We start from the raw sequence: 144,179 nt of genomic DNA on the forward strand, positions 1-144,179 counted from the left end.
GGAAGGAGTGGAGTGGGGGTGGAGCCGGGGGTAGCGGGGTGTGTGTGTCAGTGATGCGGCCCTCGGGCCAATGTACTAGTCCTCATGTGGTCCTCGTGGTGATTTGAGTTTGAGATCCCTGGTATAGATAATACCTAGTCCTGCCTTGAGTGCAGGGGACTGGACTAGATGACCTCTCAAGGTCCCTTCCAGTCCTATGATTCTATGACTAGGGCTTCTAGGCACTACGGTAATACATATAATAATAAATAAATAAATACAGAAACAAACTAGTCTTTACTTTCACAGTGCCACTCCAGCACTCCCTTTGTACCTTTCTTCCCTCATTCTTGTCTTTGAGCTGCCTTCCATAAGTCGTACACATTTATATGCTATGGTAGCGCTCAAAGGCCCCAATGTCTACCGGCGGCCCCATTGTGTTAGGTGCTGTACGTACATAGAAAAGACACAATCCCAGCCTTGACGAGCTTTGCTGACCTTTATGCTTAGAACTCCCTCCAAGTGACATGGAGTGACCAAACTCTTTGCTAATATCCTTCGTTAGTCATAAAAAAACACTTAGCTGTTCTATAGCTTTTAAAATACACCTCTTCCTTCCAGCATGCAGAAATACTCTTAGAAGTAAAATAACAGCACTGTAAAAACTAGGTCAGTTCACATTCATAGTGCTGGCTCTGTTCCTTTACAATAGCTTTACTCATGCTTAGTAGTCACTTACTGTACATGTAGTTCAATTGAAACCAATAAGGCTGGGGAAAGATGCTATTCAAGTTGAATAAATGTATTAATCTAGTCATCAGAACATTAGAATGGCCATAGTGGGTCAGACCAAAGGTTCATCTAGCCCAGTATCCTGTCTTCTGACAGTGGCTGGGGCTAGGTATTTCAGAGGGAATGAACAGAAGAGGCCATTTTTCAGTGAAGCTTCAGAGGAAGGTGCAAAACCAACCCATTACAAAGGACTGTGTTAAGAACATAGGAATGGCCATACTGAGTCAGATCAATATAAAACTCAGGACTCCTCACACACAGACCACACTATCTAATGAACTCTGCAGCCCCCATGCCACCCCATTCCCCTTCAAATGTAAACCCTGTTACAGGGATACACCATGAAGCACTCTGTCAGTGCTTAACAATAATAATTGTAACTTTAGCGCCCTCGTGGGCAAGATGGCATCTGCTCTGCAGACAGCTCTGGCCAAGAGAAGGCGTGCGCAGGAATGCAGCAGGGAAAATTCCTTCCACCCCAAGGGCACCTGTTCCAAACCCCCCAGAGTGAACACACCCACCCACAGGAAAAGTACATGGATATAACATAGGGAGATATTTATTTACAGAAGAATGAGAGGAGAAAAACGACAAGGGGCAATATAGGGGGAGCGGTAAAACAGGGTTGCATCCAAACCAAGGCCCCACAACAGCACAGTTTGAAAGGGCAGACACTGAGCAATATGTCTACACACAGAGTTCAGGAGTCCTGAGCAAAGTTCCAGTCCAGTGCGGAGTCTTGGGTGCTCCTGGTCGTTTTCGGCGCCAGTAAACTTTCCCCAACAAACCCCTCCGGTGCCCTCTTCTGCCGCTCTTTGCAAAGCCACACAGAGCGACCACCTCCCCCCTTAACTAGCTACAGCCTCCCTCCTTATTCCCAGTGCAGAGTCACAAGCCCCAGTACTCACAGCTCTGGACAGCAGTGATACTGGGTCCGGTCTGTCCTTCTCAGGCAATTTCTTCCTGGCACAGTGCTTCTTCTGGCTACTGTCCTGGGTTGTCCCCGATCGGCCACCCTGTATTTCCCAGGCTTTAGGTAGGTTCTCTGCTGCTTCACTTTGTGAGGGCCTGTGGGCTGCAGCCCTTCTCCCTCTCTCTCTGGCTCCAGAGCCACACCCTGGAGTTTTCTTCCTTTCTCTTACTGCTCCCCTTCCCCCCATAGGAAAAAGATTTAAAGGGGCCATGCTCTCTAAACCCCAAAGGGGTTACATAATGAATAACAATAACAATGAAAACAAAATATAGCAATAAAATAATAAAAGATGGAGTAGGGTGAACAGTTCCCAACAAACAATTTATTTGGCTAATCACTGTTTTCCAGCTTGCAAGTTGTTCCTAGACAGACTGAGATTTTTAACAAATATCTGTGGCTTCACATTCAAGCAGCCGTGACGATTGGTCACCTTAGGCATGTGGTATCTTTTATAGTCCCTGATTAGATGGCCTAATGTTTATAAACTACATTTGCTTTCACTACAATTTATTTTTGTGATTAAATAAATTTGACATTCATTTTCCGTAAAAGAAGTTCACGGCAAGCTTCCATGGCCAACGGTATTGTGTAACCCATGCTGGCAGTGTGTGGGTCTTTGTCCCTCTCTGGTGTCTGCACCCATACAGGTTGTTGACTTTGCTACTGCCTACAAATTCTGTAACTTGCTCTTTCAGCTCAGGAAGTAGCTGTGGGTGGTTTTAGATGCAGATGGTCCAGAGTTCAGTCCCACACTTTGACCGACAAACATTTGTTCAAACAGGCCATCTCTCCCACAAACATCTGGGGGAATAAAAGAGTTGGAGGGTTTCACTGACTGTGGAAGTGTCTAATACATACATGGAATTCTTTTTCTGTTCATTATCCCAGCTCTTATAATAAGTACAGAATTGAGTAAAATATCATACCTTGGTTTTAAAACCTTAGCCAGGCTTATAAACCAAATCACTAAAGCACAGAGGTACAAGTACTGCACTATTGTACCAGCTACTTACTTATCCCTAGGTGTTCTTCACCGCACTGCTCCTGAACATAAGCTAGGATTGTATTAGGAACATTAGTGCCACTGGAGCTAGACTCAGAATCTCCACTGATTCATATATGCACAAATTGCTAATTACTTTCAGCCTAAAGCCAAGACCAGAGGTTTTTTAAATCTTTCATAATGCACTTAACTATAACATAACCACTTAGATCCAGTCATGTGTTTATGTAAATTTATCCACTCTCTAGTCAACATTTTTTTTCCAGGCTTGAGAAAGGCTGCGTCCCAAGTCAGCCCAAAATATTAAACCTAACCTTATGCAACGTTTTTATGGGTTTGAACATCTGATAAAAAGTAAGTCATTTCAGTTCTTAAAATATTCATTAGCATGCTTCTTCAATTAAAATAATATTTTGGGGTGGATTTTTTTCTCTCTTACCGTGTTAGCTTTGAGAAAACAGGTCACCTCTGCAGATAGATTGCAGCAAATCTGATTTACGGTCAGACCTTACCAAAAAGGAATCCCTATGAAATATTCACTTTGATTCAGCTGCTATGGGAAAATATAAAAATAGAGAAAGATCAGGACATGCTACACGAAAATAATTCATTCCACTGTATATGAAGAACAGGAGAATCTGGAAGCATCAATGATTCATCCTCTGCTAATACAAATTCAAAGTAGAGGAAATGCTGGGTTTTGTAAAACAACAGCCTGACAAGAATTAAGCTGCCAACAATTGTTTGAGATAATTATTTCCTGAAAAATGGGAAGATGATTGTTGTGTTATTACCTGATGTAGCTTATCATGCTTTCTATAACCTTCCTCAAAGGAGTTTCTATCCAGATTGCACTATCTACAAACATATTAACACTAGGAACAGCTAGTGCACTGTTTTTGTTTGGGGTTTTTTTCACTCTGTGTCACTCCTTTTTCTAAGCATATCATTTTCACATTCTACTAATACAGTTTTCTTTGTCAACATATCGGGTCAGGAGCTCCTCAAATTGTTGAGGGCAATGGAATTATGCCAATTTACACTAGTTGAGAATCCAGTCCATAGATGTTAGAGCCAAGCAAATAATTCACGATGAATAATTTATTACATTAATTTCACTTTCTTTTTCTGTTTATGAGTGTCTCTAATTAATTTTTTTATTTAAAATGATTTGCAACATTTTCTTCAGTGAACAAATTCTTGGACTGCAGATCATTCAATCTGTTAATAGTACAGTTAAACACTCAGTTGATCTGTTGTGTTGATCTGAATATTCCAAGGGCTCTCAAACTTTTCAATAGTACGGAACACCTCCCTCCAGCATCTTGATCATATGACATACTTTGTAGTGAGGCATAGGGAGGGATAGCTCAGTGGTTTGAGTATTGGCCTGCTAAACCTGAGTTCAATCCTTGAGGGGGCCATTTAGGGATCTAGGGCAAAAACTGGGGATTGGTCCTGCTTTGAGCGGGGCGGTTGGACTATTTTAGGTTGGCTATTAGGAAAAACTTTTTCACTAGGAGGGTGGTGAAACGCTGGAATGTGTTACGTAGGGAGGTGGTGGAATCTCCTTCCTTAGAAATTTTTAAGGTCAGGCTTGACAAAGCCCTGGCTGGGATGATTTAGTTGGGGATTGGTCCTGCTTTGAGCAGGGGGTTGGACTAGATGACCTCCTGAGGTCCCTTCCAACCCTGATAGTCTATGATTCTATGACCTCCTGAGGTCCCTTCCAACCCTGATATTCTATGACTTTTAGGGGGAGAGATAGCTCAGTGGTTTGCGCATTGGCCTGCTAAACCCAGGGTTGTGAGTTCAATCCTTGAGGGGGCCATTTGGCGATATGGGGCAAAAATCTGTTGGATGATTTAACTGGGGATTGGTCCTGCTTTGTGCAGGGGGTTGAACTAGATGGATGATCTCCTGAGGTTCCTCCCAACCCTGATATTCTATGATTCTAACAAGAGCAATTACTTGCATCAGAAACTAGTGAGTGTATCCTTAGCAGTCTTTGAATGTGCTTTTAACATCTAAAAACAAGGAGGAGGATCCAACACCATGTAATCATTCAGCAACAAGTGACCTATGGACCACAATTTGAAAACCACTGCAATATACAATTGCAATCGAATTGAACTATGCATGGCAATCTAATAACGGCAGCATGTGTCAGTAATCAGGGCTGCAGCAGAGCCAGTTTCTGGGTAACCTAATGAGCTCAGCTGGCCTGGAGTAGGCTGCCTGATTGGTTTCACCACCTGATTGGTTGGAACAGTTAGCAGACCAGCTCTTTAGCCCAGCAGTGGTTCAGTGGCTGTTCAAAGCCTTTGCCTACAGCTGTGATAGCTCCAGCTTGTTTCTTACCTTGATCCCAGCCTTACTCCTGCTTTGCTTCACTAATCTGGTTTTGACCCTCGGCTCTGATTCCTGACCTCTGACTCCAGCAGTGACCTTTGGCTCTAGCATCTGGCCTCTGACTCTGGCTGTGACCATTGGCCCTGGCACTTGACCTCTGACTCTGACCCTGGGCTCCAATTTCTGGCTACCAACTCCTGTTCTATCCACTAGTCCTAACTCCTGCTCCAACCATTAGGCATGACTCCCCATGTCCTGGTCATGTGACAGCATGGTCCCGTAGATAGGACACTGGGGAGACATGCATTCTATCCCAGAGCTCTCCACTCACCTGTTGAGTGATTATTGGCAACTCACTCTCTTCCCCATACCTCAGTTTCTCTATCTGTAAAACTCTAAAATGCTTTGAGATATACAGATTAAAAGCACAATGTAAGAGTTACGAATTAGTAGAGGCCAAACTGGCCATGATGCCATTTTAATTAAGGTTGCCTAACACTTTCCATTATAAGTCCTAGTTTTCAGTTGCTCAATAATTTTGTCAAATTTTAATTGTTTGGGCTGAAATTTTCTCTGCTGGGTCTTTGCCTACAGTTTAATTTTTAAGTTTAAACAAAAATGCTTCTAACAAGGTTAAGAGAGAATAAGTAGTTTTGCAAGTGTTAGTTTTATTCCTTATCATTTCTTTGAGGAGCTTTTCCATGTGCAGTTCAGAGACAGCATAGGGACAGCCTTATGTTTAGAGATGGTGCCTGTTTTTGTCTCAGTGAAAATACACCCAGATTTTGACCTAATTATAAGTCTCTGAAAAGCATAATTTTGCACCTGCTTAGTAGTGACTTGCTGATAAAATATCTGCATATTCCAACTCTACTGAGCATGTTTTCAGGCCCTGGGGACCTTCCTACATGCCAACTGCGTGGAGTATGTGTCCCACAGACTTTCCTATGTATGAGGGAGGGAGAGAGAGTGCTCTGGAAGGGACACAGTCAAAAGAGCATCAGCACAAGACCCCTTGGCCTAGGAAAAGTTGTGCTGATCTGAGCCATCCATGACTTCTGACCTTAGTTACATCAGTCAGCAGAAGAGCTAATTCTGTACACTTCGTGACCCCTGTTACTGAGCAAAGCCCCATTTTGTAACCTTAGGGAGCAGGTACATATCATTTCTCCCAGATACATTAGCCAAGAGTTTACACGGGGTCACTTCAGGGAAAGTGGTGACTAGCATACACACATTTTATGCACTTAGCGACAGCTCCTCTTGGAATGAAGGTGCCAAATCTATGTGCTCGGGTGTGCTGTAGGTGTCCACTAGACCACATTCCCTTCAAAAGCCAAGCCTACAATTCCCAACACTCCTCTGCTCTCTGTTGCACCAGTTCTATAAGCTGCCAGCAAAGTGTCTGTGTCACATACTTCTTTAGTGTCTGGATAAAAGATTACAGGCCACTACTACTGCAGCACCTTCTCCTTTAGTGAGTGGCCAAGGTCTGTGCTGTGACTCTCAAGGTCCTGCTTTCACCCCACTGATAACCCATGCACAGAGATGTCACAGGGTCTGGTTTATGCCCAGGCCTGAAATCAGACCCTTGGGAGTGACTCCTATAGTTCGCTGGACCCAAGGGTCCACACAGTTCCACAGAGGTGGGCCCATGGCCGCCGCAACTCCAGAACTGGTCCTTCTGGCATCAGCCATCCCCGTCTGCCTCCATGGCTCCCTGCAGCGAATAGAACCAATCCAAACTCCTACAGGAGACTTGTACTGTACCCCTTCAGGGCTCAATGCTCTCAGGAAGTTATTTACAGTGACACCAGGCCGCCTTTTCAAAACAAGGTAACCATCTATTAATCACCTGGGCTACAGACTCTGAAAGTCCTTACGATAGCATAGAGAAGCAAAGGCTGAGGCAGAGTTCAGGGTGGCTAAAACCAGGGCTTCTTCCAGCCGAGCTTAGTGTTGCCATTCATGCATTCCTGGAACCCCGGATATCCCTGTACTTCTGGGAACAGTGTGGGTCTGCACCCGGCGATGTGACCCCACCCCCACCAGCTGCATGATGGGTGCAAGGTTACGCCTCACAGGGATGTCATTTTTAAGAGCGCCCTGCCCCACCCCTGCCAGCGTGACCTCGGACACACAGCACATGGGAGGTCACGCTGTGTGGGGGCGGGGCGCTGCATTCTTAAAAATGGTGCTCCCACGTGTGGTGTGACCTTGCAGTGCATGCAAGGTCACGCTGCATGGGAGGGAGAGTGTTTTTAAGAGCACATTGCTCCGCTCCCACACAGCGTGACATTGCATGTGAGGACATACCAGCAGGGTCAGAACAGCATGCTCTTCAAACTGCCCCCCCTGCCCCGCCCCGTCCGATACCTGACAAAACCATGTCTGGTTTTGTCTGAGTACTGGATGAGGGACAAACCCTAGAAAAGTAGAACTTGTCTGGTTTAATGCTGGATGAGTGGCCTGCCTCTCTCTCTCTGCCTCTCTTTCTTTTATCCTAGTTCCAAGTCAGCCACTGTATGTCTGAGAACTCAGCGTTTAACACAACCACTAGGCACCTCTTGTCTTTGTCCTCCCAGACCCAGTCCAGACAGTCCTAGTGGCTCTGTCTCAAATCCCTAGCCTGATCTCCCATGTCCTAGGAAGAAAATAAATTCTTTCCCCCATCTGGGCAGTGATACCAAGGCGATAGTTACAGTCATACGGCCAGATAAAAACACTGCAGAAAATTCCCACATTCGTCACAGAGGTCAATGTAATTCAACATGACAGAAATGCTGGGGTTTAGTCTTTTTTTTAAAGACTTTTGAAATGACGTATAAAAATGACATGAAATGAACATTAAGTTGCCAAAGCCAGAATTAAGGTTGGCTTTGGAACTTTAATTCAGCCTCCTCATGTGTATGCATTGTGACAGAGTTCTATTGGATTCTTGACACGTTCAGTGCACAGATGGGCAATGAATGAGGCAAAGGGTTCTAAGAAGTGAGAGCATGTTTCTTGTACTAAAGGCACTGGACTAGGACCCAGGAGAGCTAAATTCTCTTCCTGGCTCTGCCATAGATTTCCTAGGTCCTGTTGGGCATCCTATCATAATGCATATGCTTGAAAGAGTCCAAATGAAGTTGCATGGACAGCCTTCATTCTGACAGGTTTCAGAGCGGCAGCCGTGTTAGTCTGTATTCGCAAAAAGAAAAGGAGTACTTGTGGCACCTTAGAGACTAACCAATTCATTCTGCTATTTCCTATCTGTGTTGCCAACCCCAAACACTCTGTCAGGACCCCAGAAATTCCTGAGATTAATTTAAAAATCATGAGATTTTAAATAACAAATGTGGGGGTCTTTTTATTTGCCTTCTGGTTTTTGAGCCTTAAGGCCTCACATTTTCAAGCTTTTCTCCCTAGCCATGAGAACTAGAAACTGAGATTCTCACATAATTGCAGAAATCCAGGAGCTGGGGCTGTAAGAAAAACACCAAATAATGTGACACACACAGTAAAATCAGGAGAGTTGAAAACAATGCGTCCAGTGCTTGACTTTGCAACCTTACTATTTTAATGTGGGCGGGGGGGTTGTATGTAGTTAATATACAATTTGTGCTGCACTGATCAGTCCTATGCCATGTGGTATTGCCTCTGTTCCTTGATGAGATCACTTTTTTAACTAACTAATGCAGCACAAATTTCAAATGACATTGTAATGTATAATGTTTGAAATTCACACTGTGTTTCAGAGTTAGGCCAGTCATCAGAGCAGGAAACCAGAAGCAAGGCTACATGATGTGTCTCACTAACCGACTCAGGTCCAGCTGCAAATTTTACTATTGTCCGTGCATTCAACATTTCTTTTTGGTGAATATTGAAAATTCAAGCTAAAAATCCATTGCATGTGAGTTCTTCTATGGCCTCCATTGCCAGAGTGTCTGAGTACCTTTCAGAATTTAGTATATTTACCCTGACAACACCCCTGTGAGGTAGGGAAGCCCTATTATTCCCATTTTACAGATAAGGAACTGAAACACAGAAAGACTAAGGCCCAGATTCGCAGAGGTATTTGGATGCCTAACTACCATTGATTTCAATAGGAGTTAGGTGCCTAAATAACTTAGACGATCTGGGGCAGACAGGCTAAGTGACCTGCCCAAGTTTACACAGGAAGTCTGTGGCAAAACAGGGAAATGAACCTAGGTGTTCCAAGTCCCACATGAGCTCACTAATCCCTGGACCATGCTTCCTCTTTGCTTATTGCCTCATTTGGCTTCTGATCTTAACTGGGTATAATTATTAAATAATTATTATTATGCATTAATGCTACTGTCAAATTGAAATTTGCTTCTGAATGCAACATGTATTTGCAGAATTCTTTTTTCCACTCTGCATTCACTTCAGACAGGTATACAGAAGCCATATCCTCAGCTGGCAGAAATCAGAATAGGTCCATTTATTTCAATGGTACTACACTGAATTACACCCACTGAAAACCTGGCCCACTGGTGTGGAGTTAAATATTCTGGTTCTGTATGTGAATTTCCTCAGGATTTGTGCAGCTTTCCGCTTTTCGATAAGAAACAGCGCCACTCCTCAGAAAACAACCTTCTGGATCATTCAAAGGTACGTCTTTATAGAAACTATTCAGAAGATGCCGCCTTCCTCAAACAAAGAGAGAAACACATTGCAAAGAGAGTAAATAAAAAAACCAATCTGGTGCTAGATTTTAAGAGCAACTGTTTGCATCAGTGCTGTCTCATGAAAAATCCTGCATTGATACACAACTACCACAGTGTGGTTCTGCGTTATGAAATAAGAATCCATCCTCTGCCCTTTGGTAGTCCATGAGTATGAGGTGTGTGCTCGGTATAATATGGAATGCAATGTATAATTCAATACCATGTTGCTTAATGAGTGGCTTTTATTTTGGAAAGTGGGCTCAGCGGATAATAATTATTGTATGCATGGCATGCCAATCTGATCAATAGACTGCTGAAGCATGTGAGGCCTGCTCTGCCTAGCCCCGCCATTTGCAGCCTAATTAGCAGCTGCTCAGAGATGGGAAACAGGTGCAGATCCGGGCCCAGGCCAGGGAAGTCTGCCTGTAATTAACAAGGAAAAAAGGGTCAGATATTGGGAGGAATATCAAATCTAGGTCCACTGGGGCCACCATGCTGGCCTCAAAGGCATAGTCACCTGAGATCTTAGGCATGCTAATGTAAATTATGCAAGCTTTCAAACAACATGGCTGCATAATCAGTTGGCAGGGAGGAAACGACTGGCTGTTTTGTGTGGTTTAGACTGACTGTTGGGCGGGGGACGGGGGGGGGGAAGGAAGGGGAATTCAATTTTCTCACTGTGTGCTTTTTGTTTTGCAAGTACCAATATTTTGCAGTTGTGAGAACAGCGTGCAGAGTGCCTGACTTCTCCAGAAAAAGGAAAAATTACAATCTAGATGTTTTCCCCAGAGCAGATTTCATCTCATCATTGTTCTTGGTGGGAAGTCTGTTATATTAAATAGTTATTTCAGAGGTAACAACAAACCAACAATAATTAGCAGATAAAAATACCTACCAAATGAGGAGAGGTTATAAGGATTGTATTTGTTTAGAGCTTTCAGCTTGCAAAACACTTTGTAAGTACTCAATTAATATAAATGTCACCATGTCATCCTATTTCTCTTGGAAACCAGAAAATGTATGTGAATATTGTTGTTATTCTTGTTCTTCTTATTGTTGTTGTTGTTGTTATTATTATTATTATTATTATTATTATTTATTATTGTGATGGCTGTTAGAGGCATCTGTTAAGGTTCTAGGTCTTATTGTGCTAAGCACAGTGTGTGCAAAATAAGAAAAATATAGTCCTTGCCCCCAGCATGCTGCCAGTACTGTAATGCAGGGGTGGCCAACCTGAGCCTGAGAAGGAGCCAGAATTTACCAATGTACATTGCCAAAGAGCCACAGTAATACGTCAGCAGCCCCCCGTCAGCCTCCCCGCCACCCCCAGCACCCCCTGCTCGCTGGCAGCCCTGCCGATCAGCACTTCCCCCTCCCTCCCCGTGCCTCCTGCCCACCATGATCAGCTGTTTTGCAGTGTACAGGAGGCTCTGGGATGGAGGGGGAGGAGCAAGGGTGCAGCAGGCTCAGGGGAGGGAGTGGGAAGGGGCGGGGGCCTTGGGGTAAGGGGTGGAGTGGGGGCAGGGTCTGGGATGGAGCAGTGGAAAGTTGGCGCCTGTAGCTCCAGCCCCGGAGTCGGTGGTTATACAAGGAGCCGCATCTTAACTTCTGAGGAGCCGCATGCAGCTCCGGAGCCATACGTTGGCCACCCCTGCTGTAATGTATTAATGACCAAGTAGAACCTAATGGATGTCCGTATGCCGCACACTAGAGCCATTTAGCTCTTCACTGGGCATAGAAATCAGATCTCCGTCTTAGAAGCACTATCCTTTCCACTTCAGCTAGAAGAGGGTCTCTCTTTGTTGGCATCTGTATCTGCTATGACACACAGCTAAGCAGTTCTGGTTCCACATCGTTGAGGGCAGTGGTATGTATAGACGTCCGTCAACTTATTAATTGCGCTGTTGCAAAATATGCACCCTTAAATACATAAGCGTGCGCGCGCATGCACACAAAACGAGGAGATGTGGGGAAAGAAAATAATAAAAGAAAACCCACAGAGCATGGCAGTCTCTTCTCTTGTAACACTTTGATATGCTAGGTGCAATTTCCTGGATATTAAACACTTCAGATTAAAAGGTTTATATATTTTAAAGAAGAAGAAGAAGCAGCATTTCCTGGGCATTCATCTGGTAGAATATTCTGAGGAGAATTATATTTATATTCTTAAAAGGAGGACACAATATAATAAGATACATACCACTGAACATTCACCAGCCCAAATAATCTACAGAGCCTCAAACGTCCTGCTTTATTTCTCATGAGACATATACAGAAACGTACCGTTCACTTTTGTCTTCCGATGCGGGCAGACTGCAAGGAGACCTGTTGAGATGCACAGGCATCGCTACCTGCTAGCGTGCTTTGGTCTTTGCAGCCACACCACACATTCTTATGTAACTCCACACATATACCAAAAAGAAAAGGAGGACTTGTGGCACCTTAGAGACTAACCAATTTATTTGAGCATAAGCTTTCGTGAGCTACAGCTCACTTCATCGGATGCATTCAGTGGAAAATACAGTGAGGAGATTTATATACATAGAGAACATGAAACAATGGGTGTTATCCTAACCCTAACCCTAACCCTCACCCTCACCCTCATGAAAGCTTATGCTCAAATAAATTGGTTAGTCTCTAAGTCCTCCTTTTCTTTTTGCGAATACAGACTAACACGGCTGCTACTCTGAAACCACACATATACCAGTGTCACTGAGAGTAGAACTTGATTCACCATTAGAGCTGGTCGGGAATTTTTCAACAAACCGTTTTTTCTTTGGAAAATGCCACTTCCTCCAAGCCAAAACTTCTCTGTGGGAAAGGATTGGTTTTGATGAATTGCCTGTTTCAAACAAATTTTGACGAAAGCTTGTCAAAAAACATCCTGTTTTGGTATTTTCAAAGAAGAAAAAAGTCTGTGTTTTGATTCAAAATGATATTTCTGGTAGAAATCTTAGTTAATTTATAGTACATAGTGTAATTTTTTTTTTAAAAAAAGTCAAAACTGAGATGAAATCTTTTTAAATTAAATATTTTTTGTTTATTTTTTTTCACAGAATTATTTGAGATTTCAACTTGTCAGCCAAGATGGGATGGGAACTTTTTTCAAAATCTTGAAAACTCTCACAGTATGGAAAACCCCAGGTCTACCTGATATATGTTAATTAACAAGAAAAAACAAAAGGGAAAATTATAGTTCTTTATCATTTGTACTGCAGTCCCATCTAGAGGTCCCACCCATGATCAGGCCCTGTCTTGAAGAGGAAGAATTGTCCAGTCAGTTGAAAACTATCCTTGGATTTGGGAAGCTGCAGTTCAATCCCCTGCTTTTCCACACACTCGCTGTGTGAACCTAGCAAAGTACTTTAGGTACATAAGTCTAAACTTTAGATCCTCAGAACTCTTGCTCAACTGCCATCTAACCCTGTAGTCACCTAAATTTTCTAGGCATGTGAGTTTTCACCAGTAAGTTCCCTAAACACTCACATTTCTACCCATGGGTACGTGCAAAGCTGCCTCAGTCTTAACACCACGAAGCCTCTCGGTACATAAGCCCAGATGGGATCCTCAGACTACGATTCCCCTGCCTATTTTGCCCGTGGGGCCCAATCCCATAGACCTTCTCAGAGCCACACCTACCCTGCACAAAGGGCACTTGAGATGGTGGTGGACCCCCTCGCCCCCATACTAAGCAGGTCATTCGTCGGGTTTTATGCTGGTCAGTCCTGTTTTTGTATGGTTTGTCCCCTGTCCAATACTGAGACAAAACTAACTAGGTTTTTCCAGTATCATGCACAGAGGATGCTATTTTGCAGCTCCCCTCCCCTAGCAGCGTGAACTCCTATGCACAATGTGTGTGAGCTCATGCCATGGGGGCAGGACGTTTTGCAAAATGGCATCCTCCGTGTGGCGTGACCACCGTGCATGCGCGTCACACCACTGGGGCAGGGACAACTGAGGGGACATCCTGTGTTCTGGAGCTACATCAGTAGCCACCGCACCCTGTACACAATAGTTCAGATCTTAGGGCACTCAAGTAGGATGTGGCCAAACCAGGTTCACATCCCTATTATGCCTGATTCAGAAGAGGGACGTAAATCTAGGTCTCCCACCTCCCTGTTGAGTAGGCTAACCACTGGGCTATAGGGTGTTCTGGGATGAACTCTCTTGTTGAAGCTGTTCCACATTGTATAAAATATTGGGCCAGAGAGAACATGCAAATAGCTTGTAGGTTGACAGGGCACTCATCAAGGAGGTCGGGTACAAGTCTCTGCTCCAATGAATATTTACATTTTTGACCAGCTCTATATACAGTCTAAACAAGGAAGACAGACAAACGGTAGGAGAAAGGAACATTTTAGTATCCCCATTTTACAGACGTCACACAGGAAGTCTGGGGCAGAGCTGGGGAATGGAGACCAGAACTCCCAAAACCCAATTCAGAGACTTAACCACAAGGTCATCCTCCCTCTCCAAACAGGAAATTACTGCAATGCAGGCTTAAAAGCAGCAGCTAAACATAAGAATTAGACTGTGTGCGAATCAGTCCTATTCAGATATTATTTACAGAGGAAGCCTTTCAAGATCTTTAGAGTGGTTAAAATTCAATGAAACAAGGAGGAGGGTTGGCAGTTATTACAAGGAGAAAATACCTCTACAGCACTTCCTTTGAAGTTTAATTAGAAGGAAGGATTAACTCAAAGAAGAATTCCAGGGCTAGATTTTCAGAATTACATCATTTCTCTGTGCTGTTCTCAGGATTGCATGTACAATCTGGGAAAACTCCAACAGCTGGCTAGATTCTTTAGCAGTCATTTATCCATGTAATCACTGCAGTTGTGAGTGCAGTAATTGCATATGCAATTATGATCATAAACTGTTAAAAAAAATCGGGTCTATATTTTTCAGCCCCTGAAGTGCTTTGTCATGACAAAATATTCTAAAAGAAGATCTTGTAGAGTTGCATGAACTAAAATTCTTAAGGAGTCTTTTCCATCTCTAAAACCTATGTTTTAATACGTGCTTCCTAGTTGTGTTCACCCTACTGAGCTGCACTAGAGTGTGCATCTTCAACTACATTACAGGGTGCATTGTGATGGGGCTGGAACCACTGTTCAAGGGAGTTTAGTTGTAGTCACTATCTCAGCTTCCACACCTTTGGGCTGTGCAAGCTCTCACTGATCATCAGCTCAGAACTAATGTAGAGAGAGAGACATGTTACCAAGCTCTTCTACCATTCTCCTCTGTCCAATGGCCCTCTGCCATCCATCAAGAATATCAGTTTCTGGAGAACACTGTAGCATCAGTATTGTTTGTGAACCCGAAGAACAACGCATGCAGTTCAAGAACTCAAAGAGCAGTCAGTTTGCTACCTTCTTCTTTATTCTTTCCTTTATTTTCCTGGATGTGTCCAGGAGGCTCATAGTGGTGAAAGAACTCTGTCCAGCAGGATCATCATCATCCCTCTCAACCTGCCAAGGCCCAGCCAAAGGGTGCGATGTCTGACAAAGATCCCAAATGAGCAACACAAGACAGGAAAATCATTCTGGACACTTACGCTGAGGTTGGATTCATTCCTTTTGTGTCAATAACTTTAGTTTTCTGAGTCTTTTGATGTGAATAATGTTTAACTATTAAAGTGATGGGACATCAAAGCTGCAGATAATTTTGGAACTGAAATGAATGATGTCACATGAAATGAGGGGTATCTGACAGGTATAGCCTGCATTCTCTAGACAAGGGGTTTTAATTTCACCTTTTTCAAAATTGCAACATAGCGTCGATTCCAGAAAGTACCTATTTATCTTTAACATGCAAAGTAAAGGAAATAGTCATATACATTTTGTGTGTATTTAGTGCCAAGCACTAAATTTATATATAAATATTTTCATAGTCATATACATTTTGTGTGTATTTAGTGCCAAGCACTAAATTTATATATAAATATTTTCAACTCTAGTGTGACTTACAATGATTAGTTAATTAATCTTTACAACACCCCAGGGATATAGATATTATCTTCAGTTTAGAGGTGGGAAAATTGACGGAGTCAGATTAAGTAATTTGCCCAAAACTCAAGAGAAAGCTAGCATGAGAGCAGAGATTAAAACTCAGGAGCTACTGTCATCCAACCCCTTCCTTGGTCCACACTTCTTTTTTCAGTTATCAGAGATGGCACCAAAAGCCTGGATCCAAACATCCCCAGACATTAGGGAAGTTTGCATTGAAACTTTGCAACTGGCCTCTAACTCTATAAGAACTCACAACAAAACCCTGCATAAGAACAACCTCACATTATCTGGATTCAAACTTTATAGCTTGCATCCACAAAGTAAATAAAACATATCCATCTGGTTATTGCATTTCACCCATTTCAATGGTTGTGTATGTGCATACTTTATGAAACATTACAGGTATTTTTGAAAGTAAAGAATGATCTCTAATTGTAAAACACTGTCATTATTCATATTATTAATTCTGAAGGTGCCTTACAATTCTCTATTCCCACAGAAAACACAGGGCTTACAGAAATAGCTTATCCTCCTAATTGACCTTGAAAATCCCTTTTGGGCTAAATTTTCCAAGAGATGAGCAATGATCATAGCTGAGAATCTTGCGTTGATGTTAGTGGGGCTACCTGCTACTTTGAAAATTTAGATCTGCAAGTCCAATATCTCCCCCCCCTCCACCCGCCAGCCATTATCACTAGCTCTGTTCAGTCATTGGTGCAAACACCAGACAAGTAGGTAATCCAGCACTGAGCCAGCAAATTATTGCTAGGCCATTTACACCATCTGCTACCTAAGTGTTCACTGATGGAAGGGCTGTGGGACACCTGGTGACAATGTCAAAACACCCAGTAAAGGGGAAGCAGTGAATGGCAATGAGCCGTGAAAACAAAGAAGCCGAGAGCCCAAGAAACTGAGATTAGCAGAAAGAAAGGAGCAGGCAAAGCTAGCATTCTTCTTCCTTATCTTTTTTAGTTCTTTTCATGTGCTTCCCTGACCTTCCACACACACCTGAAAGTGAAAAAGAAGCAGAGCCTGTGGTAGATTTGCAGCATGAGCAGCACCTCTAAAGCATGTGACATGCTATCTACTGTGAACAGAGCTGGGTGGGAAAAGATTTTCCCCTCCTGTGAGAGTTTTCAGGATTTTTAAATATTTTCCCATTCTGAATTGGGACAAAAAGTCTAAATCTCAGGAATTCTCCCAAATTAATAATCCAATATTTTTGGATTGGGTGAATTGAATCTTTTCATTTTGATAGCTTCAGTACATTTCATTTTGATTTTGACCTTTTAATTTATTTATGAGCTATACATTAACTAAAATTTCAAAACACAAAATTGTTTTGACTGGAAAATGAAACCTTTTCATTTTGAAAAGGTCAACATGGGATGTTTCAACATTTTTGAGAGAAAAAAAAGTCAATCTTTTTTTGGAATCTGGAGATTCGTCGAAACAGAACTTTCCTGTGAATAGGTTCAGCTTTGATGCCTCGACATTAAAAAAAAAAAAATTGCTGGAAAACTCCCAACCAGCTCCAACTGTGAATCTCCTGTGAATCCCTCATCTGCATAGGTTGGAATAAAAATTCAAAGTAGCCACGCTTAAAATCTTTCCAGTTTTGCCTTGGATATCCAGATAACGTTACCTCCATATATGCATTATGTCTTATCCTACACTGAGGCTACGTCAACGCTTGGAGGTAGGGGTGTGATTCCCAGCTCAGGTAGACATACTCACCTGAGCTCACTGAGGTAGCATGCTAAAATAGTAGAGTACCCTGGCTCCTCGAGTACGAACCTGTAGGTACGTACTTGGGCCAGCTAGCCCATGTTGACACTTCCAGTGCTACTACAGCTATGTTACTGTTTTGAGCAGGCTCGCTCAGATGAGAGCCAGCAGGAGGACGTCTATTCGTACCACCCCCCTAGTTCGCAGTGTAGACATACCCTTTTTACAACAAACACCCAAAGTAAGGCAGTACTGTTCCAAAGGCACATCTGAAGATTTTTTAAAGGTGACGGCAGTAGCAGAGCAGTTGAATATATGACCTCCTGGTGCCATTAAAGTGATCTCCATCCAAGAAGCCATTTCTGAAATAGCCAGCTGCAGATGATTTTAATTTTTTCAGTGGAAAAGGCTGTAGTGCAGCTGTATTAAGCCTGATGCTTCAACGAACTTCATAGCCCTTTATAAAACTCACCTCTGTCATGACGTCCACAAAACAATCTGCAATTACTCGGCTGCTGGTACACTGTGACTGCTTCTCATTATGTTACTGAGTACCATCTCCTTGAACAGCTCCTGCCTCTGCTTTGGTCAGTACCAAAATCCTGGACCTGACCATTCCTTAAACTCTGAGCTGGATCCACCAAACTTGGTCACTCACACACACCTATTTATAACGGCAACTCTTGCCTTAATCCCTTTGTATTAATTATTCCTTTTGAGTTATTCCTTTTACCCCAGCAAGCTTCAGATCTCTCACACAAGGTTCTGCTCTCATTCATGGTTGACACTGGTGAATTTAACTGTTATTTTTCAGCACACATAGAGCAGATTTGGTCTAAAGTCTGTCTGGAGCGCTCTCTTCCACACACAATGTGTTGATCTCAGAAGCAGCTTGGAATTGTAACAGAAATCTTTAAGTTGATATGATTAGGTTCTAAGGTTTGTTGCTGGAGGCAATGTTATGCAGTAGCTTAAAATCTTACACATTTCAGATGGTTAGCATTCTTTGGTGGCATTTAATTCCCTCTTTTGTTTTTATTTGTATTTGGGGAGTTTTGAATTCCATAGCTTGCTTCCCAGGGTGACTTTTTTTCCCCTGTGATCATTTTGAACACAAACAACAAATTTAGATTTATTACTTATTAAAAGTTTGGGTTGTCTTTGTTGGTTTTCAGACATGCACTGTACACTCACTTATAATAATAATGCTTAACATATATGTGTCCAAAGGGCTGTACAAACATTAACTAACATGAATACTCACTGAAAGCTAGGTAAGGATCCTAAGATATACTGAGCGAGGCGTGTGCCAGGACATTGAACTGTGTTATGGAAGACAAGGGTACTCAGAACTGACCTTTACCTGTCCCCAAAAAAGCAAACACAATTTTAGGTTGCATTAACAGAAGCATAGCATGCAAGTCACTAGAGGTGATAGTACCACTCTGTTTGGCGCTGGTTAGGCCTCAGCTGGAGTACTATGTCCAGTTTTGGTCACCAATATATAGAGAGGACGTAGAGAAACTAGAAATGATCTAGAGGTGAGTGACAAAACGATCAAAGGGATGGAATGCAAGCCATATGATCAAAGATTGAAAGAACTGGGTATGTTTAGTTTGGAAAAGAGGAGATTAAGGCAGGGACATGATAGCAGTCTTCAAATACTTGAAAGGCTGCCATAAAAAGATGGAGAAAACTTGTTCTTTCTTGCCACAGAGGGCAGGACAAGAGGCAATGGGTTCAAACTAGAGTATTGCAGATTTAGATTATATCTCAGGAAAAGCTTCCTAACTGTTAGAACAGTAGGACAATGGAACAGACGGTCTAGGGTGGTCATGGAAGTTCCATCACGGGACGTTTTCAAAATAAGGCTGTATAGCCATCTGTCTTGGATGGTTTAGACACAAGCAAATCTTGCATCTTGACAGGGGGATAGACTAGATGACCGTTGGAGTCCCTTCTAACACTATGGTTCTATGATTCAGATAGTTGCAGAATTCAAGGCTGCTTCTTATACCAAGTGAGTTAGTAGATCCCTCTCCTTCTGAATGGTATCTCATAGGCCTTTTAAAATGTTTCTCCCTTTATGGTCTTTTAAGTGTGCTGTGGATATTTATGCTTCTCAGACTGGTCCCAGAGGGTCTTGATGAGCAACTATCCCTCTTGCCTCCAGATTTTTCCACAACGCTCCATCTTCTCCAAGATTTCCATGAAGCCATTGGGGGAGAGATCTTCATGAGACATAGTGGACTCAAATGTTGGTACCACACAGATGGCATTGTGCTCTGCATCTTCTACACATGTACTGTAAGTGTGACATCTGTTAATTTGGCCAACACATCAGGAATTGAACTAGGGACCTCAAGAGCTAAAAGCATGAATTGCAATAGCGTGAACTACAGCTCTCTAGCTGTGTGTGTGTGGAGGCGGGGGTGGGGGGACTGGCTCATATTTTTCATGTATTGGGTGCAGAGAAGGCTCTGTAACACCCATTGACTAGCGGGTTATACAAGCAGCCTCTTTCAGAGATCCCAGTGTCTAGCAAGGTCAGCAACCTGAATCTGAGCAGCTGGCTGAAGCTAAATTAATACAAGATGGAGGTAATGCCAGAGGGAAAGGGGAAATGCCTCAAAGAACTTACCACCACCATCAGAGGTGAGGCATGGCGGGGGCCATGTGGGGTCATGTGACCCCTGCAGATTTACTGCTTGGCTCGTATTAAGGGCTTATTCCTTCACCCGCTTACTTCTTATTCCTTCACCCGCTTACTTACTTACCTGGTCCTTCTCACATGAAGAGAGAGCAACAATACCCAAAGTCCAAAGGTGCAAACAATTCGATGTTTATTGAGGTGAACTTTCAGCAAGCATGATTCCAGTTTCCTTCCTTAGTGTCTCCCTTCCCAACTCTGACACCACAGAGCCTTGCCTGTGTCCCTGTTCCCATTCCCCCCCTTAGCAAAACATGATTCCAATTCCCCACCCCCATTCCCTGTTCCCATTCCCCCCCCTTACTTCTTGATTGACTGCAGACTATATAGTAAAGCTTGAGCTCTGCTTAGCTATACCTTAACCAATCATTTTACTGAAATTTAACTAACCAGTCCTAACATATTGTAACATGATTATTTAACCAATTCTATCCCACCACCTTAATTAGTTTACACCTGGCAAAATTAATTATACAGCAGACAGGAACAATCACAGAACCAGACAGAGATTATACAGACAAACAATAGCAAAGTGGGAACTATAATGACAAAACAATACAGAAGTGAGGATTTCACATCCCAGCTATTGATAAGTGAGTTCTTGCCAGACGGGATGCTATCAAACTAAGTTTCCTTTCACATTTTCTAGGCACTTCCCTTTCTCTGGAGGCGATAGGCAGTATCAGGACAGGATTGTATTCCTAACAGCCCAATAGCACCTGATTTCAATGTGACTAGTTTGGAATGTGAGGATGTGACCGGTCGCTTCCCAGCTTATGGCTGCCTCTGCTGCTTAGCCAAAGGCCTTAGCCTAAGAACAGGGCCTCAAACTGTCACAGTAAGAGAAGGCCCTTACACTGGCAGACAGTGATTTTGATTCTTTCTTTTATACCTCTAGAACTAGCTAAGTGATAAGAATACACCTACATTCTTAGAGTATAGTCCTTTACAGACAGGCCTGAATATCTATATCCTAACAGCTTGTACTAAGCATACTCACACAGTTTGAGCATGCTCAGTAACACTGCTGAAGCCAGCTGCCCTCACTCTGCCCCCCACTATCGGCAGGCATGGGTCATCTCACCACCATAAAATAACCCATCTGCTCTTTGGCCATCAAAGTGGTATGCTGCCTGTCCGGTCTGTTTGAAGGGCAGCATGCCCACAGACTTTGGAGGAGGGAATAGTGATAGTGACAGATTAACTCCCCTCTCATCAACTATTTTGGGGCCCATGGTCCTTGGATTTCCACCGCTTTCATCTTCTAAGCACTGGGCAGCAGAGGGGATTATACGGTCCTTAATGTTTCTGTATGTCTTTCATACCCCTGGATGAAAGGTAGTAATGATATACACAGTGTCCCCATCAAACTGGCTGTTCCAGCCTGCATGCTAGGAATTTATGAGCTGCAGATCCCTCCTAGAAAATGTAACTGAATGTGATCAGTTTTCTTCTGCCCTCTGAGATCCAGGGATGGCCACTGAGAGCTGCAGTTCTTCTGATGGAGCATATCAGTAGGACAAGGCATGTTTTATCCACTGTAGTTGTGCTGTCAAACCTGTGGCCACGATCTCATTAACTCCGGCTGATGCAAACACAGCTGCTTTGTGTATTTTCCTTCCAGTCCCAGGTTTTTTTTTTAATACATCGTGGTCAAGGTGGCAGCATATTTGAACATGATTAGTGGCACTCCTGAGTTACAGCATTCAGTTGTGGATTTTGACACCCCAAAATCTGGAAGTACTCAGACATCTGGTCTTCACTATCTCCTGAGGCTGAGCTTCACTCAGTACCGAAGTGGGGACATCCATCAGTCCCGGTCCTGTGCCAGTCCATCCCTGGCATACATTAGAGCAGCCTAGGGGAACTATAATTTATGCCATTGCTGTAAAGTTCCTAAGGAACCTTACACCAGTGGAGTATTGGCACAGCGGAGCACCATTTAATGGTGCCTTGTCATGCATCCTCCCTCCCTGGCACACTCCTATAATAGGTTGGGGGCATGGTAGTGAGAGCAGGAGGTACCTCTGCTGGATGTATGCCAGTGGAGTTACCCTCAACAAAGGAAATTTATGTCTGGCCATTTGTGGCCAGAAATCAGCCCCTTCTCACCACTCAGATGATGCAAAGGGGATAGATCATAAGCCAGAATCTGTCCTTCAGAGTTTTAGTTAGGCCCATTCTAGACATAAAGGGCTAGATCTTCTTCTGGTATCAATTGGCCTAGCTCAACGGGAGACAACAAAGCTATGGTGATTTACACTAGATGAGGACCTGCTCCAATATTTGGATCCAGTTTAGGTTCACATATTGAACTCAATCTCCTCCAAAAGTTCAGGGGTTCTTAGGTGTGAAGGGCATTTTGTTTCAAGCTCATCTCTGAACATTAGTCAAGACTTTTTAAAGTAGGCAAACATGGTTGTGGGGAGGGCTTGCAGAACTTAGAAAATAAGTCAAATTTAAAAGTCTACAGGTTGTGTTCTGCCAATTAGCTGTGTTTTTCTGGCTTCTCAATTTCCTAAGGCTTAAAATGTATCTTGAGCTTCTGGTTTCTTTGTTATATAGAGGGTTAATTTTTTATTCTCCCAAATCCTTTTGTTAAAAAGAAACCCTAGCAAAGAAAATACAAGTTTTAGTTGATCACAGCTGGGGAGGACTGTGGACAGAATCAAATAACAAAGTTTGTCATGTTCCTTCAGGGAGAGATGATGTGTCCAACTGCCCCAACTTTGACTCCTTGTGGGGGAAAAGTCTATTTGGAAAATAGTGACAGAGCAGGGCTTATATATTGATTTACTGTCCAAGTTGATAATCTTCAATGTTCCGTAGTCCAGAAAACTTGACAGTCCTGATTTCATAAAGCAAGACAATTTTGCAATTTCCTCTGATAATGAAGGGCTAGTAAGCTTTCTACATCTTTCAGATAAGACATAAAATTGATGTTCTGACCACATCTAGCTGTTAAAGATCCAATAGCACTTTTAAATCTATCTATATATCATCACAGTAGCATCAGAGTTCATTCTGTTATCTCAATGTCCTTACTGAATTACAACTTGGGTAACTTTACTCTGCCTACATAACTTCCTCTTGTGATTGCTCCCAGAAAAAAATATTCTTCTCTTTCTGTCCTGAAGTGTTGTGTAGCATGGCCTTAGTTAAATAGTTGTTGTGTCCCACCTCGGAGGTCCAACATTATTTCTATATATATTAAAGTTAACTCAGCACTTTAATAGGAAGTTAGTGAAGCACTGCCTAGAGTAAGGAAAGTGTATAGAGTACTGAATAGCCTTTTGAATACTCATGGCCTTACAACACATGGGTTTTAAATATCCCAGTACTAATCTGAGTACTGGCACACCTGACATTTGGTTATAATGTCTGAGAGACAGAGATAATTTATCTGAACATGCAATTCATAAAATAATAACTGTGTATAAGTGTGTGACAAATATTTACTGACTACAGAGCATCTGGGCAATTTTGTCATATAGGCATCCTATCATGTAATCTGGAATATTGTCTTATTTTCATAATAGCAAAGTTTGCCTTAGGGTTTACCGTTAATTAATCATGTCCAAATATTAACTGACATCCATTCTTGGGTGTGAGCAAAATTCCCCCCCAGGGCACTTCCTCGGTGGAAAATTTTGCATTTCCATTTTGAAAGCCAAGTGGATGAAATACTTTTATAAAGGTGGCAATTGTGCACAAGGAAGAGAAATTTCATACTGTTTAGGGGAAGAGAGGAAGAGACTGAGTGGCTCCAGGGAATCAGATGAGTAGGAAGTCACCAACTTTGACAGAATTTCATAAAAGAAGGGAGGAGAGTAGATACACTTCAGCAGACTCTGCTCTCAGTTGTAGTGGTGTAAATCCAGAGTAACTTTGCTGAGGCCAGCAACCTGGCTTCTGATTTTACATCAGCTTTACGCTGTTGTCATTCCATTGACTTTAATGAAGTAATTCCAATTTTACACTGGTGTAAATGAGGGAAGAATTTAATGTACTGAGAAATCCCCTTGTATTAGCTTAGCAATGTCTGACTGTAGGATTAATGGTTGTGTGGAACAGGATTAGCCCATAAGGGATCTTAACACCAGAAATGAGCGGGTTGGGAATCTTTAAAGGGGCATTAAAATGAAGGGGGGACGGAGGCTGAGTGGCACAATGAATTCAGTCTGTTTGTCTTTCATCAAAATATGAACTGAACTTTCTTAAAATTGCAATTGTACTTTACATCAATGGCCAAAAACAACACAGTACCATTGGTTTTTGGGCTACACCTGCAGAATGCTGTAGTATTTGTATAAAGGAAAGAAGGGATGAAAGGTGGTGGACAGTTATGGTGTTCCCACAAAGCCTGATTGAACTACATCTACTCACAGGTAATGAAACAGGCAAAATAGGCCATTAGGCCCCTCGAATATCCTGAAGGTATTTAACTGCCATCAGAATAAAATGAGAGATGCATGGCTATTTCAAGTAAGTTATCACCAACTAGAGATTTCACATTTTCACAGATCAGCCAAGAGTTCTTCAGATCATGCAAGCATGGGGCTAACGGAAATCAAAAGTTTTTCTTTAAAAAGCATGAACAAAGCATTAAAAACTTATTGAGATCTATGTAGCTACATCTACCCATAATATATTGAGCTGGAAACACAATGGTATCTGAGTGTAGGTCATGTGCTTTAGTATATTTCCTGTAGAAGTTCCTCTCTGTTGCATGGTTTATGGTATTAGATGAATGTCCTTTAAAAAGAACATAGCTGACCCATTTAATCACTAGCTACGTGCCCATATGATGTCATATATTGGAATAGTGGAAGCACAAAGCATTCCCTTAAGCCGCTGTGTGTAGGCCTTGTGCATCGTAGGGAACTTTGTAGGGAGACAGCCTCCATCCAAGAGGGTGGGAATGGGTGAAGCAGAGCTGCTTCAGAGTTGAGCCATCACAGAGAGGGAAGGACTTGGTTACTGGACTATACCAATAGCAGATTATGTCTGCCCTGGAGCAAGGGGACAACAACACAGGGAATTGTGACTCTAACAGTTCCCTCTCATGTCTGCTCCTGGGTTAGGGCAGCACTGTGGCAGGGATAGAATCCAGTTCTCTAGGACACTATTCAACTTCTTTAACCATGAAACTGTCCGTTTTCTTCTACCAGTCTGCTGGAACTTTACACATTTATTTACAACACAGATTCCAGCTTCAGCAACAATTAAGGCTGGGGTCCTACAGCCTCCTTCACTACATAACTGATTCATCTCCAGAGCATGGTCCAGTCTGTGCACTGAATGAGGCAGAGGTCTTGTAGAAATAATAGTATGTGATCATGTAACTAGAGATGACTAGAATGCATACACACAAGGTGGTGGGTGGGGGCAAATTAAGGTTGAGTGGGCAACCTTAATTCTGGCATTTCCTAACTTTTTAGTGCTTGACTTTGCAGTGTGTGTGTGTGTGTGTATATATATATATGTGTGTGTGTGTAATTCCCTAGGTTATTTAGAAAACAAGCTGAAAAAGCAGAATTTCCATCATGTGAAATCATGCTGACCCCTATTTTGTTCATTAACAGCGTTGGAATCTTTAGATCCACAACACAACCTCTCCCTGTTGAGCTACTGGGATAACTGATAGCGCTAGCACATTGTCATCCTCTATGTGGGGCAGCCAGTAGAGTGGAATGAGGCTCACATCTTGCCTGTGGGTTTCACAGACATTTGCTGACAGCAGAGGAATATTGCAACTCCGGAATCGTGGTGTCAGGAATCAGGGCCTGCAGCAGAGTCAGTCTCCTAGCAACCTAATGAGCACAGTTGGCCTGTAGTAGGCTGCCTGATTAGCTACTGCCTGACTGGTGGGAAGAGTCAGCAGATTAACTCTTAAGCCCAGCAGCAGCAGCAGCAGGTCAGTAGTTGCTCAAAGCATTTTCCCATAGCTGCAATAGTGACTGCTTGTTCCCAGCCCTGCTCCTGGCTTGTTCCAACTTTGTTCTAGCCCTGCTCCTCGCTTGGCCCCTGCCTCACTCCAAGTAACCTGGTCCTGACCCTCGGCTCCGATTTCTGACTTCATCTGTGACTCTTGGCTCCGACACTGGCCCTGACCCTGGGTGCCAATTCTGCACTAATGACGTCTGCTCTAACCACTAGGTTTGTCTTCTGCTCTGAGCACTGGGCAAGACTGCCCACATCCCAGTCACTCGAGTTCCATTCCAGGCTCTGGAGGGGACTGTGCACTAGTGGGCGCAGGCCTTTCCACCCCATTGCCTCAAAGCCTGGCCGTTTCTGCCTGTGTCTGCAGCAGCCTTCCCTTGTGGCAGTCCAGTCTCTCCCCTCCGCAAGCTCTGTGTCCCAGTCTAACCCCTCATGCAGAGATTTTAGCTGCCAAACTCTAACATGTTTCTACTGAGCATGTGTGAAGTGAGATATTTCACTGACTTAGAACTTGGCCGAATGTGGGAAGTTTTCCACAGGAATATCAAAAGGAGAGAGAGGGGGCTCCACCCCAGAGCAGTAGCAGCCTGGGGGCTGACAGCAGGTGTCCTCGCTGAAGGGGGAATACAGGCATGGTGGCTCTGAAATGTGACCACCTCCCTCCTGCGCTGGAAGGGGCAGGGAAAACAATGATGACGGGGACGGGGAGGTACCTCGGGGTGAGGCCCTGGGCCAGTTCAAGGACATTGAGGGATGGCGGAGCCCCTGTAAAGGCTCAGCTCTGCATGGGAGGAGGCAGGAGGGGGAAGCTGGCCAGCAGGCCCAGGCACCGCTGGGAACAGAGAACAACCCTGGATGCAGCAGGCAGAGGAAGCCCCAGCAGGAGGGTGATTGATTCCGGTAAAAGGGAGACAAGGCCCAGACTTCTCCCCCGACCCCAGGCAGCTGCTGCAGAGGGGGCTCCCTGGTCTGTGCTTAACTGGTTACAAGAGACGCTGCTCAGTGCTCCAAGGCAAGATGGGCATCATGTCCCTCCCCGGCCAGGCCACGCCTGTATCGCCCCCGCAGCAAGGCGGGTCAGGCTGCGAGCGCCCTGGCTGGGGTGAGTCCAGCAGCTTTGATCGCTCCCTGCCTGGCGTGACAACCTTCCCCTCAACAGAGGGAGCAGGGCGGGAACCAGCCCGCAGGGGCGTGGTGCCTATGTACACACTGCATGCCCCAGCCCTACAGCCGATTTGAGTCAGCCCCCGCAGGGAGGATGCCATTTTGTAGAACAAAATGGCCCCCTCCGCCCAGTGTGACCTTGCACACGCTGTTTGCACTAGGTCACGCCTTGCACGCACGTGTGGAATGGCACATCTTCCTGCACATGGCACGGCATGCCCCTGCCAGCTTTTAGCTCAGTCTCAGAAACTGGTCAAAACCAGAGGAGAGGAGGTGATCTCAGGGAGTTAACAGTGAGGTGGGAAGATCCCAGGACACTGTCACTTAAGGGCCTGGGATCAGGAATCCTGTACTGTAGGATGGGCAGGGCTCCGCTCTCTCCTGGCCAATCAGGAGAAGCTTTCAGAACTAGGGTAGTACGTATGAAGAGAACAAGGGATGCATGGACAGAGAACGGAAGCCTGAGCCAGAAGGCTAGGCTTCTGCTGAGCAGAATATAGTTGCTATGGATGATACTAGTATTGTAGATGGGTACGAACTACAGGGTTACTGTGATGGACCTTGCATTTGGGACACTGAGGACTCTTTTGAATTACTTTGGGCTACTGACCTAGTTCCAGGGGACAGCTGGTGATAGCCTGAAAGATACTATATGGTGCTCCCCGGGGTCCATGAAGAGAAAGCGAGCCGAGGGAGGGCCATGAGGAAATATCTGTAGTCACAGGGATGGGGGGAGGAGGAGCCTGGTGAATGGCAACCCCACTACAATGGTCCTATGATGAGATGTGCCAAGCCACCTTAACTGTCGGTGGCACAACCAGCTCTGTATAAGATATAAGCCTTTAAAGGAATTTTGATGTCCTAAGAAAAGAACATCCCTTTCCTTTCAAAAATGTTCAGCAATCAAATAGTTAAACATAGACGTTGTGATAAATTATTCCTAGTAAGAATTTTAAATGTATAATTTAATTGCCCATGTCAACAGCAATAGGTGATTTATAGAAACCCAGCAGACATGATACGATAGTTTTTCAAGGAATATAATTCAGCTACAAACATTAGGGCAAAAAATCATACTAGTCAGCATCACCTACAGTATTTATTTAAGATGTTTGTGTTTCAGAGGTGCACCCTGTTAGAAATCTAGTTGTGCAATATTAGACAACTTCCTAGAAAAGACCCCCTCCCAGGATTCTGCTTGACATTTGTCATGCTGCTTGCTTCCTGTCATTCTGTATCCATCTCTAATCTACATATCTTGTCTGCAGTGTTGTTATAGCCACGTTGGTCCCAGGATATTAGAGAGACAAGGTGGGTGAGCTAATATTTTGTATTGGAGCAGCTTATGTTGGTGAGGTAGGTGAGAACCTGGCTGAAAGACGGTATTAGTGGCTTCCAGCCTCTACCTAGACCAGGGATCGGCAATCTTTGGCATGCGGCCCATCAAGGAAAGCCGCTGGCAGGCCAGGACGGTTTGTTTACCTGCAGCGTCCGCAGGTTCGGCCGATCGCAGATCCCACTGGCTGCGGTTTGCCATGCCAGGCCAATGGGGGCTGCAGGAAGCGGTGGCCAGCACATCCCTCGGCTTGCGCCACTTCCTACAGCCCTCATTGGCCTGGAATGGGAAACTGCGGCCAGTGGGAGTTGCGATCAGCCGAACCTGCTTTTGCTGCAGGTAAACACACCTTCCCGGCCCACCAGCAGCTTTCCCTGATGGGCCGCATGCCAAAGGTTGCCAATCCTTGACCGTGACCATGTAACAGCTGTGTCATAGGAACTGTCCAAATGCATCATTAGAGACCATCCTTTCCTCAGACAGATTACAATCTAAATAGCAGAGCTGGTCACAAATTTTCTGATGAAACATTTTTTTCTGCTGCAAAATGCGGATTTGTCAAAAGTGAAATGTTTTGTGGAATCCTCTTGATTTTGACAAAATTTTGTTTAGAAAAAAATTGTAACAGAGTGTGATGGGCCAGATAGGCCAGTCACTGTCGAGAAGAGGGTTAATGGGAGCCCATGGACACAAAAGGCCCCAGCCTGCTACAATTACAGCAGATATTAGGCATGGAGCGGCGAGTTAAAAGGGAGGGAAACTTACCAGTTCAGGGGCTGATGAGGAAGAAGAGCATGCTGTTTCTCTGAATATGAGAGAAGCCTCTTTGTTTCCACAGACTGAGGTAGCCTTACTGGTCAAACGAGCTGCCTAGTGGCAGGGATGACCCAATCCCAGCAGACTGACAAAACACTGACTGAACCAAGTCCTGAATGTAATGGCAGCGTCCTGTCCAGGGTTCACTGGATGACTCTGGATTTGAGTAGTGGTTTTTCCTGACTTCTTTTCCACCATACCGCCCCAGAAGGGGTAGGACTGAAGTGTGCCTTGGCCAGAGGGCTAAAGCACTGCTACCCTGGACCTTGCAAGAGGCAGCAAACCTACCTGCAGAGACCCACGGCTGGGTGAGTTGTGCCTAGATGGGCCACACAGATGCATGCTGCAGGAGCAAAGCCAATCGCACAGTGCATTCTGATAAGGTTGAAATGTTCCATTATGACCTTTCAGAATGGAAATTTTTAATTTCTGTTTTGAAATGAGTTTTCATTTCAATTTTTATGTTATATATATTTCCTTTGGTGGGAAATTTCAATTTTTTGTTTTGTTTTGATTGTTTTCATTCCATTTCTGAATGGAGAATAATTTAAACTTAAGAATTTCTGGCAAAACGGAAACCCTGGTCCCCACTTCCTCTAGCTCTACTAATGAAACAAGACAGACTAAGGGCAAGAGAGGAGAAGGAGTTTGCCCAAGGCCAGTGGTAGAATCAGGGTCTACCAATTCCCAGTTTAGTGCCCAGTACAACAGACCTTGCTGCTTCTTCTTCTAAGGGTGCGTCACTCTGTTTTTTTAACCTACGTGAGAAGCTTTGCTCTCCACGCCCATTTTACAGACAGCTTGTTTGAGACACACAGGGATAGTGACTTGCTCAAGTTCATGCTGCCAGAACGAGGAACAGAACACAGAAGTCCCAATTCCCAGCAGTTCACACTGCTGCTGCTCCACATTGGTCAGTCATGACTATTAAAGACCCTTTCAGTTTTCCCAGTGGTTTACTTCACAGTGAGGTTCCCCCCCAAAATGGAATGTTTTCCTTTGTACCATCTCAACCATCCCTTCTTTATGAATTCTCCTCTTCTTGTCATTATAGATTTGTTCTATATTTCACTATGCTGGTGGGTACATGTAACTCACTCTGTTTCCCAGGAATTCCTCACTATGCATTTATGCAAAGCTTCTTTTATCTCACATTTAAAATGGTTGCTGTTCTCTGATGATTGTTTTCATTATATTGATAGGTCCTTTCATGACCTGTAGCTAAGGCATCCTTTCTGGCTGACAGTTGGCTTAGTCTCTCTTGCTACCTTTGCTGAATTGCTTTCTTGCTCTTGTAAATATATTCCACATCTCAGCTACACATGACAAACAGTGAAGGCTCTGGCAGACTGCAACCTCAGGGAAAAAATTACATTTTATGTCTAAATTTATATCAAGCTAGCCCTGTACGTATGTGTGTTGACATCTTCATTGATACACTTTCACTGTGCTTTTGTTGTGTGTGTATGAATATATATATATTTCTTGGAACAATTATGTTCTGTTGGATAGACACATATTCGTGCACTTCTTACAGGTGGATTGTTTTCTATACCAGATATGGTAGTTCAGTGGCTTCATTCAGTTCCGGAATGATAACTAGGACAGGGGTTTTCAAAGGAATTGGGCCCTCAACCCTCTTTAGCCACCTTTGAATCTCAGCCTAGAATATTTTTTTCCCATGTCAGTGTTTTGAATAATGCCCCGGTTAGTTAGGTGGCCAAAAGTCATTGCCAGGTGATGACCAGCAACCAATATAGAATGAGTTGGTGTCTCCTGTTGAGTCCCTTCTTTGCAACTGTAAAACAGGTCCAAGGACTGACTGGGTCTGAGGACTGAATTATTCTTCAATTCAAATCAGTCTTCAATTCTTGTAACACACTGGTGAGTGTGTGTGATAGGTCCCTCTGTGTGCCTGATACACAGCAAATGGGACTTTTACAGCCCCTTTTACTAAGTATTGGCTCTTTAGCTCAAGATGTAGCGACCCATGCCTTTTATCTCTAGAGTTCCTTGGTTCAATCCCAGTGTGTGGGCCATGAAGGCAGTTGTCACACAAACATGATTTAAAACAATCCGAGAGGGAAGCAGAGAAACTTCCATTAGTTCTGTAAAGAGTGAGGACTTCCATTTCCAGCTCTGTTAAAGTGGATGCCTTCCACAAATACTAAATTCTTGGTCCAACTGACACATTTATTCTACAGACTCCAGAATTGGAATTTAGAATTTCAGAAAATAGAAATTAACAGAAAATTTGGAAAAAATGAAATACCAGTCTATCTGGAAAACTAGCCAGGGTGAAACCATATTTGAAAATGTCAGGAACTATATTATTAATTATTATTATTATTATGTATTTATTTTATTTTATTATTATAATTTTCAGCCAGTGCTAGTAATTTTGTTTGCCATATTAATATTAAGATTTGGGGTGGGAAAGCCTAATAATTTTATTTCTTCATTTTTTGTTTTTTATGGAAGGACTATCCTTTTGTTTAGAAATACCAGAATTGTTCTGGAATCAGTTTAGGCCCTAATTCTGCAATTTCTTACATGTGGGCACACTTCTGCTTTTGTGCTACACCACAATAATCTACCTCTGCACAAGAAATTGTAGGATTGGGGCCTTAGACGTATCTGTATTCCGAAGGGCAAAAATTAAGAAAACATTAAAATAGGTTTTTTGTTTGTTTTTAAAAATCAGCCATTTCAGATGGAGTACTGTAATCTGTCAATGGTTTGTACTCAGGCTTAGAAGGATTCGATTTTTAATTGGTATGTGTTGCTAAATGTCGATTTCGAAGTACATTCACAAACTGACACAAGTATCTGCATTCAAAATAATTGAAATGTACAGGTAGGCAAAGAAAGAAATATGCTGTTTAAGAATTTATGAGAATTTGATTTAAGGATATTTACATTATATGCTTTGACTTGTGATATTAACGATTTCTGTTTCCATGGCTTTAACATTAAATTTTTTAATCTAAATGTCTGGCATTAATAATTGTCTGACACTCCTCCCTATAATTTCTCACAATGGTAAAAGTTTAAATATATTAAAACATATTAAAGCCCATAGTTTTGCTGAACTGTGAATATTTAAATTGATAAATTGAAAAAATGCTTTAAATAAACATTGATATTATGTCAAAATTATAAATCAACATTAATTGAATTCTGCCAAGGTACTTGTACTGTACAAGCCAGTGGGAGTCACATTTCAACATGTTTTTAGCCATGTTTATAAAATGCCACAACAGGGAGCCTGAGCTGTAACATGTCATGCCATGTGTGACTATTAGCTGCTACACACGTCTAAGTAAAAAAATAGGAGGATAATGATTCAGATTAAGAATCAAAGACCAAAGCCATTTTAAGCTGGGTAGGTCAATTATTTGCTAACCTACAGTCAATGCAGTAGCAGCCCTGAATAAAACTTGCATTCAGTTAACAAGAGCATTACCCAAGATGTTATTTTAATAAAAGTCGGCTTTAGCAACTGAACTTTCAACTATTTAAAACACTTCATTTTTTCCCACACTTTTGCTTTTTTCTTAAAATAATTTAAATGGTTTAACAGAAAGTATTACCAACTGCAAAAACAACAAACCTTAAAAGGAAAAAGAAAACATAAAACATTTGTTAAAAGTTTACAAAAATATTAATTTCTATAGAACAATTATTAACCCTATCTTTTTAAAAGCAAGATCATTTACAGTGTGCTTTGCATGCTTATTCTAAACAATCTTAACTCATTTAAGGATTTAAAAACAAATGTTTGTTTTAAACCAACTTTAAAAACAATTTCTTGTTTGCCAAGGTGCCAACTAAGTATGTGTTAAGCCTTTAGGCCCACCGAGTGATGCAAAAAAAGTTGTATTAATTTAGATGGCATATATTGGACAAAAGAGTCAAAAGTGTTAACATGACTCTGACAGTGTCCTACATTAAACAGTTTTAAACAAGATTTGGTATACAGAGACCTCGGTTTGTTAGTTTTATGGTCAACACACTAAAACTCATGCCAAAGTTTAGGAATTTATTAACTAAAATACATGAAAGAACAGAAGTTAAAACAAGTTAAAATACAGTTTAAAAGTGAAACTAAATAATTATGCAAAACAAATGTAACAAAATCTATTGAAGTCCCTTTCTAAGAGAGGATATCAGAGCTTCTTATTTAGTTGGACAACTGATTTTAGTGGGGAGGAAATGATTAGTTTTGTTGCTCAGTTCCGAGATGTGAAGGGTGGTTACATTTCCTGCCTTTTAACAAACAGACAGCTATGAGCTGGAGGACAGACAGGATAGTAACAGTGGTGGAAATATGACTTTTGCTGATGTTCTCAGGATTCCAGGTGGCAGGTCAGACACAGATGGACTTGCAGCTCAGCCATGAAGCGGTGCTGTGGGCTTTTGTTCATTTTCCGGTCTCGGTTCTGGGATGTCATCTGGCTCGCCTGCTCCCTCTCCCTTCTTTCTTAGGCTGGGCTGAGCTGGATGGGCTGTTTTGTCTCATGGTGCTGGTGCCACATGGTACAGTTGACCTCAGAATCAGATCAGATGGAAAGCAGAGAGAGAACAGAAAAGAAAATAGTGGTGAGGAAAGGAGTACACAAAGGGAAGGGGAGACAAAGCAGAATCTCACATATGCCCAGCTGGAATCTCCTCTGCTACAGCAGTGATGACCAGGTGTCCCCGCTCGTGTTTTAAGGTCTGGACTTCCCAATGATGTGGTGACCTTCGGGATCCCCGGGCAAAGGATGAAATCTTTGGAGTGGAGCAGGAGGGAGAATTGATGGCTTTCCTGCTCCTTCAGGATTTCCAACAGTCCATTCGCAAATCCCTGTCCCAAAACGTCTCTTTTTAAGGGCTCTGAAAGAGTGGTGATAGGCAGAACAGCCAATCCCTTCATTATTTTGTTCACCATTTAGGCCTAAATTTCCACATGCCTCCTCCCCCACACCAATCAACATTCGCTAACATTTGTTATTCCCGGTGCTTAAATCATACTACAAATTTCCATCACTTTCCCACAGTTAGACTCATAGCTGAGGTAGGCTTTTAGGCCCCAATTATTACAACAGACCAGATTTGACTGCCTTTAGTTACAATGAATAACATATCACTCTTCAAGAAACACCATCAAAATCAAGGGACCAGGTGCCTAGTAAGTTACTACTCAACATGAGTAAAGATGGCAGAACCTGGATTTTAAGTAATAACAAATGTGACAAAATGCCACTGTAGAGGATGGATACTTATGCAGAAACTTTCAAACTAGCTGTATTCCAAAATGCTTTAGGGAGTCAAAGAAGACAGTTAGAAAACATAAGTACTGGTGAAAGAGAACAAGAAAGTAAGAGTTACAAGCCTAAATGTTTAAACTTGGGGTTGACATTTTCAAAGCTATTGAAATTAATGGGAGTTGTGTAGCTAAATGCTCTAATCAGTTTTGAAAGTCTCAACATGGGTGCCTCAAATTGGGCCCCATAATCCATGTTTAGATACCTAAATCAAAATGAAGTGGTAGTTAGAGAAGCTGAGCTCCCCTTGAAGTCCAGGAGAGTTGAGGACCTATGAAAATTAGACCACTTTGATTTAGCTCAAGGGATCTCTACCTAGGGGTCATGACCTCCACAGGCATCATGAATAGGTGTCAGGGCATCATGACCACCGTGCTCTCCCCACAGTGAGAAACAAGAAGAGGGTGCCAGAGGGTTCCCATATGGAAATGTAGCCAGATATGGGAAAGGTTGAGAATCTCTGTTTTAGTGGACTAACTTTAGGTATCCAAATTTGAAAATTATAGCCAGAGTAACTTTCTGGTGTTTTGAAGAAGTCTGTTCCTATCTTTTCCATTGATACGAGGGCCTGGTCTAGTTATCAGATGCTCCCGATCCCATCCAGCATCTCAGTGGATGAGGAAGGTTCTCAGTGCAGGAAGCTGTCCTACATACTTGACATGAGAGGGCAAGATGTGGTGACACACAAGGGACAATGAATCACATGGAAGCTGTGGAGCTCTTCTTCATGGAGTCTTTTACCACAGCAGTACAGAAGGGAAGGTGATCATGGACCAGGGCAGGGACCAGTCAAGAAAGGTAGTGGAATAGGCCACTGGCCTGGCACTCAAGACACCCAGGGTTTAATTCCTGATTCAGTCACTGATTTGGGCATATCAGTTAATCTACCCTGTGCCTCAGTTCCCCATCTGTAAAATGGGGATAGTACTTCTGTAAACTGGTGAGCTGTCGCATCACCCTAGGAAGGAAGCGAGGCCACACTCTGTTCAGGCTCTTGCTTAATGGTTAAACAGAAAATTCTCAAGTAACACAAACCAAAATCAATTGCCCTACCCGACTTGAACTGAAGTCTCCAGAAGCTTTTTCTTTGCCTCTCTCAGCCACTGGAACAATGACACAACCTTCCCACAAATCTCCTGCTAGGTCATGTGACAGGCAAATAACCTTTAACCGTTTGCTGTCTGCTTTTCCTTTTCACAATTCCCCTACCCCTTGATCGTGGTGTGAAAATAAAACCATCAGTGAATGTCTGGAGCTCAGATACTATGGTGATAACAGCCTTATGTAAGTTCATAGATAGAATTTGTCCTTACTTACCCCATATGTTCCCAAATCTCCAAACAGCCTCTTCACACAAACCCCTTTATTGGGAGTGCACAGAGTCTCTCGCTGCTACCACAGCTGTTATGGTAATGACAGCGCAGCTGCTTGAAGCTAAGTGGGAAGCGGGGCAAGGATTCATTCCCCCCATACAACATTAGTTTACGTGAGCATTCCATGGGACCATTTGACTTCAATCAGTTTACACCAGTGGTTCCCAAACTTTAACAACCCGTGAACCCCTTTCACGAAAATATCAAATCTCGCGAACCCCCTCCTAAAAATGAATATTTCCGAGGATTTTCTCCCTTACCTGAGCATAAATTATAGAAGCAGTGATCTCGGAAATAATTTTTTTATGACACGTTTATTACACACTGTTTATTATTATATTATTATTTATCATTACATAATTAATTTTATTACATTGTGAAAATGACAACACTCTTCCAAGATTTCACTTGTAGTTCATATCACTTTGATTAAGCCTGTTATAGGACAAGGCTCCTACATGTTTCATCAAGGAGTACCAGACGTGAAACAGCATGAAGGTATTTAAGAAGCCAACTCAAATGAAGACTTCCTCCCACAAGCATGCGGGTCTTGAGAAGTCCAGGCAAACAACGCACAATGACAACAAAGCTTAAACTTGTTCTTCATAATAATTTTTAAAACAACATTGGCAGCCTATTTAATTTTAGAAACAGCAAAAAAATATTCACCTCCCTTTCCAGTTCTCATAAGAAGTTTTGAAGTTTAAATCTCCTCAGTGTGATGGATGTGCTTGCTTTGATCTGCATAGTTCTTGGAAGTCTGGAACCATTGGAGAAAGATAAAGTCTCTGTATTTGGTTTTCAGATGTGCATACAAGGAAAATGCTTTCTCGCATAAATATGTTGTTGAAAACAGTAACAAAACTATAGTAGCCTTTTCTGCCAGTAGGGGGTACTCGTTTCTTAAATTCAGCCAAAAGTTGATCAATGACAGACTTCTGAAACTCCTTTTCAGTTTATAATCACAGGAGATCTCAATCAATTTCTCTTTTTCCTCAATGCTCAATATCTACGTTGAGAAAGTACTATCATCAAAGGGTTTGCGAATCCAGTCATTATTGCCTGACATAGCTGGAAAGTGTTGCCTGAAAGTTGTGCAAAGTACTTTTAGGTGTGCAGTTATATTGGTTTTAGTGCACTGATCCAACCAAAGTTTATGTTCTGGCAGGAAGTCATGAAGAGTACTGAAATACTCAGTTTGATTGTTTTTCAAACACCTTTCCCAGAACTGCAACTTCTTTATCATGGATTCAACTGAGTCTTGCACATTGAAAACTGTTATATTGAGGCCTTGAAGAGATACATTTAGGTCATTATTCAACGAAAAAATGTCTGCTAAATAAGCTAGGCTCTGGAGCCAGACATGATTTTCCATACAATTGGCAAGGTGGAAAGGGTGTCTGTTGAAAAAAACAAGGATTTCCATTCTAAGCTCAAACAAGCACACAAGGATTTTGCCCTGTGAGAGCCATCTAACTTCAGTATGGGACAACAGACAATTGTGTACACTACCCATTTCTTCACAAAGTATGTGAAATATTCTGGAATTTGTTGGCCATGATTTTATGAAATTCACCATTTTCACTGCATTGTCCAGCACTTCCTTCAGTCCCTCAGGCATGCATTTTGCTGCGAGGGCTTGTCTATGGATACTGCAATGAGTCCAAGAGACGTTTGATGCAGCCTTTTTCGTTTGAGCTACAAATCCAGTATACCTCCCCGTTATTGATGTGGCCCCATCAGCGCAAATGCCTAGGCAATGAGACCAATCTATTTCCTTTTCTTGAAAATATGCATTAGTCAGATTGAAGATATCTTCTCCAGTTGTACGTTCTTTCCACGGTCGGCAAAACAAGTCTTCTTCAACCATGCCTTCATTCACATAACGTACAAACACTAGCAAAATAGATAGATTAGCAAAATCAGTTGATTCATCCAAGTGTATAGCATAATAGGGACTATTTTTCACTCTATGTACAATTGTGGTCTCTACATTACTTGACATGTCATTAATTCTTCGCGACAATGTATTATTGGACAAAGGTACTATGTCAGTCCTTTTTGCAGACTTTTCTCTGAGCATGCAATAAACTATGTCGTTTATACATGGACCAATCAAGCTCTCTGCTATGGTATGGGCTTCTGATGCTTTTGCTACTCGGTAGCTCACTCGGTGCAACGCTTCAAGTGCATTTTCATGATCAGTACTTGCTTTGGATAAAAATCAGATGTCACTTTTCCACTTGGCTGATTTTCACTTGAAAAAATCAACAGACTTGTCGAGTTGTGCGGGATGCGTAGTTTCTAAGTGGTGCTGAAGTAGAGAAGATTTGAGGCTGCTGGTTGCTAGAACATCACCACAAATTACGCACTGTGGTTTTGGACACTCTTGATCACCAATGCACATAAAGCCATCTAATCATTGTCATATTTTCTTTTCTTCATAAGCGACTTTCCAGGACCATCATGATCATTTGACTTAGATTTTCCACACTGTGACAGAATATACCCCTGTACTCACACCCTATGCACTATTGCGATCATCTTGTACAAAATATGCCTTGTGAGGTATCACTTGAAAACTCATAATTTGCTGATCGGTATTGTCCTGATAAAATGTGTGAGGCGACATTGTATGTAATGTTATAAGATTCCATTGTATGGTGTTATTAACATATGTTCCAAACTGATGTTGGCAAACAGGTCTGTCTCAAACAAAGGAATGTGTGCTCTGCATAATTTGCATTTTAGCAGCGAACGGAGTAATAAAGTAACAAGGGAAACAAAGGAAGATCAAAGGAAGATCTACAAATGTAGATTTTTTTTGTTACATAACTGCACTCAAAAGCAAAACAATGTAAAACTTTAGAGCCTACAAGTCCTCTCAGTCCTACTTCTTGTTCAGCCAATTGCTAAGACAAACAAGTTTGTTTAAATTTACGGGCGATAATGCCCCCCGCAATGTCACCTGAAAATGAGAACAGGTGTTTGCATGGCACTGTTCTAGCTGGCATTGCTAGGTATTTACATGCCAGATATGCTAAACATTTGTAAGCCCCTTCATACTTTGGCCACCATTCCAGAGGACATGCTTCCATGACGATGACGTTCGTAAAAAAAAAATAATGCATTAAAAAAATTTGTGACTGAACTCCTTGGGGGAGAATTATACATCTTCTGCTCTATTTTACCTGCATTCTTGCACATGTTTCATGTTATGGCAATCTCGGATGATGACCTAGCACATGTTGTTCGTTTTAAGAAAACCTTCACTGCACATTTGACAAAATGCAAAGAAGGTACCAATCTGAGATTTCTAAAAGTAGCTACAGCACTCAACCCGAGGTTTAAGAACCTGAAGTTCCTTCCAAAATCTGAGAGGGATGAGGTGTGGAGCATGTTTTCAGAAGTCTTAAAAGAGCAATAGTCCGATGCGGAAACTACAGAACCTGAACCACCAAAAAACAAAATTAACCTTTTGTTGGTGCCATCTGACTCAGATGATGAAAATGAACGTGCGTCGGTCTGCATTCTTTGGATCGTTATCGAGCAGAACCTCTCATCAGCATGGACGCATGTCTTCTGGAATGGTGGTTGAAGCATGACGGGACACACGAATCTTTACCACATCTGGCACATAAATCTCCTGCGACACCGGCTATAACAGTGCCATTTGAACACCTGTTCTCACTTTCAGGTGACATTGCAAGCAAGAAGCAGGCAGCATTATCTCCCGAAAATGTAAACAAACTTGTTTGTCTGAGCGATTGGCTGAACAAGAAGTAGGACTGAGCGGACTTGTAGGCTGTAAAGTTTTACATTGTTTTATTTTTGAGTGCAGTTTTTGTGTGTGTACTCTGACAGGGTCGGGCCAGATGGCTACAGGAGAGTAATAGAAGGCAGATATATTAACCCCAGGTTAAGTAGGTCCCTTTTCCCTAGGTAAGGTAACAGGGAAGGTTCCAGAACAATCAGGAACCTTCTGGAGACAATTAAGACAGACAGGCTGATTAGAACACCTGCAGCCAATCAAGAAGCTGCTAGAATCAATTAAGGCAGGCTAATCAGGGCACCTGGGTTTAAAAGGGAGCTCACTTCAGTTTGTGGTGCACATGTAAGGAGCTAGGAGCAAGAGGCACTAGGAGCTGAGAGTGAGAACGCATACTGTTGGAGGACTGAGGAGTACAAGCATTATCAGACACCAGGAGGAAGGTCCTATGGTGAGGATAAAGAAGGTGTTGGGAGGAGGTGATGGGGAAGTAGCCCAGGGAGTTGTAGCTGTCGCACAGCTGTTCCAGGAGGCACTCTAGACAGCTGCATTCCACAGGGCTCTGGGCTGGAACCCAGAGTAGAGGGCGGGCCCGGGTTCCCCCCAAACCTCCCAACTCCTTGTCAGACACAGGAGGAGTTGACCTGGACTGTGGATTCACGAAAACGGCCAAACTGAGGGCTGCCGTGAAGCTCCAAGGCGAGCAAATCCGCCAATAAGCGCAAGACCCACCAAGGTAGAGGATTCAGAGTAACAGCCGTGTTAGTCTGTATTCGCAAAAAGAAAAGGAGTACTTGTGGCACCTTAGAGACTAACCAATTTATTTGAGCATAAGCTTTTGTGAGCTGCAGCAGTGACCTGTAGCTCACAAAAGCTTATGCTCAAATAAATTGGTTAGTCTCTAAGGTGCCACAAGTACCTCTTTTCTTTTTGCAAGGTAGAGGAGGAACTTTGTCACAGTACATAATTCTACATTTGTAAATTCAACTTTCATGATAAAGAGATTGCACTACAGTACCTGTATTAGCTGAACTGAAAAAATACTATTTCTTTTGTTTCTTTTTTACAATGCAAATAAAGATAAAAAGTGAGCACTGTACACTTTGTATTCTGTGTCCTAATTGAAATCAATATATGTGAAAATGTTGAAAACATCCAAAAATATTTAAATAAATAGTATTCTCTTATTAACAGAGCAATTAATCGTGATTAATTTTTTTAATCATGTGATTAATCACAATTAATTTTTTTAATTGCTTGACAGTCCTACATCGAGCATTTTTTAGCCCTGATCCAAGTGTTTGCTGTTACATATTCTCCTGCCTTCAGTACAGGAGCCAGCTATTATCTCATCCCAAATTAACACATCAAGAGCTGACAAAATGTTGGGAGAAGGAATTAGAGAATCAAGATTACATCAGTGAGTTCATGGGTCATTCTTATCTTGTATTTGTGTCTGCCTTAGTAACTTATTTTTATTTATTTACATTAAAATGTGCAGCACTGTCTGTGGCAGAGTTTGGTGCTGGAGAAGGGGGTTTTAAAAGGGGCTTTAAGAGAAGGAAGACTTTAAAGTTGCATGGCCTAACCTTCTAAGGGCACATATTTCTGACATATGTCATGTCATCAAAAGAGCTTTGGTCCCTTATGGAGGAAAGAAACAAAAGGCCTGATTCAAAACCAATTAAAGTCAATGAAAATATTCACATTTTACTTGAATGGGTTTTGGATCTGTCCCACAGGGAGCATGAAAGCAGTTGAATCAGCAGAATCCAACCCCATGAAATGGTGTTAAGATGAAAGTGGAATTTGGTATGTGGAAACTACAGATCAGATCCTCATCCTGGAGTAAATTCAACTTGTTAAAACTCAACATTTTCATGTTCTTGGAAACTGACATTTTGAAATATTTTTGTTCTTTATCTGAACAAAAATAAATATTTTTGAAATTGCGCTTGAAATGGCAATTCTGAAAAATTGTTCATTTTGGAAAATTTAATTTCAAAATGAATATTTCATTTAAAATTTACTTCATTTTTAAAAGTTTTATTATTCTGACATTATTTCTTGGAACATCTACAGTAGTAATGCATAATATGACAGGTGACATATCATATATGATATATCAACCACTGTATGCAGGATTGTTGTAGCCATGTTGGTCCCAAGATATTAGAGAGACAAGGTGGGTAGGTTGTTGGTCCAATAACAGACATTACCTCACCCATCTTGTCTCTCTAATGAGAACTACTGACATTTCATAATATGACATGACATGTCATTGCAATATGACATATGGATTTTATATTTTGTTTTATTTTTAAAATCAGTAAGGCCAGCTGCTACTCAAAAGATGTTTCGATCAGTACTCTTCTTTTCTATATAAAGTGTCTTCTGTTAGTGTTGTAATGAGGCAAGATGGTAATATCTTTTATTGAACCAAATTCTGTTGTTGAGAGAGACAAGCTTTCAAGTCACACAGAACTCTTCTTCAGGTCTGGAAAGAATACTCCGAGTGTCACAGCTAAATGCAAGGTAGAACAGCTTGTTTAGCATAAGTAGTTGTTAGCACATATTGTAAGGGACCATTCAAGGTAGAGTGGCCCATTAACACCTCTTCAGTCATAGGACAAAAAGAGGGGGTTAGTGGGTTACAGATTGTTGTAATAAGTCCTAAAACCAATGTCTCTGGGCAGTCCATGATTTTTAGTGTCTAGCAGAGTTATGAATTTAAGCTCCCAGGCTCATCTTTTGAAAATGTTGTGCAGGTTTCCTTCGAGGATGAGGACTGATAGGTCAGAGTGATCACTCTGTGAAAAATGTTCACCCATAAGTGATGTTTTTTGTCGTCTTTTATTATTTTCTTGTGTGAGTTCATTCCAGAGCATAGTGATTGTCTGGTTTCACCCACATAGTTGTTATTGGCACATTTTATGCAATGGATGAAGTACATCATATGTTGTGATAGGAATGTGTAGGATCCACGGATCTTGAAAGGTGTGTTCATCTTTGTATCATTGAAGATAAGTCTACAGGTTTTGCATCTGTTGTTCTGGCGCTGTTTTGAGTTAATGTGTCCTGGTCTATGGGAAGCTTGCTTCTGGGGATGAGCTTGGAGAGGCTGGGGGGTTGTTTGAAGGACAGAAGTGGGGGTATAGGAAAGATTTCTTTCAGGATGGGGTCACCACTGAGTATGAGTTGTAGTTGTCTGATGATGGAACAGTTTGGCACTTTGAACAGGACAAGATGATAAGCACACAGTATTACTCCTTAGCTGTTTTCAGAATGCTAGTAAAATGATTCCAGGCTAAAACAAGGAGTTATGCCATCTGATCTGCCCTAGACGAGGGTTGGGCCCTTAATATCCAATATCATCTTCTATAAAAATAGGGAGCAGTTCATTATGTCCTTGGCCAAATTCTCTCTTCCTATCCATGTTGCAGTGCACCAGGTGTCTCCCTTATACTAGTGTTTTATGTTGTAATGTTGCAGGCCCTGATCCTACAAACCACTCCAAGGAAGAGGTCTACTATACTGCATCCAAACAGAACCCCATTTACTGCAAATTCTTTGCTACCTTTGGGAATAAAAGGATCTACAGAGAGGTAAAATGTTCAGTGCAAAATGTTTGTAGACACGAATAGAAGTTGAAAATGTCAGTGTCATTAACTCAGCATCTAGAGATGTAACTTTATCCTTATATAACCCTGACATCCGCAAGTCCTTCTAATCCCACATCTGTCACAGGGCAGGGCTTCTTTGTTTTTTAGACATAAACAAACTAAACACAAATAGTTCCTCAGCTCACCCTTCTCAGCCAGCTCCCTTTTCCTTCTGGAACACCGGTCCCAACACCACCTCTCTGAGCATTCTGTCCTTTTACTCCAAGGCCCTACCACAGGAGTTAGCTCTACTCGGTAGCTGCTCTCTCCAGGCACAGTCTGCCTCAATCACTTCCCCTCTTTTTGGCTTATGACAGGCATATATAGCCAGGTGTAGACCTCCCCCATCCCCCATTAATAGGCTCAATTGGGCCTACCTACTCTGACACAGAGGCACTGGGCCTGGTCTATTCACAGTGACACACGTCCCCCCTTTTCAGGAAAAAACTTGGTAGGTTTTTTGTTTGTTTGTCCTTTCGACCTCCTGGGGCGACTCTCACGCCCTCCCAAGGCAGAATACATTTCCCACAGGTATATTACACAAAACATTCCTTATAAGACTCCCAGGCCCCCCTCCACAGTTGAACCCCAAATTTTCTCAACCCAGCTAAAACTTTCCCCACACTCATTTAACAAAACACAAGTATTCCATCAAACATTTCACATTACACAAACTCCGACACAGCACAGGGTCCCCCATGTCCCATGGGCTCTAACATAATCCCACAGGACCAAATGCTTAATCCCAGTCCTTCTGAGTCCTATGTAATAGACCTCAGCCTCACTGGGCACAAGCAATATAGGGTCATCCTCTCTGCCTGGACTTTGAGGTCCCTGCACCCAAAGGCTTTTAAGTCTCTGCAAGCAGTTTCTAATTCAGTCTCAAATTCATGTACCATAGCATTAAGTGTCCTCTTTCCTGCTGGGTGAACTGAAGTTCTGTCACCAGTTGCTCTCTCATGCTGATGGTCCTTTAACTCACATTCTGCCACTTCTAGTTGTTCTGTGAGCTCCCTGTCACAGGAACCATAAAACAGGTACTCCCTGTCTCCCTTCTTGTACCAGAGCCCTGCTTCCACCCCGGCCCCTTATCTGGGCCTCTACTTGCTGCTGCCGCTTTTTCTGGGTCCCTGCACCACCTTGTTTAATTGGAGGCTCAGTTTGGGTCTCCATGGTTCCCTGTTGGGTGTGAGACTCTGTTTGTGTTCCCACCAGCCTCCATCCCCTGGTTCTTCTCTTGATCTGGACCTGCAGATCTCTTTCTCTAGTATTAAGCATTACTGTTTCTCTTTCTCAGCTTCCCCCTGAACCCAGGCTAATTCTTGTTCTAAACCTACTAACTGCTCTATAATCTTTTCCTATGAGGTGCTTGCCTCCTCCAACACTTGTTGGCATCTTTTGAACTGTTCCTACAATCCACTGGGATGGTCGTGAGCTCCCTCTCTACCCACTTTGCCATCCTTACTATAGCTTGAGCCCCCGTACTTCCTTTTCCAATTGACTCTGAACCGTCTTTGTCCTGGACTGTTGTTCTACTTCCCACTGCATGAGGGCTGAGAAACCCAGTCTTTCCCCAGAATTATCAGCCAATGCAGATCCTTGACTACCCTGATGCACAGCTGAGCTCTCTGGCCCTGAACTTTTAGCTCAACGTCTGCTGGGCAGTAGATGTGGTCTCACTATAGACACAGAAGATGTGTATAGGGAGACATTGGTCTACATTGTTTACCCTCACCCTATTGTTCTGGACAAGGGTACACCAATAAACTGAGTCTATACATCCCTCAATCATTGTTTCTCCCAATGTAACTGGTACCATGTATGGCCGAACTCCCCTAACTTTCTGAGTGGATCCCTGTCCCCAGGTTCGGCTGTAGTACAGCCTAGATAACCATACTCCATCACTGGACATTCTTGTTTAATATGCCCAGGCTGGCCATACCTGAAACATATCATGGGAGACCCGCAACCTCCTCCACAAGTGTTATAATTAAGCTGTGGGGCTACCTAAGTCTCTGGTCACTCTTATGTATCCCCTACATTTTGGTCACTCTAGGCCTTTCCCACTTGATATCTTCCCTGGGCCACCCCATTAGGATCCCCTCAATTTGCCATACCGTCCTGGCTGCTCGTTTCCCTCAACCTCAAAGAAGACCTTTGCTCAGCTTCTTCTTCTGAGGCTGCCTGAAAGCACCTTACCCAGCTCTGGGCTCCCATGTGTTGAACCTAAATAAGGAAGTGTTATTTACTCCTTCTCATAGCACAAGAACTAGGGGTCACCAAATTAAATAGGCAGCAGGCTTAAAACAAACAAAAGGAAGTATTTTTTCACACAACGCACAGTCAATCTCTGGAACTCCTCACCAGGGGATGTTGTGAAGGCCAAGACTATAACAGGGTTCAAAAAAGAACTAGATAGGTTCCTGGAGGATAGGTCCATCAATGGCTATTAGCTAGGATGGACAGGGATGGTGTCCCTAGCCTCTGTTTGCCAGAAGCTGGGAATGGGTGACAGGGGATGGATCACTTGATGATTACCTGTTCTGTTCATTCCTTCTGGGGCACCTGGCATTGACTACTGTCAGAAGACAGGATACTGGGCTATATGGACCTTTGGTTTGACCCAGTATGGTCTTTCTTATGGTCTTTAAGAACTGCTTCAAGAAAATTTTGTCCAGGGTTCTCTCTACTGAGCTGGTCTCAGAGAAGATCCACCAAGGCTCAAGGTCCTGTAATTTCTGGGATCCTTCCCATGTTTGTGGCCCTTGTGGAAATGGTTCTACTCGAATTCAGTGTCTGTATGCCTCTGGAGTCAGTCCTGATTGGTTGTCTTCATTATCGGATAGGAGCTTGCCTGTTCATGATTTATTGCCTGGTAAGCTGTCTGTGCCTTGCCAGTCAGGAACATTGCTGTGCGGGTCACCCATGTCAATACCACTCAGCTTGCTGTCCTTGCCACTCTAAAGTGTTCAGAGGAAGGTCTCAGAGTCATCTTCTGATCCCAGCTTCACCGGGTGTGGGCTCCAGCTGGCCCAGAGTTCCATCATCCACCATGTTGCCGGGCATCCCTAGGCCCAACCATTTATGTGAGCAGTCTTTCTGTTGAAAGTGGGCTTCTTTCCACCTCTGTTGTGTGGCAAATTGTGCCTCCTGATGCTTCTGTTGCATGAGTAGAGCCTGAGTCTGCCTCAGCTGTTCTTGTGGCTGGTGTATTGAGGCCATCTGCTGTGCTGCCCTGTTAGCCCCCAAACTGGGTGCAGTCAGTTAATATTAGAGGTTTGGCTTTCTCTTCACTGGGCACCAAAGACCCACCTCACTCTTCCCTTAGATGAGGGTCTATTGAATTGCCTGAGTTCTCCATCGTACGTCACAGGACAGGGCTTCTGCCCAGCTTCCAAACACAGACCCCACCCGGTCTCCTTTAGTTAGGTTTATCTTTCAAACGCAAGCAAAGCAAAGCAAAAAACCAAATGCAAACAGTTTGTCTGATCACCCTTCTCAGCCAACTACTTTCTCCTTCTACTTCTTCTAAAACACTGCCCCCTGGGCTACCTGCCTGGGCACCCGGGCCCTTACTTCAGGCCTCCCACCCCCCCAGAAGTTAGCTCTACTTGGCTGCTCTCTCCAGGCACAGCCCCTCTCCCCAATACTCCCCCCCTTCTTGCCCTCTGGAAGGCCTTTACAGCCCCAGGGGTAGCCCTGCCCCCTTTAATCAGCTCAATTGGGCCCATCTGCTCTGATGCAATGGAGCTGAGCCTGGTCTGCTCACAGGGTCCAACTACCTTGTGACACCATCATTTACTTGAGATGTAAAATCGAGGTCTTGACCAATTCTGACCACAAAAAATTGCCTGGCTTTGCTGGTATAAATAAGGAAGTTAACTCTGGTTTCTTGCTTAAATTGCAATACAGATAATTACATTCTGCATGCCTTAGTTCCCCCTGCATTTTCTACTACCTTCACGTCCTGTCCAAACTGTGCTGTTGTATTGTTGAGTGCTCTTTAACGGCTGCCACATTCCAGGTTGGAATTGGTTCTGTTTTCTATTCTGGGCAGGGTGATTTTATCATCCATAACCCTGATGTATCTGACAAGTGGGCGGGGAGCTTGTTAGCTAATATTTGTAATCTTTAGATGAAAGGTGCTTGCGAAGTGCAAGGGGTTAATTATTATTATTAGTGCAAGAGTGTCACTAACCTATTTCCACAAACACTCCCTTTCAGGAGTTAGCTTCTGGATCTCAGGAAAAAAATGACACTCTTGAGAAAAAAAAAAAACAACAACAAACCCTGTGTTAGGAGAAAACCCTTCATACCTGAGATTTTTTTGAGAGACTGTTTAGCTCTATTCATTTTCTGCTTGAATTATATAAAACTGTTGAAACAAAATAGTTCATTAGCTCAGTTTTATTCTCAAGGAAGCTTTGTATTATTCTTATATCTCAAGACAATGTTTCTTTACTTATGAGCAGATGTTTGAAATCCTCCAGGAGATTTTTATAAGACTATGGAAATGAACTTGGCATGGGTACTGGTCTCCCAGGTGGAGCGGGTGAACACAAGCCTTCTTAGAAGTCTCAGATCAAGGCTAGTCAGAAAGAGCAACAGAGCCCAGCCACCAAAAGCCTAGTGCTTTGGTGACTGACAGGTACAGGCTCTTTCTGAAGCATAAAAAGGAATGCTAAATGATCTCACTGACAGAATAAATCTTCTATTTGTTTGGTCTGGACCAGATGTGCTACAGGCTGATGTGGAAATGTCTGCTGATGCCAATCTCAGTTAAAATCACAATTTGGCAGCAGGTTATTTTTTTTTCCTTGTATTTATTTTTTTTTTAAAAGATGCAAACCCATTTAGTACTCTTAAAATATTTTCAGTAATGATTGCAGTTAATTGGGAAGGGTCCCGCTTGACGTAACTGGAGCCGCGAGGAGCTGCTTTGCAGCAGATGCAGGCTGTATGTCAGAAAAGCCCCTGTAACCTCAGATGAGAAATGTGGGCAAGCCCCTCAAAGATTCATCCATTAATGCTCATGTCCTGTACTAGTTTTACATGCTCTAGTCTAGCTTAACGCATGCGCAATGCTGGGTCCAGCACAGGTTCACAGGACAAGTCTACCTTAGATAGTTTGCAGAATTCTCAGGACTTGGGATGTCTTCAGATTCCACAGTATAATTCATTATTCAGTATAATTCATTCACTATTTCATTTTAAAACACTGAGGATTTTAAAGCTATTTCATGCACTTTGTAACTAATGAGGTCTTTCCAAAGCACTGAATGTTAGGGGATGGAGAAAGGGAAAGTGTGGTTTGATCAGTAAAACAAACACACTCTTTTCTTGAACCAGAGCAGGAGGTCACAATGCCCCAGTAGTCCGATTCCCATACCATTCTTTACCACAGGGCCTGTTCTCCTGTGCTAAAGAGACATTTGGAAATGTTCAGATTCCCAATTCAGAAAAAAGTAAAAGGGAATCATAGGGTTAAAATTAGAGATTATTATTTATATTAAGATGGCATCTAGGCACCCTGGTCTAGGCCCTCTTGAGTTAGGCACTGTACATACATGGTGAGAGACAGCCTCTGGCCCAGAGACCATAGGATGTAGGTATCAAACAGACCACAACAGATGGACAAAACAGACATATGGGAGGGAGGCGGGTTGGGAGGATGAGGTAACAAAATGAGATGGGTTCAAGCAGCCTAGTTTTGGTGTTGGCAAAATGCTGCAGCTGCTATTTTGCCTTTCCTGTGGGTTTGGATTCATGGCCTGGAAGAAAATGGTTGATTTTTCATCTTACTAGTTTCCCCAGTCCATTTTGGATGAATGCAAGCTTTAAAAAAAAAATCTCTTTTTCCTTTAAATAATTCTTGCCCTGCTTCTAGGACCATGAGAGGAATAAAATAAGTAAATCAATAAAACATCCAGTCCCCAGGCTCAGAATTGCAAGTAACATACACCTGTGAATGTGTTGTATGTGGTAAATTATGGAGCCATTTAAAAATGCATTTATCATGTATCTGTGACCACCTTATCTGCCCTCTTCCCACAAAACCATTTCCCCAGGACTTATTCTAGCATGTCAGACCCTTGGGCAGCTTCAGACAGATGCCTTTTCTTATCCGAAATCAAGGAGCCACAGCAATGTCATTTTCATTGCCCCAGAATGTGAAGTTTCCTCCAAATCAGTAGCCCAGGCAAGATTCAGTCCTTGGGCCAGTGTTAGTTTCTCTACATCTAAAAATGTTGCAGCTTTAATGTTTGTTAGTTGTGAGAAATGGAAACTTTATCTCATTTGGAAGGGGAGATTCCCAGATTCTTAATGAGGCCCAACAGCTAATTGTAGCCCTAGAGGGACCCAAGACAACTTTTAATCTGTGAAAGGAAGAGGGCTTGAAGGCCACTGACTGCATCCTTTAAGATATTATATGGTAAGTGGAGCTAAGGGGCTTATGTGCCCAAGACGTAAGGGTGAGAGAGGGCTATATTGGCTCTGAGGGTGCATGGGACATCGGGGCCTAAAACAGTGTTCCCTACAAAACTGAACCTGGAAGTGAGCCCCTGTCTGCTTTGAGTCCAACTTGATTCTGCAGCAAATGGTCCAGAAACACAATGAGAACAGACTTTCTTATAGTATTTAATTGCTTCTGTTTCAACCCAGGACCTGAAAATGCAGAGGTGTGCAAAAACCTGGGGAAATTTTACAAGTTTGTTTCCAGAAAATGGCAAAAGCTGGGAAAGTGTGTGGGGTGTTATGGAATTGTACACTGTATCTCACTACAGAACTAAATCATCTTCTTGATCTCCAAGAAGAGGAGCTGGACTTGGGTAGCAGAGTGTCATAAAGCTTTTAAGAAACTAATGAATCATTGCTAGTCTTACAGATGTTCAGACACTTTGATCGAGGTCTGCTTGTACACTTACATGTGATGCAGTTATATTCCACATCACACCCACCAGAAGGAGGAAATCTTTAATTCTTAAGCAACTATGCAGAAATTGAAGGGGAGTTATTAAGAATTACCATGAAAGTTCACAACGGTTATCAGTATATGTATGGGTGAAGTTTTAATCTTTGAACAGATCACCATTATCTTGCATCAGTCCTTATACCCTCATGTCGTATTCAGTCTTTAGATGCCAGTGAAATGCAAAGATGAATGCTGTTGTAATCTGTCCATACCTTTGTTATCAGCTACACAAAGGCCACATTACATGGCAATGCACAAAACTAGTCAAGTTTACATTTTCTACTCCGGCTTTCATAGGCTTTGCCAATTCATGCTTTCTTTTTTGGAGAAGTGCAAAACATACCTATAGCAGTATCACAAGAAAAACAATGCATGGGTAGGTCAAGAGTGTCTCGAGTTTTGGTCCTGGGATGCAATTACATGGGAGAAAAAAAACTAGGAAAATAAGAAGGGTTTTATGCCCTCTTATGCCAGATGTGAACTATCTGTTCACTCTGGATCTCTGCTATGGGGGTTTCAAATTATTACTCCATTGCTGGACGAAAGCCATAAAACCTGCCAGATGTCTGAATATACAATTCTCAAGGGTCAGCTGGTTAAATAACTTAACCAAATCTTGGTGTACAACACCATCTGTTCTGAAGACCTCTCAGCCTATGTCACTACACAAGGTTAACAGGATATTGGACAGTCTGTTGGTGATAGAAGATACTAAGCTAGAACATAGAGCAAGAACCATCCGCTCTTGTTCACAAGCTTTAGGAAAATCATACAAGCTGTCTCGCTGGAACATATCAAGGGACACTATGCCAGGCTGGGGAAGATGCTTAAGGAAATCGAGGCTCAGGTGATCTTCAGTGGGATTCTGCCTGTTCCTAGAGAAGGGCAACAAAGGTGTGACAAGATTATGACTATCAACAGATGGCTCAGACAGTGGTGCTATAAGGAGGGCTTTGGGATGTATGGCCACTGGGAGGCATTCATGGACAGAGGACAGTTCTCTCGGGATGGACTTCATCTGAGTAGGGAAGGAAATAGACTTCTAGGATGGAGGCTGGCATAACTGATTAAGAGAGCTTTAAACTAGGAATTTGGGGGAGATGGTTGAAAGATGTCCAGGTAATCTCCACGCTGGATTTTAACATTGAGATGGAAGAAAACAAAGTAAGAAAGGATACAGCCGTGGGTAGGAGAATGGACATAAGGAGGAAGGGCAGTGTGGCTAGCAGTCTAATAGGTCATACTGGCTGTAGAATGTCCGTGCCTAATTGGGTAAAGAATGTGAGCGAGGCCAAACAGCAAAAATTAAGATGTTTGTACACCAATGCGAGGAGCCTACGTAACAAAATGGAAGAACTAGAGCTACTGGTGCAGATATTATAGGGATAACAGAAACATGGTGGAATAGTAGTCATGACTGGACTACAGGTATTGAAGGGTATGTGCTGTTTAGGAAAGACTGAAATAAAGGTAAAGGTGGTGGAGTAGCATTGCATATCAATGATGAGGTAGAATGTAAAGAAATAAGAAGTGATGGAATGGATAAGACAGAGTCCGTCTGGGCAAAAATCACACTGGGGAAGAAAACTACTAGAGCCCCCACTGTGATAGTGCTTGGGGTGTGCTATAGACCGCCGGGATCTAATTTGGCTATGGATAGAGCCCTCTTTAATATTTTTAATGAAGTAAATACTAATGGAAACTGCGTGATCGTGGGAGACTTTAACTTCCCAGATATAGACTGGAGGACAAGTGCTAGTAATAATAATAGGGCTCAGATTTTCCTAGATGTGATAGCTGATGGATTCTTTCATCAAGTAGTTGCTGAACCGACTAGAGGGGATGCCATTTTAGATTTGGTTTTGGTGAGTAGTGAGGACGTCATAAAAGAAATGGTTGTAGGGGACAACCTTGGTTCAAGTGATCATGAGCTAATTCAATTCAAACTGAACGGAAGGATACACAAATATAAATCTGCGACTAGGGTTTTTGATTTCAAAAGGGCTGACTTTCAAAAATTAAGGAAATTAGTTAGGGAAGTGGATTGGACTGAAGAATTTATGGATCTAAAGGCAGAGGAGGCCTGGGATTACTTCAAGTCAAAGCTGCAGAAGCTATCGGAAGCCTGCATCCCAAGAAAGGGGAAAAAATTCATAGGCAGGAGTTGTAGACCAAGCTGGATGAGCAAGCATCTCAGAGAAGTGATTAAGAAAAAGCAGAAAGCATACAGGGAGTGGAAGATGGGAGGGATCAGCAAGGAAAGCTACCTTATTGAGGTCATAACATGTAGGGATAAAGTGAGAAAGGCTAAAAGTTAAGTAGAGTTGGACCTTGCAAAGGGAATTAAAACCATAGTAAAAGGTTCTATAGTCATATAAATAAGAAGAAAACAAAGAAAGAAGAAGTGGGACTGCTAAACACTGAGGATGGAGTGGATGTTAAGGATAATCTAGGCATGGCCCAATAGCTAAACAAATACTTTGCCTCAGTCTTTAATGAGGTTAATGAGGATCTTAGGGATAATGGTAGCATGACAAATGGGAATGAGGATATGGAGGTGGATATTACCATATCTGAGTTAAAATCACAATTTGGCAGCAGGTTATTTGGCAGGAGAAACTCAAACAGTTTAATGGGACTAAATTGGGGGGCCCAGATAATCTTCATCCAAGAATATTAAAGGAATTGGCACATGAAATTGCAAGCCCACTAGCAAGAATTTTTAATGAATCTGTAAACTCAGGGGTTGTACCGTATGATTGGAGAATTGCTAACATAGTTCCTATTTTTAAGAAAGGGAAAAAAAGTGATCCGGGTAACTACAGTGTTAGTTTGACATCTGTAGTATGCAAGGTCTTGGAAAAAAAATTGAAGGAGAAAGTAGTTAAGGACATTGAGGTCAATGGTAAATGGGACAAAATACAACATGGTTTTACAAAAGGTAGATCGTGCCAAACCAACCTGATCTCCTTCTTTGAGAAAGTAACAGATTTTTTTAGACAAAGGAAACACAGTGGATCTAATTTACCTAGATTTCAGTAAGGCGTTTGACATGGTGCCACATGGGGAATTATTAGTTAAATTGGAAAAGATGGGGATCAATATGAAAATTGAAAGGTGGATAAGGAATTCGTTAAAGGGGAGACTACAGCGGGTTCTACTGAAAGGTGAACTGTCAGGCTGGAGGGAGGTTACCAGTGGAGTTCCTCAGGGATCGGTTTTGGGACCAATCTTCTTTAATCTTTTTATTACTGACCTCGGCACAAAAAGTGGGAGTGTGCTAATAAAGTTTGTGGATGATACAAAGCTGGGAGGTATTGCCAATTTAGAGAAGGACCAGGATATCATACAGGAGGATCTGGATGACCTTGTAAACTGGAGTAATAGTAATAGGATGAAATTTAATAGTGAGAAGTGTAAGGTCATGCATTTAGGGATTAATAACAAGAATTTTAGTCGTAAATTGGGGATGCATCAATTAAAAGTAACGGAGGAGGAGAAAGACCTTGGAGTATTGGTTGACCACAGGATGACTATGAGCCGCCAATGTGATATGGCCGTGAAAAAAGCTAATGTGGTCTTGGGATGCATCAGGCGAGGTATTTCCAGTAGAGATAAGGAGCTGTTAGTACCATTATACAAGGCACTGGTGAGACCTCATTTGGAATACTGTGCGCAGTTCTGGTCTCCCATGTTTAAGAAGGATGAATTCAAACTGGAACAGGTACAGAGAAGGGCTACTAGGATGATCCAAGGAATGGAAAACCTGTCTTATGAAAGGAGACTCAAAAAGCTTGGCTTGTTTTGCCTAACCAAAAGAAGGCTGAGGGGAGATATGATTGCTTTTTATAAATATATCAGAGGGATAAATACCAGAGAGGGAGAGGAATTATTTAAGTGCAGTACCAATGTGGACACAAGAACAAATGGATATAAACTGGCCATCAGGAAGTTTAGATTTGAAATTAGACAAAGGTTTCTAACCATCAGAAGAGTGAAGTTCTGGAACAGCCTTCCAAGGGAAGCAGTGGGGGCAAAAGACCTATCTGGCTTCAAGATTAAACTCAAAAAATTTATGGAGGAGATGGTATGATGGGATAACATGATTTTGGCAATTAACTGATCTTTAACTATTCATGGTAAATAGGCCCAATGGCCTGTGATGGAATGTTAGATGGGGTGGTATCTGAGTTACTACAGAGAATTCTTTCCTGGGTATCTGGCAGTTGAATCTTGCCCACGTGCTCAGGGTTCAGCTGATCGCCATATATAGGATTGGGAAGGAATTTTCCTCCAGGGCAGATTGGAAGAGGCCCTGGGGGTTTTTCGCCTTCCTCTGCAGCATGGGGCACTGGTCACTTGCTGGAGGATTCTCTGCACCTTGAAGTCTTTAAACCATGATTTGAGGACTTCAATAGCTCAGACATAGGTGAGAGGTTTATTGCAGGAGTGGGTGGGTGAGATTCTGTGGCCTGCATTGTGCAGGAGGTCAGACTAGATGATCATAATGGTCCCTTCTGACCTTAATATCTATGAATCTATAAGCAGAGGCACTGAAATATCTAGCGGACATGTAGGCCACTTATGGGTGGTGAATTCCAGGAAGGAATAACAGGGACCTCTAAATGGACTGATGCCTCCATCTGAGAAGGCAGTCTGCAGACATCCTTGATGCATGGATTAGTCTGACCAGTGCTTGGATGCTAATTTTCTTGTAAATGACAGCCTCGTCTTCAACATCCCTGTAACAGGCGGGCCTGCCCCTTAAAAGCCAGAGGCCGGGGGCCAGCCAGCCCCGGTCAATTATCAGACCCAGATGGACAGGGAGTAAGTAATTATAAAAGCCAGCAAGTGGCTCAGTTGAGGGGGGACTGCGGAGTGAAGCTGCAGGAAGGAAGAGTTTTCTATAGAGGTCCCCGAGGAAGGGAGAACCCAGAACCAAGGGCTACAGACTAAATTTGGTGTGGCTGATAATTCCCCAGGCTGTTGCGGAAGCCAGCATCTCACACTTCCATTTGTAGGCAAGTTTATCAGAAAAGTAATGATGACTATATTCCAATAGCATCTAATCTCTACCAGCATCCTGGATCCTTCACGACTTGGGTGTCAATGAAAACAAGGCATAGAAATGGCTTTAAAGGTACAGATGCATGGCTTCCTTGTGTTATGGGCTCAGGTCAAACTTCAAAGCTTATACTACTTATCTGCAGGTGCAGCCTTTGATACCATCAATCAAAAAGCGCTGTTCACCTTCAGAAAAGACCTATTCAGAGAGGACATGATAGCTCTATACTGGCTTGGCTCATTCCTCTCAAACAAATCTTAGGCAGCTGCTCCATGTTCTCAAGGGCCCTTATATGTGGAATCCCTTTCTGTCCTTTCTCCTTTTTAATGTACATATGAGAATCCTGTTAGCGGTTAAGAGATGCCATAGGCTCCAATCCCACCAATGTACTAACAGTATTCAGCTGTGTATCTTCTCAACTGATGTGACAAAGGGAAACATTTTGTGAAGCTAACCACATTGCAACCATAGACTTCGTCAAAGGCATTTGCCCTCTGACTGTTGAAATAGTGTGAGGACTTGAGATCTTATTAGATGTGTCATTTCTCCTTGATAACCAGGCAGGCAAAAATAGCATAAAGTTCGCAATTGTTTTTATTGCTCCCCCTCAAAAAAAAAAATCGAAAACTAATTAGAGTTATTGAGTGACAAGTCTACCCATTAGATCACTGATAAAACCCAAGCACACAAAAGCAAGGAAATGAAGAGCTAAGGATGTAATCAGTCTTACGTTGCCAGTTGTGGAGAAGAGAACTTTGAAATTTTGATATAGGAAAGTAGTAAGTGAATTTATGTTTAATCTGGTTGAATAAATCTGTTTTTGAAAACCAGACATCAGAGGCATAGTAAATCAGTGGGTTTTGAAAAGATCTCCAGGGCTCTCAAAATAGAGTTAGGAAAAGCAGCCAGGATCACCCAAGATTTACAAGCAAGTGCCCTGAAAGGAAGCTTAGAGGGATAAAACAGCTGTTATTCCTGACCCAGACACACCAGAGTTGAATAAGGTGTGTGCCCAGGAAGGGACAGGTCATGACACCAGTGAATAAATGAATTATTCTTATCCAGTACAAAGTAAGGCATATTTCATCACAGCCTAACCACCCGAACTCTGACTCAAACTGAACACTCTCCTTGCACCAGCAGTCTCACAATGTAACTAAACCACAAAGCCCTTTCTAAAAAGGCACATACAAACGATGTGCCACATCCTCACCCGGTGTAAATTGACATAGCTCTATTGACATCAATGGACCTGTGCCCATATGTATCAGATGGGGAACTGACCCATCTATGTTTATGACATAGGTAGATTTCAAAGCTCTAAGCAAAGGCATGTAAGCCTTGCTCCTGTTGACCTAAATTGAGAGATTTGAACCAATCTGTATGAGACGCCCTGTTGTCTAATGGCTAATCTATCACACTACCACTTTAGGGATCCACATTATATTTCCAAGTCTGCCACAAACTTCCTTTGTAACCTCTTGCAATTCACTTACCTCTAAAATAATCCTGACATCTGATGTTCCTCATTTCCCCCATCTGAAAAATGGCCTTGTATACATTCCCCCTAGGCCAAGGAGGCATTTTGGTGGGGAATGGAGAGGTAATTTTATCAGAGCCTGGAATTTACTTTTACTTTTGAAAAGCAGCCCTGGCTAGTTTGGACTTCAAAAATGAAAATATTCAACACCACTATGTTCTTTATCTCTGTCAGCTTCACTGACAGAGAATCATGCTTAATCTGCCACAAACGGAAATTTCTTTTAAAAAATTGACTATACGTGTCCTCAAAAAATGGACTCTGGAAGGAGCTGGTGTTAAAATCTACCCAGGCTTCACATTTTGTGGTGTAAATGTTTATTTTTGTTGTGAAGATCAGGGGTTACAAAGAATCATAGGAACTACACATACTCCAGAAAGGAGTCATTTAAAGTCTTTTAATCTCAAAAAGGATAGACTCAATTTAATGAAAATTTTCAGAATACATTTTAGTTGCTAATTATATTAAGTCCTAAATGTTTAAAAGCATGAGGATTTTTCTCTTTTTTGGGGGATGGGGGTGGGGGGGTAGGAGTTGGGCGGGATCGAATCATGGAACTGAGATGGCAATTTTAAGTATCCTTGTATCAAGATCCTATGGCTGGTATAACAAGATCCAATGGCTGAAAGTTGAAACCAGACAAATTCAGACTAGAAATAAGATGCAAAATTTTAATAGGGAGGGTAATTAACCATTGGAACAATTTGCCACTGATTATATTGGTTTCTCCATCACTGAAAATTTTAAAATCAAGACAGGATGTTTCTCTAGAAGATATGTTCTAGTCCAAATATGACCTAGGTCAGGGAAGTCCTATGGCCAGTGTTATACAGCAGGTCAGACTAAATGATCAAAAAGGTCCTTTCTGGCCTTAGAATCTGTGGATCTATGCATCTAATAGACTGGTACCCAAAACCTGAACAGCCACCAACACAGGCTTCAACCATATCACTTGAAGGAAGAATGCCGTTAGCTGTCTCCTACTGAAATAACCTTACATCTTTTTATTTATTTATTTTTTTAAGGCTGCAATGGCCAAGATTTCCAAAAGTGACTGGTGATTTGGGGTACCTCAGTTTCTGGGTGACCATAAGAGGCCTGGTTTTCAGAGGTTGGGTGCTCACACAGATACACTGTCCAATGCTGCTCCAAAATCAATGGTAAAAAACTTCCCATTCATAACAAGAGGAATCTTGAAATCTATTGACCACAAAAAACATAACTTTCCTTAAATGCAACCTAGACTTCAGATATAGCTGGTATATGAGTTTTGAAGGAGATGTAACAATATGAAAAGTCTGGGGGTTAATTTTTAAGCTGCTAATTTTGAGCTAGATAGTCCCAAGGAAATATTATACAAATCTCAAAATTTCAGATCAGGTTCTTCTAAAAAATGATCTCTAACTCAAAAAATGTTTGGCAAATGTTCTTCAAGCTTTGTAGAAGCATTCTCAGCACCCAGATACTAGCGTGATGAAGGTCCTGTAAACTGAGAGATGATAGATTCTCCTTTCCCTTCAGAGTACATCTGACCATTGTCAGGCCAAATGACTTTTCCAAGCCAATATTATTGGAGGACAAGTATAGGGCCTTGTAAAAGAAGGGCCTGAGCAGGGACAGATCCAATTGCAGTATTGTAGTCTTAATATGGAGCAGCTACTGACTTTCACTATTATAAAATGAGTTACAGGGTTTGTCCCTGTACTACTGGAGAGATGCTCACATAACAGAAAGCCCAAAGACAAAAAGGTATAGGGCATGAACTTCCTCGCTCACCTTTACAGAACATTCTTACGGGTCTGTGTTGAGTCACTTTTTCACAGCAGTGTGGAAATGATATCACAGCTGCTGAACTTGTTGCTTGATAAATAATAGAGGGTTCTATTTTCCAGAGCTGCCAGTGGAACTAAATCCGCTATAAAATATGGTTTGTTAACCTACAGAGAATTACAACACTTGAAAAGAACAGCTGATACCTAAAACTTTGCAACAGAGTGCATTTAGTAATTATCCTTCTATTTCCTATTTCTCCTCCCTTCCTTTATTAGGAAGGGCACATCCATCAAAATAGGATCTTTATTTACCGATGGTTCATTTTCTCCTTCTGCATCAAGAACAATGGAAGAGAAGTATTTAAAATCAGTGTGATGTGAGCAGGATCATTGCTAAATACAATGTTTTTTTCAGTTTCCCATGAGGTACCACTAGCTTTTCAGTTCTAACCGGAATTCAGTCACTGTTGCCTGTCAGCCGCTGCTGGGACCTTCCAGTTGTTTCTCCTCTTCTGGACACAACATGTAGAGGGAACAGTTATTGCTTCTGATATAACTCTGAAGGACAGGCATACAAGCTGGAGGTGCTGGGAGTTTCTCTGTATTGAATTGGACCTAACTTATTTAGGGGGCTGGGGCACATGATTTACGGGGAGAGGCTGAGGGAACTGGGGTTATTTAATCTGCAGAAGAGAAGAGTGAGGGGGGATTTGATAGTAGCCTTCAACTACCTGAAGGGGGGTTCCAAAGAGGATGGAGATAGACTGCTGTCAGTGGTGGCGGATGACAGAACAGGGAGCAGTGGTCTCAAGTTGCAGTGGGGGAGGTCTAGGTTGGATATTAGGAAACACTATTTAACTAGGAGGGTAGTGAAACACTGGAATGGGTTACCTAGGGAGGTGGTGGGATCTCCGTCCTGACAGGTTTTTAAGGCCCGGCTTGACAAAGCCCTGGCTGGGATGATTTAGTTGGTGTTGGTCCTGCTTTGAGCAGGAGGTTGGACTAGATGACATCCTGAGGTCTCTTCCAGCCCTAATCGTCTATGATTCTATTTTACACTGACTTGGCTGGTTAAGTTATCACAGGGAACAAGTACTGAAAGCAAAGGCGGAATTGCAGCATCTCCCGTCTAGCTAGCACTACAGTCTCTTCATAATGAAAAGTGATTGTTTTCCTCCAGTCTTCCTGGTACAAGTGATTTTGCACCACCAAAATGCTTTTTTACCCAACCCCCATTTCCCCCGGAGCAACATGACTGGGAGGGAAGGGAGTAGGCAGGGCCACAATTCTACCATGTACTGGAACTGACTGGCCTTCTGAATGCCTCACGCCACCCTTTCTTGCAGATTGTGCTCCAGCCACAATGCTACCACGGAATCCCTGAGGTCATTTCACCTCCATTGCTCCTGGTGGGGTGCCACAGTCCATCTTGATTCCTGCAGGCTAAGCGCTATTAGCACAAGCTAGCCCTAAATGAAATATCATTCTACTGCAGGTTGAATTATGTTGCTAAGAGCAATCTGCCCAAACACCCTTAGAAAGCACTCAGCATAGCTGTCAATAAAAAAAATACCTTGTTTGTTTATATGTGCAGTTTCTATGGGATTAAAGGGGGAGCATGCCCCATCAGGATAGGTTCCTAGGTTAGCAAGGATACACATACAGTGATAGCGTCAAAATAAATGTCTGAATAACACTACTAGCCAGCCTGATTCATTTTCAATTGGTGATGAATTAGGGCATTAGTAATGGGATGCAGAGTCCTTCACCTCCAGGTCATCAATATTAATCCAGGCAGGTTGTGATAGAGAGACAGGGGTCAACTACAAAGTTTGTGTCTAGATCAAAACTTCAAAGTTAAGAGGTGTTTTGATCCAGGATTTTGATTTGTGCCCATTTCTAAATCAAGTGGAAATTTGAGGAAGCACAGCTGAGGAGACAAGTAAGTGGAACATATAGTGCAAAGTAATGGAGAATCAGGCCCTAGGGAGTTATAATGGGCTAAACCCAGTGTAATAGACTGAAGAATTAGGCCCAGGGAAGTTATTTACAGAGTAAGGGACTCATTCTGAATAGGGCTGTTGATTAATCGCCATTAACTCGCAATTAACTCAAAACTGTGATTAATCACAATTTTTTTTAATAGCACTGTTAAACAATAGAATACCAATAGAAATGTATTAAATATTTTTGGATGTTCTTCTACAGTTTCAAATATATTGATTTCAATTACAACATAGAATACAAAGTATACAGTGCTCACTTTATAATATTTTTATTACAAATATTTGCACTGTAAAAATGATAAACAAAAGAAATAGTATTTTTCAATTGTGCTCATACAAGTACTGTCATGCAATCTCTTGACAGCCCTAATTCTGAGTAACAGTCTCACTCTGGACAAAATGAGGCCAGCAGGACAAAACCAGGAAAAGCCACAATCCCCGACTGGTTCACCTCTGACAAGTAACTTTGCAAAAAAACTGGAGGAGGTTTAAGTAATATTCCTCTCATCTCTTAAACCACAGTAAGGGTAGTTAGGACACAACATAATGGAAAAGCCAGAGTTCATACATATGTAAAGGAAGAGTTAGCCTTCAAAATTTTTAAAAAATTCAGTGCAAAGGCAGGATTTGCATCTGGTTGATATAATGAGAAAGTATAAACAACAATGTATTTCAAAAAGAAATGTGCTCCACTTTTTTCTTTCTTTCTGATGTATAGAATTAATAAGAACTCACAAGCCCAGAACATAATGGAACTGAAAGCTCTAAGTGAAGCTATGTGCATCTGGAGACATGACCAAATCGTTTGTTAACAGATAGAGCAACATATGCTACTGTATTGCAGTCAGTGTGATTGACAGAGACTACTTCAAGGGCAAGATCTGACCTGAGCAATGAAACTACATATCCCAGGTAAGGGGAGGACATAAGCAAGACAATAAAGCACAGAAGAATATGATACCGTGATACACGCTATAAATAAAAATCACAATAAGACAGAGGATATATAGGGAATCACAAGTATTATGTGTTAGGACTTATTAATTTCATTTTTGGAGGGTTTTTTTCCCCCCACAATTTGAGTTTTATGTACGTGTCCAAAATCAGGGGCTCTCTCTTTGTATACACTAATGAGTAATATATATTACTCATTATAGTAGAATGAACTGTAATGAGTAATCTTTTTGTCATGTTCCCTAATGCACTTGTAATATGGTTTCAAAAATCAGTATGTTAAAGTGCACTGGGGAACCTTTTGTATGCACCAGCATGGGCTACATGGACTGATTAATGTGAAACATTAGTGCGCTTTAGAAATCACACCCCGGTAGTCTGCATTACTGCTCCACATAGACAAATAGTTATTTCCTGTGTTTTTTTGGATAAGATTTCTCTTTCTTTTTTGGGGGGATGTTTTATCAGTATTTATCCATTAAAGCTTAAAATCAGAAGCCCCAATTAAGAGTCATAAGAGAGACAAGTAGACAGAGCAGTAAAATGAAGTGTGTTAATGTGGGAAAACAAAACGTTCCGAGGTACACAATGAATGATAAATATTAAATATAATATAAGTGAAATTGGATGTCAGGAGAGTGGTAATGGGACATGGAGACTTTATCTCTTAGTTATTATTAGCAGCAGCAGCAACCACCAAATGTCCTGATCAGGGTTGGGCCCTACTGAGTTAACTACTTTACAAATGTATACAGTAGCATGATCCATGCCCCCAAAGAGTTTATCATGGCTGGTGTGGGTCCTCCAGTGGGACTCTGCGGGGATAAGGTCTACCTTCATAGATTCATTTGAAGGACTGAGGCCTCAGTTAGGGCTATGTAATGATTCAGGGTAAACAATAGTTTCTTCACACTCTCTTTTTAAATGAGAAGATGTGGTATGCTGAAAGGGAACCAGGAACTCCTGATGTCTTTAATTCCATCTGTGACACTGACTCTCTCTGGTCTAGGTCAAGTCACTCAGGCTCAGATTTTCAACAGGGACCTTTAATGGTGGGTGTCTCAATTTTCAGGTACCCGACTGAAATGCTGAACGGCCCATTTGGAAAGGTTTTGAACACCTTCTCTTTGAAGTGCTGCAGGTGCTGAGCACTTTTCGAACTCAAGTCCTTAGGGTCTAAAATTGGGCACCTAAAAAACCAAGGAACCCAAATTAGAGATCATTTAAAAAAAAAAATCTGGTCCTTAATCTCTCTGCCTTACTGTCCTGATCTGTAAAGTGGGGTTAATGTATACACATTGCAAACACATAATCAGATAATAGTCAAATCTCATATATCTCTAAGTATTTTGTGCTGCAGGTCACAGACTGCTGTAAGTAAAGCCCTCAGTGCTTCAAGCAGCTACATACATACTTAATTTGAAACACATATGCGATCTTGGGACTAAAAATAAGCACATGAGTAAGTGCTTGCAGGATCAGGACCCAAATCCACAACCTTTGGAAAAACACATACAGAGGGAGTTCAATGGAGACACTGCAAACATGACAAAAGGAAGCAACTATGACTTGATGTTGCTTTTAACAGTAAATGACACCATTATACCCTTCAAGTTAGACACAAGGCCCCAAGTCAACTTTATTTCAGAGATGCCTTACATAAGAGAGTGTTACAAACCTCTTGTACTCAGAACAGAAATTAAGGTGACAGGATACTCTTGGGCTGAAATAAGTGAAAAGGAAATGTGTTGCAACAATCAGGTATAACGATGGGTCTTTTCATTTCACGTTCTCAGTGACACCAAAAAAAAAAAAAAAGCTACAAAGCCATTAGACCTTACTGCTCATGTTAAACTGAATATGTTTAAACAAGTACTTAGAATGAAGATACAAAGTAACACTTAAGCATGCTTTGCCGGTAAATGAGTATCAATAATTCGTCCAAGCTCTAAGATGCATGCCAAGATCTGAAGAGAAAAGACTAAGATGCAAGACTCAGAATTCACCTATGCAGGAAAAACTCATTTGTAATGGTGATAAACTGAAGACTGAATGAAATTTAGGAGAAGTGCTAGAAAGGTTTACATGCACCTACATCATTAGGTTAATTCTTCATTTGATACAGTAGGTATGTCTACACCGTGATAAAAAACTACAGCATCGAGTCTCAGAGCCTGGGTCAGCTGACTCAGGCTCCCGGGGCTTGGGCTGTGTGGCTATAAAATTGCAATGTAGCCATTCAGTCTTGGTCTGGAGCCCAGGTTCTGAGACCCTCCTGCCCCCTTGGGCCTCAGGGCCTGGACTCCAGCCCAAACCTGGATGTCTACACTGCAATTTTATAGCCCTGCTGACTGTGAGTCTGAGTCGGCCAACCTGCGTCAGTCACAGCCATGCTACGGGTCTTTACTGCAGTGTAGCCATACTCAGTGAGCAAAAAGAATGGTTAATTTTGCACTGTGTTTATACCTATGGAAATTTCAATAGAGCCATAAACAGAAAACACTTGAAGTTAAATCAGCAGGAAATTGGGGAGGGAGTGGGGTTTTGCTGGTTGGAGTAGGGGGCTAGAAGAAGGGAGGAGTTTTGGGCTCAGTTCCTAACTTTGCCATTTGTTTCCTAGCCCTGGGCACATTACTACAGTCTTTCTACTCTGAGCACAAATATACTCATCATCGGTGATCTAGACTGAAATACAGAAGTCACGCTTCTTCTCCGCACCTCTAACAAGCAAGCATTACAGCCCACATCCACTGCTCTTCTCCCAGTCAGAGAAGGCTCCCTTGCCATTTATCTACTTTAATATTGTTTTGTGTGGTACCATACTCCCTGTCCTTCCTGCTCCAGTAAGTTGAGTGCATTGCCTTCCAATCTAGCCAATTGTTATATCACCCTGGGATTTTCATAGATTCCAAGGCTAGAAGGGACCATTGTGATTATCTGGTATGACTTGCTGTATAACACAGGCCATAGAACTTCCCCAGAATAATTCCTAGAGAAGATCTGTTAGAAAAACATCCAATCTTGATTTAAAAATGATCAGTAATGGAGAATCCACCAAGACCCTTGGTAAATTGTTCCAGTAGTTAATTACTCTCATCATTAAAATGTATACTTTATTTCCAGGCTGAACTTGTCTAGCTTCAAATTCCCTCCACGGGATCATATTATACCTGTCTCTGCTAGACTGAAGAGCCAATTATTAAATATTTGTTCCCCATATAGGTACATACAAATGTGATCAGGTCATGCTCATTTGTTCATAAGCAACCACTCATTTTTAGTTCTGTGATCAGTTCCTCTTTACCTGTTAGGACAAGATCCAATATTGAATTTCCCCACATTGGCTGCAGCACTTTTTGAGTTAGGAAGCTGTCATCTACAATATCTAATTTCTGTCTCCCATTTCAAGTATTGGCCAGGACCAGTCCTGTTTGTTTTTTGGAATTTGTTAATCTGTCAGGTTTATAGCCTGATGTGGCTCAGCCCGTGTAAGTTCAAGTGGTGATCTCAGTCCTGTAATAATGGACCAGGACCAGCTTCTTATTCTTGTAAAATAGTATTATGTTATATATTTATTAGCACATAGAATCTATGAATTTAAGACCAGAAGGGACCATTCTGATCATCTAGTTTCAATTCCTGTATAACACAGGCCATGGAACTTCCCCAAAATAATTCCTAGAGCAGATCTTTTAGAAAATATCCAATCTTGATTTTAAAATTGACAGTGATGGAGAATCCACCCTTAGTAAGAGGTTTCAATGGTTAATTACTCTCACCATTATAAAATTATGCCTTATTTCCAGTAAGAATATATCTAGATTCAACTTCCAGCCATTGGATCATGTTATCTGTCATGACATGTTATGTGAAAATTATGAAAACACTTCATAGAACTTATCTATATCTGTCTACATACCACCATTGAAATACAGCTACTTCTTGGATGGACACAGGAATCAGATCAGATGATTGTTACTATTTTTTGTAAAGGGACCATGCTCAGTACAACAAAATAAATCAAGTCACAGGACTGCAGGCTGGGAACTTGCTGCTTTATTTAACAGCGTCACAACAGAATGAGGGGAGGGGAACATGCACTATCTAAAATGGGAGGTTAGGGAAGGGTGGAGGATGGCTGAATCCCATAATACTCAGAGTAACCTAGTTACCTCCTTGATGACCACTTTAGTACACTATTGTTATTAATTTGTATTGTCCTCATGCTCAGAGGCCCCAGTCACGATCAGGGCCCCATAGTGATGGTCAGTGGTACAGTTGTGCAGTAGAAGAAAGTACTGCTCCACAATCTTGTCTCAGATTCTTGTGTGTGTGGCACACAATGGAGGGGAAGGGGATAGACAGGGGTAACAGAACAGGAACACATGGTTAGCAGAGTAACTACATACATAATTTGCTGATTTCAACAATCAACAATTTGCTGATTTAGGGGAGACGTGGTATAAATAGAAAATGCTAATGAATCTCTTCCAGGTCAATGGCTCATGTATGTCCAGGTCCAGATTTCCAATTAGGCACAGTAGGCATGTGCCTAGGGGCACCAACATTCTAGGGGTGCCTTACTTGTCTAAAACTGTGCAACACAAAGGTCAGCCATAGGCAGGAGCGGGGCGCTGAAGATGCTGTGCCTAGGGGCACATAAGGTGTAAATCCAGCCTTACGTAGGTCATTACCATGTCTCTCACAGTGTCCTGTACCAGATGCTTCAGAGGAAAGAGCAGTGCTGCCTGACTTCTGGTGACTAGGTAAACGTTCACATGCAGGTATTATGCAATCACAAAATGGAGGCATCTTGAACATTTGGCCCTTCAAGTTCATGCAGAGCCAAGAGCACACCAAGTTCTCCCATGTACTTATAGGGTGGAGGGTTTAAAAGCAATCAGTGCTGGCCTAACTGTTCCCAATGAAGTCAAAAGTAACATTCCCATTGACTTCTAATGAGTAGTGTTATAACAACATTGAGTTATTTTCCAAAACCCATCCGTAATTGTTTACTAGAGGTTGTCCTGAGCCCCAAGGTTGGGTCTAGATTTGAACTTTGCCATTGTCCACTGGTATTAACATCTGGTATTTTGGTTTGGGCCCATCTTTACAGCAAGCCAAAATTTGCTTTACCAAAGCCTGACGTCCTTACTCAGGCAAAACTCACACTGACATGAGTGGGAGTTTTGTCTACAAAAGGATTCTAAGATTTGGTCCAAATAAAGTCTAAAGTAGACTACAAGGTAAGTGGCATTAAAATGAGTAAAAAGAAAAGGAGTACTTGTGGCACCTTAGAGACTAACCAATTTATTTGAGCATAAGCTTTCGTGAGCTACAGCTCACTTCATCGGATGCATACTGTGGAAAATACAGAAGATGTTTGTTTTTATACACACAAATCATGAAAAAATGGGTGTTTATCACTACAAAAGGTTTTCTCTCCCCCCACCCCACTCTGCTGCTGGTAATAGCTTATGTAAAGTGATCACTCTCCTTACAATGTGTATGATAATCAAGGTGGGCCATTTCCAGCAATGAAATGAGTGATAGTAACCTTACCACAGTAATTATAGTTGTTCTTCTGAGATAGCTAAGATACCAGGGTGATGCGTATTGTATAAAAACTAGATTAGAACTGAAAGGTAAATACTTCAGTAAATTTAAATCTAGATAACTGTTCAGTTTTTCAGTGGTTCTCAATTTACAAGATTCACTCAGGAACCTTATTCTGCTGAGCTAAACTGCATAGCGGTGAGTAAAAATAAAGGTTTAATAAAGGTTTAAAGCAATATGGCATTGTGAAGTCATTGCCCAAGATGTTGGTAAGCAGTAGTTTGAATAGAAAATGAGAAATCCCTTCCTTGTGCATTGAGAGTACAGATAGTGCTGAGCTGTCACTTCTATGCTTTGCTGTGTGTGCTATCTAGACAGAAGTACAGTATTCATCTCACAGAGGAGCATTCAGAAAACAAAAAGCCTGCTACATCCAGAGGTCTCCTATATACAGCATCACAGAAAAGTGACAGAGTGCAGGGCTAATCCTTACTTAACTTTTAGCAAACTCTCCCTCATGCTCCCTCCACCAAACCTGATTAGCAGTAGCACACCCTGCCATTCTGGCTGAAGTGCAGAGCTTGCAAAGGTAATCAGCCTGTAATGGCTGGGAGGGTGGGAATATCAGGGCAATTAAGGTATATCCAAGAGTCATTCCACCTTTAATTTAAATATCCACTAAATAATACGTTACATGTAACCAATTCATATCAATTCTAAACACAATAAATATGCAGAGTAAAGATAGTTTTGTGATTTAGGCACTGGACTGGGACGGAGAAAATCAGGATTCCAATCCTTGCTCTTCTACAGTGTTATTTCATGATATCAGGCACTGTAATTTATGAAGAGAGACCAGTATGAGTAGAGACTCCAAGGGAAACATTTTCAAAAGTACATATGTGATTTAGGAACCAAAGTCCTGTTGACTTTCAACCAGATTTAGACTGCTAACAACTTTCAAAAATGTGACTTAGGCTCCTATGTCCTTTCTCTGCTAGATTGAAGATCCCATTATCAAATATTTTTCCCCATGTAGATACTTACAGAATGTAATCAAGTCACCCCTTTACCTTCTCCTTTGAAGGCAAAGTAGATTGAGCTCCTTGAGTCTATCACTATAATGCATATTTTTCAATCCTTTAATCATTCTTGTGATTCTTCTCTGAATCCTCTCTAATTTATCAACATCCTTCTTGAACAATTCCCTTTTAAAGCATCAAATATGTATACCAGTGATCTGGACTTTATTCTGTTTGCACATTATAAATGTGATCAAGTAGCAATCACTTGTACAAAAACTATTATTAATTTTTAGTTCTGTGATCAGTTCCTGTTTATTTGCTGAGGCAAGGTCTAATATAGAATTCCCCCATGTTGGATGCAACACTTTTTGAGATAGGAAATTGTCATTTATAATATTGTGAAATTCCAGTGATATTTTAGTACTGGCAGTATAAGACCTCCAGCGTATGTCATTCAAATTGAAGTCCTCCATGATCATGCACTTTCCCCCCCTATTCATTTCATTTCTTTTCCAGATTTTTCAAGTTGGCCACTTATTTGCTCAGCCCTAATTTTAAGCATGCTTCCATTTTTCCTCCTCCTCGATTTTAGGCTTTGCTTTCTTCTTCTCTTTGGCTTTCTTTTATCTGTTTTTTACATTATCTAGTCTAGGGCTCCCCTTTCATGCCCGATTCATAGTTCCTTGATCTAAGTGACCCATCTGACTATCTTCTTCCTCATCATAAGCTTTGTCAATTGCATCTCCATAGCTCTCACTACAGCCTTGAACTATGTCAGCCATGTATCTGTCAAATGAGAGCTCATTTTCCCCTCCTTTTGCAACAGCTTGTAAACTTTACAGTAACCTGAATTTCTTTAAGATCAGAGTAGGATTTAGGGGATTCTAATTTGTTTCTAGCCAATGAACTAACTTGATTTTCATCTACCACAAATTCCAGGCTTCATCCAGTTTGTGTGACAGGCATCAAAGTTGCTACATTTATGTGGTGTTCTGTTAAGTTTGCTGGTGAATCCAACAGTGGTCCAGAATTACACTCTTCACTAAGCTGCTCCTCAATATCTTCACTGAGTGGATCTTCAAGTGGACGTGTCAATGAAGAAGGTGATACTTCATTCTGATCCTTATCACACTCAGATATCTGCAGCTCTATAGTCGTGTCTGTCATAGACAAGTCTTTCTCTGGCTCTATTTTGCCTTCCTCAGCACTGCTCTGATCTGCCACTGACAGCTCTGTTGTCATGTGTGCTTTGGAAATTTCCTGTTTCTGTGATTCGGATTCACCATTCTCAACACTGACACAATCAAGGATTGGCAGTTCTATAACCTTCTTTGCTATAGGCTTTATGCCAAGGGAAAGGATCTCCTTTTTATTACACATACCCAATTATACATGCAAACTTTCAAAAAAAAATTCATTCTCCATTCTCCATTATTCTGGGCTGGTGAGCTGATGTCACAGCACCCCCTTTAGTCAGACAGAGCATTGCACAGCATTCATTTGATCTGGCAGAATGGTCAGTCAGTTTCTCTTGCCTGAATCTCTATAGTAGTCCCTTTTTGGGCTGAGGTAGGGTGACCAGGTGTCCGGTTTTTGACCGGAACACCTGGTCAAAAAGGGAGCTGGCGGCTCCGGTCAGCACCACCAATCAGGCTGTTAAAAGTCCGGTTGGCAGTGCTGCAGGGCTAAGGCAGGCTGGTCCCTACTTGTCCCGGCTCCACGCTGAGCCCTGGAAGCGGCCAGCAGGTCTGGCTCCTAGGTAGGGGAGCCACGGGGCTCTGTGCGCTGCCCCGAGCACCGGCTCCGCACTCCCTTTGGCTGGGAACCATAGCTAATGGGAGCTGTGGGGGATGGTTCCTGCTGGTGAGAGCAGTGCGCAGAGCCACCTGCTGCTCCTCCATCTAGGAGCTGGACCTGCTGGCCGCTTCTGGGGCACAGCACAGAGCCAGGGAAGGCAGGAAGCCTGCCTTAGCCTCCCCCCAGCCCCGCTGTGCTCCTGACCAGGAGCCACCAGAAATACACCCGCGCTCCAACCCCAAACCCCACCCCCTGCCCCAGCTCTGAGCCCCCCCCAACCCAGATCCCCCTCTTGCTCCCCAAGCCCCTCATAACCAGCCCCACCCCAGAGCCTGCACCCCTGGATGGAGCCCTCATCCCCCCTGCACCCAAACCCCTGCCCCAGTCCAGAGCCCCCTCCCAGACCCTGAACCCCTCATTTATGGTCCCACCCAGAGCCCTCACCCCCCAGTTAGAGACCTCACCCCCTCCTACACTCCAACCCCCCTGCCCAAGCCCAGTGAAAGTGAGTGAGGGTGGGGGAGAGTGAGCCACCAAGGGAGGGGGAATGTAGTGAGCCGGGGGGGGGGGGGGGGGCTAGTGTGTTTGGTTTTGTGCAATTAGAAAGTTGGCAAACCTATTGGTGAGGAGTGTTAATTTCAGTCCTGCTGGGTGGTGTGGGTTTTCCCCTTATACGGGGTGGTGCTAGTTGGTCCAGGTACTCAGGGGTCTGGAAACCCCTTTGGCTCTTGAGTCTGTGAGGGGCAATAGGGTAACCCAGGCCTGCTGACTCCACTGAGTTCCAGATCAGGATGTTTAAACCAGGCAGGTGGAATCAGGCCTCTGTAACTCCTGCTGTGCCCTGAGCTCCTTCTTACCTCCCTTGGTTTCTGTGGGCTTCTCCAGCCTGTAGATCTGGTTGCCCCCTCTCTGGATGCTGATTCTCAAGACCTTGCTGGCAAAAGTTTCCTTCTCCAGCCTGTTTGCTCCTCTGGCAGCTGCCCTACCTCTCCACGTGTCAGCTCTTTTATTCTCCCAGCTGCTATCAGGCTGCCAATCAGCATTGGCCGGCAGTTCCTGCATTATCCCCTGGGTTGCCAGGCCAGCATGGGGCATATACACCCCACAAGAGTTATTATAAGTCATTAACATAAAATCAACATTACAGCAACACAACTCAGCATTAAACGAACAACACGTAACCCTTATTTTTACTTTTCAACAATTTTTCATCTTTGCATCTCATAATTCAGTACATATGTATCATCCTAAACTATTCATTCACTTTTATTTTTTGAGTAGGAAAGTTATGGGAAACAATGTTACCTTAATGGCAGCATGTTCTTATCGTTTCCAAACGTGGGTTTTCGGGGGACTTTTTGCTCCAAGTTTAACATCATATTTGTAAATCATTAAAAAACCTTGGTACTTTTGCCTGCTGTATTTTGAGGTGCTTGATTCAGGGCCTGGATATTTAATTGTTCCTCAGCAACTATATTTCCCTGGATCCAGAATTCAGCTATCACTTGGGTGAACACAGCTGTTATTTTTGCTCCACCGGCTTCTTGTACTGTGTGCATACACTGCGCTACCTTTGCTGAATCTTTCCTTCTTCCTCCTTCCTTTTCATAGACTATCAGGGCTGGAAGGGACCTCAGGAGGTCATCTAGTCCAACCCCCTGCTCAAAGCGGGACCAATCCCCAATTTTTGCCCCACATCCCTAAATGGCCCCCTCAAGGATTGAACTCACAACTCTGGGTTTTTCTGGGGGTAGCACAGGTTTCCCAGTGAAACATGCAGTGAACATTGTTTTTGCTGTTTCATACTCACTCTAATTCAGAGTGAAGCCTGAGATCATCGCAATATCATCTGCTTTGTTTACCATGATGAGTATGACAAAAAATTACTGGTATTCCTCGTTCTTTGCAAATCCTGATGCCACAACACAAAACTGCTCAGAATGGCCTATCCATTATGGCCTGGCTGATTTATCAGCAAAGTTAAAGCAGGTGGGGTTTATTATGGGAACCATTAGTTCTATTGCTTTTGCTCCTTTCAATATGCTTTAATTATGTATTTATTTATGGTGCTTTTGTCCCTAATAGGCAGTTCTCTCTCTCTTTCTCTGCCTGCCCCTACAGAGATCCTTCTGGAGCTGCTTGAGCATCGCTCAAAGTAGTTGATTTTTTCTTTGCTCTGCCTGCTGTTTATCCTTGGGTATGTTTACACTGCAATTAAAAACCTGTGGCTGACCCGGGACAGCTGATTTGGGCTGGTGGGGCTCAGGCTAAGGGGATGTTTAATTGCAGTGTAGAGAGCACCCTGAGCTCTGGGACTCTTACCTCACAGACCTCAGGCTCCAACCTGAGCCCAAACACATTGGATGGTTGTATGCTGACCTCAGGGCCAATTGCCTATGAGACAGCCCCTCTCCAGGTTGGGACTGGGGACCACCAAGAAACTATGCAAGTGACATAATCTTTCACCACACTTTCAGGTTATATTGGGCTCTCCCTTCAAAACCCAAACATTTCATGGGCACCGTGAGAGGTATGGTTTAACTCTGGGTTTTGCTGGCTGCAATGACTAGAAAGAGCTAGCAGGGAGAAGCCGGGATTCACCCCTGTGAAGGCATCCTTCCTGCTCAGTACTACCTTAGCTCCCAAAAATACTGGCTTGTCAATCACAGCCAATTATAGTGATCTTACAGACATGTTGAATAAAAAGACTACTGACACCCTAGCCCCGCAGTGACTCGATAACTGCCCTATAGACCGCCAACCTTTGGACACATTTACCCACTATCAGAACTGAGCTCAAGGCCCCACGGGATTACCTGGAGAAAAATCTGACTAAGAACTTCATTCAGCCCTCCAAATTCCCTGCTGGAGCCCCCTTCCTGTTTGTTAAAAAGAAGGATGGGACACTGTACCTCTGTGTTGATTATCATGCCCTGAATGTATTACCATCAAGAACAAATACGCTTTTCCACTGATCAGTGAGCTCCTAGAATGGGTTGGCTCAGCAAAGGTCTTCACCAAACTCAACATGTGTGGTGCATACAACCTGGTCAGCATACAGGAGCGCTGAGTGGAAGATAGTGGCCATACCTGGTGCAGAAGGCTATGAATACATGGTTATGCCCTTTGGCCTCTCCAACAACCCAGTCATGTTCCAGTGTTTCGTGAATATCCTAGATGAGTTTGTTGTGATTTACTTAGACATACTCATCTTTTCAGAGAACAAGACTTTGAATGACCAATATGTCTGACAAGTGCTGGAATGCCTCAGAAAAAATGGGCTATATTCCAAACCAGAAAAATGTGAATTTGACTGCACCACCATCAATTTCCTGGGCTATATCATCTCACCAAATGGGATCATCACCCACCATTGTGGAAAGTTGCCACCATTGTGGACTAGGCCCCACCAAGGACCATCCATGACATCCAAAGCTTTGCAAAGTTCTACTGGAGGTTCATGAAGGTATTCTCCTGAGTGGTGTCTCCAATTATCCAACTCCTCTGCAAGAATTCCACCTTCATCTGGATGTCGGGGACCCAACAGATTTTTGAGCCACAGAAGAAGGCCTTTAGATCTGCATCTATATTGACGCACCCCGATCCATCCAAGTCCTTTGTTGTTGAGGCAGATGCTTCCAGTTAGGCCATTGGGGCAGTACTGTTACGACCAGATGGGTCACTGAGTGTTCTCCACCCATGTGCATTCTACTCTGGAGAGCTAAGTCCTATTAAGCGGAACTACAAACATCTATGACAAGGAGCTGCTAGCCATCAAGGCTGCCTTTGAAGGGTGGTGTCACCACTTGGAGGGTGAGAGCTTTCCTGTCCAAGTATTCATTGACCGTGTGACGGGTCCGGCACCACAGCGCCCCTTTGTGACAGAGGTGGATGGGGTGTCAGGACCTCACCACTCTTAAGTTCCCACGCCAGTCCCTTTAAGGGCATTCCAAGGTGCCCCAATAGCTGGTTTCCCCGCGCTCACCCCTTGGTTGGGGTAGCGGGACCTAACAGTCTGAGTCCATGTGTCCCATCCCAAGTATCAGGGCAGCGTGGCCCAACGGCCAAAGTCCATATAACTCACCCCGAGTATCAGGGCAGTGTGGCCCAGTGACCAGAGTCCATAGCCTTCCCTCTCTCAAGCGGGGAAGTGTATCCCAATGGTCCGACTGGTAGGGGGACCCGGGCCCTCCCCCTCCACCAGGTCCCGACCCAGGGCTCGCCTATTGGCGGGGTTCCCCCTCGTGCTTAGCTCGGCAGGGATCCACCCGCAACACACCGAGTGTCAGTGCAGCTTTAACGCTGCTTGTCTCTAAAGTTCCCCTGGGTCACTTCCTACCCTCAACGTCATGTTCTCCACTCCGCGGGGGTTCTCCAGTCTGTTCCCTCCTGTCGAGACCTCCGTCTGGGAGGCCGGATGCATCCTGGTTTGGCTGGCCCCTGGAGCGTTGGCTGTCCCTCCTCAGGACCCGGCGGTGTGCCTCCTTTTCCTCCGGCGGTCAGCCCAGACTGAGCACCTTTGCAGGCTTTTATACCTTGTCTCCAGTTGGAGCATGCCCAGCAGGGCTTCCGGGGTGGGGCTTCCTCTGCCAGGAAGGAAGGGTTAACCCCTGATGTACCAGTGAGGGGCCACTCTGCCCCGTCAAAGATCACAAAAACTTAGAACACCTGTGGTCAGCGAAGGCTGTCAACCAGTATCAGATCTGTTGGTCCCTGTTTTTTTACACTCTTTGAATTCACACTACATTTTTGACCTGGAGGCTGGAATGGCAAACCCGGTACACTTTTCCACAAGGGGGAATAACTTGATGCAAAGAAGAACCACCAGAACCCTCCACAATTTTGCCAATGTTTTAGTGAAAATGGACATGTTAGCTCTTATAAAATCCTCTCTACCAAGTGATCAATTGGTAACTAAACAGATGTTGCCCAGTGCCAAGCCCGACCCAGGCCTCTCTGTGAAGAATGAGGTACTTCTGTTCCCAGGCCATGCTTATGCCCCTGAAGGCCCACACCGTCTTGCAATTGTCCGACTATGCCTCGACTCATCTCTGGTTGGCCATTTTTGCCATTGGAAGACCACAAAACTGATCACGATATTTCTGGTGGCCCCGATTGCATGCCTCTGTGAGGTCAAAGTGTGCTGCCACATGAAGGTCCCCCATAGTAAGCCCCTGGGTGCCCTAATCCCTTCTCCTCCAGTCATGATGGAAGGTCAGGAAGACTATCTGGTGAATCAAATCCTCAGTTCCAAGATCCTCCACGGTAAGCTCCTGTACCTCATAGATTGGGAAGGGTACAGCCTGAAGGAGCACTCATGGGAGCCAGCAAGCAACATCCATGCCCCCCACCTGCTCTATGAGTTCCACCAAGCCCACCCTGACAAGCCCAGCTTGGGGATGCCCGGCAGGTGCCCTCAAGGCAAGGGCTGCTCTCTCAGCTGCACTGACTTAATCTTCCCATGGAGCCTGCAGGGACTCGGCCCTCAGGCATGCAGCAGCAACCTGTCTCTGAGCAGATCCTGTGTCAGATGACCCTCAGGCTCAGGTATTTCCACAACCCTGCCAGAGCTGCAGATCAGTTACACAGATCATATCAGTCTGTGTAACAGCACTATCCAGTCAGGAACCCTCCTGCTGCCATGCAATGCACCAGACTTTTGAGACTCCCAGCCTGTTCCTGCCCCAGCCTTGTCCAAGCCCTGTTCCAGTTTTGTCCTTGCCCTACTCTGACCTTGCTCCAGCCCTGTTACTGACCTGCTCCAGTCTTGCATTCACCTCCTGACCCTTCCCAGGTCCTCAGACTCTGACTACCTGACTTTGATCTTCTATCTATATTTGGTTTCAGAGTAACAGCCGTGTTAGTCTGTATCTGCAAAAAAAAAAATTAATTAATTAATTAAGATGAGCTATTATCAGCTATTATCACTACAAAAGTTTTTTTTCTCCTGCTGATAATAGCTCATCTTAATTAATTAGCCTCTTACAGTTTGTATGGCAACTTCCACCTTCTCTGTATGTATATATATATATCTTCTTACTATATGTTCCATTCTATGCATCCGATGAAGTGGGCTGTAGCCCACGAAAGCTTACGCTCTAATAAATTTGTTAGTCTCTAAGGTGCCACAAGTACTTCTGTTCTTTTTATCTGTATTTGGATTCTGTATCTGTCTGTGGACTGTAATCTCGGTTCAGACCCCAGCCTGCACTAGGATCTCAATTCCGGTGCCACCCTTCAGCCCATTCCCAACTCCATGTTTGGCTGCGATCTCCACTCTTACCACTAGGACTGACTACCAGGAGGCAGAACCTGACACCTGTCCACCTTGCCCCTCCCTTCAGTGTCCTTTCTCCCTAACTTTGTCTTTCTGTTTAGCTACTTCCCTTCCAACTAATACCCACCACAATTTTTTAAATAAATCATGCCACTGACGTGGAGTTGGCAGGCCATCACACTGTATGTTATACCCTTTCCTCTGCGCTTCATCTGTCTTGTCTATTTAGATGGCAAGCTTCTTGGGGAAGGGACTGTCTTGGAATCTGTTTGTATAGTTCCTAACACAATGGTTCTTGGTTGGTCCTTGGGCACTACTGTAATGAAATAAATAAATAAATAAATAAATAAATAATAATAATAATAATAATAATAATAAATATTTAATAATAAATATTTAATAATAAATACATGCCACAATGCCCCAGATTCAGACTTGGCATAAGCAAGTGCAGCTTTATTGATTTTTAACAGTTGTTTTGCACCTACTTATACCAGATTTGAATTTACTTTTACAAGCACTGATTCTCATTTAAGCTACAGCCACTTTACCCCACTCTGGCAACGCATTTTGCATTCATGCATTACAATAATGTCTGACTGTAAACGTAATTTACAAGGCCAGAGGGGGGTAAAATGACTGCAGCATAAATGTGAATCATGGCCACATACTCTACTTTACATCCAACCTGGGTTGCTCATCTTTAATCTAAATAATATACTAAGCTGTGAGTGATTTGCTTTTGGCTGCCTCACTCATATATTTGACTTCATCTCATTAGTTAGGTGGATTCTATGAAGTTGCTGAAAGTTTAAAGCATCCTAGTGAAACTTGATGAATGCTAGTAACCTGCACTTCTACACCCAAAAACCTGATTAACCACCAATCCCCCCAAAACTTAAATTATTTACAATTTTTAAAAACAAAACAAAACCCCTATCCAGGCAGAGTTTTGACCCCCTCCCCCTCCAAGGAAAGAGAAGTACTGGAAAGTCCATAAAGTGCCCTACAAACTTAGTTGGTGCTATTGATTTTGCATGGAAGGTGCTCAGATACAATGGTGATGGGCAACTGTATAAAACCTGAAGATATTTAGAATTGCATTATCTTCCAGCTTTAATGTGCTGGAAGTTTGTCCTCAGTACCCTTTGACCCCAAGTGGGCGACAAAAGTGGTTCTTGATGATGCGTTAGGTGCATGTCTTGGGACCAGTTTGTAATAGCCTTGCTCAGGTTGAGTAGCACCAACCACTACAAAGTACTCCCTCTAAAGTGAATGGAATAAGGTGCTATTCAATGTGAGCAAGAGTACCAGAATCTGCCCCTTAGAATCATAGCTAAATAACATTTGTCATTTTAAAAATCCTCTGGATTTTCCAGCTTTTTCTTCTAGGGTCTGATCCAAAGCCCAGTGAAGCCAGCGGAAGACTTTCCATAGACTTCCATGGCCTTTGGATCAAGCCTTTACAGGACAGTCCAGCACAAATATCATGTGGGAGTCTCTCTCTGTTTTATCTTAAGTGAATGAGAAATGGTGCTAGTAAAGGCTAAAACCCTACTACAACTTTTCCAATTACAGTGACTGCAGGAAACTGTGAAAATAAGGTTGTGCTCTTCAGACAAGTTAACTAGCTGTGGCATCTGAAAAATAAAAGGGATGTTAAACTGCTCTATATATGACTGTATCCAATTATTAGTCCAAGATTGATATCTATACCATATAAAAATGGCATCCTCTAGAATACAGCTGGGGTAGTTTAAGCTACCTTAAATCACTCAACCTACAATACATCTGAAATGTTAATTAAGCAACTTTTTTATCCTCACCTATGCTCTACTGGCTTTAGTAAAAGCTTGTCTGCCAGGGTAACTCTCCACAGGTACCTCCAATTCTGTTTGAAGTTGGTGATCGGGGCTTGGCTCATAACATTCACAGTAGATTTACCTGAAAGATCAATAAAAGCATGTTCAAAGCTAGACTGGCTTCATAGAGCCCAGGATTTTATTAATTTATATAAACTTCCTAAAACTTTTGCTACAAAGGAAAAAGGGAAAACTTGAAAATATTCACATTGCATAGTAAGGTAAGGAAAATGGCATTGAAAAGTTTTGGAATGAGTGTCCTTTTCGACACCACAGTATACAAATTGGGATGACAAAATAATACAAACATAGACCAAGATTTTCAAAAGTGATGAGGGATTTTGGGTGCCCCTGCTTTTAGGTGACCCCTGAAAGGGGCCTGAATTTCAGGAAGTCTTGAGCACCTGACCTTTGAAAAATAAAGCCCTTTTAAGGTGTCCCAAGTTAGTTATTTCTCATGCTATGTGGACAGCATAGAGGCCATCAGAAACATTATTTGCCTCCATGATGTTCTGTCCTGAACCAAATATGGTGCATTATCAGATGGAAAGCCTGTAAGGATAGATGTTTGTTTTAAGGTCTTCTGTGGGGCCTTTTCCATCCTGCTTTCACTAAGTCAAAATCAAAGATGATTCTTGCAGAGAAGTAGGTAGGCATTCGGAGCAAGTGACCATACCCCTTTAGAGAGATGGGTTGAGAGAGTGGGACCTGTTTAGTTAGAAGATGGATTTCTTTATTCAACTTAGATTTGAACCATTTGATGTTTTCCATCACTCAGAACTGCTTCATCTGAGTGGTGCCCATCTTCTTTTCAATCCTGACACTGAGGGATTATGTTTCAGGATACTGACCACTGAAGCACTGTATATCCTCAGCTTCATCTCTCCACTTACCAAGGGGTTTGCTTGTGAAAGATGTTCTTGATGAAACGCCGCATTACTGGTGAAACTTTTGTAGCACGGGCATCAAGTTATTTCTCAGTGCCACCCATGTTATCCACAACAGGGTTGAGGTTGGTGACATCACTGATGATCTCGACTGGGTGGTGGGGCTGACTGGTCTCAAGTTGGGGGCCCAAAAAACGGAGTCCCCGCATCATAGTCGCTATGTGACAGAGTGCTGGGCAACAGCAGCTAAACTAGCACTCTGGTCACTGCAATTCCAATTAGTTGCCTGGGAGTAAATCTGACTCTGATAGCCAGGCCTAACTGATAGATTGGGGAAGGGCTGGAGAGAGCTGTGTGGCTCATTATCCCATTAGCCCAGAAAGTAGAAAAGGCACAGGACGGAAGGGCCAGGGGGAGAGAGTGCCAGATAGAGGCAGGGCCTCAGAGTCCATCCCAAGAGAGATGTCTTAGAGAAAGATCTCCTACCTCTCCTATCCTTGACCTAGGGGGCTGAGGATGCTATGCAGGGGAACACTGTAGATAAATCACACATGGTGTTTACAATCAGAGAGTCTCCAAGTGGTCTGTGTGTGTGGAGGAATACAGAGATAGACTGGGTGCCCCTATTACACATGGGGGGCTTATTTGGGATCCTGCCTTGATCTCTGCAGCTGGAAAACCTCCCTGGGAGAGGACGGTGTGAGGGTTTCATAGCCTGGATGCTGGAGAAGACCCTGCAATGGCTGGCAAAACCACAAAAGGGAATGCAGGAGATGCTGCAAAGCTTCCAGCAGTCACACCACCTAGAGAGGCAGGTGTTGCTAGCCTGGCTGGCAGAGCAGCAAAAGAGTCTACCCAACTTCAGCTGAGAGGAAACACATGCAGCAGCACTTACTACAGAGGACAGTGCACTCTGTGGTGAGAAATGGTAACAGGGACTAGGCCCCTGTAAGATGGGCCCTGCAGATGATCCCAGTGCATACCTGAGTATCTCTGAGAGGATGGCTATGGGTCCAGGCTGAGACAGGGGCATCTGTACCTTGCTGCTAGCCCTATGTTTGACCAGGGAAGCAGAAGCAGCCTACATGACTAAATGATGAGCAGACCTGAGACTACAAGGTGGTTAAGGTGGCCATCCTGGAATGGATAGGCCTAGTCACCAAAAAGTATCAACAGCACTACTGACCTGGAGGATGGACTGGAGGTTTGGGACCCTGGGCATTTGCTTGAAAGCTGATGGTTGGGCCACCCATTGGCTGAAACTGGACCCCCAGACTATGAGGGAGATTATGGATGCTGATTTTGGACCAATTCCTCCAGAGCCTCCCTGAGAACAGATGGGTATAGGTTAGGTGGCATCCGCCAGGTAACTTAGATGTGTCCGTTAAAATGACAAAGGAGTTTGTGGAGGTGGATCTCACCAGGAAAGAGGGCCTACCATTTCAGGAATTGTATCAGGGGAAGAAGTCTGGGGAACCCACATCCAGGAAGAGCATAAAGAAGAAAATGGAAGAACCATGAGGTGTTTTGAAAGAGACTCATAGCTTTTCCTGTCACCAGTGTGGCTGTCAGAGACAGGTGAAAAGAGACTGCCCACTGGAGTGCAGTTTTGCTGAGTTCTGCAGTTGGCCTGGGACTTGAGGGACTGGGAAATAAAATAAACTGTCTACGACTGGGAAATAAAATAAACTGTCTACCATTTCTGCGACGGTGGGGAGTAAGTGTCCAAGAGTCTTGGTAGACACGGCCTCAGCATTCTCTCTGGTCCAGCAGGAGTCGATCAAACCCTACTGTCTGAAACTAGAACATGTCCATGGGGTTAAAACCCAGTGCCCTATGTCAGAGATACCCCGGACATGCAGGGAAGGTCCACTTAGAAACAAGTCAGGAGAGAAGATAGGTTTGCCCTACCCCCCATTTTGTTGGGCACTGACTGAAGGCCCTTCCCATTTGGAAGACAAGCTGGTGTTGGGGGCCCCAGGCAGGGAAAAATAAAATCCCAGTGGGAGGAAGTGATACCCAAGGGAAAAGGAAAGGATAACCTAGAGGTAGATGCCTCTAAACAAGAAGACACAATCCAACGTGAAAGGGGAGAAAAAAGAGTTCCCCAATGGACTGAGCAGGAGAGGACGGAAAACTAGGTAGAAGGCTAAGCCACTACTAGACAGGAGACTGCAAGCCAAGATGTAAGGGGAGAAGGAGGAGGGGAAGGAAAATAAGGATATAGAATTGGTGGGTAAAGAGAACTCAAGTTCATTAATGGGGGTGGGGTGGGCCTTGGGAAACCCCTCCCACCAGCACATCAAGGGGGGAAAGCTCAGAGTCAGTATGGAGGATTAGGAGAACGAGGGGGCTGAAGATGATATGCTGTTGTAAATAAGGTGCTGCACAACACTGTGAATGTAATGGGGGAACACTGTAAATAACCATGTTATGAGCATCTCCATGCGGCCTGTGTGTGCAGTGGAAGACAGAGACGGAGGGGTGACCTAATATAGTGACCTTTGAAAATCTTTATAATGGTATCTCCATGGCTGACTCTTATCCTTTCTATTATGATCACAATAGGAAATCTCTTGTAACAGGAAATAGTTAGTCTTCATTGTTAAAGTGCGGCAAATACTGATTCATTCTCCCCCCACAGTATATAGTTTAGTAGAGTACAAAATCAGAACTTAAAAACCAATCAAGCAGCCAGCAAGACTTTGATCTCTAAAATGCTGGAATTATCTTTAATCAGAAGAGATTTATACTGGCTAAATAGTAGCTGAATTAAAGGTGGAATTCCCATCAGGCTTTGTTCATTTAAGTTTCTCCTCTCTTCCACTAATAAAAATATCCTCTCAAATATCTCCTGTTTAGTTTTTGAGTGGGATTTGTAGTAGTCAATTCTCAACTTCAAAACTGGTTTATTCTTCCATATCTTCAGTGGCAGCAGTATTAGGTCTCATGTCAGCCTGGAAGCAGGAAAGTAAAAAAACAGGAGAACCTGAAGCATTAAGAAAGCGTGTTCCCAAATGTCTGATGGGACTATCTCTGAGAGTGTCATCACTGGGGAAAAAAAGTGTGTTCTTTACTCAAGTTGCCTAATCCTAGTTTGCTAACTTGGTTAAAATAGTAGTGAAGACACAGCAACTTGGCTTTTGACTCTAGTTAGCAGGTCAAGTTCAACCCCAGGCTTCTAACCAGGTTAGCTAATCTGATTTAAGATGACACCCTTTTTTGCAGCGAAGACATACCCTGAGGCTACATCTACACTTGGAACTAGAGGAGTGATTCCCAGTTTGAGCAGCCATACTTGCACTAGCTCATCAAGCTAGCATGCTAAAAATAGTAATGTAGACATGGTAGTATGGCAGCAGCAAGTGGTGGCATAGGCTAGCTGCCCCCTGTATGTACCCATATGGTATGGGCTGGTTTGTACTCAGGGATGCTGACCCGCGCTGCAGCCCATGCTGCTGTGGCTATGCTACTCTTTTTAGCATGCTAGCTCAATTAGAGCTCGTGCAAGTACATCTACTAAAGCTGGGAATCACACCCCTTGCTCCAAGTGTAGACATAGCCTCAAAAAGAGAGAGTAGACTAAGGCTATGTGGCTCTTGGGGGAAAAAATCATTGATATAGTTTGGATGTTATTATGTATTAACATCCAACTAGGAATTTCCTTGAGAAGGTGCTCAGATACCATGATTTGGGGCAACACTATAGACAAAAAATGTCAACCAATATTCATTTGAAAGTTATTTAAACCTCTGCCTGCATCTCTTTGCGCTTGTTTTCCACCAGTATTCTAGAATACGAGTTTGTTGGCAAGAATGTTTGTTGTGGTAGCTGTTTTTATAGGAATATTGCAGACTATTCACAGAAAGAGTTATGCTCACTTACTCAGGGCAAATAAATAACGTTATGCGACTCGTGTGCCTAATCAAATCTAACCTGCACAGTTTGAATTGGGAATCAGGATAAACGGCTCAAAACCAATATAGAGTGAAAATTATTTGCAGAACTATTTACTGAATAATTTCAAAAACGGAATGACCTTGAGAAAAAACGAAAATGTTATTTATTAAAGAGAAGTAGGAACAAATCCAGCAAAGACTTTAACCTTAACTTTAATCCTTTAACAGTCTTTGCTAGCAATTAGTAATGAAGGCATTCAGATTTTTTTTTAAAGATGGTTTCAATTAAATATAGTCATTTTTTTGGAAATGTAAAATTCAGTGAAAGTTTGTGTTCCATTTTTTGACAAATTCAAATATAAAAAATGTTTGGTTTTGGTTTTTCATTGGAAAGGTGGAAATTTTCCATAAAAGTTTCAAAATAAGCAAAAAAGATGAAGGGAAAATACCATTTTACCTCTTCAACTAATTAGCAAATTATAGGGGTTACAACAAACCATCCAATAGAGGGCAGAGATACACATTAAAGTAGACAGGAATACTCACATCCTTAAAGTTAAGGGATGCTTATCAGATGCAAAACTTTTCAGGTAAAACTACACTAGTTTTCTTTATGGAAAGAACAAAAGAAAGCAATGAGAACATCTTTGCATAGCACATACTTCATGCATTTGTGATATCAGCAGGAAACACAGGGCATGATGGGAAATTAGGTGGGCTAACTAAATAGTAGTACTATGACTTTTTTCTCCTCTGACATTTGCTAGCATTGTTCAAACCAGTTCACTGGTCCATACTGTTTATAGTTACAGATCTGCAAAACAGTCTGATCTGCCAACTCAAACCTATTTGAATTGAAGCTTGACATCAAGGTGCCAATCTCATCCCTCCATGGTCATGAAAGATTGGCCAACACAGGATGAAATTGTTTGCACAGCTGGGTTAGTTAGAGAAACTGCAGCCCACAAGATAGTCTCCCCTACTTGCACTTCCTTCAATGGCCTCCCTGTCTTTCCACCCAAAAGGCAACTAAGGTAGGTCCTGGGTCTTGCTGGAGGTGAGGGGTTGCTGGGAGACAAGGTGCATGGGAGAAAGGGGCCCACTGAGTCTGTGAGGGAGAGTGTAGTGAGAAGAGGATCTTGGAGATGTGGTCACCCCGGGGTCATGGTAAGGAGGAGGGGATCTTTAGAGGGGAACTAGGGCTTTTTTTGTTTTGTTTTGTTTCCAATGAAATGGCAGACATTCATTCATTTCCCAGTCCATGTGAACAAAATGGCAGGGATGAGTCCATGAAGCTCTTGGCTAACTGAACCCAGCAGGATTAGCACTGCCTTAGAACACAATATCTGGATACTTTTGTTCCTGCAGGTGATTATAGCTGTAATTCTTCATGGAGCTTTCTTGCCCCATACCAGGGCACAATAAGACCAAAACAATACTCATCTGTGAATAAAGGCTTTTATAAGTAGCATACCACTGAGTTCTGTCTAACTGTTCTTTCTTCTGAAGGTGGAATTATGAGAAAATGCTGCCTCTTTGTGAGGAAAGATCTAACTGACGCATAGTAAGCAGGAGTTTAACATTTCTTGTTTTCCTTTTATTTATGGGTAACTAGGAGAGCTACTCTTGTAGCTACAAAGTAGGAAAAAGTTACCCCCAGATTCAATTTTCACACAGAGAGAGCTGGGTAGAACACTGTTAATAAACACCCAAAGAGAGGATATAGCTAAGCTGTGCTTAAGGACATCCAGAGCTGCATTATTACTGTGTTCTAATACACGGTGCTAGTCAGTCAAACATTCTTTTTTTAAAAGAAAAAAAATCACAATGAGGTCCCGATTCCCAACTCCTCCATATTAACAGAAATCTTTATTGCTTACCTTAATACAGCATTTGACTCTTAATGTGCTTACTGCATGTCTCGGCACACTTGCAGATGAGATAGAGAAGACAAGAAGGATGTCATTATGGGTTACAGAGGTGACGCAGTGCAAAAGGTAGCCCTACAATGTTGGTTACTGAGCCTTCTGGGAGGAGGTGATTTTTAAACAAAACAATAGAATGTCAATCTTAGGATAAATGCTGGTGAGTGATTCCACTGTGTTGTGTTTCATATACAGTGAACATGTCCACATTGTTTCCATGAAACCTATTTTTCAGCAGAGCAAATTAAGGGTTTATTTGTTGTCATCATCTATTCCCCAGTCAGGTACTGCACAAGGGGATTTAGGCTCTGATTCTGCATGTGAAAAACCAATGTAAGTTTTGCCATTGATTTCAGTAGGGACAGGATCAGACTCTTACACACTGCTAAAGTATTCTTGCTTGATCCTCATTCTGACCACGTCACCCCACTCTCCGAATTCCTCCACTGGCTTGCTCTGCATCAGGTTTAACATTCTTATTCTCTCCTTCAAGGCCCTTTAACTCTGATCCTCCCTATTTGTCTGCTCTTGTCTCTTACACTGTCACCTCTGCCTCCTACACTCTCCCTATGAGTCCGGCTTTGTCTGTCCTTTCCTCAGTTCACCACACAAACATCTCCATGCCTTCTTCCATCCTGCCCCTTGTACATATCAAGATTTCTCTGAACTAATCCACAAGACCAATAACCTCTCCTCAGGACCCATTTTCATGACTATAACTGTGACAAAGCAGCCAATTAATGATAGCCGAGGGGGTAGATGTGGTTCACTAGCATTTAATTTATATCTTTACAGTATCTAGTCACAATTATGTTCAAAAATTTAAATTGTATGAGTGACGCTTCCTAGGGGTAGCCAGGGTTGTGAGGAACCCCGCTATCACCTTCCCTTAGCATGTAAAAGTCTTGTCTGTTCCTGATGTGGATCAGCTCCCTGACTCCACCAGCTTCTGGCAACACAAGCACTATCTTCCAGACCACCACAGGCCTCGTTGTCTCTTTTCATGTTAGTGATAGGCACATACCAACCCCCGAATCCTCAGCATGTCCCCCTGGAGTGCCCATACCCTGATTTGCTGAACACTCACAGAACTCAGGATCACCATGCTACTTAACACACAGCACTTAGATATATTTATAGTGAAAATAACAATATGTTTACTATCAAAGAATGAGCTTCAAATGATAGTAAGTTAGAATATTGGAAACAAATGGTTACATGTAAAACAGAATCACTTTTCTAGAGACTAAACTTAACTCACAAGACATTCTTCTGTTTTCTACAGGATAGTTTACCCCAAGTGCTTTTCCCCAGCATTTTCATCCAGCGTGACTGAGATCCTCTTTTTGTAAAATCCATCCCGCTGGCGACTTGTTTTCCCAGTTTGAAGGCTCTGTGATGTATCTCCATACACTCAGATATACCTCCAAAAGTTCATTGTCTTTCCTTGTAAATAGGATAACCCCTGCTGTCTGGTTTTCTGCAGCACCCAACATTTATTCATTAGCATTTGACTCTATAGGCAAATAGACTTCCATTGTACGACACACAATGGTCAACCATGGAGAGATAAGTGTATCCCACCTCCTGTCTGGAGAAGTCTGTCTCCATGCACGCTACCTCTGAGTGACCTGCCTTTAACTACAAGGACTTACAAATGTAATTTTCAGGATACATACATACTTATATGTTACCTGCACATATATTTCACAATGATTATGATGACCGGTGTGACACATGCTTTCAGTGGTGAACTTACATGACCCCTTTTGGTGAACACAGAGGTTACTTGTAAGAATATGTACCCCTGTGCCCTCTGCCAGTGGACATCAAGAGGTCCTTGGGTCACATCATCTAGTATCAATATTTAACTGTATCCCCCTCCTGAAATTAACGGATTCATTTTACATGGAAAGTGGTTGTAGGTGAATTTTGAGGTTGTTATTTGTGTTTATAGGAGAATTTTAGGTACTTATGCCTGTGTACCAGTGTAACAGGGCGTAGCAGGTCCCCCCTTGGTCCTGCCTCTGCTCTGCTCCAAAAATCACTCAGAGACCTTCTGACTCAGCAGTCTCTGGTGCAGTTTATTTACACAGTGCAAACCCACCACCTCTCACCACATATCGCTGGGGTTTCCAGCCTTAGGGGCTTCTCTTTCTTGCAGCCAGGAGGGACGAGCTACCCCTCTCCTTCCACTCTCTGGTTTCTCCTTCCCCCTTTGCTTCCTCCCTCTGAGCCTGTCTATCGCCCCAGGCTAATCAGGCTGGCAGCCTCTGCCAATCAGGCTCAAGTTCCTCGAGTCCGCTCCAATTCACCTCCCTTAATTGGAGCTGGAGTGACACAGGGCTGGCTCAGCAGTTCCTGGTCAGCACCCTGTAACAACCAGTATCACCTTAAATTAGAACTGGTGGGAAATTATTCAATGAACCATCCTATTTCAAACAGTGCTACATTAATGTGCACTCTGGAACTTTCTCTGTGCACCAGCAGGGTCCATATGGCCAGTTAGTACATGACACTCTGGTGAGCATTAAAATTTACACCCCTGCTGGTATGGACTAAGCCACTGTATAGACAAGCCTTAAGTTTTGCTCCATGATGTGACTGAACTGTCACTGAAGAGAGAGACAGAGAGAATTTCACTGCATCAAAAATTGAGAATTGCTAGACGTTATCCATGGTTAGACAAAACACAAGATCTTTCCTCTGTCAGTCACTAGGAAACCAAGTTATCCAAGAGGTTTCATGAAGCATCACAAGTTGAATGTTTAACATTGCCAAGATAAAAATGTGAAAGTTTTCCTGCTGTTAATGAGACAGAGGTGAATGTAAACAATAAGATGCCTTATAGCTATTTTCAAACAGGAATCAAAGCTGTAATTAAATATAAAGCACTGTCAATGATAGGCCCTTTAATGTAACATAACTCGGTTTCCCTTTCGCTATCAAATACCTTCACCTAGACAAAAGCTGAGTGTGACTGAAAAGCGCAGGAGAAGAAAGAGTTGTACTGAAGACTTTCTTCTTGTTACTTAAGCATGTCACACAGATTCAGTAGCTCAACAGGAAAACTTTCTTGACTGGAACTTGAGTATGATCTTCTTCCAAAGTGAATGTTAATTCTAGCAACATGAGCACCGTTGACTTGTGTCCTATGGGGCCATTTCTTCTGTAGGCACATAGGGATCCATTGTGACTTAGACTACTCACCAGCACAGTTAGAACTGTTCTTACAATTCCTACACAAGCGCTTCAGACCTTGGACCTGGGCCGTGCACCCATTTACTCCCCTAGCCCAGAGCAAGAGGTCTGAGAGAGTGGTGGGGAGTTTATGAGAGAGGTCAAGAGTGGAAGGCACTTTGGCTTCACTTGATATACTTGATGGCCAGTGTGAGTGAGTCAGCATGGTGTAGGAAGTAGCACTAACTATACTGCTGTCATGGACCAGAAGTACATTACTACATTTACACACATGTTGGAACTAGGAAAAAGCGGACTGTGAAACCTGTGTCTCAGATACACAATGTGCCCTTGAGCTCCTTGTGGGGTGACGTTTATGCACTAATCCTTGGTCAGCCGTGTTGTGCCTACAGCCAGAATCTACTCCACACATGCAAATAAAGAGGGGGTCCCATCAGAGTGTTAGGAAATAGACTGGAGCAGTGTTGTGCAAAAACCAGGGGCTGTGCCAGTGACAATTATGCATAACTAATTAAATTCAGCCTCAGCCCAGAAGTGATGCCAATTCTTAAATGGCACAGTAAAATTCTCCACTCACTTACATCATGAGTAAGTGGCTCTTGTGAGAACCCTCTCCAATTTATAAAAATCCCTCTTGAATTGTGGGCACCAGAAATGGACACAGTATTCCAGCAGTAGCCACACCAGTACCAAATACAAAGGTAAAATAACCTCTCTACTCCTACTCAACATTCCTGTTTATCCATCCAAGGATCACATTAGCCCTTTTGGCTATGACATTGCACTGGGTGCTCAGGTTTAGCTGATTAGCTACCAGGACCCACAAATCTTTTTTCAGTCACTGATTCCCAGGATAGAGTCTCCCATCCTGTAAATACAGCCTATGTTCTTTGTCCTAGATGTACACATTTAGCCATATTAAAATGTATATTGCTGGCTTGTGCCTATCAGAGACTGAGTTGTGGGCAGTCTGGCCTAGTGGTTGGACCAAGAGTCTGGCCTACCAGTTAGAACTGAATCCAGACAGGGCAGGTCCAGGATCAAAGCCAAGGGTCAGAGCTGTGAGTCAGAGAACAAAGCCTAGACTGAAGTATTAACCAGAGTCACAACCAGAAGGTGTAGTGGAGAGTCACAGTCAGGATTCAGAAAGCAAAGCCTGAGCTGAAGGCTAAGGCAGAGTTGTAGTCAGAGGGTGGAGCTGAGAGTGTGAGCTAGGAGCAGGGCTGTCCCTAGGGGGGTGCGGGGCGTGGGACATAGGAGCCGAGTTTCTAATATGCCAGGGGGTGCTCCCCCCGGCTCTGCGTAGGCCCCACCCCACTCCACCCCTTCCCCCAAGGCCTCACCTCCGGCCTGCTTCTTCCCACCCCCACTTCATCCTGCTTCTTCCCGCCCCATCCCCTGAGTACGCTGCACCCTCGCTCCTCTCCCCTCCTCCCCCCAGCGCCTCCTGACACCGCAAAACATCTGATCTGCGGCAGGCCGTAGGCGCTGAGGGGGAGCAGGAAGTGCTGATCAGCAGGGCCTTCCGGCGGGCAGGAGGCACTAGGGGAGGGGAAGGATCTGGTAGGAGGGCTCCTCCTCGTCCCCCCCCCCTCGCCTGCCCACCTGCCCACCGGCTGCTTGCCTCCTCACCCCACTCACCCGCCCGCCTCCTGCCTCCCTTTCCTGCTCGCCTCCTCACGATTTTATCAAAGCAGGGCCAGGGGAGTCACCTCGATTCACCATACCCAAGGGATGGGTCTGGCTAGGAGTCAGAGGTTGGTCAGGAAGAAGCGGGCTGAGAAAGCAATGAGCAGCTACTGAACTGCTGCATCTACTGAGCTTAAGTATCAGCCTGCTGACTACTTCATCCAGTCATCCAGGTGGCACAGTCAATAAGCGCTTCTGTCAGGGACAGCTGTGTTCTTTGGGTTATCAGGAGACTGGCTCTGGTGCATGCTAGGCCCCACACCTGCTCGATGATGAGTCCCCATTTACAATTGCATTTTGAGACCTGCCAATTAGCCAGATTTTAATCCATTCAGTGTGTGCCATATTAAATTTTTATATTTCTAGGGTTTTTTAATCAAAATGTCATGTGGTACCAAGTCAAATGCCTCACGTTAGTCTAAGTATATTACATCAATACTATTACCATTATCAACCGAACCTCTAACCTCATAAAAAAAGATATTAAGTTAGTTTCACAGGGTCTATTTTCAACAAACCTATGTTGACTGGCGTTAATTATATTACACTCCTTTAATATTTTATTAATTAAGTCCCATAGCAGCCGTGCCTGCTCCATTATCTTGATGCCATCACTTCAGGACCTGAAAATCCACATATTACAGTGTATTTGTTGGGCCACTTACAGATAGATGCCTCCATCTTTCATGCAAATTGTAATTCAGCAGAAGCTGGTGTGAGGGAGCACTGGGTTTTGTGACTAGTGGTGGAAACACTTCACAATGTTCAGAGTAGTGTTCAGTTTAAATGAGCATGAAAATATTGAGATCCTAATCTTGGACTTTCTTGACAAAGTTGAGCTGGAATGTTCACAGGAAGTTCGGAGGTTTCTGGTACCTTCTGTTTCTAGTTGGGTCAAAAATAACAGGAGAACAGAGAGGCTCTGCTCTTTCGCTGCCAGTCCCAGCTGGGAAGAGGCTCCCAAAAATGTAAAATAATGGGATAAAGGGAGGGAAGATAACCCTACAATAACCCTCTCAAAGTTCATTTCTGGTTTGGTTCTAGAGCTTGTATAGGTTTGGAGGGTTCTATTTTATTTCTCAACCAGGTCACCCACACTGAAGCCTAACTGAAAGAATCCTTGTAACACAGGAAGCAAAAGACCTCCTGCTGAATCACCTAGTCGAGGATTTCTCAACCCATGAGTTGCGAGCCACAGTTGGGCCACAAGGGGGCACTGGCTGGGCTGCATTCCACAGGTTAAGAAAAAAAATCTGCAGCCACTAAATCCCACCAGGAACCAGAGCGGGGAGAGAAATAGCAGCTTAATCATTCCCCCTCTCCTTCACCTGCTCTTGCGAGTCTTGCTGCAGCTTTTCATCACCTTCTCACGCCTGTACACTACTCAGTTCCAGGGCAGCAGCCTTCGAGAGTCTTTACTGAAATCCAAGGACGTTATAAAGTACCATTTGCTGAGCAGATGGCTTTCTTGAAATCAGTGGGGAGTTCTGCCTAAAAACCAATGGCATGGAATAACCCCATGTGTTGCATTCCCGTCATCCCATCCATGAAGGTCCTGATCTTGCAGTTAGCTTCATGCAGGCAAACTGCTGCGCAAAAGTCAACAAGACTCCAGATAGGCATGGGAGCCTCCCTTCACAGAACTCATTGTCTTTTTCTCTATCTAAGGTACTACCATGCCCAAATTACCGTAGTATGTGAACACCTCATAGTCTTTAAGACTAGGTATTCATCCTCACAACAACTCGGTGAGGTAGGGCAGTATTATTATCCTCATTTTACGGCGGGGGAATTGAATCACAGAGAGATTCAATGACTAACTTAAAGTCACATGGGAAGCCTGTGAGGAGCAGGAAGTTGAAAACAGGCACCCCAAGTCCTAGGCTAGTGGCCTAACCATTGGACCATCCTTCCTTTCTGCAATAGCAAGGCTTAATTTTGTAACTGTAAAAGCAGCATTCTGCTTAGTGTGGACTCTGATCTGTTCTCTGCAATGCTTTTGTTGGGCTTTTTAAACTCTTCATTCCCGTCTTCTTGTTTTAATGTTTAAAAACAATGTTCAAGGCCTTTGGGTTTCAATCCCCAAACACCCTCCAAACCTCACAAAAGCACTGGAAGTACTTCACAACTAACAAAAACCGGTTCTGCAATCAGAATAAATCAGATTATAGCTTTCCCTTCATAACAGTGGTGTTCACCTTCTTCCCAACTAATTATTGCCTATGTGGCTTACAGCGCTGTGTTCTGAAAAGTCCTCCAGAACCACAGAGTTTCTGTGAAGTAACATAACACACGCATTGCAGTCTGGTTTGACTGATTGATTGACGAACCCCATTGCAGTGTATATAGTGCTGTGCTAAATGTTATATATGCCCTCAGTGGGTAATTTCAGGAAATTATGAAAATGCAGTTCTTTTAAAAGGTTTGGTAATGTAAGTCAAAGAGACACTTAACAGACCCAGTGCTGATTAGTGTGGGTGACCACAGTATACTGGAGTCTTTGATATTTCTTGGCTTTTTCTTGGTTTCCCTGAGGCCCTTTGGACAAAACAAGAAAGATGGCTGAGACACCCTTGGCCTTCTGGGAAACTCAGTGACATTTAAAGGCTGCTGGGGCCTATTCTGCTAATATCTAAACTAATTAAAATCAAATCATAATTGTAGGAGCTTGTTCACTGGAATTCTAATAAGCCTGGCAGCAGTACACACGGAATGTTGCTACGCTAAAGGCTGTCTTCATTATGTGAGAACAATATTTTGCTATGCGGAGAATTGTTCCCAATGATTTTTCTTAAGCTTACAACCAGACTTCTTATATAAATAGTGTCATTCCAAATGTAAGATGAAGACTTATTTCAATGTGTCTCCATTGAACTCATTTTTACTGTCTCAATTCGGAGGATTTTCAGCCCATATCTACAATCCTAATTCTCACTGGGCCAGATTGTGATGCTCTTACTCATGCTGAATAGTTCCTTACTCCACAGAGAGCTTCACTACAGTAAGCAGGACAGCTCAGGGAGGAAGGTATTGGTTACTTGGAAAAAGGATAGCCCAGTGGTTAGGGCCCCAGTCTAGGAGTCAGGAGACCTGGGTTCACTTTCTTCCGCCACTGCGGACTTCCTGTGCAACCCTGGGCAAGTCACTTAAGCCTGGATGCACAGAAGTAGCTAGGTCTGTCACAATGCCTAGAAAATCATTGGGGTTCACAATGCCTGAGTTAGGTGCTCAGGCTCCCTGTACAATGAATGGGGAGAGCTAGGTGCCTTAGACAGTAATTCACAAAAAACAATATGTTAGGCCTAGGTAGCCGATGGGAGATGCTGACCATGGTGGTGTGTGCTAAGCCCCGCCCCACTCCTGGAGATAGACACCTATCTCCACTAGCAATTTTCAGAATGAACCCTCGCTGTTTTAACAAGAAGGGAACAGGGGTATCAGACCTCCCTCTTACCCTTTAGCCCAGTGGCTAGGGTACTCAACTGTAATGTGGGAGATCCCCCAGTTCAAGGATCCCCTCCATCTGACAGAGAGAAGGGATTTAAACAGGGATCTGCTACCTCTCAGTTGAGTGCTCTTGCCATTGGGCTACAGCAGCGGTGGCCAAACTGTGGCTCGTGAGCCGTATGTGTCTCTTTTAAAGTTAAAGTTCAGCTTATGGAGCCCCTCATGCCTCCCCCACATTTTCTACCTACCAGACTGGGGGTGGGGGGTCCCTCAGGGCTACTACCCTACGGCAGTGTGGTGGGGCTATGGGCTTCTGCCCAGTGGGGACGGGAGTCCAGGGGCTTCAGCATACCTGCTGGGGCTGAGGGCTTTAGCAGGAATGCTTAGGTGCTGGAACTAAGGGTGCTGGGGGTGCTGCCACACCCCCTGGCTTGAAGTGGTTTCCATCATATACAGAATTTACAGTTTGGCTTGATGGCTCTCAGCACCCGCATTATATAAATTGTTCCAGCACCCCTTGCAGGAGTACGGCTGAAGCCCCGAGCCCTGGCAAGTGCCTGCCACTGGGTTGAAGTCATGAGACCCTCCTCCCCACAGGGCAGAAGACCCTAGACTCATCACCCTGCCACAAGGGTGAAGCCCTGAGTCCCAGCAGGCATGGCTGGCTCTTAAACTTTTGAAGATTATCATATGTGGCTCACAGTCAGTAAGTTTGGCCACCCCTGGGCTATAGGATATTCAGATGTGTGTGTGGGGGGGGGCACTCTCAGTCTCTCCTGTGGAAGCTGTTTCACTCTGTATAAGTAACTAAAAAATCTTGAGTGCAGCGGCGCTGGCTCCTGGGTCTCCCACATCCTGGGTGAGTACTCTAACCACCAGGCTATGGAGTCATACTCATGTTTATGCTTGTCTTCTCACTCTTGCTCTCTCTGGCCCAGCCAATGCTAATTATGAAGTGTGCTGACCATGTGGGTGCTGAGCCTAGCAGCCTGCTAGGCAAGATTGAGAGCTGAGGGCTTCTTAATGAGGCTTTGATCCCTAAACCCTTTAGCACCCATCACCCTTAATCAGGGGGCAGGGCTACTCATTAAGACCAGGGCTTTCAAAAGCCTGCTCCTAAGCGACCAGAGGAGCTAGTGAACAGGAGCGACTAACAGGGGAGTTTTGCAAGGGAGTTTACAGGGGGAGCATGAGAGGGGGCTACATACACTTAACGTCTTTAAACATAAGACAAAAAAGCACCCCCTGATAAAAAGAAAACAATAACAAAGGAACGAGCTGCAGAAGTAAAAAGAGAATGCAGGCAGAAGTCCAGCAGCAGAGTGGGGGGCTACCCTCTTTATTGCACCCAATGCAGCATGTATAATTACCTGCCCTATGGGAAGGTGGCATATGTGTGCCTTCGGTGCAAGGACTTCCTGGCCTTCAGAGACTGTGTACGGGCTTTGGAGACCAGGGTGGCTGAGCTGGAGGAGCTAAGGGAGACAGAGAGGCACACAGATGAGACTTTCCGGAACACAGTAGAACAGTCCCATCCCCGATCTGACAGCCTCTGTGCTGTTGAGGTGGATGAAAGCCTCAGGGAAGGAGAACATACAACTGGAGCAGAGGGAAACGATCCCATAGTTGGGACTCTCCTTCCAGATGATGTTGTGGTATCCTCTCTCACTGAGGGAGGGAGTTCTCCAGGGGAGGGAACTCCAGTTATTAGGAAGAGACAGATATTAGTAATGGGCGATTCAATCATTAGAAACATAGATAGCTGGGTTTGCAATGACCAGGAGAACCACATGGTGACTTGCCTGCCTGGTGCGAAGGTTATGGATCTCTCAAGACATCTAGATACACTTATGTGCAGTGCTGGAGAAGAGCCGGTGGTTGTGGTATATGTAGGTACCAGTGACATAGGGAAGGATAGGAGGTGTTGTGAAGATAAATGCATTAAAGATTGTTAGGTGTTCAGCTACTATGGTAATGGGGGTTAGATAAGTACTCAAGATAGAATCTGGTCCACAAACAGTCCCAGTGACTTCAGTGGTATGACTTGTGTGAATAAGTGTACGCCAATGTAAGGGTTGCACAATCAAACCCTATGGTCATGATAGGGTTAACTGGGTTACCCAGAGTGTTATGGGATGGAGTCATGCTCCACCCCTCCCTTACTTCCTCTGTGCAGTTATGATTCAGGTATATAAAGCAGCAAATTCCCAGCCTGCAGATCTATAAGTAGACTTCTTTTTGTTTCAGTAAGTGGCCCTTTACAAAAAAACCTTAAAATTATTTCTTTAATAAATCATATATTAGTGGAAAACATTACCTGGGCTGGAAGTACCAGGGTTTTTTTTGCAAAGTGCTACTAGTGTTATACGATGGAAGGTGTTTTAAGTTCAAAAATCATCTGTAAAACCTAATATCTATTTAAAGTGCCATTCATAAAATCATAGAAGATTAGGTTTGGAAGAGAGCTCAGGAGGTCATCTAGTCCAACCTTCTGCTCAAAGCAGGACCAACCCAAATAAATCATCCCAGCCAGGGCTTTGTCAAGCCGGGTCTTAAAAACCCAGTCCAGTGCTTCACCACCCTCCTAGTGAAATAGTTTTTCCTAATATCCAACCTAGACCTCCCCCACTGCAACTTGAGACCATTGCTTCTTGTTCTGTCATCTGCCACCACTGAGAACAGCCTAGCTCCATCCTCTTTGGAACCCCCTTTCAGGTAGTTGAAGACTGCTATCAAATCCCCCCTCACTCTTCTCTTCTGCAGACTAAACAATCCCAGTTCCCTCAGCCTCTTCTCAAAAGTCATGTGCCCCAGCGCCCTAATCATTTTCGTTGCCCTCCGCTGGATTTTCTCCAATTTGTCCACATCCATCCTTTCTGTAATGGGGGGCCCAGAACTGGATGCAATACTCCACATGTGGCCTCACCAGTGCTGAATAGAGTGGAATAATCACTCCCTCAATCTGCTGGCAATGCTCCTACTAATGCAGCCCAATATGCCATTAGCCTTCTTGGCAACAAGGGCATACTGTTGACTCATATCCAGCTCCTTGTCCATTGTAATCCCCATGTCCTTCTCCTCAGAACTGCTGCTTAGCCAGTTGGTCCCAAGCCTGTAGCGGTGCATGGGATTCTTCCGCCCTAAGTGCAGGACTCTGCACTTGTCCTTGTTGAATCTCATCAGATTTCTTTTGGCCCAATCCTCCAATTTGTCTAGGTTACTCTGGACCCTATCTCTACACTCCAGCGTATCTACCTCTCCCCCCAAATTAGTGTCATCCGCTAACTTGCTGAGGGTGCAGTCCATCATCCAGATCATTAATGAAGATGTTGAACAAAACCGAGCAAACAAAACCTACCCCTGGAGCACTCCGCTTGATACCGGCTGCCAACTAGACATTGAGCCATTGATCACTACCCGTTGAACCCGACTATCTAGCCAGCTTTCTATCCACCTTATAGTCCATTCATCCAGCCTATACTTCTTTAACTTGCTGGCAAGAATACTGTGGGAGACTGTATCAGAAACTTTGCTAAAGTCAAGGTATATCATGTCCACTGCTTTCCCCATAGCCACAGAGACTGTTATCTCATCATAGAAGGCAATTAGTTTGGTCAGGCATGACTTGCCCTTGGTGAATCCATGTTGACTGTTCCTGATCACCATACTTTCCTCCAAGTGCTTCAAAATGGATTCCTTGAGGACCTGCTCCATGATTTTTCTGGGTACTGAGGTGAGGCTGGCCATCTGTAGTTCCCCGGATACTCCTTCTTCCCTTTTTTAAAGATGAGAACTATATTTGCCTTTTTCCAATCATCAGGGGCCTCCCCTGATTGCCATGAGTTTTCAAAGACAATGGCTCTGTAATCACATCAGCCAGTTCTTTCAGCACCCTCAGATGCATTGCATCCAGCTCCATGGACTTGTGCATGTTCAACTTTTCTAAATAGTCTTTAACCTGTTCTTTCACCACTGAGGGCTGCTCACCTCCTCCCCATACTGTGCTGCCCACTGCAGCAGTCTGGAAGCTGACCTTGTCTGTGAAGACCGAGGCCAAAAATGCATTGAGTATTTCAGCTTTTTCCACATCATCTGTCATTAGTTGCCTTCCCCATTCAGTAAGGGTCCCACACTTTCCCTGACCTTCTTGTTGTTGCTAGTTAATTGAATAACTATAAAGCACGTGAAAAGAAGCACAATGGAATGAGAAGATTTCTTTTATGTTGTCCAAGGGGGACAAGAAGTAACAGAATGAAATTAGGAATAGTAAAATACAGGGTAATGGACCTTGATAGAAATGCAAGGATCTTTTGCTGACTCAGTCTAAGGTCAGCTGCTGGTACTCTGCATTGAGAGGCAGAAGGTTTTTTTGCCTACTCACCATGATGTTAGATCAGCTGAATTCTCCAAGCTCCAAAACAGGAACATAAAGGGAACTGAGCCTTTGTTTGCAGCAGAGGAAATTAGTGATAGGGACAGAGGAGGCCCTGAGGGAATATCCCTTGGAATAGCCAAGCTCAGGAGAAAGCTTAGTCCTGAGACTTACATTTTCGTGCTATTTAAGTTAACAATAAAAGCAAACCACATGAACTTGGGCCATGCCCATGTAAGTAGATTTTGTTTGGAGCAGAATGGAGTTCAGGAACATGCTGGTCCCTTATGGTGGGATTTTCAGAAGTGCTGAGCATTGGCCTAAATCTGTAACTCTGCTCCTACTGAAGTCAATGGGAGTTTGGTCATTGGCTTCCTACTAGGAGCAGAGTTAGGCCCATGCTGAGCTCCTTAAATGATTGTTTGAACCCTGAGTGAAGAATTGGGAAGAAGGTTTAAGATGAATTGCTAAGGTTTATGAGCCGACTCTGGTAAAGAATAGAAGTTCTGGAACAGCCTTCCAAGGGGAGCAGTGGGGGCAAAAAATCTAACTGGCTTTGAGACTGAGCCCGCTTGATAAGTTCATGGAGGGGATGGTATGATAGGACTGCCTGCGATGGCATGTGGTCCACTGGTGACTGCCAGTAGCAAAAATCCCCAGCTGCTGAAGATGGGACACTATATGGGGAATGATCTGAATTACTACAGAGAATTCTTTCCCAGGTGTCTGTCTGGTGAGTCTTGCCCACATGATCAGGGTCTAACTGATTGCCAGGTTTGGGGTCGGGAAGGAATTTTCCCCCAGGTCAGATTGATTGAGACCCTGGAGGTTTTTCAGCTTCCTCTGCAGCATGGGGCACAGGTCACTTGCAAGTTTTAACGAGTGTTAATGGTGAATTCTAGGTAACTTTAAGCCTTTAAACCATGATCTAAGGACTTCAGTAACTCAGCCAGAGGCTACGGGTCTATTTCGGAAGTGGGTGAAGTTCTGTGGCCTGCAATGCGAAGGAGGTCAGACTAGATGATCACGATAGTCCCTTCAGACCTTATAGTCTATGAGTGTGTGAGTTGAATGAAAGTTTTATGACTGCTGATCAAGCACGCACTTGTAGGCTCTTTTCTGAAGTTTACCAATTCCCTTTTTAAAACCATGTATTCAGTGTAGCTGTAACTGTCTAATGAAATACTTACGTAGGATAAATAAGACCTTCTCTACTGATAAGAGATACACTTAAAAAATCTGATGTTGATGTATTAATAATTAATCATCTTTTTCACTAATGCCAATAAGATGTCCACATCCACCCCTTTGTAAAATCACATTGAAGGTTACCAAGTAAAATTATTATTACTGTGCTATGAGTAACTGTTCTTATTCACTGGGGATTAAATCCTGTCCTATAATTTTGAAGTCAGTGTTTTGTGACTCGGGAGATCATAAAGGGTTCTATGTACGTTTTCCCCATTCAGCTTTTCCAGCTAGACCAAATGGTGTGCATTTTTATGGATGGGAATTCTATTGCAATAATATGCCTTTGCTGACATTACATTTTGAATATATCTTTATTAGGCTGCATTTTAATTTCATTCGGTATGTTCTCATTAAGAACTGTTTGCTCCCTCAGGCATTTTTTCAAGCTAACTTTTAATCTATCTATTGTCTCTCAAGGCCGTAAAAGGTAAAGCCTATTTGAATTTTTATATAGAAATCTGCTAGATATTTTCCGATAGAACTTCAGGCATGGATATACCTGCTTTCACAGGATACAGTCTATTTTCCCTATCCAAGCCAATAAATATGAAATAAATTAACTAACATGTATTAATGTGAATGTTTTTTGGAAGACAAACTGCTTTCTTCAAAAAATAAATTTTCTGCAATTGCATTTTATTGTGGGTTATTGCTCATGAAGCATCTCTCTACCTATTTGTACTGCTAAGATCCTGTTATCCAAATATTGGACGACAATTCAAAGTAACATAAAATGCACCCAAAGGGACTACTATTTTCTCCATCTCCCCACATCACCATCTCCCCCTCCACCCGGCTTTTTTCCTTTATCTATTATGTCGTCTTAGTACTTCATAAATCTTTTCAAGATGACTACAAATGATGGATGTATGATCATATGAAGAAATGGTATCATTGACTAGGGATGCTTTGTGGGATAGCATGACTTTGCCAGGATGTATAGTAGTGATGGGAGTTATACCAGTTATAAAAATGTTCCAAGGTTGCTTATTATTTGCATTACGGTAGCACTTAAGCTAGGGGCTCCACTGTGCTAGCCACTATAGACACAAAGAATAAGAGAGAGGCCCTACCCCAAAGAGCTTACAGTCTAAGACAAAATAGGCAAAAGATGGGAGATAAAACGAGGCACAGAGACTTTTCTAATATGAAAAGCAGGTTAGTGGTTATGATGAAGCAACAATCCAGATCTCCTGTCTTCCACTCCAGTGCCTTATTCACTAGACCAGACTGACTCGGTGATCATCTGTATATTCCCAAACCTGAGCCCCAGTCCTAAAATCTGATTCAAGTCATGGCTGTTCTGCATAAACACAGGTGTCTGCTTGTAGATTCATAGAGTCTAAGGCTAGAAGGGACCACTGTATAACGCAGGGCATAGAACTTCCCCAAAATAATCCCAAGAGACCATCTATAAGCAAAACATCCAATCTTGATTTAAAAAATTGTCAGTGATGGAGAATCCAACCACAACCATTGGTAAACTGTTCCAATGGTTTATTACTCTCCCCATTAAATATGTATTCCTTATGTCCAGTCTGAATGTGTCTATCTTTACCTTCCAGCCATTGGATCATGTTATACCTTTCTCTGTTAGATTGAAGAGCCCATTATGAAATAGTTGTTCCCCATGTATGTACTTATAGTCTGTGATCAAGTCACCTCTTAACCTTCTCTTTGTTAAGCAAAATAGACTCAACAATCTCAAGCACTATAAGGCATGTTTTCTAATCCTTTAATCCTTCTCATGGTTCTTCTCTGACCCCACTGCAATTTATCAGAATCCTTCTTGAATTGTGGGCACCAGAACTGGACACAGTATTCCAGCAGCAGTCACACCAGTGCCAAATACTGAGGGAAAATAACCTCTCTACTCCTACTTGAGATTCCCATTTATGTATCCCAACCTCACATTAGCTCTTTGGCCAAAGCATCACACTGGGAGCTCAAGTTCAGCTGATTATTCACTATGGCCCCCAAATCTTTTTCAGAGTCAACTGTATGAGCAACTTGTAGGATCTGGGTTTAATAGGATCATTCAGCGCTGAGAAAGGACTCCTGGAATGTGTCGACAGTTCCTGACTGGTCTACAGATAAGCTATTGTGAAAGAACTATTGCTTTAATTCGGCATTATTTGTTTTGAGGAGTTTGGTGCTACCTTCAGCAAAAACAAAAAGAAAAAATCCTCTGTAAAATAGGTCAGCAGTCATAACCTCAACCAGACTGGCAGCTCAAGGCAGGCTCAGCCTTTGCAGGTAGCTGCACATTTAAAACACTAGTTGTTCGATGCCCAAAATGTTTGTTTTAAGCTCTACCAATTATTATTCCAGACACGTTAGACCTCATCAATATAGCATGCGAATGGCTAACAAGGAAACCTTTTTATTGTGAGTAATTGTGCCTGTCTTAATTATTCTCTGCTTGTGTATGTGTGTGTGCGTGTGTGTGTTTGTGTCTGAGCGTGTATAATTTTTATATATATATATATATATATATATACAAATTCACCCCTTTTCTTTTTCATAGCATTTTACTGATGTGAAATGACTTCTCATTCATCTTTACAATTAGCATTGATTCCCCCTGCAAGGGCCTGATCCTGTAATTGTTACTGAGGTGAACAGTCCTGCGCTGGAATAGTTCTGTGGAAGTCAATGGTACTGCTTGGGTGTGTACAGATGACTGTCATGAGAAAGCACTGCAGGACTGAGCCTGAGGCATGCAGACAGGGCAGGCTGCAGTGAGTGAAACGATGAGGCAAGAGAGATGCCATTCAAAAAGTTAGTCAAATGTTGGTGAGTTTTTAACTTTCATAGGATTAGTTCCCACCTTATTAAAAGATATTTTAAGAGTTCCACATTATCCGTATAATGGACTAGATACTCACAAGAGTTGGAGAAATTTTAAAAAACACTAACACGAAGCCACTTATGCAGTGTGCAGAGCACCAATAATTTGCATGAGTTTACGCAGGAATATACTGGAGTTGGGAAGGGGGTGAATGCATGTCCTGCCACCCCCTCCTATCCACCTTCATTAATCAAGTCCTCTCAGCATTCATAGATCCAGATGCTTGCAGACATGGAGAAGCAGTATAGACACTGCCTTAGCAGAGTGTCTCCTGCCCCAAGTTTCCTCCTGCCCCCTAGCTGATGCAGTGGGCGCTCACCATACATGTGTAGTCTCTCATCTGCCCCTAGGTCCACATGCCAGTTGTGAGATCAGCTCGCTGATGCCACCACCTCCCCTAAATGACAAATTAGCACAGAGGTGATTTGAGGAGCAGCATTTTTGCCAATATACATGAAGCAAGAGGAACATGGGGGGAGGGGGAAGGGTCACGCATGATGAAATTTAGGCCTGTCAGGACTAAAGCTGGGTGTAAAATGGTTTCTCATCCTGTGAAATTTTTTGAGATATTGGGACAAAACCTCAATTTTCATGAACTTTCATGAAATTTCATGAAATTTTCATGAACCAAAAATAAAAATTAAAAAGTCCAGTTTGGGACACTTGAAATGCTTTCGCAAAAAGAAAAGGAGTACTTGTGGCACCTTAGAGACTAACAAATTTATTTGAGCATAAGCTTTCACTTTTGTAGCTCATGAAAGCTTATGCTCAAATAAATTTGTTAGTCTCTAAGGTGCCACAAGTACTCCTTTTCTTTTTGAAATGTTTTGGTTTGGTTTTGTCTTGTTTTTTTTTTTACATTATTTTTATGATATTTGTCTTAAATTCTAAGCAGTACATTGTTTTGAACTAGAAAACTGGACTTTTTTACTTAGAAAATGTCATTTTGACCATTTCAAAACTTTTTTCAACATAAAAGCATCCATCAAAACTGACCCTTTCCCACAAAAGGTTTTGGTGTTGGCAAACTGGCATTTTTTGACAAAGAAAAGTTTCATTGAAAAGTTCCCGATCAGTTCTAATCAGGATCCAGAGATTAGCACCAGTTACTGGCAAATAGCAGCAGCATGTTTGAAACTAAATGGAATTTAAGATGAGAAGATATACACACAGATGCAGGCTCAGAGCAGAATGTTCAGAAGCAGGAACTGCAGGTTAGCTGGCCGGCTCCCCACTAATATCGCACAATGCCCCTAATTACTGATTCATATATGAACTGTACATTGAACATCAGTAGCCACAAGAGTCATGATGATACAGAAAAACATGATTAATAAATAATACTAAAAAAAATGCAGGTGGAAGAAGCAGCAGCCGAGTAAGACAGACCGTGCAATCTGATCCCCTAGTCTGACTATTGGAAATGGGTAATAGTCAATGTATTACTGAATCTTAAGTGTATAGTCCAAGATAGTGAAACTGCACATTCATGCATTAAGCACATGCCCCAAGTACACACTGGATAGGCAGCTGCGCACCACACAGTTACTTCGGTTAGACATTACCTGTGCTACATGCAGTGGCTGAGATTCTGTCCTGTACCTTCTGGGGGTGCAGTCCAGGGGTAGGTGACAAAGATACCTTTAAGCCTCTCTAATTCTGCAATGCTTTATGGCCAAAATGGCCCCCAATGTAACATAGGCAGCTCAGTGGACTGGAGAAGATGGACTGCTACCGAAAGTGGCCAAAGTGATCCCCTGCATGCGGCTTCTCCGGCTGTTGAACACCATGCTTAGAATCCAAAGGTTGTGCATATACCTTGGAGGTCAAACCAGCTAGCCGCATACTTTGAATAGTGGGCTCCCACACGTTCTCTGTACTCACTCTGACACTCTTCAACATCTACATGAGTGATACACCTGAAATGATAGTGCAGAAATTTGCGTTTGCTGATGATTTGGCACTTGCAGCTCAGACCCATTGTTTTAAAGAACTTGAAGTGACCCTTACCTCTGACTTAAGATCATGGAGGAGTACTTTCAAAAGTGGCGGCTGAGACCAAATCTGAGCAAACTGGTTGTCTCTATTTTCCACCTTGACAACAGAACTACACAAAACCTCTAATTGTTGAGTTTTGTGGTGAAACTGTGCATTCTGATCCAAAGCCAACATATCTCAGTGTCATTCATGAGTGCACACTCACCTTTCATGACCACCTTAAGAAAGTAGCCTCCAGGGCCAATAACACCAGAAATCACAAAAATCATTAAGGACCACATGCACCCACTTCATGTCTCTAGATCTGGCCAGGGAATGGCAAAGTGTCTGGATCTCATCTAGCGATCCAAGCAAGCACGTTGTCACTGACCCAATAAACCACTCTCCCAGTTTTGACCTGCCACACAAACTTTAAACCACACAGAACCATGTCTGAGCAAACCATGGAAGATGAGGCTATTTGATGCACAAATGGAAAATCAAAGACTCCCTTTCATGAGACTGCAATGAGAACATCCAAACCATCAAATGCATCATAACACAGTGCCCCAAATAGGAATTCAAAGGTGAAATGGATGAGATCCACAACATCACAGAGGAGATCTTGACATGGCTTATAGACCTACCACCACATCTATAAAAATGTTGCTCTGCAAAAGCCGTATGTGTGAGATGGAGTTCAGTGGATTTTTAGGATATGGGAGCCTCTCTAGGGTTACCTGTGGCTTGTGGCACAAGGTGGAATACCCATAGCTGTTTGTTCTGTGGACCCACTCCCTCTTGTCCCTGATGCCTTCTCCTGCCCCTGGCTCCATTCATGACATTCTCCCTAAACCTAGGTTTGTGTGTGGGCCAGTGTAGGGCTGCCTATGATGGTCCAACACAGTACCTGCAGCAGAGGAGTTCCCACATGTGCAACTTTTGTGGGCTGAATACAGCCCCTACGCCCTGCTGGAGCCAGGGTTAGAATCCTTCCCTATGTTCAGACATGAATCCAAAACTGGATATAATAATTTCACTTCTCCTTTAAAATATACACTTATTAAATAATCTTGTCTCCTTTCAATAATTCTTGCCCTGCTTCTAGGACTGAAGGGAATACATTTTTTTCTTTAATAAAGGTAAGCTTCAACTTTAACAACATACACACATTAAACCAATCTCACCAGAGCAAAACTGTATTTAAATGCATAGTTGACACCATGGCTTGAACTTAAAACCCTCAGCCATAAAGGCTGGAGTGGCTACTAATCAAGCTAATGGACCAATTCGTCTAGCTACAAGCAGTGGCAGATGCATAAACCTCTTTGGATCAGCTACTAGATGAAGACATGTAACACACATGAACAGTAGGTTACAAATCACACGGTAAACCATCCTCAATATTGTTAAACTACCTAGGTACTGCAGTGATGGGTGCAATGGAAATGCAGAGATAGATAAAAGGCTTCTGCTAACCTTCCTGCCCACTTGGGTAAGAGCAACGAATCAGGGAATCAGAAGACATATTAGGTAGCTTCAACCATTTGACTTCCACCATGTGACCAAACTCACCTTGAAGTTCAAAATGCACCGTGAAAACCTGTCGCAGATTTTTGTAGATTTCGAGGTGGTGTAAAAATGTCAAGCTCAATTTTCATTGAGGTGACATACAGCATACTCCCTGTTTCCAGAAAGGCAACATCAAATTGGAGCTATGCTGATTTCCACCAGCTGAGGGTCTGGCCCTGTTTGTTCTTGATTTCTCACTGAATAAATTGACACAATTCTATCAGTGGCAGAGTCTGGGATAGAATCTAGGAGTCCTGCTTCACAATCCTCTCCTCAGGACACAAAACTTGTCCTTCTGCAACTGCTGTATGTTTTCTCTTCTGTACTGTGCGGGGGAAAATATCCCTCTTAGGAATTCTTACATGTAAATGGGTAAGGAGCTTCAGTCTCTCTCGAGCACTATACATTTTTAAATTTATTAATTATTATTCCTATTCAGACCTTGTTCATAAGATTATTCAGTTGATTACTCTCTAATGTTATTAACACTGCGCTGGCATAGGTTATCCTTTTGGAGGCTTCAGTCATGTTGTATTACTAAAGAGTTCAAAAAAAATCTCCCTACTTGCTACACTTGCCTTCTCTCCTGGTGCTGTAACACGGATGGATATGAGACTCTTCTCTGAAGTGGTAAGTTTTTGTGTTGCCTTGACAGCTTACATGGTACTGTAGCAATTGCATTGGTGAGTGACCCCACAGTGAAATGGTTAGTCACTGCTGACTGTTATTAGCAGTAGGTTCATCAATTCCTGAAGTCAGGATAACTGCAATTTCACAAGCTTGATGTATTTTGACAGCTACCAGGTAAGCTTCTAAATGTTCTACTAATTGCATAAAATACTGTAGGGACTTGGGGCATGCAATACCCTTGTATATATGCCACCACTGAGAGTTACAGTTCGGTTGTTAATAGTGTGTCATATCCATAATGTAATAATAAAAAGGATTGTTCTAGAAAATACAGCTGTGAAGTACAGAGGAAAAAATTGGCACCTGATAGGATATTATTGATTGTGTGGCCTTGAATTTTTACACTCTTCGAAGACAAAACAATAGCTAAAGCCATAATCAGCAAAAAGGCCTCAGTACTGAAATGTTTGGCTTTTACTGCTTCACTGAACATTATCTGTAGCTCTCCAATCTGTCTCACTTTGAGGGACATCACTCCTTTCAAACCTCCAATTTACCTGTATCCTACACAAATTTTGTGTGCCCTTTGTTTATTGTTGAAAATTATTTACCTGAGAAATAACTGGGGGGAGTGGTAAATAATGAAGAGGACAGGTGACTCACAGAGAGCAATCTGGATCGCTTGATAAGCTGGGTGCAAGCAAACAATGCGTGCTTTAATATGGCTAAATATAAATGGATACCTCCACAAACAAAGAATGTAGTCCATACTTACACAATGGAGGACTCTGGCCAGGGGAGCAGTGACTTGGGAGTCATGGTGGATAAACTGAAAAAGACTTGGGAGTCATGGTGGATAATCAGCTGAACATGAGCTCCCAGTGTGAAGTGTGGGCACAAGAACTAATGCAATCCTGGGATACGTAAATGGGAATCTTGAGTAAGAGTAGAGCAGTTATTTTACCACTCTTTTTGGCACCAGTGCAACCACTGTCAGAATACTGCATCCAGGTCTGGTGTCTACAATTCAAGAAAGACGTTCATAAATTGGAGAGGGTTCAGAAAAGAGCGTGAAAAGGATTAAAGGATTAGAAAAAAAATGCCTTATATTGAAAGACTCAAGGAGCTCAATTTAGTTAATTTAACAAAGAGAAAATTAAGGGGTGACTTGATCACAGTCTATAAGTGACTACATGGGGGAACAAATATTTGATAATGGGCTCTTTAGTCTAGCAAAGAAAGATATAACACAGTCCAATGGCTGGAAGGTGAAGCTAGACAAATTCAGACTGGAAATAAGGTATAATTTTTAACGTTAAGCATAATTAACTATTGGAGCAATTTATGAAGGGTCAGGGTGGATTCTCCATCACTGATTATTTAAATCAATATTGGATGGGGCTTTTTTCTAACAGATATGCTCTAGGAATTATTTTGGGGAAGTTCTATGGTCTGTGTTATACAGGTCAGACTAGAAGATCACAATGGTCTCTTCTGGGTTTGAAATCTATGAACCGAGGTTATAGAAAGAGTGATTTACACTAAAGGAATGATCCCACAGCCTTTAAGTTTCTTGCTCCAAGGATACTTTCATGTGCCTTTGTCATGCTTTGTGTGTCCCATATTTGGCAGGTACAGAGGTATGATCCTAACCTCTTTTCTGCAAACATGGCTGAAGTTTTCATAAGAACAGGCTATCTCATGAGATTTCAGGTTCTTCCCGCTTAGAGCCAGAGCAGAAAAAAGCATTTGAACCACCCCACCCCCATCTTGGCATTATTAATTGACTCCCCTTTATGGGTCTTGTTGGCATCAGGAAAAGTTCATAGGAACACGAAACGAAATAGGGAAAAACATGTTTCCAGTTAGCCCAACTCTTCTGAAGCAACGAACAAATATGGGCAGAATTATGCATCCTGACTTGAGTCAGCTTCCGATGATGTGAGCTGTAGCTCACGAAAGCTTATGCTCAAATAAATTTGTTAGTCTCTAAGGTGCCACAAGTACTCCTTTTCTTTTATTCCAACTGGTTCATTTATCTCTAGTTGACTGCAAAGTCCTCCTTCAGAACGTCCCAGGCACTGCTGCTTACCTGCCGTGGCTGGTAAGCAGCACTCCCTCCTACCCCCAGCCCCGGGGATCCCTTCAAGTTCTATTCTTTGACCACCTCAAGTTCCAACTTCACGCCCTTGCCTTCAAGGCCCTGCACAACTGCAGATTGGTCAGCAGTATGGATCTTGTTTCTTAGCATGTCTCCCACAGCTCCACAATAATGTCAGCCTTGATACATGCACAGGAAGATTGCCTCTACTTCTCACCTCTGATAAAGTGCTGCTCTGTGCCAGGAGATAGATGAGTGAGTGTAAAGCAGCCAGTACTGGTCTGCCTCTCCTCTACTGCCTGCCTTGCTTTACTACACTCAGGGGCACAATGAGGGCAAAGGAGACAGCAGGCAAAGCCAAGACAAGGAGTTTGTTTGCCAATCTTCTCTTGACACTGATTGTGTACTGAGGGTGGTAAGCTAAGCTGGCCCATGGACCATAAGTAAACCTTCAATTTGGCCCTCTCAACCCAGTAAGTAAAATACCCTGATATACAGCCTGATCCAACCCCTCTGAAGCCAATGATATTTCAATGCGAGCTGGATCTTGACCCAAGACTGTAAGAGTTGATCCCAAAAGGTGCTGAGCACTCTGGCCTTGTTCCAGGCAAAGCACTTAGGACCATTGATAGAGCTGGTCAGAAAATATTAATAGATTCCTCGGTCACAAGGGATCATTGTGATCATCTAGTCTCACCTCCTGTATAACACAGGCCATAGAACGTTCCCAAAATCATTCCTAGAGCAGATGTTTTAGAAAAAATCCAACCTTGATTTTAAAATTGTCAGTGCAGGAGAATACAACCTGACCCTTGGTAAACAGAGCTTTCATCAACGCAACTTTCTGTCAGAAAATGTTGTTCTGACAAAACTTAGTATTTTAAAGAAATTATCTCAATTTTGATTAAATTTCATTTAAAAATTGCTATTTTTTTCAGAAACATCAATTTCAGTTTTTCGTTTTGAATGAATTTCTGTTATGCACTTTCATTGTGTAATATTTTTAAAAATAAAAAATGAATCAAATCCAAATCAAAATGAATTTTTTGAAATTTATCAAAACAAAACATTTTGATTGATTTGAAACAATTATTTTGGGAAGTTCATTTCATGAACAATTTTGAAATTCTGGCTTTTCATCCAGATAAAGGATGATTTTCCCACCCATACCTTAAAAATCTGTTTTTTTCCATCCTGTGAAAAATGTTTTTTCCCAACTAGCTCCCATATTTTGACATGTAAAGATGCCAATATGTACATAGTGGGATTTTCTTTAAAAGGCTTAGATGCTTTTGAAAATCCCAGTACGTTCCTATTTGCATCTGTAGGCACCTAAATACCTTTGTAAACCTGGCTCTTAATCATATGCTTAACTTTAACTCTATGAGAATTCTGTTAACTTCAAGGGGATTAACCACACACCTAAAGTTAGGGATGTGCTTAAGTACCTTGATGAATCAGGGCATGAGGAAATCATCATCGTCATCATGTTCCTATTACGCCTCTGGAGTTTAGGGCAGTGATGAAGCTCCTCCACTCCTGTCTGTTTCTGGCAAGTCTTTCAATGGTTCCCCAGCTGTGCCCCAAGTTTTTCAGCTTGGCTTCCACAGCTCTTCACCATGTGTTTTCGGGCGGCCTCGTTTTCGCTTGGTGATGGAATCAGTTTCCATCCAAAGCACATGGCCGATCCATCTCCAACGCCTCCTGGCAATGATGGTGCTCAGATCCTTTTGGCTGCACTGTGTCTATAGATCTTGGTTTGAGATTGTAGAGTGCCTAGAACAGTGTAATTGCTACAGAGATGGAAAATAATTTATCATTGTTTTTATATTTTATCGGTACAAACCTCTGGAGACTGGGGAAATCTGGCTCCAAATAAATTACAATTTATTTCAGAGTGCAATATTTCTTTCACATAGAAAATCTGTGTTGCCTGTTGGAAATGGCAACATTTCCCATTTTAAAAAATCACAAATTCTCACAAACATGTACCAAAAAGTCAGTTTTCACAAGCTGAAATTGACAGTTTCCCATACTTTTATCTTTGGTTAGTCGTTCTCAGCATTCTTTTGCATTCTTTGACACTAAGCAAACAAATGCTCACAGATTCTTTTCTTTTCTTTTCTTTTCTTAAATATGACTCTTATTGAAAAACACCTGCTTAACTACTCCAAAACCATTTTGGTCATATTCCAAAACCCAAGTGGTGCATGAAGAAGAATCTTTAAGTTTTATATTTTAAAAATAATTGGATCTTTCTAATCCTAGGTGGACCTATCCCATGTGTTAGCTGGCAGAACTAAGTAAATAACCCTCTTTTGTATTTGCATTTTAGTTTTCTTTTAATGATTCTCAGTATAGGATTTCATACAGAGAACACTTTTTTATATATAAATAGATGTCACTCTAGCTGTCATTTCAAAGATCTGTGATTGAATTTCTGAATGTCTAGGAGAAATGTTAAAAGTGGCACAAAGTGAGGCAAATGATTTGACTATTGTTTCAAGTGGTTTTCATTTAAATGCATAAAACCTGAAGAAATTATTCAATAATAACAATACTGAACATTTCTATAGTGCTTTAAATCTCCAAAGTGCCTGTACAAACATTAATTAATTCAAATAAAGTCCACAACTTTTAGATTAAAAATATTAACCTTACAGAAGTGACTATATTTGTGTCTGTGGATACTCATCTCTCTTGGAGTAGACACATGCACAGAGGATACAGTTATTTGTCAGTCCTCTAATAAGAAACAGAAGTGATGTCTGTCACACATTCCAGTAAACACATTAACTAAACAAAATTGGGCCCCAAAATGTTTACTCGCATACTCTAATTAAATGTGACTTACTGTAGCTGAGTTTTCTATGAATTAAACAAAAAAAAATCCATGCCCTCTCCTCCCTCTGCTGTAGCTCTCTGTGCAGTGGGAAAAGCTTTAAACTAAAGACTGATCCTGGCCCTGACAAGGTGCATTTTTTCCTCGTAGACATGACTTGCAGTAGAAGCTGATGTGAGAGTTTGTCATGGCTGTTTTGACAGTCCGGTCATCCTAATCCTGGGATCTGGTCCCTGTGGTTTGTCAATTATCCTACTAACCCTACAGCGAGAGGAACACTCAAGGCACTGAACTGTCATCCAATAACCAAGAAATAATGTCAGCCACCAGTGAGTGGGGAGTGAGAGAGAGAGGGATGCTTTTGACAACAGAGCAGTGTGGATCGTTTCAGCATTTGTTTTATTTATAGACATTCATAACAAATTAGTTATATCTCACTGTAAGGCTTCACTAAACTTCCTGGGTCCAGACCAGCATACACAGATAAGCTGAGGGGGGAGTGTGGGCCAGTGATTAGATCACGGCCCTGGGTTAAAAGTTCTATTTCCAGCTTCCCCCACTCACCTCCGGTGACCTTGAACTTGTTACTTAACCTGTCTGTGCTGCAGTTCCCTGTGTAAAGCGAGGATAAAAACATACATTTTAGGAATGTTGTGAGCCTTAATCAATTAATGCTTGTAAAGTGCTTTGAGATCATTGGGCAGAAGTTTGAACAGAAGTGCAAATTATGCAGAGGTTCTACATAAATGCTAAGTGACTGTGCGGGCAGGGGAGAATTTGGCTGCAGAAGACAAGTGAGACCAGCAAACACAATAAGAGGATTTACACCAGTTTCTAAATTTGTGGGCCTGATTCTGCTCTTATTTACAGCAGCCTAAATCTATTCTAACATCACTGGCTTCTCTGGAGTTATTCTGGATGTTAATGAGTTCAGACTCCGGAACACATCTTCAGCAGCTACATATCCGCATTGCTCCGTTGAAATCCGTGGGGCTGTGCTGATTTAGACCAGCTGAGGATCTGGAACTCTAGCTCCAAATCTTTCTTTCTTTCTTTCCATGACTAAAGTATTTCTGATCTGTTGAGGCAGATCCTCCCCCCCTCCCCCCCTGCCCCCGCCACTGGTTTCAGCTACAGATTTATCCCCACCATGTTTCAATGAAAGAACACAAAAGAATAAAAACAAATAGAATGCAAAGCTTTATTTTATTCCTAAATGGGCATCAGAACAACTAACAGGACCGGATGATGCTCCAGGGGACTGGTGATGGTCCATGGGACCTTTCACCTTAAGGCCACTAGTTCAAATGTAGTATTAAATCAGCAGTGACTGGTAGGTGCTATTCATTACCATTGGACTGCATTGCAGAGGAGTGTATGAAATGAGGCTGACTCCATTTATTCCCTAGTAGACATCTTGCCCACATTAGGAAAACTTCCATCGCAATCAGCCCTAGTCTAATTGGACACCTTGTTTCCAGTCTTGGCAGAGACACCTCTTAAGTTTGGAATTTAAACACACAAATAAAAGAAAGAACATAGTAGCTGCAGACAACGACAATCCTTCCTTTATTATAAGAACTCAGACTTCAGATGTCTGCTACCAAACCATAGGTTTTAAGAAAGTCTGTTAAACTGGGCAACCCCTGCTATGCAAAGCCATTCAGAATGCTGAGAGGTAAAAAGGTCAAAGATTGAATGGGCGCAGAGACTGAAGTGTTATCTAAAGAGCGTTGAAGAACAGGGCAATGTGATGGAGGCGGGGGAATTTGTGCTGTTCTGTGGACGGAGGACCTATTTAATTTCGTATGTATTATTCCAAAGCTAACAGTGCCATCATAAGAACAAACAATATTCGTTCCCCACTCATTCCCCACTTATCAGAAAACTTCCTCCCATGCACCCCCACCAAAACTATACTGAAACATACACCTCAGGAAAGCCTGGGAAAATATATGAGCTTTGCAGAATACCTGGAAGGTTACCACACCTGGGTTTAGGTATATTAAAGGGTAAGTGAGTTCTAGAATCCAGGACTCTTCAAAAAGTGTCGCCTGTCAGCCTCCTCCCATTAGATGAATTATGATGCTTTTGGCCCAGGTACCTCAGGAACAGTAGTCTTGGTACACAACAAGGAGAGAGGTGGTTTTTAAAGTAGCCAGGACCCAACCACTTAGTCACAAACTCCAACCACAACCTTAAACCCCACCTGGAAATCAATTGGACATGAAGAAAGAACACAGGAGCAATGTAGTGTTATGGGAATACCACTTAAGAATTGAGTTACGTTTTAAACCAGCTGCTATTCCTGAAGTCTGTGGAAGTGGTGGCCTCATGCAAAGTGCATTGCAGCTTTGCAGTAATCCAGCCATGTTAGCAATAAAGGCTGGGATACAACTGATGAAGTCCTTATTGCCTTTCACTTCATAATAATTTCCTATGCTCAGCAAACATCAAGCTATTAAACTCTAATAAAGACTACATAGAGATATATAGATACAAAGCACAAGGTGGTAGGTATATTCTCGTGTAAAGATACATGCAACATAATGGGATGAACACATTACTTGTCAATGGTGATTTATTCAGGTAATCCCAAATGAGTGCCACTAAAACCTTTATTACACATCACACAATCAGGCATTCAGTGTATGACACATTTTTCATGAAATACTAATTTAGGGAAGTTTTATTGGTAGACATTTATGTATCCTGCTTCCTGTAAATCCAGATTCCCTTGGCCATTATGTTTCAAAGGGAGTTGAGTGGCTAAATCCCCTTAACCCAAGTGATTTACAGTCATAAAGGAAGCCTGCAGCAGACCCAGGAATAAAACCCAGATCTCTCAACCAGTGCCTTAGCCACAAGACCATCCTCCCTCTCTCTATCACTGACTCAGAACTGAATAATACCCATCTTGGGCCTCAGGCCAGTGTATTCAAAGGGGATAAGATTGGCGTTTAACTGAGGGAGGAGAAGTAAGAGGCATTTACCTAGTTGGTTGCTTTTTCTTTTTAAAATGGAAGCTTACTGAAGCTACTCAGGTAGGTTTGGAATGTTAGTTGTTGTCCTCGGTAGGTGAATTAATGGCCAAGGTGTAGATGAGCTGGCTGAGGATGTGTGATAAATGCAATTTATCACATGGCTCATGCCACTTAGGTGATTATATATAAATATATAATATTTCAGAACTGTTATTCCTTAAACAGTGGGTCCTTTAAACAATTTACAGGAAAGTTAGATTATCAATGAGAAACTTTAAACCTCTAAGGCTGCTACTTGACAATTTGTCACTCAACTTCAGCAAAACTATAGGGGAAAAGCGCAATGAATTAATGAATAGCAACAAATCCCCATGACAACATGTTACTTCATTAAAATTTTATCAGCATTCTTCCTAAGGAAAGCATGCCTTCTGTTGTATGCTGAGTTTCTTCTACAGTGTTTTACAGACAATTCGTAGCATTCTGGTGCTTCAAAATTAGTTCCTGTGGAGAGTGAGCTACACATAGAGTCTAGCTTGTGTCACACATTGGTCTCCTGGGTGCCATGATGAAGTTTTGCCTACATCGTTTTGTGTATCTCATGGCTTAAACATTAATCAAGCATTTCCCAATTGCTTTCTTTGAGAATAGGTTAATTAGCTGCAAATGCATCCCCGTGTTAATTTTAAGCAAATGCATTAAACCACATTTCATAAATATTTTTCTAGCATCCAAGTGAAAGCATTAAAAGGAAAATCTCCTCTGTGCTTTTGTTGGGGCTGCTTTATTCTGCTGTCTTAGATTGAGGATATGGAACATACAGATGTAGCAGTTTGGTATCTTTCTGGAGTCTTGGGTAAATAAAAGAATCATAGAATCATAGAATATCAGGGTTGGAAGGGACCTCTGGAGGTCATCTAGTCCAACCCCCTGCCCAGAGCAGGACCAATCCCCAACTAAATCATCCCAGCCAGGGCTTTGTCAAGCCTGACCTTAAAAATTTCTAAGGAAGGAGATTCCACCACCTCCCTAGGTAACACATTCCAGTGTTTCACCACCCTCCTACTGAAAAAGTTTTTCCTAATATCCAACCTAAATCTCCCCCGCTGCAACTTGAGACCATTACTCCTTGTCCTGTCATCTGCTATCACTGAGAATAGTCTAGATCCATCCTCTTTGGATCCACCTTTCAGGTAGTTAAAAGCAGCTATCAAATCCCCCCTCATTCTTCTCTTCTGCAGACTAAACAATCCCAGTTCCCTCAACCTCTCCTCATAAGTCATGTGTTCCAGACCCCTAATCATTTTTGTTGCCCTTCGCTGGACTCTCTCCAGTTTCTCCACACCCTTCTTGTAGTGTGGGGCCCAAAACTGGACACAGTACTCCAGATGAGGCCTACCAATGTCGAATAGAGGGGAATGATCACGTCCCTCGATCTGCTGGCAATGCCCCTACTTATACACCCCAAAATGCCATTGGCCTTCTTGGCAACAAGGGCACACTGTTGACTCATATCCAGCTTCTCGTCCACTGTCACCCCTAGGTCCTTCTCTGCAGAACTGCTGCCTAGCCATTCGGTCCCTAGTCTGTAGCGGTGCATTGGATTCTTCCGTCCTAAGTGCAGGACTCTGCACTTGTCCTTGTTGAACCTCATCAGATTTCTTTTGGCCCAATCCTCCAATTTGTCTAGGTTACTCTGTATCCTATCCCTACCCTCCAGCGTATCTACCTCTCCTCCCAGTTTAGTGTCATCTGCAAACTTGCTGAGGGTGCAATCCACACCATCCTCCAGATCATTTATGAAGATATTGAACAAAACCGGCCCCAGGACCGACCCTTGGGGCACTCCACTAGATACCGGCTGCCAACTAGACATGGAGCCATTGATCACTACCCGTTGAGCCCGACAATCTAGCCAACTTTCTACCCACCTTGTAGTGCATCCATCCAGCCCATACTTCTTTAACTTGCTGACAAGAATACTGTGGGAGACCATGTCAAAAGCTTTGCTAAAGTCAAGGAATAACACGTCCACTGCTTTCCCTTCATCCACAGAACCAGTTATCTCACCATAGAAGGCAATTAGATTAGTCAGGCATGACTTTCCCTTGGTGAATCCATGCTGACTGTTCCTGATCACCTTCCTCTTGTCTAAGTGCTTCAGAATTGATTCCTTGAGGACCTGCTCCATGATTTTTCCGGGGACTGAGGTGAGGCTGACTGGCCTGTAGTTCCCAGGATCCTCCTTCTTCTCTTTTTTAAAGATGGGCACTACATTAGCCTTTTTCCAGTCTTCCGGAACTTCCCCTGATCGCCATGAGTTTTCAAAGATAATGGCCAATGGCTCTGCAATCACATCCGCCAATTCCTTCAGCACTCTCGGATGCAATGCATCTGGCCCCATGGACTTGTGCACGTCCAGTTTTCTAAATAGTCCCAAACCACTTCTTCCTTCACAGAGGGCTGGCCACCTCCTCCCCATGCTGTGCTGCCCACTGCAGCAGTCTGGGAGCTGACCTTGTTAGTGAAGACAGAGGCAAAAAAAGCATTGAGTACATTAGCTTTTTCCACATCCTCTGTCACTAGGTTGCCTCCCTCATTCAGTAAGGGGCTCACACTTTCCTTGGCTTTCTTCTTGTTGCTAACATACCTGAAGAAACCCTTCTTGTTACTCTTAACATCCCTCGCTAGCTGCAACTCCAGGTGTGATTTAGCCTTCCTGATTTCATTCCTACATGCCCGAGCAATATTTATATACTCATCCCTGGTCATTTGTCCAATCTTCCACTTCTTGTAAGCATCTTTTTTGTGTTTAAGATCAGCAAGGATTTCACTGTTAAGCCAAGCTGGTCGCCTGCCATATTTACTATTCTTTCTACACATCGGGATGGTTTGTCCCTGTAACCACAATAAGGATTCTTTAAAATACAGCCAGCTCTCCTGGACTCCTTTCCCCCTCATGTTATTCTCCCAGGGGATCCTGCCCATCAATTCCCAGAGGGAGTCAAAGTCTGCTTTTCTGAAGTCCAGGGTCCGTATTCTGCTGCTTTCCTTTCTTCCTTGTGTCAGGATCCTGAACTCGACCATCTCATGGTCACTGCCTCCCAGGTTCCCATCCACTTTTGCGTCCCCTACTAATTCTTCCCGGTTTGTGAGCAGCAAGTCAAGAAGAGCTCCGCCCCTAGTTGGTTCCTCCAGCACTTGCACCAGGAAATTGTCCCCTATAGTTTCCAAAAACTTCCTGGATTGTCTGTGCACCGCTGTATTGCTCTCCCAGCAGATATCAGGGTGATTGAAGTCGCCCATGAGAACCAGGGTGTGCGATCTAGTAGCTTCTGCGAGTTGCCGGAAGAAAGCCTCGTCCACCTCATCCCCCTGGTCCGGTGGTCTATTGCAGACACCCACCATGACATCACCCTTGTTGCTCACGCCTCTAAACTTAATCCAGAGACTCTCAGATTTTTCTGCAGTTTCATACTTGAGCTCTGAGCAGTCATACTGCTCCCTTACATACAGTGCAACTCCCCCACCTTTTCTGGCCTCCCTGTCCTTCCTGAACAGTTTATACCCATCCATGACAGTACTCCAGGCATGCGAGTTATCCCACCAAGTCTCTGTTATTCCAATCACATCATAATTCCCTGACTTTGCCAGGATCTCCAGTTCTCCCTGCTTGTTTCCCAGGCTTTGTGAATTTGTATATAGGCACTTGAGATAACCCGCTGATCGCCCCTCATTCTCAGTATGAAGCAGGAGCCCTCTCCTCTCACACGCTCCTGCTCGTGCTTCCTCCCGGTATCCCACTTCCCCACTTACCTCAGGGCTTTGGTCTCCTTGCCCCGGTGAACCTAGTTTAAACCCCAGAACCAGTAAACTGGTCAATCTGTATCAATGGGAGCTCTGTGCAGGGAAAGCAGGATATTATTATTAGATTATTTATTATTGTGTTATGGTGGTTCTAAGAGGCATAAAATCAGATTCAGGCCCCATGTGCTAGGCACTGTATAGACACATAACAAGAGAGAATCCCTGCACTAAAGTCTGTATAACTAGACAAGACAAAGGTTGCAGGAAAGGAAATATACTTATCTTAAATTTACATATGGGGACTAAGGTACAGTGAGATTAAGTGAGTTGCCCAAGATCACAAAGGAAGCCCAAGGTAGAACCAAGAATTAAACCCCATCTAATGACTTAATTGCAACAGCAACATGTCTCTCAATATTGCTGCCAAAGCCCACTGTGGAGATCCAAGAGCTTTGGCCTCCCTGCCCGGGGAAGTGGGGCTTTGGCTTTGGCCATCCCACTCAGGGTGGTGGGGATCAGGCTTTGGCTCAGGCTTCAGTCCTCCCTCCTAGGGTCGTGTAGTAATTTTCGTTGTCAGAAGGGGCTCATGGTGCAGTGAAGTTTGAGAACCCGTTCTAGAGGCAAATGCATGCAGAGTGAATGACAGTACTCTACAGAGCAAAAATGATACTCATTGGGAATGGTCGTAGTCACTTCTCCAGTTGTAGATGGGAAAAATTTGCTCTTAGTCATGGCCACTAGCTGATCATCTAGCAGCAGCCTTGGGTCCAAGTTACACACCTGTGATACCAAATACAGTTGCACTCCCTCAGTCAAGTGTGTTGATGTAATCCCTGCCAGTTCCTCTAGTTGCTTACCCAGCCAACCAGCATTACCTTGGCTTATCTGGATTGAAACTCTGCTAGCTTGCCCTCTGGTGGTCCCCAATCATAAGTAGACATTGAGTCATCCAACACAATATATACCGAGCAACTTAAGCAACTCCATAACATTTCTGTAAAATCCTTTCCTTCTATGGCTCCCTCTTGCCCTGTCTTATCTATCCCGGCACATACCGGGCCTGATTCTCCACTACTTTACACCTTGTTTAGTCATTTGCACCTGTGCAAAGTGTGTGTAAAATGGTACTGTTCTGGTCTCATAGGTGCTGGAACTAGGCATGCGGGGTGTGTGCATGCTTGAAGTGGTTTCCATTATATACATGGTTTACAGTTTGGTTCAGTGGGTCTCAGCACCCTACTATAAAAATTGTTCCAGCACCCCGTCTGATCTGACCAATTTTCATGCATATAAATAACTACAAGGTGCAGGGTAGTGGACAGTTGGGCTATGTTTATTTGATGTGCATGGGGCTGTATGCAGGGACCAGTGACACTTTATACAATATATTTAGAACATAAGCTCCTCAAAACACACCGTGTGTCTTCCTCTGGGTTTGTAAAGTGCCTGGCATTCTTTGGACACAATGGCAACACAAGAGTAATACATGATGACTATTATATCATAACTGTCATTATCTTTAACCAAAGCCTAATGCATTGTGTGTTATTCCTGGAGAAACCTGAGGAAATTCTCCCTTGGATGTTTCCTTTCTTCTTTTCTTTTCTTCTCCCATTTCTGAAGACTTCAATAGCTTGTGAATTAGAAACCAAGGGGAGGTGGCTTTGAGCAGGGTTCAAATAAACCTGTCATGGGGAGCATGCGGTGCTATTTAAGTTGCCTTCTGAACTCTGCCTGCCTGTCTCCGTCCTGTAGTCTTTGTGAGGCAGCCCTTGTTAAAGACGAGTCATGCCAATCAACCTCTGCAGGTGGTCTTTTTAGTTCCAGGTGTTGACAACAGGTATTTACTTTTATTTCCCATATTCCATACTACAAAGGCAGGTGGTTGATTACAGCACTGACCTCCATGAAGCTGGATTGCTGTCGCTGGCTCAAGAATGATTTTTCATGTCACCCTCTCTAGCGTTCGCATTTCCCGTTCCAATGCAACTTACAAAAGGGCAGCCTATGTTTTGGGAACCTTAAAATTCAACCTGCTGTTTCGAGAATGTCCTGTCCTCCAGGGTGAATCCCACTGAGTAACAATGAGCTGCTGTTTAGACAAACAAGGCATCTCTTTTCTTCAGGAGGGGTGGAATTATAAGGCTACAGGGCTATTCATCGGGGGGGGGGGGGGAATCAATGGGCCAGATCTTCAGGTCATGTAAATCAGCATAGATCCATTGACTTCACTGATTTACATCAGCTATGGAGATGTCCCATTATGTCAACTGTAAAACAATTCCTTTGTCTCAGAAATTAATACTATCCTTTCTTTGTGGAACAGACTTAGATGTGTTCGGTGAACAGGTGCTAAACAGCCCTTAGATGGCAAATCATGCCACCATTTTTTGATTTGTCCCAGAAGTTTGTGTCTTCATGCTCCCAGGATTTATGTTGTTAACAAACATAGGCCCCAACTGAGCAGAATACTTAAGTATATGCCTCATTTTAAGGACATGAGCCATCCCACTGAAGTCAATGGCTCCGATTCAAGACAGCAATTCTATTCAAGAAAGCACTTGAGTGCATTTTAAACTTCAAGCATGTGCTTAAATCCTATTAACTCAGTGGGATTTAAACACATGCTTAAAATTAGGCGTGTGCTTGAATGCTTTCCTGAATCAGCACCAGTGAATTTACTCATGTGCCTAAAGATAGGCATGTACTTAAACACCTTGATGCGTGGAGAGACAAGGTGGGCCAGGTAATATCTTTTATTTGGCCAAATTGTGTTGGTGAGAGAGAGAAGCTTTCAGGCAACACCAAGCTCTTCTTCAGGTCTGGGAAATGTATTCTGAGTGTCACAGCTAAATGCAAGGTGAAACAGATTGTTTAGCATAAGTAGTTAGCACATATTGTAAGGGACCATTCTAGGTAGAGTGGCCTGTTAACACCTCTGCAGTCATAGGACAAAAAGAGGGGGTTAGTGGGTTACAGATTGATGTAATAACCCATAAATCCAGTCTCTCTGGGCAGTCCATGATTTTTAGGGCAGGTCTACACTTAAAACGCTGCATCCGTGTAGACCTGCAGTTTAAGTGAAGACGCTCCCATGCCAATGGGAGAGAGCTTTCCCATCAGTGTAAATAATCCACCTCCCTGAGAGGTGATAGCTATGTCGACAAGAGAATCTCTCCCATTGACATAGCGCTGTCTACCCGGGGGGTTAAGGTCAATCTAACTGCATCGCTCAGGGGTGTGTATTTTTCATACCCCTGAGCAACGTAGTTATTCCGAGATAGGTCTGTAGTGAAGAAATGGCCTTAGTGTCTAGCAGAGTTATGAATTTAAGCTCCCAAGCTCATCTTTTGAACGTGTTGTGCAGGTTTCCTTTGAGGATGAGGACTGATAGGTCAAACATAGAGTGAGCATTTTATAAAAAAGTGTTCACCCACAGCTGATAGGGCATTTTTGCCTTTTATCATTTTCCTGTGTGAGTTCATTCAAGAGCTTCATGATTATCTGGTTTTACCCACATAGTTGTCATTGGGGCATGTAGTGCACTGGATGAGGCACACCACATGTCGTGATAGGCATGTGCAGGATCCACGGACCTTGAGAAGTTTGTTGTGCGGGAGATGTGTCTGCAGGTTTTGCATCTGTTGTTCTGGCAGGTCTGGTGCTGCTTTGAGTTGGTGTATCCTGGTCTGTGGGGAGCTTGCTCCTGGTGATGAGCTTGGAGAGGCTCGTGGGTGGTTTGAGGGCCAGAAGGGGGGTTCATGAAAGATTTATTTCAGGAGGGGGTCCCCATCGAGGATGGGTTGTAGTTGTTGATGATATCCTGTGTGGGTTCCAGTGTGGGGTGGTAGCTGACAACTAGGGGTGTGTGGTCACAGCGGGTTTCATGTCTGTATGGAAGCAGGTCTCTCAGGGTATTTGGGTGCCCCATTCCATGATGCAATCTACTTCTTTGGTGGAGTGTTCTTGTCTGGTGAAGGCAGTTTTAATTGCATTAAGGTATTGAGGCCATTATAATAAACAAAACTATATTGGGAAATTATTGATCTTCACAGGAGTTTGCCATTTTATTTAAGAAATGGATTCATTGTTTGTAGAAATTATGCAAACTCTAATGAGATGCCTCCAAGGAATCTATGGGTATGTCTACACTACGGAATAAGGTCGAATTTATAGAAGTCGTTTTTTTAGAAATCGGTTTTATATATTCGAGTGTGTGTGTCCCCACAGAAGTGCATTAAGTGCATTAACTCGGCGGAGTGCTTCCACAGTACCGAGGCTAGAGTCGACTTCCGGAGCGTTGCACTGTGGGTAGCTATCCCACAGTTCCCGCAGTCTCCACTGCCCATTGGAATTCTGGGTTGAGATCCCAATGCCTGATGGGGCTGAAACATTGTAGCGGGTGGTTCTGGGTACATATCGTCAGTCCCCCCTTCCCTCCCTCCCTCCCTCCGTGAAAGCAAGGGCAAACAATCGTTTCGCGCCTTTTTTCCTGAGTTACCTGTGCGGACGCCATACCACCGCAAGCATGGAGCCCTCTCAGGTAACCGTCACCGTATGTCTCCTGGGTGCTGGCAGACGCGGTACGGCATTGCTACACAGTAGCAGCAACCCATTGCCTTGTGGCAGCAGACGGTACAATACGACTGGTAGCCGTCCTCGTCATGTCCGAGGTACTCCTGGTCGCCTGTGTGAGGTCGATCAGGAGCGCCTGGGCAGACATGGGCGCAGGGACTAAATTTTTAGTGACTTGACCAGGTCATTCTCTTTAGTCCGGCAGTCAGTCCTATTGAACCGTCTTATGGTGAGCAGGCAGGCAATATGTCCTTCGGCACCGTCTGCTGCCAGCCAAAGATGTAAAAGATAGATGGAGTGGATCAAAACAAGAAATAGACCAGATTTGTTTTGTACTCATTTGCCTCCTCCCCTGTCTAGGGGACTCATTCCTCTAGGTCACACTGCAGTCACTCACAGAGAAGGTGCAGCGAGGTAAATCTAGCCATGTATCAATCAGAGGCCAGGCTAACCTCCTTGTTCCAATAAGAACAATAACTTAGGTGCACCATTTCTTATTGGAACCCTCCGTGAAGTCAACCCTGTAAGCCGTGTCCTCAGTCGCCCCTCCCTGCGTCAGAGCAACGGCAAACAATCGTGCATCTGAGTTGAGAGTGCTGTCCAGAGCAGTCACAATGGAGCACTCTGATTGGGCTAAAACATTGTCGCGGGTGGTTCTGGGTACATATTGTCCGGCCCCCGTTCCCTCCCTCCCTCCGTGAAAGCAAGGGCAGACAATCGTTTCGCGCCTTTTTTTCCTGAGTTACCTGTGCGGACGCCGTACCACCGCAAGCATGGAGCCCGCTCAGGTAACCGTCACCGTATGTCTCCTGGGTGCTGGCAGACGCGGTACGGCATTGCTACACAGTAGCAGCAACCCATTGCCTTGTGGCAGCAGACGGTACAGTACGACTGGTAGCCGTCCTCGTCATGTCCGAGGTACTCCTGGTCGCCTGTGTGAGGTCGATCAGGAGCGCCTGGGCAGACATGGGCGCAGGGACTAAATTTTTAGTGACTTGACCAGGTCATTCTCTTTAGTCCGGCAGTCAGTCCTATTGAACCGTCTTATGGTGAGCAGGCAGGCAATATGTCCTTCGGCACCGTCTGCTGCCAGCCAAAGATGTAAAAGATAGATGGAGTGGATCAAAACAAGAAATAGACCAGATTTGTTTTGTACTCATTTGCCTCCTCCCCTGTCTAGGGGACTCATTCCTCTAGGTCACACTGCAGTCACTCACAGAGAAGGTGCAGCGAGGTAAATCTAGCCATGTATCAATCAGAGGCCAGGCTAACCTCCTTGTTCCAATAAGAACAATAACTTAGGTGCACCATTTCTTATTGGAACCCTCCGTGAAGTCAACCCTGTAAGCCGTGTCCTCAGTCGCCCCTCCCTGCGTCAGAGCAACGGCAAACAATCGTGCATCTGAGTTGAGAGTGCTGTCCAGAGCAGTCACAATGGAGCACTCTGATTGGGCTAAAACATTGTCGCGGGTGGTTCTGGGTACATATTGTCCGGCCCCCGTTCCCTCCCTCCCTCCGTGAAAGCAAGGGCAGACAATCGTTTCGCGCCTTTTTTTCCTGAGTTACCTGTGCGGATGCCGTACCACCGCAAGCATGGAGCCCGCTCAGGTAACCGTCACCGTATGTCTCCTGGGTGCTGGCAGATGCGGTACGGCATTGCTACACAGTAGCAGCAACCCATTGCCTTCTGGCAGCAGACGGTACAGTACGACTGGTAGCCGTCCTCGTCATGTCCGAGGTGTTCCTGGTCGCCTGTGTGAGGTCGATCAGGAGCGCCTGGGCAGACATGGGCGCAGGGACTAAATTTTTAGTGACTTGACCAGGTCATTCTCTTTAGTCCGGCAGTCAGTCCTATTGAACCGTCTTATGGTGAGCAGGCAGGCAATATGGATTGCTAGCAGTCCTATTGCACCGTCTTCTGCCGAGCAGCCATGAGATGTGGATGGCATGCAGTCCTTCTGCACCGTCTGCTGCCAGCAAAGATGTAAAAGATAGATGGAGTGGATCAAAACAAGAAATAGACCAGATTTGTTTTGTACTCATTTGCCTTTTCCCCTGTCTAGGGGACTCATTCCTCTAGGTCACACTGCAGTCACTCACAGAGAAGGTGCAGCGAGGTAGATCTAGCCATGTATCAATCAGAGGCCAGGCTAACCTCCTTGTTCCAATCAGAACAATAACTTAGGTGCACCATTTCTTATTGGAACCCTCCGTGAAGTCAACCCTGTAAGCCGTGTCCTCAGTCGCCCCTCCCTGCGTCAGAGCAACAGCAAACAATCGTGCATCTGAGTTGAGAGTGCTGTCCAGAGCAGCCCAATGGAGCACTCTGATTGGGCTAAAACATTGTCGCGGGTGGTTCTGGGTACATATTGTCCGGCCCCCGTTCCCTCCCTCCCTCCGTGAAGGCAAGGGCAGACAATCGTTTCGCGCCTTTTTTCCTGAGTTACCTGTGCGGACGCCATACCACCGCAAGCATGGAGCCCGCTCAGGTAACCGTCACCGTATGTCTCCTGGGTGCTGGCAGACATGGTACGGCATTGCTACACAGTAGCAGCAACCCATTGCCTTCTGGCAGCAGACGGTACAGTACGACTGGTAGCCGTCCTCGTCATGTCCGAGGTGCTCCTGGCCACGTCGGCTGGGAGCGCCTGGGCAGACATGGGCGCAGGGACTAAATTTTTGGTGACTTGACCAGGTCATTCTCTTTAGTCCTGCAGTCAGTCGTATTGAACCGTCTAATGGTGAGCAGGCAGGCAATACGGATTGCTAGCAGTCGTATTGTACCATCTTCTGCCGGGCAGGCAAGAGATGACGATGGCTAGCAATCGTATTGTACCATCTTCTGCCGGGCAGGCAAGAGATGACGATGGCTAGCAATCGTACTGTGCCATCTTCTGCCAGGCAGGCAAGAGATGAGGATGGCTAGCAGTCGTACTGTACCATCTTCTGCCGAGCAGCCATGAGATGTGGATGGCTTGCAGTCCTTCTGCACCGTCTGCTGCCAGCCAAAGATGTAAAAGATAGATGGAGTGGATCAAAACAAGAAATAGACCAGATTTGTTTTGTACTCATTTGCCTTCTCCCCTGTCTAGGGGACTCATTCCTCTAGGTCACACTGCAGTCACTCACAGAGAAGGTGCAGCGAGGTAAATCTAGCCATGTATCAATCAGAGGCCAGGCTAACCTCCTTGTTCCAATAAGAACAATAACTTAGGTGCACCATTTCTTATTGGAACCCTCCGTGAAGTCCTGCCTGAACTACTCCTTGATGTAAAGCCACCCCCTTTGTGGATTTTAGCCCCCTGAAGCCAACCCTGTAAGCCGTGTCGTCAGTCGCCCCTCCCTCCGTCAGAGCAACGGCAGACAATTATTCCGCGCCTTTTTTCTGTGCGGACACCATACCAAGGCAAGCATGGAGTCCGCCCAGCTCACTTTGGCAATTAGGAGCACATTAAACACCACACGCATTATCCAGCAGTATATGCAGCACCAGAACCTGGCAAAGCGCTACCGGGCGAGGAGGCGACGTCAGCGCGGTCACGTGAGTGATCAGGACATGGACACAGATTTCTCTGAAAGCATGGGCCCTGCCAATGCATGCATCATGGTGCTAATGGGGCAGGTTCATGCTGTGGAACGCCGATTCTGGGCTCGGGAAACAAGTACAGACTGGTGGGACCGCATAGTGTTGCAGGTCTGGGACGATTCCCAGTGGCTGCGAAACTTTCGCATGCGTAAGGGCACTTTCATGGAACTTTGTGACTTGCTTTCCCCTGCCCTGAAGCGCATGAATACCAAGATGAGAGCAGCCCTCACAGTTGAGAAGCGAGTGGCGATAGCCCTGTGGAAGCTTGCAACGCCAGACAGCTACCGGTCAGTTGGGAATCAATTTGGAGTGGGCAAATCTACTGTGGGGGCTGCTGTGATGCAAATAGCCCACGCAATCAAAGATCTGCTGATATCAAGGGTAGTGACCCTGGGAAATGTGCAGGTCATAGTAGATGGCTTTGCTGCAATGGGATTCCCTAACTGTGGTGGGGCCATAGACGGAACCCATATCCCTATCTTGGCACCGGAGCACCAAGCCGGCGAGTACATAAACCGCAAGGGGTACTTTTCAATAGTGCTGCAAGCTCTGGTGGATCACAAGGGACGTTTCACCAACATCAACGTGGGATGGCCGGGAAAGGTACATGACGCTCGCATCTTCAGGAACTCTGGTCTGTTTCAAAAGCTTCAAGAAGGGACTTTATTCCCAGACCAGAAAATAACTGTTGGTGATGTTGAAATGCCTATATGTATCCTTGGGGACCCAGCCTACCCCTTAATGCCATGGCTCATGAAGCCGTACACAGGCAGCCTGGACAGCAGTCAGGAGCTGTTCAACTACAGGCTGAGCAAGTGCAGAATGGTGGTAGAATGTGCATTTGGACGTTTAAAGGCGCGCTGGCGCAGTTTACTGACTCGCTTAGACCTCAGCGAAACCAATATTCCCACTGTTATTACTGCTTGCTGTGTGCTCCACAATATCTGTGAGAGTAAGGGGGAGACGTTTATGGCGGGGTGGGAGGTTGAGGCAAATCGCCTGGCTGCTGGTTACGCGCAGCCAGACACCAGGGCGGTTAGAAGAGCACAGGAGGGTGCGGTACGCATCAGAGAGGCTTTGAAAACCAGTTTCATGACTGGCCAGGCTACGGTGTGAAAGTTCTGTTTGTTTCTCCTTGATGAAACCCCCCGCCCCTTGGTTCACTCTACTTCCCTGTAAGCTAACCACAGTCCCCTCCTCCCTTCGATCACCGCTTGCAGAGGCAATAAAGTCATTGTTGCTTCACATTCATGCATTCTTTATTCATTCATCACACAAATAGGGGGATGACTACCAAGGTAGCCCAGGAGGGGTGGTGGAGGAGGGAAGGAAAATGCCACACAGCACTTTAAAAGTTTACAACTTTAAAATTTATTGAATGACAGCCTTCTTTTTTTGGGGCAATCCTCTGTGGTGGAGTGGCTGGTTGGCTGGTGGCCACCCCACCGCGTTCTTGGGCGTCTGGGTGTGGAGGCTATGGAACTTGGGGAGGAGGGCGGTTGGTTACACAGGGGCTGTAGTGGCAGTCTGTGCTCCAGCTGCCTTTGCTGCAGCTCAACCATACACTGGAGCATACTGGTTTGGTCCTCCAGCAGCCTCAGCATTGAATCCTGCCTCCTCTCATCACGCTGCCGCCACATTCGAGCTTCAGCCCTCTCTTCAGCCCGCCACTTACTCTCTTCAGCCCGCCACTTACTCTCTTCAGCCCGCCACCTCTCCTCCTGGTCATTTTGTGCTTTCCTGCAGTCTGACATTATTTGCCTCCACGCATTCGTCTGTGCTCTGTCAGTGTGGGAGGACAGCATGAGCTCGGAGAACATTTCATCTCGAGTGCGTTTTTTTTTCTTTCTAATCTTCACTAGCCTCTGGGAAGGAGAAGATCCTGTGATCATTGAAACACATGCAGCTGGTGGAGAAAAGAAAAGGGACAGCGGTATTTAAAAAGACATATTTTATAAAACACTGGCTACACTCTTTCAGGGTAAACCTTGCTGTTAACATTACATACATAGCACATGTGCTTTCGTTACAAGGTCGCATTTTGCCTCCCCCCACCGCGTGGCTACCCCCTCAACCCTCCCCCCTCCCTGTGGCTAACAGCGGGGAACATTTCTGTTCAGCCGCAGGCAAACAGCCCAGCAGGAATGGGCTCCTCTGAGTGTCCCCTGAAGAAAAGCACCCTATTTCAACCAGGTGACCATGGATTATATCTCACTCTCCTGAGGATAACACAGAGAGATAAAGAACGGATGTTGCTTGAACGCCAGCAAACATACACTGCAATGCTTTGTTGTACAATGATTCCCGAGTACGTGTTACTGGCCTGGAGTGGTAAAGTGTCCTACCATGAAGGACGCAATAAGTCTGCCCTCCCCAGAAACCTTTTGCTAAGGCTTTGGGAGTATATCCAGGAGAGCCGCGAATGCCAGGGCAAAGTAATCCTTTCACATGCTTGCTTTTAAACCATGTATAGTATTTTAAAAGGTACACTCACCGGAGGTCCCTTCTCCGCCTGCTGGGTCCAGGAGGCAGCCTTGGGTGGGTTCAGGGGGTACTGGCTCCAGGTCCAGGGTGAGAAACAGTTCCTGGCTGTCAGGAAAACCGGTTTCTCCGCTTGCTTGCTGTGAGCTATCTACAACCTCGTCATCATCATCATCTTCTTCGTCCCCAAAACCTGCTTCCGTATTGCCTCCATCTCCATTGAAGGAGTCAAACAACACGGCTGGGGTAGTGGTGGCTGAACCCCCTAAAATGGCATGCAGCTCATCATAGAAGCGGCACGTTTGGGGCTCTGACCCGGAGCGGCCGTTCGCCTCTCTGGTTTTCTGGTAGGCTTGCCTCAGCTCCTTCAGTTTCACGCGGCACTGCTTCGGGTCCCTGTTATGGCCTCTGTCCTTCATGCCCTGGGAGATTTTGACAAAGGTTTTGGCATTTCGAAAACTGGAACGGAGTTCTGATAGCACGGATTCCTCTCCCCATACAGCGATCAGATCCCATACCTCCCGTTCGGTCCATGCTGGAGCTCTTTTGCGATTCTGAGACTCCATCATGGTCACCTCTGCTGATGAGCTCTGCATGGTCACCTGCAGCTTGCCACGCTGGCCAAACAGGAAATGAGATTCAAAAGTTCGCGGTTCTTTTCCTGTCTACCTGGCCAGTGCATCTGAGTTGAGAGTGCTGTCCAGAGCGGTCAAAATGGAGCACTCTGGGATAGCTCCCGGAGGCCAATACTGTCGAATTGTGTCCACAGTACCCCAAATTCGACCCGGCAAGGCCGATTTAAGCGCTAATCCACTTGTCAGGGGTGGAGTAAGGAAATCGATTTTAAGAGCCCTTTAAGTCGAAATAAAGGGCTTCATCGTGTGGACGGGTGCAGGTTTACATCGATTTAATGCTGCTAAATTCGACCTAAAGTCCAAGTGTAGACCAGGGCTATCTGATCATGGCTAGGTGATATTATTTATTGATTTATATTAGAAAAGAAAGTGATTCAGAACCATAGCTAGCCTATGTAATTACATGTTCTTATTACTCTTTTCCTCATCCTCCTTCCATCCTGCTTCTATTGTTTGTTACGCTCCTTTGTTGTGTTGTGTGTTGTGTTGTGTGTGACTAATTTATGAGCACCTTATGGTCTTATACAGCACGTAACCCTCATCTTCTATATTTCTCAGTCATCATCAACATGTACCATTTACTTTGTTTCTTGTCTCAGTTCAGCATATATGCTATAGTGTGTCCCCTCCCAGAAACTCGAGGCATCACAGAATCTGAGTACTGTGCTATATCCATGATTAATTCCTCCTTACAGGAATCCATTCACATTTCTTTGGGACACGCAGTCACATGGAGCCAGCTTGGCAGACTTCATGCTTGCTCAGCTCTGGTGTTGATGTGGAAATCGGATAATTTCCTACCTCAGGTGTCTCAAACAGTTGAACCCTTGGCTTCTTCCTCTGACTATCTTAGGGTTTTCTATAGCACCAATCACCTTAATATCTCAACCATGAAAAGCACCTCTCTAAAGGGACTCCAAAGCTCCCTGATTCCTGAGGTCTGCTCTGCTTTGGAGCAGAAGGGCTCAAGCTTTTGCTGCTGGAAGGGAGAGCACCTCACTCAATTACCTCTTCCAAGTCTGCTCTTCCAGGAGTCACTTTTATTTTTCCAGCTGACACTCTGTATAAAGGTCTCAGCTATGAGTGTCTTGTGCAGAGCATCCACTCCCAAGAACTTTTGGAGCTAAGCTGGGGTGTCTTTTTATGATTGAGTTAGTTACATATATATTTAGCCATTGCTAAATGTGCATCCACCACCAGCTGACACAAGGCATCACAGCAGAATACATCAGCTGAGACACTCCAAACTACTTTTCTCCAAACTGCTGCTAAAAGCATATGGTTAATTGGAATCCACCAAAGGCAAATCGAAGCACAGGAGTCCTGAAGCATTTGTGCACAGGAAACCTAAACCACTTTAGAAAGAAATCCATGAAGGAGAAAGGAACAATATCAGGGGATGATGAAGAAAGCAGCTGGATGATGAAAAAAAAAATGGTGGAAGAACCGGAGAAACATAATGAAGGATGAATCGATTAGTGAATTCTCCCATAATAATCTCAGCTAAACTGATCCTATTCATGTACTATACTCTAAGGGCATTCTCCGCCAAAAAATTAAAAAGTCTGCGCACAATATTTTAAAATTCTGCAAATTTTATTTGTCAAATAAATGTGGAGGCTCCAGCATGGCATTGGGGAGTACAGGCCCCTGGTTGCAGAGGTGGGAGATCACTGTGCAGCTCCCCTTCAGGACATTGACTCAGCAGTGAGGCTGCACTCAACTCTGACACAGCACAAGGACTGGGCCTGCCCCAGAAATACCACAGCCCCGCCCTCCTGTGCCAGGTGTACCGGGTGTGGGCAGGCAGGCTCAACAAGGGAGGATCCAAGTGTGGAGGGGCTTAGTGTGGGGGCAATCCAGGTGTGGATTGAGAGGGTTCTGTGTGGGCAATCTGGGTGCGGGTGGCTCAGTGGGGGATCCAGGTGTGGAAGGGATCTGGATGCACAGGGGCTTGTTGAGGGGTTCTGGGTGCAACAGTAATTGGACTGTGTAGGGGGGGTCCAGGTGAAGATGGTTGGAGCTCTGCAAGAGGGAGTCTGGGTGTAGGGGGGGATAGAACTCAGCAGGGGGATCTGGGTGTGGGAGGGCTCAGTGTGAGGGCTCAAGGTATGGGGGCAGTGGGGCTCAGTGGGGTGGGGTTCCAGGTGCAGCTGGTTGGGGCTTGGTAGTGGGGGATCCGGGTATGGGTGGCTCATCGGGGTGGTCCAGGTGCAGGGGGAGTGGGGCTCGTCAAGAACGGTTCTGAGTACGAAGTGGGTGAGGCTTGGTGGGAGGGTTTGAGTAGGAAGGGGTCTGGATGCACGGGGATTGGGCGGATGGGGGAGCAGCTCCCTGTACAGTGATCCCTCCCCCTGCAACTGAGGAGCAATGGGTGCAGGAATCGCAGGGGGCAGGGAGTTTGCAGAGCTTCCTACAGCCAAGGGAGAAATCTGGAGGTGGATTTGACCTGGCCCCAGATGCCATGTAGGGGAAGAGGAAGTCCCATCCTCCCCAACCCAGCCAGGACTAGCAGCTGAGCCCAGCGCAGGATAGGAGCCACCAGCTGGGTCTTCCCCAGTCCTGATCTCTGTCCCACAGTGATTTACCTCTCTGCCCTGGGCACCTGAAACATACTGCTGAGGGGATGGTCACATGACCGCTCTTGTGGCTTCCCATTGCTTCCCCATCAGAAAGTCATTTTTCTGCAGGGAAGCAAAGAAATCTCGTGGGACATAAATTCTGCCATGTGCAGTGGAGCAGAATTCCCCCAGGAGTAACTATAGAGTAACAGGCCAGATCCTCAGCTGGTGTAAGTCAGCATTACTCCAGCGATTTCAAAGGAGCTTTGTCCGTTCACACCAGGAGAGGATCTCATGCAATGTTTTGAAATTAAAGACATAGGGCCTAATCCTTAAATTCTTCCCTAGGCCTCCCAAAAGGTAGGGGATGTTTAGTCTGTGGAAGATCTGAGGTAGGACTTCTGGATCAGGACCACAGAAAGAATGTAACATGCAGTATACCACACATGGTCCCATCAGGTATGTTAGAATACAATCTCAGAAGTTTCACAGGGCCACTCATTAGTTCCCCCACACAGGGGCCACAGTCAAATCAGCCAAAGGGAGCTGGATTCAGTTCCCTTCAGAATCCACCAGGAAGAGGCAAAGGAGGGAGCAATGGAAGTTGCTCCCTTCCCAGCATGGACTGTGCTGAGTCACACTTCAGTGCTCCCATGACAGAAGCAATGAACCAAATCCAGAATTTGAAGCTGGGTCTCCATAAACTGCCACAGAAGTGCTAGGCTGCCCCACGATTTAACCTAATCTACCTAAGGATCAGATTGTGCCTTCCCTACTAGCCCTGAGTATGCAGCAGCAAATAGTTGCAATGTCCCAGGAGGAGATTGGAGGCCGAATTGTGACTCAGAGAGTCACTGGTTCCCCTATGACTCCAGGGGAAGTAATCTGCACCAGCCCTTTTCCTGGCAGATTAAATCCTGCCGCCTGCCAGCTCAGCTGCATTGGCCAGCACACTAGGAGGGACAGAGTGAAGGCTCTACATACTCCCCTCCACTTGCCACCCCATTCCCTGCCTATCTGTGCAGAAGTGGGAGAAGCAGCTCTGCTGAAGCTACTCCCATCCCTGTTGTGCAACCTGGATAGCCCATGCCGAGACCTACATTAATTACTGAAGTGGCTGATGTCCACACTGCCCTCCTTCTGTCGGTGAGTGCATATCCTCACCAGGAGCGCCTCCACTGATTGAAGAGGGGCAGTGTGGGGGGCTGACAGCCAGGGTTCTCAGCTCCGTGCAGCTCCCTACCAGGAGCCCAGCTGCCCCTCGGGGGCTACTTGCCTCCCCATTCCCATCTGGGAGCAGGGAGAAAGCCACCCGGGGCTTCTCACCTCCAGCAGGGAGACCCGCACCTGGAATCTGGTTGGCTGACGTGCTCCTGGCGGGGAGCCATGACCCCTGACCTGAGGGGCAGCAGGGCTCCCCATGGGAAGTGGGGAGCCTAGGCAGCAGCCCAAGCTGGGAGCCTGGGTGGCAGCCTGGCTTGGAGCAGAGACCTGGCAGCAGCCAGGCTGGGGAGCTGGGAGGCAGGTTTCTAGTCAATTTCAAGGCAGAGCCCTGAAATTGACAAGACAGACAACAGTTGATGTAAGGAACAGTATCTACACAGATGCCAAGTCACCATAACTACACCAACATAAGCCCTATACCTCTTGTGGAGGTGGGGTTATTATATCAGTGGAGTAGGGCACTTACATGGACCTGAGCAAGGCTGTAGTGTAGACTCTGACATACTTAGGTCCATATAAGCTGCCTTATGATGACCTAACTCTGTAGTGTAGACCAAGCCTAATATACCCTTTTCCCTCTGCATGGTCATACAGGGGATTCTTGCCCAAATTTTTCATATTATGCCCATCACTCCAGTTTCTGAGCCCCTGAAATTAGTCCTAGAATTACAGGTACCTTTAATTTTTCAATATAAATGTACTGAGAAGCATATGGCCATTTTACAGCTAGCCAAAATATTGCAGAGCTCTTCTTTTCCTTAATGTAATGCTTCTCTGTTGACAACCTATGAAGGAAAAGAAATCATTGAAATGGTGGGCAATAGGTGCACACACAGAAAAGCTGTCTCTAAAATGGAAAAAACTGTTTTGACTTTTTGCATTTTATTCTCAAAGAGAGGTCTTTTATCGACTCCAGCTCAGTACCTTGGAGAGATGGATGATGTCTTGAAAAAGGCTTTTAAACCCAGAGGTTGGCTTCTTCCCCTCCCCCTTTCCCCCCCCCCCCCCGCAAGTCTTTGTAAACATTTTTCTCTCTCTGAGTAATGCACTTAATTGTGGGAACTTCCAGCTCTTTTATAATTTCCAACTATTTGGAATCTAAAACTCACTTTTGGGGGGGTAGTTACAGATATGGAAGAAATGCACAACAGAAAGATGTAATTTCTTTTTAACAGGGTTGGTTTCCTGACAATAAGAACAATTTCAAAAGCTTTCTGTTGTGCATTGTTCACAGGGAAAAAGGAAATGACCCATATCCTGTCCTTTTCAGGTTTCCTTTTCCTTGGTGGTGTGTGTTGTAGGTAAAATACATGCTTTATTTTAAAAGGGGGTGGGGGAGGGAATGATTATATTCCTAATTTGTATAAGAAAAATCAATTCCCCTTTCATTTACCCAGGTCTGAATTCAGGATTCCTTCTTCCACCTGCAACCGCTGATGAGGGCTCAAAAAACAGTACAACAGGGAATATAACCATGGTTTCTGAGCACAGATTTGGGCCCTGATCCTGCAGATGCATAGACATATTTATAACTTTATTTCCATGGACTACTCATGAGAGTACAGTTGTGTATGCACATAAGTGTTTACAGGACTGAGCTGTAGATATTTGTTCCAGAATGGAAGGAAGAGAAAGATTATGATTATGATTAATTATTAATTATTATTATATTGCTTTTATGCTTTTATGACTGCAAGTCACACAGATTCTATTCTGTTCGATTTTTCTTTCATTAGACATAACCGCAATGCCTGTGAATTTACTCTCAGTGCAATGTCACCAGCATTGCTGTACTGCAGCATTAGAGACAATAAGATAGACAGATATTACAGGACCAATCAACCTAATTAATTTTAAGAGAGATCTGGACAAATTTATGTGTGAGATTGAATGACTGGGTTGCTTATGATGGTAGGGGCCAGGGCTCAGGAGCCTTGGGGTTCGCTTCTGGTTTATGTCTTATGTTCCTAAAAGCTCGTGCATCAGGGTTTCAGCCAGTTACCTGCGAGGGTCAGGAAGGGGTCCCTCTGATGATTCCTTTTTTTTTTTATCTCCTTCCTGTGAAGCATCAGGGATTGCCATGGCTGGAGATGGGACATCGGATGGGATGGGCCAGGGCTCTGAGGTGGCACCCAGCATTCTCTCTCTCAGGTGCTTGGCTGGCTGGTTCTTGCTCACATGCCCAGGGTTTAACTGAGAGCGAAATGTGTGTTCAGGAAGGAATTTTCCCCCAGGTCAGATTGCCAGTGGCCTTGAGGAGTTTTTGCCTTCCTCTGCAGTGTGAGGTTGCTTGCCAGGATTATCTGGGTACATCTCATTTAATCATTTTTCTGCCATTGCAGGGGCCTTGAGCACTACTGCACCTCAGTCCCTCCTATTCTCTTTCTGTGGCACATAATAGTCTAATCTCCTGTGGACTGTAATACTTCGGTCTAATTTCAGTTGTTGGGTTTAGTGTGCAGGTGCTGGGTGACGTTGGGAGGTCAGACTAGATGATCCAGTGTCCAGTGATCCCTTCTGGCCTTAAATGCCATGATTCTATGATCATAATGCTGATCTTATCCAAGAGATTATTATTATATTATTGATCATATGAATATATGATACTGATTATTTTCTCAAGTATTATCTTTATTTGGAGTGGGGAACAATGCAAATACCAGGGAATGTTTAACTATTCTGAGAAGTAAATATTAAGATTTTAAAGTGATGCTCACTATATGAGTGAGTAATGCAAGTACATTTACTACAATATAGTTCTATACAAGTAGAAAAATGAGAGAGATCTACACTGGAATTTTTCCATGCAAATACACCAATTTCCTATGAAAATAGACCACTTTCTATGGATGGCATATAGGAACAATGAAATATTTGTTCATGGAGACACTAGTCATTTCCCCCCAACCCCAATGCTAAAAATCAAAATTCCTGAATTGTGAATAAAAACAGCACCAATCTTTGTTGCAAAATAAACATATTTAAACTTTTTCTAATAAAAATGACAAATCTCTGGGGAACCTAATGCAGCAGATATTGCAATGTCAATAGTTTTAATTTTGTACTATATTTTTTACATTAAATTACAAGAAAATAACATATAAGCAACTGAACCAGAATAAAGTTAAGGCACATCAAGCTCTTGAAATAGTTGATTAAAGTGGGATCTTCAAAAGAGCCTAACGCACTTTACAGCACAACTCTAATTTGATTTTCAAAGTCACTCATGATCTTAAACACATTTGAAAATATCCCAATTCAGCAAAGAAACAACTCTAAGGACACGCTTAGATTCCACTGACGTTGATTAAACTTAAGCCTGTGCTTACGGGATCAAACTTGCAGAGTGTTTAGCACTCTAGCATGATCCAGTAAAACTCTTTAGCAGGTGTTTACATTTAAGCATGTAAGTCCTTCCTTTGAAAACTACTCATGTGCTGAAAATTAAGCACATGCTTAACCAAGTGCTTTGCTGAGTTGGGGCCGAAGTAGCTGACTAACATGCAGAGGCCCTGATTCAACAAAGCACTTAAACACATGCTTAAATCTAATCCTATGTATCGGGCCTTACCAAATTCATGGTCCATTTTGGTCAATGTCATGGTCATAGAATTTTAAAAATTGTAAATTTCACGATTTCAGCTATTTAAATCTGAAATTTCATGGTGTTGTAATTGTAGGAGTCCTGACCCAAAAAGGAGTTGTGTGTGTGTGCTACTGTAGGGGGAGGTTGTGGCACAGCTACCCTTACTTCTGCACAGCTGCTGGTGGCGGCACGGCCTGTAGAGCTGGGCAACTGGAGAGTAAGGATGGGATGGGATGGTATTGGCAGCCTTACTTCTGCGCTGCTGCCAGCAGAGCTCGGCCCTCAGTCAGCAGCCACCAGTCTCTGGCCGCCCAGCTCTGAAGGGAGCGGCACCGAAGGAAGGGTGGCGTGGTACGGTATTGCCATCCTTACTTCTGTGCTGCTGCTGGCATGGCGCTGCCTTCAGAGCTGGGTGCCCGGCCAACAGCTGCCGCTCTCTGGCCACCCAGCTCTGAAGGCAGGGCAGAATCATAGAATCATAGAATCATAGAATATCAGGGTTGGAAGGGACCTCAGGAGGTCATCTAGTCCAACCCCCTGCTCAAAGCAGGACCAATCCCCAATTAAATCATCCCAGCCAGGGCTTTGTCAAGCCTGACCTTAAAAACTTCTAAGGAAGGAGATTCTACCACCTCCCTGGGTAACGCATTCCAGTGTTTCACCACCCTCCTAGTGAAAAAGTTTTTCCTAATATCCAACCTAAACCTCCCCCACTGCAACTTGAGACCATTACTCCTTGTCCTGTCATCTTCTACCACTGAGAATAGTCTAGAACCATCCTCTTTGGAACCACCTCTCAGGTAGTTGAAAGCAGCTATCAAATCCCCCCTCATTCTTCTCTTCTGCAGACTAAACAATCCCAGTTCCCTCAGCCTCTCCTCAGAAGTCATGTGTTCCAGACCCCTAATCATTTTTGTTGCCCTTCGCTGGACTCTCTCCAATTTATCCACATCCTTCTTGTAGTGTGGGGCCCAAAACTGGACACAGTACTCCAGATGAGGCCTCACCAATGTCGAATAGAGGGGAACGATCACGTCCCTCGATCTGCTGGCTATGCCCCTACTTATACATCCCAAAATGCCATTGGCCTTCTTGGCAACAAGGGCACACTGCTGACTCATATCCAGCTTCTCGTCCACTGTCACCCCTAGGTCCTTTTCCGCAGAACTGCTGCCTAGCCATTCGGTCCCTAGTCTGTAGCTGTGCATTGGGTTCTTCCGTCCTAAGTGCAGGACCCTGCATTTATCCTTATTGAACCTCATCAGGTTTCTTTTGGCCCAATCCTCCAATTTGTCCATGTCCCTCTGTATCCTATCTCTGCCCTCCAACGTATCTACCACTCCTCCCAGTTTAGTATCATCCGCAAATTTGCTGAGAGTGCAATCCACACCATCCTCCAGATCATTTATGAAGATATTGAACAAAACTGGCCCCAGGACCGACCCCTGGGGCACTCCACTTGACACCGGCTGCCAACTAGACATGGAGCCATTGATCACTACCCGTTGAGCCCGACAATCTAGCCAACTTTCTACCCACCTTATAGTACATTCATCCAGCCCATACTTCTTTAACTTGCTGACAAGAATACTGTGGGAGACCGTGTCAAAACCTTTGCTAAAGTCAAGAAACAATACATCCACTGCTTTCCCTTCATCCACAGAATCAGTAATCTCATCATAGAAGGCGATTAGATTAGTCAGGCATGACCTTCCCTTGGTGAATCCATGCTGACTGTTCCTGATCACTTTACTATCGTCTAAGTGCTTCAGGATTGGTTCCTTGAGGACCTGCTCCATGATTTTTCCGGGGACTGAGGTGAGGCTGACCGGCCTGTAGTTCCCAGGATCCTCCTTCAGAAGTGAAGGTAACAATACTGTGACCACCCCTAAAATAACCTTGTGACCCCCCTGCAACTCTCTTTTGGGTCAGGACCCCCAGTTTGAGAAACACTGGTCCCCCCTATGAAATCTGGGTAGTACAGAGTAAAAGCACACAAAAGATCAAATTTCACCGGGGGAGACCAGATTTCATGGTCCGCGGCACATTTTCCATGGCCGTGAATTTGTTAGGGCCCTACCTATGTAGCAAAGCATATCAGCATGTGCTTAAGTGCTTGCTGAATAAGGTGGAATTTTTCACATGCTTAAAGTTAAGCATACACCTAAGTGCTTTGCCAAATCAGGGCTAAAGGCGTTTTATAATGCTTAAGAGTGTTTAGCATGTCGTAGAGATAAATATGGATGTAATCCACAGTTACAATATTGTTACATATGGGCTGAGTCAAGGATGCAGCTGTAATTTCCTTGCTCTTGTAGACACAATATTACTTGAGGTAGACACAACATTACATTAACACAATTTTGATGCTGATTTCATTGCAGTGTTTAAAGGAAGATCATTGTAAATGTCTGATATCAGTAATCTCACATAAACGTCTTTTGTATAAGCAGGTGGTTTTGGACCTTGCCTCCAGCTATACTTTTTGATCATTTAGGGGGCTACTGATGTAGCCCAGGCAACTCACGTGAAACAGCGATTTGTAGCTGTTTAATGGTATACTTTAAACATCCCTTTAATCTATTTGCAGCTGTAATAAATTCACAGTATGGAAACATTTTAAAGAATTGGGTTTACTTTTCACAGTTATGCTTCTTCAAGAGAACAGCTCCCTTCCTCTATCTTTATTTCTTCTGTGTGTGTGTGTGTGTGTGTGTGTGTGTGTGTGTGTGTGTGTGTGTGTGTGTGTGTGTGTGTGTGTGTGTATACATGTATAGATTACACACATATACATATAGTGGTAGCTCTTAATTTTTTTTCCAATTGCCTTTGTAACTACATAATATTAGTACAATATTTGCGCTATTCCCTAGGAATATCCAGAGAATACAGTAAATACTTTTGTGATGTTATTTGGTTGCAAAAGCAAAATTTAACATTTTCAAGGGTGACTGCTCTGTGCACACACCCACACATGTATTGGAAAATAGCCTATACATTTACCTGAACTAGGTATTAGATAACTACTAGGTAGGTCGGTAGACTTTTATTACTAAACATTACTACTATAATTAATAATAGTTCTACTAGATTATCATTATTAAATACTACTCCTAATATTAATAATAATGTTTATTATTGTAATGTCTAAGGACCAACCAAGAATGGGGCCCCATTGTGCTATGCGCTGGACAATGGACCACTACAGAGTACTAGACAGTCCCTGACCACAAAAGCTTGTAATATAAGTAGTCAAGACAGACACAGGGTGGGGATGGACAGATGAAACTGGAATGGGCCCACAATAAATATACTTGGTTCACAGGCAATGCCATTCTAGGCAGAAGCTTTTCTTTGGAAGGCAGTGCCATCCAGTGGCTAGGGTATTGGGTTAGGGCTCAGGAGCCAAGGGGGCTTTTCCTGGTTCTTCTACTAACCTGCTGTATGACCTTGAACTAATCACTTCTTGTCTGCGGCTCCCTTGCCCTCAACCATAGATTTCAAGGCCAGAAGGGAACATTGTGGTTCCCTTGTCTGAGCTGCTAACATGGGCCATAGAATTTCACCCAGTGATTCGTCCATCAAGCCCCATAACGTGTGGCTGAACGAGAGCATCTCCTTTAGAAAGACACCTTGTCTTTGCATGTCTTGTCTATTTAGTTTGTAAGCTCTTCAAGGCAAGGATTGTGCATTACTGGGTAGTGATATACTCTCAAATACAATGATTCCCTGATCTTGGTTGGGGCTTCTAGGCACCACTAACATACAAAATAAATAGTAATAAAAAACCTGTAATCTGTACACTTTAATGTGTTCAGACAACTCATTAATTCTATTCCCTTCCCTGTAACTATGTTCACTGTAAGCACATTAAACTGTATGTGTTTATTATTGCCATGGATAAATTCCACCTAATAAACTATGTTAACCAATGGCCTGACCAAAATTTGAATAACAGTCTCAGGGCCCACATTCATCCCTGGCATAACTTGCCTGGTTTCCTTATAGTTACATCACTGATTAACTTGGCTCAAGATTTTCAAGGTATTGAAAGAACATTTTACAGAACTTCCTTTATTTAAAGCAGAGATGAAACACTTAATTTAGCATCTCCTTCAAGTGCTCTCTGATCTATCACTGTTTGTTTTCTGGATCAAAATAGTCAGTACTGAATTCACATCAAATGTGAAAGAGCATTTTATAACGCAAATACAAAATGGAGTTTTCATGTACATAACTCTATGATATAGTTAGCAATAAATGTGCAGTGCAAATCCATTTTTATTAATACCTCTAATTGCTTCCAGAAGGTTGGGGTATTTTATTTTGTCAAACCAACCACAGAAATGCAATTAGATATCAATTCACACATTTGCTGTGTTTATGGTTTGTTGATAGCAACCATTACAAAACTATAAAAATGTTCCTCCATAATGATATTCTGGGAAGCCAGGTGTTTTGCCTCTTAGAGGAAGGGATGTGTTGTTTATCAATGTAAGCATTGTGTAACGCTGCAATGGAATAAGAAGGGAGCCAGAGTGTAGTACATGACAACTGTCTACCTATTTGTCCCGCAGTTTCATTTGCGGAAGGTACTTTCTACTTCCTGTCCTAAACTGCTCTGCTGTATGGCTGTTCACTGCTCACTGCATTCCACAGACAGATTTCAGTCATGGCTGAAGTGGTCTCTTTATATATAAGAGAGGAAGGATCAGACTGCTGCTCCGTAAATCTGTGCCTAGCTTTCTTACAGCCTTTCTAAGTGACCTATTGCAAGCCACATAATCTCTCTGGGCCTTGGCTGGAAAATGGAGATGATAAAATTTCCTTTGTATTTTTTGTCTATTTAGAAGGCCAGCTCTTGAAGACAGGTACTGCCTCTTACTACATGTATGCATACTGTGATTGTGGCTTCTAGGTGCTACTGTAATAACATAATAATTAAGTTTGTGGATAATTTGGGCTCAATTAATTTACAGTAAATATGCTCAGCACATCCTGCTGACAAGCCTATTCTAAGGCCAGATCCTGTTCAGCCCATGCAGGGTGGAGCCAATAGAGTAATCAGAGAGCTTTCTTACTACCTGTCTCCAAATTTATTCCAAAACCAAATCCCAGCACATTAATGTTCACAGGATGCTGTTCTGTAGCAACATTGCCACCGAGATCTCAGCTTCTTGCCCTCAAAAAAAAAAGCCCATCTACTGTTATGAGGATAATGAATCAAGAGAACTGGAGAATCAGCAAGATATGTGCACCTGTAACAATAAACAGGTAAAACTCAAGCGTGCTTTAGTGGCATGATCTTATGGCTGAAGGCGGCATTGTCCTGGAAGCAAGGAGATCTGAGATCTGTTCCTAACTCTGCCATGGCATTTCTCTTTAATCCTTGGACAAGTCACTTGAACCTCCATATGCTTCAGTTTTCCCTTCCATAAAATGGGGATTATAGTACCAAGATACAGGAGTGTGTGTGGCTAAATCCATTCAGGTCAGAAAAGTACTTTAAGACACTCAAATTGGAAGATGCTATGGAAGAGAAAAGTAATAGTTATTATTATTAATAATACTATTTAATATTATTTAATAATATTATTGATAAATAATAATTATTGTTAATGATAATTAATAATAATGGAGAACTATAGTTACAGCTATCATTCTCTTTAGCTGATGACTACAATCAGCTGTAAATTAAAATAGGTTTTTCTGTTTTATTTATTCTCTTTAATAAAATACATAAGAGAAAGCAAATCACAAAACTTATCCTGTAAAACGAGGATGGAAAAGACATGTAAATTTACAAGCAAGTAGTCAGGTGCCACCTTCTGGTTCCTGCAGAGAAAAAGAAAATCAATAGCTTCACACAGATAAACCATGGCCATAACATACAGTTCATGTCCATATTGCCCATGGGCACAGAATGTAGTATCATTTTTGTCCCTCTCTGTTTAAGAGCCTGTACCAATGTTAATATAAATAAATAAATACGGCTCTAAATGTGGAAAAATAGCAGGAGTGAGAAAGAGAAAGAGAAAGAGGAATAGAGGGGAGCTTCAATCTCAAAAAGGAGCAAAAGATTTCCATCTAGAGTCAAACCCTTGCTTCTGGGCCCAGCTTACTCTGAACACACTGTCTCTTAGCCTCTTCCCGGGGACCACTGCTAAAGTTTTTCTGTAATTTGGTGGGGTTCCCCAGCTCTAGCCAGTTCTTCAACTCATCCCCAGGAGCCCATGGTTACTGCACTGCTGGTTTCCCGCAGTTCTTTCCCTTGACAACTCTCTGCTGCACCTCCCATCTCTCCTTTATGCTAAGGATGCTGTCACCTGCCCTTCCTGATTTCCTTCAGGGACCTCCTCCCTCTAGGTCCCACGTACCCTCTTTTCATGCAGTTGGGGTCCAGCCCATCAGTCACAGCTGCACTGGTCTCTTCCCACTTAAAGGACCAGCGTCACCCTGTGACAACCTGTTTTCTAACATAATGAAAAAAACATAGACATGAAGAATCTGAAAAAAATGTATGTGAAGCTACATAATTGCCTAAATAAGGGTATGTAGTTATAATGTATCCTCCTGGCTATTAAAAGTACCAGAAGTAGTGTAAAGGCTCTCTTCAATTGTATATAGTTAAATCCACCTTTTTTAATAGTTATACAGTCAATAAGAATGGACCTTTCTTTGGGAAAATAACTACAAAAGTTCAAATTGAAAACATAATTAAAACCGATTATTTACATCACGGTTTTCTGCATGCTGATTTAAGCCATGATTAAATTTGGTGATTTAAATCAATCCACCATGAATAGAATTAAGACCCAGTCTGGCAAGGGACATGCTTAATTTTATTCGACTTCAGTGAAACTACTCATGTGATGGGACTTGGCTGACCCTTAAGACTTTGCTGAAAAGGGTCTGCAGAGTCCTACTATATGCAACCTCAGTAGGAGTCATGGGGCTAAAACCCATGCAACATTTTCATTAGTTACCCCCCAAATATTATTTAGCAGCAAATTGTAATGGCTTTCTTGCCCTCTTATGAAGAGGAGCATTTAGGCCCAATTCTGAAAACTATCCCCATTCGGCAAAGCACGTCATCACATACTAACTGTTATTTAAGCATATACATAACTGTGACTTACGCACATGCTTCCGTGATTTCCTGAATCAGGACCTTCGTGGATATTCTACTGTATCTTAAATGAAGAAAAGAGTCACTTCTTTTGACATTATGTGTTCCTGGTTCAAATCAAGTCTAGGACAAATTCCTTATCTTAGAATCATAGAATATCATAGTTGGAAGGGATCTCTGCAGGTCATCTAGTCCAACCCTCTGCCCAGAGCAGGACCAATCCCCAATTAAATCATCCCAGCCAGGGCTTTGTCAAGCCTGACCTTAAAAACTTCTAAGGAAGGAGATTCCACCACCTCCCTATGTAACGCATTCCAGTGTTTCACCACCCTCCTACTGAAAAAGTTTTTCCTAATATCAACCTAAATCTCCCCCACTGCAACTTGAGACCATTACTCTTTGTCCTGTCATCTGCTATCACTGAGAATAGTCTAGATCCATCCTCTTTGGATCCACCTTTCAGGTAGTTAAAAGCAGCTATCAAATCCCCCCTCATTCTTCTCTTCCGTAGACTAAACAATCCCAGTTCCCTCAACCTCTCCTCATA

The 144,179-nt window shown here is 43.5% G+C and overlaps 1 protein-coding gene and 2 long non-coding RNA genes across 3 annotated transcripts; 2 read left to right on the forward strand and 1 right to left on the reverse strand.

Moving 5' to 3' along the window:
- The first annotated feature begins 8,905 nt into the window (after positions 1–8,905).
- On the forward strand, positions 8,906–10,564 carry LOC141983758 (uncharacterized). The gene is made up of 3 exons (XR_012638499.1): positions 8,906–8,957; positions 9,642–9,716; positions 10,473–10,564. It is a non-coding gene; the product is annotated as an uncharacterized LOC141983758 (long non-coding RNA).
- Positions 10,565–11,359: 795 nt separating this feature from the next.
- On the forward strand, positions 11,360–61,855 carry LOC141983759 (uncharacterized). The gene is made up of 3 exons (XR_012638500.1): positions 11,360–11,639; positions 19,685–19,818; positions 61,668–61,855. It is a non-coding gene; the product is annotated as an uncharacterized LOC141983759 (long non-coding RNA).
- Positions 61,856–127,380: 65,525 nt separating this feature from the next.
- LOC141984210 (uncharacterized) lies at positions 127,381–129,310 on the reverse strand. Its single transcript, XM_074947148.1, has 2 exons — positions 128,511–129,310; positions 127,381–127,922 (listed from the first exon to the last, which is right to left on the reverse strand). Exons 1-2 carry the CDS (start codon positions 129,091–129,093, stop codon positions 127,381–127,383), a joined length of 1,125 nt encoding a protein of 374 aa, XP_074803249.1. The 5' UTR covers positions 129,094–129,310.
- Positions 129,311–144,179: the final 14,869 nt, after the last annotated feature.

The sequence above is a fragment of the Natator depressus genome, chromosome 3, assembly GCF_965152275.1.
Source record: "Natator depressus isolate rNatDep1 chromosome 3, rNatDep2.hap1, whole genome shotgun sequence".
Classification (NCBI taxonomy): domain Eukaryota; kingdom Metazoa; phylum Chordata; order Testudines; family Cheloniidae; genus Natator; species Natator depressus.

Coding starts and splice junctions, on each gene's coding strand:
- LOC141984210 (XM_074947148.1), bottom strand. CDS start 129,093: ATGCAGAGCTCATCAGCAGAGGTGACCATGATGGAGTCTCAGAATCGC. Junction 127,923..128,510: donor AGGCGGAGAAGGGACCTCCG/GTGAGTGTACCT, acceptor TTTCTCCACCAG/CTGCATGTGTTTCAATGATC.